Here is a 140,599-nt window from a genome sequence, read left to right as displayed (position 1 = left end):
TGTTGAACTGCCTGAAGCTTTCGGACAGTCAGCGGTTCCCCTGAAACAATTTCAGAGGCTCCTGGATACATGGCATCCTCGGCGGGGGTGGTCCCCCTCGGGTCGATGCACATACGACCGCTCCAACACTGGCTACAGAGTCAAGTTCCTTGGAGAGCGTGGCACACCGGCAACAGGCGTATGGTCACACGCTTTCGGCCGACACACCCTAACCCCCTGGTCTCCATGACCTTCTTGGGGTTGGGGTGCCGTGTGCAACGGGCAAGCAGTGTCGGGGCGGTGGACGGGCCCCCGCCTGCGTTGGCATTTCAACTGCCTAGAGTTGTTGGTTGTGCTACTTGCATTTAGGAGGCTACTACCTCTCTTGCAGGGAAGCACGTGCTGGTCCGGTCGGACAGCACAGCTGCTGTGGCGTATTCTTCACTCACAGCAGCTAACATGACTCGCCCGACGCCTCCTCCTCTGGAGTCAGCAGGTGATCAGCTCCCTGCGAGCCACACACATCCCGGGCGTCCTGAACCAGACAGTCGATGCGCTCTCTCTCGTCAGTCGACGCCTCGCGGAGAGTGGCGACTCACTCCCCGCGCAGCCGGCTCATTTGGGGCAGTTCGGCCAGGCACAGGTGGTCCTGTTGCCTCCCCGGACTCCTCCCATTGTCCGCTTTGGTACTCCCTGTCCGAGGTACCCTCGGCACGGATGCCCTTGTGCACAGCTGGCCGCGGGACAAGCGGAAGTACGCTTCCCTCCAGTGAGCCTCATTGCACAGGTCCTGTGCAAGGCCAGGGAAAAGGAGCATCAAGTGGTACTAGTTACACCCCTTTGGCCTAACCAGGACTTGGTTCTCGGAGCTGAGGCTCTGACAACAACTCCCCCCTGGCCGCTCCCCCTGGCGAACAGCTTCACCAGGGGAAGGGGCACGTTACGGCATCCCAGGCAAAACCTGGTCTCCATGTCTGGACGGGACGAGGAGATCCTGAGTGACCCACCCCCAGTCCGGTTGGGACGTCACTCAGGCTAAGGGCTTCGGCCACTGGGCAGCTATACGCCCATAGGTGGCGCCTCTTCTCGTCCTGGTGCTCTTCTCGCCGAGAAGACCCGCGGAGTCGCTCGGTCGGGTACGAGCTGTCCCATCCTCAAGAGAGCGGGGGAGTAACCTCTCCCCCTCTACACTGGGAATGTATGTAGCTACGGCCGCTCATCATGACCCAAGTGCTGGGTAGCCTCTGGGACAGCACGGCCTGGTCATTAGGTTCCTATGGGGCGCGAGAGGGTGACCACCTTCCGCGCTCCATACCCTCTTGCGACCTAGGTGGCGGGCCTTAAGAGGCCCCGCCCCCTTCGAGCCTCTCGGGGTTGCCGCTCTTTCTCAGTCCTGATAAAGACGGCTTTCCGCATGGCGCTCACCTCCAAGAGGGTAGGGGATCGGCAAGCACCCTCCGTGTCCACAGATTGCCTAGAACTTGGGGCCGGGATTCTCACGTGATCTTGAGACCCCGCCCCGGCTACCTATCCGTGTTGTGTCCAGTATGCACACGGCGCCTCTACTTGGACCGCACGCAGAGCCCAGAAGCTCTGAGCAGCTCTTTGTCTGTTTCGGAGGTCAGCAGAAGGGAGGGCTGTCTCCGAACAGAGGCTGGCGCACTGGATCGTGGATGCCCTCATTAGGGCATACCGATCTCTATTCGCCCCTGCCCGTTGGGAGTGAGACACACCCCTCATGGGCACTGGCTCAGGGCGCCTCTCTGGCAGACATCTGCAGAGCTGCGGGTTGGGCTATGCCCAACAACTCCGTGAGGTTCTAATACCTACGTGCGGAACCGGTGTCAGCCCGCATCCTGGAAAGGTGTGGGACCGGCAGCCGGTAGGGCGTACGCCTGCGGAAGCCCTTCCCCCTCCGGGGGGAGCAGTGGCGATCCCGCCTCACTTCTTTCCCCTCGGGTAAAGCACAGGCATTCCATCCATTACTAATCACCCTTCCAGGGGACAGGCTGGGCAGAGCAGCCCTGCCCCCTTAGGCCGGGGAACAGTTGAGTTATCTCCCACATAGCTCTAACCGGACCTAGTGCTCCAGACATGGTAACCCCCCCTCCGTGGGCTGTTCCGTCTGATGTATCCTCATGAATGGTTCCCACCTTGGCAACCCATGACCTCCCCAGGTGGACTCCCACCTTGCGGTTAACTCCTGCAGTCCGCACATTCCTCCCATGAGTTCTCCCCTGATGGTGAGACCATGTGGTGTCTCCACTATTCCTCTCTACGGTAGGTAGTGGCCTCTGCAGCGTTTTTCCCCCAGGGGGGAATAATGCTTACCCAGTGGCCCGTACGGTGCCGGGCGGCTTCTCGCCATTTAGAGAACTAGGCCTCCGCCCGTGACGGCCGGTGACAGGGGCTTCCCAACTTTGTGTAAAGCTCTGGGTCCCCCTTCCTCTCCACTGGAGGGTCATAATTTCGCGTTAGCGTGTTCGTCTGACTCGCCCAGGCCAGTCAACGTCGCTCCGCAGAGATTGTGACGCGGCTCAGTGCTGTGGCGTTTTCCATAGGAACCCCATTCTGTCGGTTCGACACAACGTCGAGAGACCGACAGAAAGGGAACGTCTTGGTTACGGATGTAACCTCGGTTCCCTGATGGAGGGAACGAGACGTTGTGTCCATCATGCCACAACACTGGCCGCCCACCCCAGCGGTCGGGGGAGGATGCTTTAGGCTCCTCAGACCAAAGGTGAATGAATGAGCACGCCGGCTTCCCTCTTATACCCGGACATCCGGGGAGGAGCCCGGCATGCAAATTTCATTCGCCAATTTTCATTGGCCTTTTCTAAATACTCAGAAGATGATAGGTTCTCAAGACAAACCCCATTCTGTCGGTTCGACACAACGTCTCGTTCCCTCCATCAGGGAACCGAAGTTACATCCGTAACCAAGACGTTCTCTCTCCATGCTGAGTTTGTTTTCGCTGGTAGTACCAAAGATTGTCTTGTGATAGGGAGATGTATGGGTCTGTAATACTTACAATTGGAGCATAAAGGCTAACATCGATCACGAGAGGCACCTCACACAATCATATCCGGTGTCTAGTCTCCTTGCCTACGTTCCGCGCGGCGATAGCATTGGCCATTACGAGATTTTAGCTTAAGGTGGCAGGCTTTCCATGGAGTGGCTTTGGTAGTATTTTCCGCTCAGGCGCGTTTCAGTTTGATGACATCGCAGGTGTGACAGGCAGGCATCCAGACTTTGAAAAAGCTATTTTGCTTTTTACAATTTAAATTATGAAACAATACAACGGCAACGATGTTACGCAGCTGTAACGTATAGTTACATGGGCTTGAAACTATAATCTAATTACTATTTTTGGAATTATAACGCCTTAAATTACTCTGTTACCAAAAAAGTAGTCAAACTACAGTAACGCGTTACTGCCCAACAATGTTGACGACATACAGTACAACCTCTTTCTCACAAAGGGTCGTGCCGACAATTTTTTTCTGTGGTTTGCTTCAAAGTTTGTGAAATTACTGACTAAACGCAACATTGCAATATCAAAATAAGTGAGGTGGCCAATCAAATGTAAGGAGTCGGGAATTATTGGTTACAGAGCTGAGCAGTGACCAATCAAATCAAAGAAGACGGAGCTACTGTCACGTCTTCAACTGTTCAGAAAAACGCTTCAGTTTTAAAATTGAAAGAATGCTGTGCAACACATGACATAATGTAAGTGACTAAAATCATTCAATAATTGACAACTGTTTAGTGTTTAATGATAGAAATGTTGTACATCCGACTGTATTCACTGATGCAAACGACAAAACGACAAAACTGTCAATTCAGCGTTTTATTTGGGATAGGGTTAAGAATAATTGTGTGCATATTGTAAATTAATTTAATGGTTATCAAGTAAATACACTAAATAAAAAAAGATTAAATCATCCTCAAGGGCTGTGTGGCTTTAAAATAGTGTCTATAGGTTGTGGTTAAAATAAAATAAAAATGATTTTTAAAATAAATCTTTGCAAATAGTTATATGCATTGAGCATTAAATCCCACAACCTTTCTATGGGGTGTGCTGATAATGTAAACGGACAATTCAACTAAAAAGGGAAGCAATGAAACGATCAAATGTTTTGACAATCACAATAAACTTGTAATGTAAGGTTTTTTATTTTTATGACATTCCTACAACCCAAACACAGTAACAACTAATAGAATTGGGCGTGTTAGGTTTAAAGTGTGCGTGCAAATAATCAAACATTGACAATAGTCGATTGTATTGGGAGCACAGGGGGACCCGCAAATAAAATACTGCTTAGGGCCCTGTAAAGGCTTGGGTCGGCCCTGAGTGTATTGCAGTGTTGAATAACGAATTCTGATGACAGAAAATGAGACTGTGATTCATATTTTGAATTGTAATACTGTTGGTTTCATGTGGGAATCCATTAAAAAATAATTTCAAAACTGATGAGCAACACCTGCTGTTCGCAGCTGCACTAACAACCGAAAAAGAGCGCTTTACACACAGATCTAAAGTTAAGACGGACTGCTCCTGTGAGGTACAGTTTTTAAAAGCTGTGCACCGCTTATCTCAAGCAAATAGATAACAAACATTAAACATCACTTAGAATGAATGTGCTCATAGTCAGTGTTGGGGAAAGTTACTTTTAAAAGTAAGTAGTTACAATATTGAGTTACTCTATAAAAAAGTAACTAAATACGGTACTTGGTTACTTTTTGTGGAAAGTAACTGAAAGTACTTTTTGTGTTACTTTTGCATTACTTTTCCTCACCTAACTGATGCTCATGCTTTTCCAGACTTTGCTGTTCTTTAGTGTTTAACACTGTAATGCATTTAACAACCCTATATAGTCTATAACACACCATTATTTTCTTTAAAAAACACATTTCAAATATTTTCTGACCAGTAGTCCTCCATCTCATCAGAGCTCTGCCCACTGTTGACACTGCTAACTTCGGTGTCACTCTCCATATTTATTGTGTTTTGACAGCGCAGCTAGTTGCACAAGATGTCGCCGGTGAGCTTTTGGGACGGCAGAGTCATTTCCAGTCGTATAACACTGTGTGGGGCTGGCAAATATGGGTGGTTTTTTTTTTAAGATTTAAAAAAGTAATATATAAGCGATATGACAGATCCTCTTTGCATTGCTGAGCACTTTGGTGAGCCAAAACAACTCGATAGTGTTATACGAAATTATGATTAATCTAATATATAATATATTACTAATATTATATAATATGTTAAATGTCATTTTCCCCCCCAAAATAATATTATGTTGTATATATGCTGGAATATATGAGGAGACTAACAAATGACAGTTGTTTCCTCTCTTTCTCCCGTGCTCCGCCCACTCCCCAATCCTTCTTCTGACTGTGACAATACCCATTTAAATCTGCAGATCTGTCTGTGCGTGCAGCGCCACAAACAGTCGAACACAGCTTACTGTATGATTACATTCATGAGGCATGAGACCATTGATTGCTGTTGCGTGTCATGACTTGCGCTAATTTCGCGATCTGAAAGTTATCTTCCAAACATGATCAGCATTTGCAGCACAATTGATTGCTGTTGTGACTCGTGACTCGCGCTAATTTCACTATCTGAAAGTTGTCTATTGAGCATGACCGGCATTTGCAGGCATTTTGTCCATGGTGGTGAGTGCGGCCACACTGTAGCTCCGCATCTGAGCTCTGGCCTCCCATCGCTGTGTCAAGGGTTGCCAGATTTGCGTAACAAAAACGAAGCCGGAACACTGCAGCACTGCAGACATGGAAACACTGCCTATGTCTGACTAGCTACTGTTTCTGCGCAAGCATGAGCGATCATGTCTACACTACTTTTAATTCAGAATTTCACTTCTGCAGTTTAAAAAATGTTCATATAAATCAATGATTAGACTGAAAAGTAACTCAAGTTACTTGAAAAACAAAGTAACTCGAGTATTGATATGTACATTTATAAAGTAACAGCATTACATTACTTAAAAAAGTACTCTGATTATGTAACGCATGTAACCCCAACACTGCTCATAGTTTAAAAAGAGTTCCCTGTTTTAAAAGGGAGTTCAAATAGATTCATGTAATCATCAACACACTGTGTGGTCTTCAATAATTTAATAAAAACGCGAGACAGAAAACTGGATTTACAAGAATTCTTTACTGTATTTTATTGATGTGTTGTCAAAATCTGTTGGAATATATCACACCATGTGTATTACATTTCTCATATGCTTGATGTAAAGTAGGTATTTCTCCCACTTAACGTCTTATAAACAAAACGTAGAGAGAATGTTAAAAAATGTAAAAAAGGCAGCTTTTGCACGTGATCTTTAGGATAATGTTTATCAGATTAATGGTCAGCTTTATGATATGTGCACGGATGTTTATCAGGTTAATGGCCAGCTTTATGAAATGTGCACACAATCGACATCATGTAAAAACCCTCCATAATTTTCAAATTGCTTATTGGTTTACTGTCACAACAAATGAATCAATAAAGTTGCTAAATAAGTATTAAAATCACCCCATTCTAGAGGTATGCAACCCGACCCGAACCCGAGGCTATTCATTAAACATTAAAGGTGTGATGAACTGGGCTTGTTTATTTTTTTATACTGTTGTATGAGGTCTACTTATGACGTTCGCGTGGCTTTTACATTTAAAAACATGAAAATCAATAAGTAATAGGCTATTTTCTACCCGGGTTTTGAGGCCGAGAACGATCGGTTTGAATGGGCGTTCCGCCATTAGGACTTGGAAGTAATGACTGCTAAGATTGGATAGCAGTTTGCGTAGTAAACTTAGTTGGAGCCCTCTGTGAATTTGGTTAGACGTAATGTTAGGTTACACATTCTCCCTATTTGCACTACACGCATTATTATCTGGGGACCTGTGTGATTTATAAATTACCGCCCCAAATCTGTATTTCATGTGGTGCATTCGCACTGGATAAATGAAGCCTGTGATTTTACACAAATTTACTGACTTATTTCCCGGATATGATGGCAAGGCTTTGCGTATAGTTTGTATAGCCTATTATGGAGTTATACTGCGGACTATATTAAAAAGGAATTGCAAACTGCATTTGCAAATGCGTTTTCTATTTGTCGTGTCAAAATTGTGACATAATTCAAAAGCAATTGCAAACCGTTTGCATTTGCATTTACACGAACGTACAATGTCTGCCAAATTTCAAAAGGAAAAGCAAAGTGTTGGACTTTAAAGGCAGTCCTGCATGTTCAAAAATTTGCAAGAGACGTTTCTCCAAAATTAAGCAGAAGTTTTATTATCAGATGTAAAAAGGTAACAAAGCTTTGGGTTGCCAGTAAATCACCACCCTCTCCACCACAAGCCAACAACCCAAATATTCAAATACACCCATATTTATAAAGTATGTGACGTCGCTCTATCTTCTGACTCCTCCTCTGCTTTTTGCTCCCTTTCCACCAATCACCATACGCCACGTTTATCTGCGTAGTTCCTGAAAAATAAAACCTTCTCAAAACATACATCCTGTGGTCGGTCTCTAGTATTGAGGAATGTTCTCCAGGGGCACCCTCCCCCAAGGAGTGGTCTCCTAAAAACAGTTTATTGTGGCCGGACAACACACCAACATTCTTAACATTCTTTTAGTAAAAAGAAAACACTTAATCATATAATGTTTTCAATTATATATCGTTGTTTCTTAATCCTATGATTCATTAAAACACATCACAACTCATGATTATACTTAGAACATATACAGTGGATTGATTCATAACATTTATTTTTCTTTGTGACTCTTTATATGTGTGTGTGTTTATCTAGATCATTTACGACTCCAACCCCCAACTTTCTCTGTTTTCTTTGTTTGCCCAGGAACTTTCCACTGAGTGAAATAGAAAGCACATGACAAAAACACACAGCTTAATGAAACAAATGAAAGAAAACACTTATTGATTATATTGATATTTAAATCATACTTTTATCTAAAAAATATTCCCACACTGGAATGACCCAAATATTGATTGAATTGGACACACCATTCAACAATTCGTACCAACTGCAATGGGTAACCTAGTTTTATGTGTATTAATTAAGCATTTGTTGGTTGTTTTTTCATGCCTTAGACGTGCACCATCAAAAACATTAACTGATATACTATAGTGATTTTTAAAGCCAAGACCAAACTACTCGATGCAGCAACGTTCAGAAACACTGCGTAGTTCAACCCCATTGTTCTTCAGTCCCAGATGAAGCTCTACTCCATGTCCCTTGGTGCTGCCCCCTGACAGTTTCTTCTGTTTCACTCTTCTTCCCTGTTTTCATCTGACCTTCTCATTTCTTTCTCTTTTTCTCGAATATCTCTCCCCGCTAGTCTTTCTTTTTCTCCCTTTTATATTCATCCTTCTCTACTATGTTCTGTTTTTCCCATCTCTCCTCCTTCACTCAAGGTTTATGTGCTTTTTTATCCTTCTTTGTGCTGCAGCCTTCATCTCTGCTGCTAGATCTCCGCTGGCATGCTGCCAAACCATTTTAGTACAGAAACCTGCCCATTGCTCAAACGGCATTCTACTGTACTTGCATCAGGACTCATCCAGGCTACCAAACTTAATTAGTGCAAGGACATAGGAGAAGTCTTTATGCAATTAATTTTGTGTGTGTGCGTGTGTGCATGTGTTCGTTTGGCTCAGTGGTTAAAGCACTATGTTCAAGCTCAAAATGGTTCGATTCCCAAGGAACACACATGAATGCACTGTAGGTCGCTTTGGATGAAAGCGTTTGATAAATGCATAAATATATGGCATAAATGTATGTGTGTGTGTGTGCCTTGTTCACCTATGCCTTTGAACATTACTTACAGATTTTCTATGCAAAATTAAGCAGAATTGGGGGATATTATTATTATTATACATTTTAATTCACTTTAATTAAATCATGTTTAGTACATGCACTGTGAACTCAATAAAGTACTTTGAAGTGATAAAACACTTCAAGTATAGCAAGAGCAAAGTGTGTGAATCAGACCAGACAACTCCACCGCTTTAAAGGCTAATTCACACTGATCCAACGAACTTCAACAAAGCCTTAAGGAGCCACTAAATAAATCATAACAGCTTGGGCTAAAATGAAAGTTAACACAGTGTCATTTTTACGTCTTAACCCAGAATTCCACAGCTTAGCAGGTGCTATTTCTTTCCCACTGAGCTGAACAGGAGATAAGCTGATAAAGTAATGATATTCTCTCCGTACGGCTTCAGTCAGGAAATAAATCACACATTGTCTATGCTCAGAGCTGTGGAACAGATGAACTGTTTATTTTAACTGCTGTTTATTGAGACCTTTCAGAGGGGAACCATTTTGCATCATGTCTGACTGATATAAAGTGTTTGACCATGTCATCATAATTTGAAATGCTGGATCTCCACTTGCTGAAGGCCATCAGAGACTTCACATAAAGACTTCACTGTAGTTTATTATGTCATGATTCACCACAACAATGAATGGTTGTACCAATCTTTCACAAAATATCAATACAATAAAAAACATGATTTAGGAATAGTTTAAGAGAGACAGTGCAAGGTTCTTTAAAAAACACCACAACAACAAAAGGTGACAGTTGTTTGTTTATATGCTGCGTATATACGCAAGTATAGAATAAAGGTTTATGAAAAGCAGATAGCCCAATCTATCATCTTGTATTTCTGTCATAATTCATTACTCAGAATGTTGCTATGTTAACCCAATGTACCAAAACATCATCAACAGTTTCTCTAGTGCTTTATGAAAAATAATCAGGAGTAATATTAGAAGAATAGAAGAATAGTACGAACTTGTCCACATCAATTTTAACTGCATCTGATTGTAAACAGCAAATCCAATTACGTTTGTAATAGTGCACCAGCAGTAGTCCTTCTGCTGCACAGGCAAATCATTTAAAAATAATGAAAAATATTATGAATGAAAAATATTTTTAGATTTATTTGTAAGTAGGGTTTTTTACTGTTCTTTTACTACATACAGTTGAAATGGAGAGTTGTAACTAAACGCCACCTTAACATTCACGAGTTCACCTGCGCAGATAACAGCGGTGTTGCAGGGATAATAATGATAGAGCGTGGGTAAGAAGGTTATGCGTATTTGGCGTGCTGTCCAGAGAGTGGGCTCCGAGCTCGCCGGATCGATACGAACTCGGATCACTTTACCCTGGCCAGGGCAAGTGCGCCGAGCTCGGAACTGGCTCGAGCCCAGAGCACACTCCCCAGGGTCCTGCGGGAGAATGGTCTTTGTGAGAGGAGCCAGGGTGGAGGAGGGATGCTGATCTGAAGAGATGAAGCAGGTAAGATGGTTTTTCCTATTTATACGAGAGCTCGCTTGAGCTGATAGGGTAGATGCGGTGATTGCTGATGGTAGACCAGCCGGGCTGATTATATGCTGGGTAGATGCAGTGATTGCTGATGATAGACCAGCAGGGCTGATTATATGCTCCGGCTCCTCCCGAACTTTGTTAATTAAACATCATGAAGAGAGGTTATTTTAGCTGTCCTAAAATAAAATATTGTCGCTGTCCTTCCGAAACCTGTGATGTCCAAATTCCCTGTTTGGAAATGAAAATGGACAAGCAATACTTGTTGGTTACATATTTGCAAAATCCAGTGAAAAACATAAAGGTTGACTAATAATATTGATTTATGGCAAAACATTATTAATTAATTAAAAATCATGAAATATGGAAATGTGAGGTTTCAGAAGGACAGCAGCATTATCTTTCTTTTTATCCATTTTAGGTTCCATTGGCTCCACAATCATCAACACGCTTCACACATAATCTTAACTCATCTGACAGATGCTCAATATCTGCAGAGACACTAAACTTAGATACAGTATTATATCAGTATAACTAGATATTAATAATATATACACCAAAATAGTATGAATAAAATGCCAAAATAGTTAGATAAGATACAACTAAAAAAGATTCAATATCATTAGCATTTTTAACCCAAATTCCTTAATGTTTGTCCCTGCATGTTTATGCTAAATAAATGAGTGAGGTGAAAATATGGTTTAAAGGGGTCAAATGACAGGGCTAAAACGAATATTATCGTTTGTTTTAGATGTAATGCAATGTGTATACACGATTTAAGGTTAAAAAACGCTGTATTTTCCACATACCGTGCATATTTGTATCTCCTCTTTGCCCCACCTCTCTGAAACGCGCAGATTTTTTACAAAGCTCATCGCTCTGAAAAGCGAGGTGTGCTATGATCTTATTAGATCTCTCGGCCGCATTTGATACTGTAGACCATAAGATTTTGATTACACGCTTAGAACAATACGTTGGTATTAAGGGTACTGTGTTGGGATGGTTTAAATCCTATTTATCTGATAGATCTTTCTCAGTTCGGGTCAGAGAGTTTGTCTCCTCAACTGCCTCTCTCACGTGTGGAGTCCCCCAGGGCTCTGTTCTGGGGCCTATTTTGTTCTCCCTCTATATGCTTCCCTTAGGACAAATTTTTAGGAAATTTGGTATTTCGTTTCACTGTTATGCTGATGACACGCAAATTTATCTGCCTCTGAAACGGAAAGATACTGGCCCTTTAGTGGCACTACTGCATTGCCTTGAGGAAATCAAGGCCTGGATGGCACTAAATTTCCTTAATTTCAATGAAAACAAAACAGAAGTTATGCTGTTTACGTCGGGTGGTAATTGGAAGTCTTTAGTCTTGGACGTTGGAGAATTTAAACCACTTGTGAAACCCTATGTTAAAAATTTAGGTGTTATCATGGATTGTGACTTTAAACTGGATAAACAGATTAACTCAGTACTTAAATCTAGTTTTTTCCAATTGCGACAACTCACTAAGGTGAAATCTTTCCAGTCTCCTAAAGACTTTGAAAGAATTTGACATATTTTCATTTCGACTCGCCTATTTTCATTTCGACTACTGTAATAGCCTTAGGTAATAGGCGTTAGTCAGACTTCCATTTCCAGATTGCAGATGGTCCAGAATGCGGCTGCACGCCTGCTGACTGGCACACGTAAGTGGGAACATATTACCCCGGTTATCGCCTCTCTTCACTGGCTACCGGTCCAGTTTAGGATACAATTTAAGATGTTAGTTTTTGCTTTTAAATCTCTCAATAGTTTAGCCCCTAAATATTTGTCCGACTTGATTAAGCCGTATGCTCCATTGAGAGCTCTTAGGTCTGCTGACCATTTACTTTTGACTGCCCCTCAGGCTAAACTAAAGATTAGGGGGGACCGGGCATTTGCAGTGGCGGCCCCGAAGCTCTGGAATAGCTTGCCCCTCTACATTAGACAGGCGCAGACACTTGTTGCTTTTAAATCTAGTCTTAAAACTTATTTGTATAGTTTGGCTTTTGACACTATATGAGAGCTGCTTCCATGTATTGATTTATTGTTTTATATTTGACTGGTTTTATCATTGATATTTATATTCCCATATGCGTATGTACAGCACTTTGTTAAACACGTGGTGTTTTTTAAAAAGTTCTTTATAAATAAACTTTGACTTTGACTATGATTGGCCAGTTAACCAGTGCATAGTGATTGGTCAAATACTGCAAGCGTGTGACGGAAATGTAACGCCTCTTACCATATTCGGAACATCATGTTCCCAAGGAATTGTACTGACAGGTTGATAAAATGTCATCGGTACTTTCCTTATCAATTCGAGCCCGAATCTGATCCGGAAAATGAAGACGATCAAGCCGATACATCAACTTTGCCAGCATGACTTGAGCAGGATGTAAAGGATTGGTAAGGTTTTTAAAAATATATTATGTTAAATAGTTAAAAACTATAGCTAACTGTTTTACCTTTTATATACAACGTTATAAAGATTTGTCGTTAGTGATCAACCAGTGTTACGCCATGTCTCGTCGCGTAAGACGAGACAATAAACCCCATTATAAACACGACATTTGTTGCCTCTAGTTGGAACATAATTACTGATTATTAGGACTTATGTTGTCTTTTTTCACGTAGCACTTTTTTTTTTTTCACGTTGCTCTGCATTTGCAGATCACACAAAGAAACAAAATGCGCTACAAACACGACAAACTCGTGTCCGTAACAGTCTTTTACAATAAAAATATACTTACAGGCTGCGAATCTGAAGCGCCAGACTGTCCTTGCGAAGTGGTAATGGTTGGAATTGCCCACTTTTTAACAAAAGCTTTCATGCACAGCCGGCCTTGATCTCTCCCAGGTGCATGAAGCAATCATCTGTGAAATGCGCTGCACACACTTGAATATTCGGATTGTACTGTTCTGGAACAGTATTGTTAATAAAATGTAACCATTCGTTTTTAGTTGTCTAATCTTTTGGAAGCTTTCTTTTCGCAATGAAACACACAGCGTCTCCACGACGGTACAATGAGATTTAAAAGTATGCCCACCTTACTTGAGTATACATTTGGGCGGTCTTAGTCAAGTCATACCACGAAATGACGTAGATTCGTGGGGGTGTGGTTACACGAGGCGTTTCAGGCAGGTCTGGGTGAGCATTACGTGTCTAATACATGCATGGGCAACTTATAACACACCAAAGACACAGAACAACTCCTATTCACGCCATATGACCCCTTTAATGAAGTACAAACAATCAATGTACACAGTAATAGATCTCGTTCAAAATGGTAATATTCCGGAAGGTGGGGTGCCAGAAAAAATTACAGTTTTTGTAAAATTACACGTTTTTCATGTTATTATACTCCCATCTTGTATGTTGGCAGTCTATTTCTGTAATGTAACTGTGACGAGGGAGGCGGGACGAGAGCTGTGAGAGAACGAAGCGAGGGCGGTGGCGCACAGCTGACACTCATTATCACTCGCTTCGTTATCTCACGGCTCTCGTCCCGCCTCCCTCGTCACATTAACATTTTTATTTTTTTATTATCTTTGGCATTTTTCTGTATTTACCGTATTTTAAAAAAATCTTTAAAATAAATCAGTAAAATTTACAGGAATTGTACAGTACATGGATTATGCATTTTCTGATTTCTTGACTTACCAATCAAGCCGCAGCTCTTGACTCTTGACTTTTCATTATTCTCAGTTCGCCTGAGCTCCATTTCTTGTACTCTAACATACGAAAATACAACGGAACTGTTCTGTCCTTTTTATTGCACATCTCCACCTAACCTCCATCTCGAACCCTGACTCCCAGTGTTCTGATCGCTGCTGTTCTTCCACACAGTTAATTCCCATCCCACTGTTTCAGTGCAGCACCAGACCAGGTGTCCACTCAGCAGGGGTAACTGCTGCCCACTGGAAAGGCCGTTTCACCTTCCCTCTGCTCTCTCCCTGGATGCACTGCTACCGATTTAACGCTTACCATTACATTCCTTCATGTCGGGGAGCTTTTCATCTATCTCATTATCTTGCGGCATTATGGCAAACAGGAAAAGGAGCAAGAGAGCACCAGCCACAGCCAATCAGTGTTTGGCATGAGTCTAACTAGAACCGCAGATGTTGTTAAGGGGCAGATAAAGGGTTAGAAGCTAGTTAAAGGGGAGTGTGCCACACTTGGAAGATTTCTAAAATCCTTTGGTATCGGTTCTGAAAGAAGCATGGCGATAAATGTGGGTTGGGGGAAACTGAAAGCTTAAGAATCATGTATGCACGCCTGAACCAGCATACAGACATACGCAGACCCACACACACCCTGAATACATACTCCACCTCCATACCCCCGCACTGTGGAAATGGCCCTATGTGCTCTGAACACTAAATCAGGTTAAACCTCCACTGTCTCCCGGCTAGCAGAGCACTTCATCACTCACACAACAGACAATGGCACAGCAAAGGACAATCCCTCCTCTCCCTGTCTGCTTCTGCATGTGCATACTAATAGATATGAGTTTCAACATTCCTCTTACATTTTCTTTTCTGTTTTGATCTTCATAGGCTGGTGTCATTATTTTTCTTTTATGTATGGTTTTGGAAGATGTTAATGGATGTTTCATGTGCCCAGATTTCAAGCCTCCAGTGGAATTTTTTTTAGTGATCAAATTTCATTAATTATCATGTTCTTTTGGGATTTACTGTACTGATGTATACATTTAAAAATAATAATTTAAAAATAAACTATTGTTTTTCCTTTTCTTTTAATATGCTCCTATGATCCTATTAAAGGGGAACTCATAGACAGCAGACAGCAATGTAACTGACATTCTGCACTTTCAAAGTCAGTTGTGTTGCTGTCTGTGGCGATAGTCAGAAAGCTCCCGAACCTCATCAAAACTATCTTAATGCATTGCGAAGATGAACGGATTTCCTATGGCTTGTCGAATGGCTTTAAGACCCAGTAGGAAGATTTTATTGAAGCATTTCATTTCATGTATTCATGTTTTGTATTTGAGGATTTTATTTATTTTCATTCAATTTTACGACCAGTTCTCGTTTAATTATGAAAAGTATTTTTGAGACATTGAAATGGCATTGGGACGTTTCAAACCACAGAACAAGGTCTGACAAAAACAAGTGAATTTAACATTTGAAATTATTAAGTGAAAGTGACCTATTAGTCAAATATGGTGACCCATATCCAAAATGTGACCTCTGCATTTAACCCATCCAGAGAGTGGTGAACACACGTACAACCCAGAGCAGTGGGCAGCTATCACTGAAGCGCCCGGGGAGCAGGTAGGGGTAAGGTGCCTTGCTCAAGGGCACCTCAGTCGTTACCCGCCGGCCCTGGGAATTGAACCGGCAACCTTCTGGTCACGAGTCTGACTCTCTAACCATTAGGCCACAACTGCCCCAAATTAGTTAGCACTGAGCATTTGGTTAGAGAGCAGGAGTTCATTGACTCTGATAGCAGAGTTTTGTTTACCTGACCTTGAGTCTCTCAGTGTCTGTGTATCTCCCACTGTGTGGATTAGCTACTCTTCCATGAGGTAATCCTCTCTCTCTTGCTTTACCACACGCATTCTGACAAGCGTATACACACACTCCCTGACAATCTCATATATACGCACACACACAACCGATTTAATTGGCCCTCGCTGATCTAAAGTCTCACACCTTAGACTGTCTGTCAATCCAGGGTCGCTGCACCATCTCTGAAGAATCTTAACCTTTTCCAGATTCGGTTTGTCCTGCATCACAAAGTGCCACCTGATCATTTAGCTGTTTTTGTCTTCAGAATGGTTCTGTGAATACAAATGGAACAAATAACTTGAGTTCTTCAAATAAAGAAGGAGCCAAGATGCCCCTGTCATTACTGGCCCACTGCAGGTGCAAAGTCTAATTGTAGCAAATTACAGTAAACTTTATGTGAGACGAGTGATCACCAAACCCCACGCCCCTGAGTTTATTTGAGCGGAAGGATAGAGAATTCAGTTCCTACTGAGGAACAACTACAATCATTTAAGTGTTTTTACATGCTCCTCAGCAATTGAAAGGTTAAATGAGTATATGGTCATCGAACATTGATATCATGTTCTGAATTAGACAGTTTCACTTAGAAGTGGTAGCTTTGAGTTGAAATGTTTTAAAGCTCAGTCTGTTGAAAGCTACTTGCTATTTATCACACAGCCTTTCATTCAGCCTTTTTTCAAAACAGCGCTACTACACAGCACAATCGCCAGTGTTAAAAAGGGTCAAATGAACCCTTAATTTGACATTTTTAACACTGGCGATTTTGCTGTGTACTCTCCTGGACAAACTGACCTTTTATATATTTAACACCTTCAATTTAGTTTGTTACAATTTTGTATTTATCACTTATGATCCAGGTTTCCCCTCACAGCGATCATCCTATGGATATATAACAGATATGTGGGCTTATTGTGACTTTCTTTCTAGCTATCCTTATATTATGTTTGCATCATTTTAAAGCACTTCAGTTTGCAACAGAGCAAATACAATATCTTTGTGATGATCACTAAACACTGTATTTACACCTTTGTATTTACATGTTTTTGCAAAAAACACACTGCTGCTTTTTACCCAACATACATCATTACCAATTATAGTTTGTTGTTCCGTTGGGTTGGATTGCTTTTTAACTAAAATGTATCCGCTCCAGAGTCCGTTTTCAAGCAGTTTGAGACCACCTAAAGTAGTTTAAGGACCAATTGTTTGGTGTGGATCTGAGAGTGATCGTATTGTTTACCTATGCCTAAAATAACCAAACTTACATAAAAACAACACGGCACGTTCCACGACTAACACTCCAAATGACTCAGGTGTGAAAACACACAATGACTTCTTTGTTATCCCTTAATAACAAAACATTTAATGCTGAAACACATAAAAACTTAAGGTATAGTTTACCAAAACATGAACATTGTCTCATTCACTCTCTTGTCATCTACACTCTTAAAAACAAAGGTGCTTGAAAGGTTCTTCTTTGTAAGAGTGTAAACCTGTATGACTTTCTTTCTTCTGCACAACCCAAATGAAGATATGTTGAAGAATGTCGGTAACAAAACAACGGCCGTACCCATTCACTTCTATTGTATGGACACAACCAATGCAATTGAATGGGTACACTCCTCGATTCCATAGAAGAACCTTTTGGTTCCATAAAGAACCTTTAACATCTGAAGAGCCTTTCTGTTTCAGAAAAGGTCTTTGTGGCAAAAAAAGGTTAATCAGATTATAAAAAAGTAAGAAAGAGATGGTTCTTTGTGGAACCCAAAATGGTTCTTCTATGGCATCGCTGTGAAGAACCTCTTAAGCACCTTTATTTTTAAGAGTGTACCGCCATTGCAGTTGCTGCAGAAGAAAGTAAGTCACTCAGGTGTGAAATGTCAAAAAGGTAAGTAAATGATGGTTTCTTCTCAAGTATGGATTTCTTCGCCAGGTGCCACACACAACCAGGTACTGCACAAGGCTCCTTGCTTCACTCTTATCATTCTGATGTTAAGAGTTACAGTTTATTTTCACATTATATTGAACTTCAGCAAAGAATCAAAGGAAATTTGATTTCTCGTTATTCTTAATTCTTAGCTAATTTGCTAACTACAAAAGCAAACATTAGCACCCATTTTTGATTTTCAAGTAGCTATTAACTTAATGATAATTTACCCTTGTTAATGTCAGCTGCGTGCTCTCGGGTCTTTGTTTGTCAAGTTAATGATGGTTAATGATAAGTCTCTCTCACTTGAATTAATTAAAACATAATCCTTGTGATTGTGACAATCTCCCGCTATGACTATGGCATTATGTCTGACAGTGGCCCGTTGTGCAACCATGCTAAAACAGCTCTTGTCATTTGGAGAACAGAGTTTAGAACATGCTTTCCTAATTTGAAGTTGCATGGCCATTAAGAAATAATGAAGTAATTGTGCATTTGGTCATGCTTCATCACACACTGTACAATCCTCATGGACTGTAGACAAACTGTTAAAATATTAATATCACGTCAGTCTTACTAAAAAGATTCAGGGTTTTTTTTGGTAAAAGCAAATGAACCGTACGCTATTTCTTTTCTTGTCCAAACAGTGGGTGGTGTGAGCCAGGATATTTTCTGGATGGGTAAGGCAGGGAATATTGTCGTGGGTTTTGGGGCTCACCTAAAATATTTTTGTTGTATGTCCTGTGAGATTTAGCGATGAATCTGGTTAGTGTGGGGTTTTTTTAGACTCTGACTAGTACCCAGAATGTTCTTGGTTCCATTTCCACAAGTAATCACCATTTTGCTCTATGGTGACATCACATGAAAGTCATGAAAACAAATGTTTGTGTAAAAATAAAGTGAAAGTGAAGTGAAAGTGACGTATTTGTCAGGTATGGTGACCCATACCCGAAATGTGACCTCTAAGTGTGACCTCTAAATGTGACCTCTAAATAAGCAGAGATTCTACAGCTAAGCATGTTTGTGTTCACTGCACATGCTGTGTTGATTTTCTCACATGCCAATTTTCAGAAACAACTGTTTCACCTCGCAGATATCTGTGTCAGAAAAATGCTTGTTTCATGAGCTACGTTTATAACATTTGTGTTTTGAAGAAACGCTTCTAAGACTGAACCCAATTGCTGGCACCGCATGTTTTTTATAAAGTATTGTATTACTTTACTATTGACCCTATATACAGTAGAATTTAATTATTATTATTTATTTTGCATGCACATTTAATGGCTAAAAAATCCATAAGGATTTTAAGAATTTAGTTCATCAAGACCGGATAAGTTAAGCAAATCAAGGCTTCTGGTGTTTGGAAGCTTATCCTCAAAACATCAAAGCGATGTCCTTCAGTGCTGTATTTATGACATTTTCTGCCTTTGTGAAATGTTTCAGGATGTTTCACCATTAGGACTTCTCATGTATGAGATCTTCAGACAAAATTCTAAAATATATCAAAGCATATTTACTTGCTAAAAGTTTCGCCACTTACAGAACTAATTATGTTGCTTGTGTAGGTGCAGTTTAGTTCAAAAGAAGCCTTGGCATGATTTTGACCTTGATCTTAACACTTTCAAACAGGCACAACACGTATTTAAGATTTTTATTGATGTTGACAACATTCAGTTGGGTTTCCTTGCCAATATTTTTAGCTTTGGTCATTTTGAGATTCCTAGTGACCACTATGCATTAAGGGAGTCCGGCTAAATGTAGTCAGTAACTTTTCAATTTAAGTTTTGCAAAAACATGTTTTGGTTGGACGTAATTTCTGTAAAGTATTTATGCCATGTGCTCAAATAACAACATGGAGTTCCCCCATTCTTACCATTTGATTTAATGCTACACGGTGTGATTAGTGTCACGGACATCGCAAAACATAACAAAACAAATAACTTCAAACAAAGACTTCCCACGAGGGGGCAAAAAACAAGAGAGACAGGATAACTAAATTAAACACTTTACAGGAACAAGACTTGACTGGGGATTCAAAAACTAGGACACGATGTAAGTGTGGTCAACTAGGCTAGGCAAAGCAAAACGAAACAGCACAGGGCAGCAAACACAAGCGCATTAAATAGGGGAACTAACAAGTGATAATTACACTAGGCAGGTGTGGGGAATGAAACACTGGCGGGAAGCTAAATGAGGGGGCGGGGTCAAGAGACCAGACAGGAGAGTACATGGTCATCATGAACAAACAATGACCATGCGCTTCCACACAAAACACATGGGACTGTCATGATCCTGCCACAAGACCAGAAAACCATGACAAAGTGAGACAGGCTCATGACAGATAAGGCTACTATACAGTTTGTATATCCATTGTACCTCAGAAAGTTAATGCACTGTATAAATCAATTCACAATTTTACAAAATGATAATTCTGCAACATGTATCCTATATTAAAACAGCTTCCTTTGTCTTTTCTCCTATCCTGAACAACTTCAGTAATATTTATAAAATGGTAAGAAAAATCAAATTTAAAAGGATAGTTCACCGAGTTAAATTTCTGTCATGAATCACTTAACCTCAAGTTGTTCAGAACCTGTACAAAATATTTTTTTCTTTTGAACACAAAGATATTTAGAAGAATATTAGCAACTGAGATTTCTGTTCAACTGTTTGTTTTCATAAATTCCTCAAAATATATTATTTTGTGTTCAACAGAACAAAAAAAATATATATATATATATATATATTTCTACTATCGTAGTCAATGGTGCCCCAGAAATCTCAGTTGCTAACATTTTTCAACCAAACAGATACATTTATACAGGTTTGGAACAACTTGAGGGTGAGTAATTCATAACAGAATTTTCATTTTTGAGTGAACTATCCCTTTAACATTAGATTTGGAAAGAATAGTTGGTTTTCCCTTGTAAGAACTGTGCCTGAAACACTGTGGGATTGTTCAGTAGGATCTTCGGACAGACTCTAACCTCATTTATCTCTTGGCATTTGGTCTTACAGAGAGCTGAGGGCCTCCCTAGACCACACGGCTAGATTAATGTGACTGCTCTTTCACAAAATCACCTGTCTATATCCTGTTAGCCTAACCACAGAGGAATAAAGACAGAGATGTGCTTTTCATCTGGCTAATTTGTGGTGAAGCCTCAGAATGTGGCTGAATATCAATGTCCCATTTCTGTGTGTGTGCTGTCTTAGATTGTACAGTGAGGACCCCCATCTCTGTGTCTGATCTTTCCTTCATAGGCTCACCTGTGAGCTCATTATGGTTTCCTGTCTATCTTCCCATATATGGATCTCAGTACATTTTTATGAGCAGGTTGCAGATTGTCATCAAACACACCCTTTGTGGGGTTGAACAGTGGGTGGTGGGACAGCGATGCTGATCAGGGATGTCCTTAAAATCAAACTTTTCAATGTACAGATTATTGATCTTTGGTACAGTACATGTTGTATACTTGTTAAAGTTCTCGCCTCTACATGTCTTTTGATTTTGTATTTAATCATGTATTTTTTATTATATTATATTATAAAAAAAATTGGTATATTTATTATTATTATTGTTGTTAATGTTATTATTATTATTTTCTTTATTATTATTATTATTATTAAGATGAAATTAATATCCACAAAATTAAATGTTACATACTGCTTAAAACATGAAGGAAAATAAGAGTTTGATGAGTCGTAACATAAGAGATAATAAAATGTGATTTAATGAGCAAAGGTGAAAGAGTGGGGCATGAAATGATGAACAAAGGCGCCGGAGAGTAACACAAAACAGCATGCATGTATATTCTAAATAGATTTTGTATCATGTGTATGACTGTATGCGACAAATAAATAAATTAAATTGAAAAAATGCACCTACACAATATCCAACAAGCAAAAATAATATTAACACAAAACACAGACCACAATCTTCCAAAAAAAGGCATCTCTTGTTTTGTTTCAAACTGATAAAATAGATCAATTTGATTTCATCGCTGGAATGTTTATCTAAACTCTATCAATGCATTTGAATGTGATTCGTTTTAGTTATTTCCTTCAAATCTAATTTAAACCAATTACTTTTCCTTTTTTTTGCAGATGTTAATGAATGCGAAAGACACCCATGTAAAAATGGGGGGATCTGCACAGATCTGGTAGCAAACTATTCCTGTGAATGCCCTGGAGAATATATGGGAAGAAACTGTCAGTACAGTAAGTAAATGTTCTTGTTTTTATGGATGCTTTATTCCCTGCCCCATTTCTTCTCAGCTCATCTTACAGGTTTTGTATTAAGTACATTTGATGACAGGTCATAAAAGAACATCTTTTTTAGTGGGTCCAGAGAGAAGCATGCAAGGGCATGTATCTGACACATTCAACTCTCAAATGGAGTGTTTTTTTTTCTGAACAGGAAAGAAAGAGATTTTCAAAGGCATACAGTTTGACAGTAAAAGAATTACAAAAACAGCTGGACATCGCGTAGTGTGTAAACTAGTATCTTTTCGAATGTCCAAACACCAGAGGATAAGGTTTCTGAGGAGACTTTTTTTTTTGCCTCCCTTAACCCTCCTATTAGCCTAGGGGTCAATTTTACCCCATTCAATGTTTAACGTCTGTAAATACATGATTGACATCAGTTTTTTCGCTTCAGACTTTTACTTATTTAATGGGAACAACTAAGTAAACACAAAATTAACATGATGTGATTTTTTCAATGTCTTCTACACATTTTGTAGCATCAGTGTTCCTTGGGGTCAATTTGACCCCAGGCTCTTTAAGCTGTATAAAACATAATAAATTTCAAAATTTCACACAAATTTGATTTGGGTGATTTTGATGTCACTATAACATGATATAATTGTATAATATTCCTCATAATTTTATATTTTCAGTATAATATTCAAAAATCTAGCATGCCCACACCTGTAGTATTGCGAGAACCACTGATAGTTGACCTGACAAGGGGGTAGGGGGAATCCTAATTCTCATGTGAACTTTGATATTTCCCGTGCCATGGGTGAGGGAAAAACTAAATTCTTGTGAGAATTTTCATATTTCCTGTGCCATATGGGAGAGGAAACGTCTTGGTTACGGATGTAACCTCGGTTCCCTGACGGAGGAAACGAGACGTTGTGTCGAACCGACAGAATGGGGTTTGTCTTGAGAACCTATCATCTTCTGAGTATTTAGAAAAGGCCAATGAAAATTGGCGAATGAAATTTGCATGCCGGGCTCCTCCCCGGATGTCCAGGTATAAGAGGGAAGCCGGCGTGCTCATTCATTCACCTTTGGTCTGAGGAGCCTAAAGCATCCTCCCCCGACCACTGGGGTGGGCGGCCAGAGTTGTGGCATGAGGGTTACATCCGTAACCAAGACGTTCCCTTTCTGTCGGTCTCTCGACGTTGTGTCGAACCGACAGAATGGGGTTCCTATGGAAAACGCCACAGCACTGAGCCGCGTCACAATCTCTGCGGAGCGACGTTGACTGGCCTGGGCGAGTCAGACGAACACGCTAACGCGAAATTATGACCTTCCAGTGGAGAGGAAGGGGGACCCAGAGCTTTCCACAAAAAGTTGGGAAGCCCCCTAACGCTGGCCGTCACGGGCGGAGGCTTAATTCTCTAAATGGCGAGAAGCCGTCCGGCACTGTTCGGGCCACTGGGTAAGCATTATTCCCCCTGGGGTAAAAACGCTGCAGAGGCCACTACCTACTGTAGGGAGGAATTAGTGGAGACACCACATGGTCTCATCATCAGGGGAGAACTCATGGGAAGAAAGTGCGGACAGGAGTTAACCGCAAGGTGGGAGTCCACCTGGGGAGGTCATGGGTTGCCAAGGTGGAAACCATTCATGAGGATACATCAGACGGAACAGCCCACGGTGGGGGTGTTACCACGTCTGGAGCACTAGGTCCGGTTAGAGCTATGTGGGAGATAACTCAACTGTTCCCCGGCCTAAGGGGGCAGGGCTGCTCTGCCCAGCCTGTCCCCTGGAAGGGTGCTTAGTGATGGATGGAATGCCTGTTCTTTACCCGAGGGGAAAGAAGTGAGGCGGGATCGCCACTGCTCCCCCCGGAGGGAGAAGGGCTTCCGCAGGCATACGCCCTACCGGCTGCCGGTCCCACACCTTGGATGCGGGCTGACACCGGTTCCGCGTGTAGGAATTAGAACCTCACGGAGTTGTTAGGCATAGCCCAACCCGCAGCTCCGCAGATGTCTGCCAGAGAGGCGCCCTGAGCCAGTGCCCACGAGGGGTGCCTCCTGCTGACCTCCGAAACAGACAAAGAGCTGCTCAGAGCTTCTGGGCTCTGTGTGCGGTCCAAGTAGAGGCGCCGTGCGCGTACGACACAGCACGGATAGGTTGGGTCTTCTTCCCCGGTGGGGAGCGCCTGCAGGTTCACCACCTGGTCTCTCGGGAGAGTGGTGGGAACCTTGGGCACATAGCCGGGGCGGGGTCTCAAGATAACGTGAGAATCCCGGCCCCGAGTTCTAGGCAATCTGTGGACACGGAGGGTGCTTGTAGATCCCCTACCCTCTTGGAGGTGAGCGCCCTGCGGAAAGCCGTCTTTATCAAGCCTGAGAAAGAGCGGCAACCCGAGAGGCTCGAAGGGGGCGGGGCCTCTTGAGGCCCGCCACCTAGGTCGCAAGAGGGTATGGAGCGCGGGTAAGGTGGTCACCCTCTCGCGCCCCTTAGGAACCTAATGACCAGGTCGTGCTGTCCCAGAGGCAACCCAGCACTTGGGTCATGAGGAGCGGCCGTAGCAGCTACATACATTCCCAGTGTGGAGGGGGAGAGGTTACTCCCCCGTCTCTCTTGAGGATGGGACAGCTCGTACCCGACCGAGCAACGCGGGTCTTCTAGCCGAGAAGAGCACCAGGACGAGAAGAGGCGCCACCTATGGGCGTATAGCCGCCCAGTGACCAAAGCCCTAGCCTGAGTGACGTCCCAACCGGACCGGGGGTGGGTCACTCAGGAACTCCTCGTCCCGTCCAGACATGGAGACCAGGTTTTGCCTGGGATGCCATAACGTGCCCCTTCCCCTGGGGAAGCTGTCCGCCAGGGGGAGCGGCCAGGGGGGAGTTGTTGTCAGAGCCTCAGCTCCGAGAACCAAGTCCTGGTTAGGCCGAAGGGGCGTAACTAGTACCACTTGATGCTCCTCTTCCCTGGCCTTGCACAGGACCTGTGCAATGAGGCTCACTGGGGGGAAGCGTACTTCCGCTTGTCCCGCGGCCAGCTGTGCGCAAGGGCATCCGTGCCGAGGGTACCTCGGACAGGGAGTACCAAAGCGGACAATGGGTGGAGTCCGGGGAGGCAACAGGACCACCTGTGCCTGGCCGAACTGCCCCCAAATGAGCCGGCTGAACGGGGAGGGAGTCGCCACTCTCCGCGAGGCGTCGACTGACAAGAGAGCGCATCGGCTGTCTGGTTCAGGGCGCCTGGGATGTGTGTGGCTCACAGGGAGCTGATCACCTGATGACTCCAGAGGAGGAGGCGTCGGGCGAGTCATGTTAGCTGCTGTGAGTGAAAGAATACGCCACCGCAGCTGTGCTGTCCGACCGGAACAGCACGTGCTTCCCTGCACGAGAGGTAGTAGCCTCCTCAATGCAAGTAGCACAACCAACAACTCTAGGCAGTTGAATGCCAACGCAGGCGGGGGCCCGTCCACCACCCCGACACTGCTTGCCCGTTGCACACGGCACCCCAACCTTGCAGGGAGGCATCCCAAAGGGACCCCTGTCGGCAAGAAGGTCATGGAGACCAGGGGTTAGGGTGTGTCGGCAGAAAAGCGTGTGACCATACGCCTGCTGCCGGTGTGCCACGCTCTCCAAGGAACTTGACTCTGCAGCCAGTGTTGGAGCGGTCGTATGTGCATCGACCCGAGGGGGACCACCCCCGCCGAGGATGCCATGTATCCCAGGAGCCTCTTGTTACAGGGGGACCGCTGACTGTCTGATCCTCAGGCAGTTCAACACTGACCGGGCACGCTAGTCAATCGCGCTGCCTCTGGGAGGCCGCGAGGGTGCGGGCTTCCTCGTCGCGGGTCTCGTGTCCCCCCGGGGGGAGAGCGGGGCCGCTCGTGAGGACAGAGTCGAGTTCCATACCGAGAAAGAGGATGCTCTGCACCGGGGAGAGCTTGCTCTTTTCTTAGTTGACCTGTAGCCCCACCGATCTAGGTGCCGGAGCACCAGGTCCCTGTGTGTACACAACAGATCTCGAGAGTGTGCCAAAACTTGAGCCAGTCGTCGAGATAGTTAGTACCCGCACACCTCCTTCCCTACGGGGAAGGAGGGCGGCTTCCACGACCTTCGTAAAGACTCGTGGAGACAGGGACAGACCGAAGGGGAGGACCCTGTACTGATATGCCCGTCCCTCGAACGCGAACCGTCGGAACGGCCGATGTCGAGGGAGGATCGAGACATGAAAGTACGCGTCCTTCAGGTCGATTGCCATGAACCAGTCCTGACGCCTGACGGACGCCAGGATGCGCTTCTGCGTGACCATCCTGAAAGGCAGCTTGTGTAGGTGCCTGTTCAGAACACGCAGATCCAAGATAGGGCGCAACCCTCCGCCTTTCTTGGGGACAATGAAGTACGGGCTGTAGAACCCGCTGAACATCTCGGCCGGTGGGACGGGCTCGATCGCTCCCTTCACCAGAAGGGAGGCGACCTCCGCCCGAAGTACGGGGGCATCCCTGCCTCTGACTGAGGTAAAAAGGACGCCCCGGAACTTGGGCGGACGTGTAGCGAACTGAATCGCGTAGCCGAGACGGTTCGTCTTCCTCAGCCAGCCTGACAGTCTGGGAAGCTGAGACCAGGCTCCCAGAACTGACACAGGGGGACTAGAGGTTTGATCTGCTTCATCGCCCCCGCGGAGGGTGGTTCGATGGCTAGCAGTACGGATTCCTTGCCGGGGGAGGCCCCCCGGGGAGGAGATCGGCTCTGCCATATTTCCTGCCTGGCGACTGCGCAGCTCAACGCACTGTCTGACTGAGAGTGCTGAGGGCTGGTGTTTATACTCGACATTGCGCTTTGCCATGACGCAACGTCGAGTTTGCCGTTCACCGTCGTGCAGAGGGTGAGAGCGGCTGAGGTAACCCAGAGAGAGAGGAAACTCTCCTTTTTGAGAGTAAGTGGGCGCCAGCCCCCCGGAGGGGGCCAGCAGATGGAGGGACGGGGCAGGATCCGTCCCTATCCGACTTCCCAGCGATGTGGCTGGGGTCGGGCCCAATGGTAGCCTCGATCCCCCTGAGGTGTTCCCATGACGGCCGCTGCGCCGCGGCTGCTGATGGGGGGATGGTCTCCTCTTCGCTGTCTCCTCCAGGGGGGGCCGCCTGAGTGGGGGGCGCCAGAGCTGGAGGGCGTTGAAGAGGACCAGGGCTGCTGGGAAGCAGACAGTGCACGGGACTCGACGGCCGAGGCGGCCGAGTTGCGGCACGGAGGACTGCTTTTTACTGTCGAGAACCCTCCACAGTAACACCAACCAGCCCCCCCTTGCGAGACGGGTACGTCGAGAAAGCGGACCTTCTCAGCGTTACTCATCTGCGCAAGTATCGGCCAGAGGAGTTCCTCATGGACCACAAGTGTGGACATCGTCCGACCCAGGGCCCCCGTGGTCACCTTGGTCGCCCGTAGAGCGAGGTCGGTGATGGCGCGGAGTTCCTGCATAAGCGCTGGGTCGGTCTTACCCTCGTGGAGCTCTCTCAACGCCCTGGCCTGGCAGGAGCCATAGCGTGGAGAGAGGAGGCAGCCTGGTCCGCCGCAATGTAAGCTCTCGACACCAGAGATGCCGAGACACCACATGCTTTGGACGGGAGTCTAGGTCGAGCCCCCCCAGGTGGCCGCCACCTACGGGCACGAGTGCACCGCGGCGGCAAACTCCACCTGGGGGACACCGACGCATCCTCCAGCTGTCTCAACCTCGAGGGAAGAGAGGGTGACAGAACTTTGTTTGACGTGAAACGTGCCGGAAGGGGCGTTCCAGGTCTTGCAAAGTTCCTCATGCACTTCCGGTAAACACGGCACTGGGGGCGGGCGCGGCTTGGAGCCGCGCTCAAACCCGAGGCGCCATGTAGCCAGCCGCGAACGCCGGGAGAGGCAGTGCGGGCACTGCAACCCAACACTCACGGCGGCCCGGGAAAGCATGGCCGACATCTCGACATCCGCTTTTTCCTGGGCTCGACCCCCCGAGGGAGGGAGCCCGAGGAATCGTCGGAGTCGGATGGCAGTACGTCACCCCCCGATGCTGCAAGAGAAATCTCATCATCACGCATCGTGTCCGAATACGTGATTGAGGAATAAGACGGCGGACCATCTTTTTGGGGAATGGTCAGACGAGCGAGACGAGGTGTGAACGGTCCGTGAGCCGTGGCTGGCGGATTATCGCTCACAGTAATCCTCATATCACCCTCGCTGCTTGCCATAGCGGACGGCAGGGCCGTAGTCCTGCCGCCACGGAACGGGGAGCAAACGAGGTGGTGGCTGAGTCCCGTGGGAACACAGCCACCTGTGACGCAACGTCTGAATCGTCACCGCCCGCAGTGCGGGCAGGACGTATCCACAACGTCTGCCCCAGCGTACTGGAAGCAGGCATTGTGTTCATCCCCCTCCTCGATGAGTGTGTTGCACCCATGAGAACAGCGGGACAAGCCACGCTGGAGAAATTTGCTCTTTTAGAAAAGGAAATTTGCTCGAACACCTCCGGAACTGCCGAGACGCCCAGGGGAGAGTCACTGCAGGAAGGGACCGTCCGCTGTCCACGTCGTAGATTCCAGCAGAAAGAATGATCACCCAGATCGTAGAGAAGCTCACCAGATGCGTAGGCTCTGAAGAACAAAAGGTGAATGAATGACCAAGGCTTCCCTCTTATACCCGGACATCCGGGGTGGAGCCCGGCATGCAAATTTCATTCGCCAATTTTCATTGGCCTTTTCTAAATACTCAGAAGATGATAGGTTCTCAAGACAAACCCCATTCTGTCGGTTTGACACAACGTCGAGAGACCGACAGAAAGGGAAACATAATTCTTGTGGTTTACAGGGGAGGAGCAAACACATAAAAGCGTGCACAGAAGCCTTCTAAACCATTTCTCCTTGTGCTCTGTGGGTTCTCTCTTTATGCTCTCTCAATTGAAATGGCCTCTAAGCAAAGGTTTTCTGTCAATGAGTTTTTATCACAATGAAAGTGACATAGAGGAGAATGTGTCTGAGACAGACGATAATGTTGAGGAGGACGCTGATTATGAGGCATCCTCCTCAGATGAGAATGAGTCTCCTAGTGTTGACCCTCCTGTTGTCACTCAACCACCTGTAGACACATTACCTTCCAAAAATGGAAAGTAATTTTGGTCCCGCTCCCCACTTGAACGACAGGGTAGACTAAGTGCTGCTAATGTCCTCAAAATGGTTCTAGGGCCCACCAGATATGCTGTCAGCCATGTCCAAGATATAAAATCGGCATTTGAGCTTTTCATTACACCATCATTTGAAAAGGATATACTTGAAATGCCAATCTTAGATGGAAGGAGGGTGTTTGTGATGAACTCGCAGCAATACGGGATGTATGGGACAAGTGGGTTCAGCGATTACCCTTTCTTTATAATCCAGGCCCGCACATCACTGTGGATGAAATTACCTGACACAAACCATTTAGTAAAAAAAATCACATTCTGTAGGTTTAAATTGCTCGGGTCAAATTGACCCAGTGGGAAAAATATGTTATCAGATTTAAGGGTAACAGGAGGGTTAAGCTCATTGTTCTCTGAGATCCTATGGTGTGGCTTTATTGTTAATGTAAAAATACTTTCCTTTTATTCACATTCCATCCTTTATTTTTTTCAGTAGTATTTTACATACCAATACTTTAACACTATGCAAACTTTAATTATCTGTCATTTTACATTCTAGTCAAAGCTGATGTACAAGGCTGGTGATATTTTAACATAAGCTATATGAAAGGAGTGAAACACTTTGATTTAGGAATGATCAAACACTTTGATGAAATAGTGTTTTATCACCTTTCATCTGAATGTTATCTGTGTTATGCAAATCATTTATATTGCTCACATACTTTTTTAAATAAATGGAGGGCAGACAGTGAGACAGAGAAGAAGATATAGACCGGATCAAATGTGACTGAAATAAAAAGAGAGAAAGAGAGAGAGAGTGACAGAAAGTGTCATTTGTTCACAGTAGATGTGTCTTATCGTTATGAATCAAAAGGGATATTAGACTTTCTGGGTTATTTGATTTATCTTCATTCTTTTATCACACAGTAGTGACAAACCCTTCATCACACTTTGTTTTCACATTTTTTTATTTTATTATAAGCATTAGCAATTAAATATCAGATTTCAAAATAATGTGCCGTTTCAAGATTGGTGGGATGATTTTTATATGTAAGTATATTTTGGGAAGATTTTTACCAAGTCCCTGTCAAAAGCCTCTATTCATGTCTTACCACACTAAAATCAAATTCTCACTCCATTCATTTCACTTTTTGTCAGGTTCAATCATTGCCACCTCTTTAGTTTTATTCTTTGTGGCAAGCTGCAAAGTAAGATCTGTCTCACTTATTTCTGGATTAGGGAGACTTTAACAACCACTTGACAGTAGAGCCACGAAAAACCTCTCAAAGAAGGCAGTTTGTCTGTGTTGTGGGCAAAATAAATATTAAAATAAAGCAAACACCTTCTGTTCAAGCTATTACTGTAAGTAGAGAAAACCTGTGCAAAAAGTGTGTGACCAGACTTAGACTTAGTTATGTGATATGTATTTAACTTCTTTTTTATTTTGCTCATGCTGCAGTTACTGTGGCATTTGAATTCTAGATTCTACAGAATCTTTGCTCATCTAATTAGACTGCAAACACTTTTTTCATAAAGCTGTTAATGGCTAGAATCTAATGCACAGTTATCATTAATGGCAAGATTTCATATTTTAAATGATAAACCATGCAGTCAACATGCACATCAGCATCATATTCCTACAACAATGTCAGAATGTTTGGCAAGTAATCTTGGGCTGTCACAATAAAAGTGAAAAGGTCAGTCCTTAAGCAAAACTCTATTTACATTCTTCTGTGTAACTACAGACAGAAGTTATTGGCTGTGTTGGAGACAGTAACTGGACTCTGCACATGGTTGATAGCAGCATTTTTCACTTTGAGAGAAATTACATTTACTGGCATGTATGTGTTGTCGGAATGTTTGCATTTGACCTCAAGTGGAAAATTAAACAGTCTGTGTTCTGGAAAAATGTTAACTTGCAGTAACCTTTGGTGTTGCACCCAGTGGCCTCTTTTGAATGGTTAGATTGTTAAAAGCCAAAACAGTCATCGGTTGTTTCCTTTCTATAAAGAAATCAATTTTCTAATATAATTCTTGATTAATTTTCTATACTTAAACCTGTCAAAAGTATGCCAATTTTTTTTTAACACATATCAGTGATTGAAATATGATATTTGAATCCAATAATACATTATTTTTCGTGTCATAGAAAACGTCTTGGTTACGGATGTAACCTCAGTTCCCTGATGGAGGGAACGAGACATTGTGTCGAGCCGACAGATTGGGTTCGTCCCTGAGAACCAATCGCTTCCGACTTCTTAGAAAAGGCCAATGAAATTGGTGAATGAAATTTGCATGCCGGACTCCGCCCCCGGATATCCGGGTATAAAAGGGAGACGGCGTGCCTCATTCATTCACCTTTGTTCTGAGGAGCCTGAGACCTCTCACGACTGCTGCAGTGGGCAGCACGTGTTGTGACAAGAAGGACACAACGTCTCTTTCCCTCCATCAGGGAACTGAGGTTACATCCGTAACCAAGACGTTCCCTTCCTGTTGGTCTCTCGACGTTGTGTTGAGCTGACAGATGGGGTTCCTATGGAAAACACCACAACACTGTGCCCTGTCACAATCTCTAGCGAAGCGACAGTGACTGGCCTGGGCGTGGTTGGGTCTTCCTCCTCAGTGGGAAGCGGCTGTAAGTTCACCACCTGGTGTCTAGGGGGAGTGGTGGGATTTTTGGGCACGTAGCCGGGCCGGGGTCTCAGGATAGCGTGAGAATCACCGGGCCCGAGTTCTAGGCAATCTGTGGACACGGAGAATGCTTGTAGGTCCGCTACCCTCTTGAGTGCCATCCGGAGAGCCGTCTTCATTGTGAGGTGAGAAAGAGCGGCATCTCCGAGGGGCTCCAGGACCGCATCAAGGTCGCAAGAGGGTACGGAGCGCGGGTGAGGCGGTAGCCTTAGCGCCCCTTAGGAACCAAATGATCAGGTCATGCTGTCCTAGAGACTTAACAGCAACTGGGTCGTGATGAGCGGCAATAGCAGCTACATACACGTTTAGTGTGGAAGGGGAGAGATTACTCTCGAGTCTCTAGAAGGACAGCACGTTCCCAATCGAGCAACTCCGTGGGTCTTCTCTTCGAGAAGAGCACCAGGATGAGAAGAGGCACCACTTACAGGCGTATAGCCGCCTAGTGGCCAGGGCCCTAGCCTGAGTGATGGTCTTAACCGCCGCTCGGGGTAGGCCACTCAGGATCTCCTCGTCCCGTCCAGGATGCCATAACGTGCCCTTCCCCTGGGAAAGCAGGTCCTTCGTCAGGGGAATCAGCCAGGGGGGAGCTGTCGTCAAGACATTAGCTCCGAGAACCAAGTCTGGTTGGGCCAGTATGGCGCAACTAGTACACTTGATGCTCCTCTTCCCTGACCTTGCACAGGGTCTGTGCAATGAGGCTCACTGGGGGGAATGCGTACTTCCACTTGTCCCACGGCCAGCTGTGCGCTAGAGCATCCGTGCCGAGGGGGGCCTCGGACGGGAAGTACCCTAGCGGGCAATGGGTGGTGTCCAGGGAGGCGAACAGGTCTACCTGAGCCAGCCCGAACTGTACCCAATGAGCTGGACTGCGTGGGGGTGGAGTCGCCACTCTCCGCGAGGCGTCAACTGACGAGAAAGCACATCGGCTGTCTGGTTCAGGTCGCCTGGGATATGTGTGGCTCGCAGGGATCTGCTCACCTGCGGACTCCACAGGAGGAGGCGTCGGGCGAGTCGTGTTAGCTGCCGTGAGCGAACGCCACCCTGGCGGTTTATATACGCTACGGCAGTTGTGCTGTCTGACCAGACCAGCATGTGCTTGTCCTGCACGAGAGGTTGTAGCCCCTTCAGTGCGGGTAGCACATCCAACAACTCTAGGCAGTTGATATGCCTGCGCAGGCAGGGGCCCGTCCATCGCCCCGACACTGCGTGCCCGTTGCACACAGCACCCCAACCCTGCAGGGAGGCGTCTGTCGTCAACACGACGCGCCTCGTGACCTGCTCGAGAGGGACCCCCTGTCCGTAGAAAGGTCAATGAAGACCAAGGGGTTAGGGTGCGTCGGCAGAGAGGCGTAATCACCATCCGCCTGCTGCCGGTGTGCCACACTCTCCAGGTAACTCGACTCTGTAGCCAGTGTTGCAGCGGTCTCATGTGCATCAACCGGAGGGGTATCACCCCCGCCGAGGATGCCATGTGCCCAGGAGCCTCTGAATTTGTTTCAGGGGGACTGCTGACTGCTTGAAATATTCCAGGCAGTTCAACACTGACTGAGCGCGCTCTGTAGTCAGTCGTGCTGTAATGGAGACAGAGTTGAGTTCCATACCAAGAAAGAGGATGCTCTGCACAGGGGAGAGCTTGCTCTTTTCTCGGTTGACCTGTGGTCCCAATTGATCTAGGTGCCGATGCACTAGGTCCCTGTGTGTACATAACAGATCTCGCGAGTGTGTCAAATGAGCCAGTCGTCGAGATAGTTTAGTACCCGCACACCTCTCTCCCTGAGGGGAGTGAGGGCGGCTTCCACGATCTTCGTGAAGACTCATGTGGACAGGGACAGACCGAAAGGGAGGACTCTGTACTAATATGCCCGACCCTCGAAAGCGAACCGTAGGAACGGGCGATAACGAGGGAGAATCGAGACATGAAAGTAAGCGTCCTTCAGTTCGATTGCCATGAACCAATCTTGACATCTGATAGATGCCAGGATGCGCTTCTGCGTGAGCATCCTGAACGGCAACTTGAGTAGGTGCCTGTTCAGGGTATGCAGATCTAGCAACCCCCCTTTTTGGGGACGATGAAGTACGGGTTGTAAAGCCCGTTGAACATCTCGGCTAGAGGGACAAGCATGATCGCTTCCTCTCCAGAGGGGTAGCGACCTTGGCCCGAAGCACGGGAGCATCCTTGCCTCTGACTGAGGTTTGAGAGGATGCCCCGAAACTTGGGCGGGCGTCTGGGGAGTTGGACCACGTAGCCGTGACGGATCGTATCCCGTAGTCACCGTGACGGTTTGGGAAGCCTTGTCAGGCTCCCAGGGACCGATCCAGGGAGGCTAGGGGTACGTTCTGCTTCATCGACCGCCCAGGGGGTGGTTCGATGGCCGGCAGTGTGGATCCCTCTCCGGGGGCCCCCCCCCTCCGGGGGCCCCCCCCCAGATCAACTCTGCTGTTTTACCTGCCTGGCGATGATGTATCACAACGCACCATCGATTGAGAGTGTTTAGGCTGATGATTATCCTCGACATTGGGTCTCGCCTCAACGTTGAGTTGCCGAACACCATCGTGTAGAGGGTGAGAGCGGCTATGATAATACCCAGATGATGATGTAGCACAACGCACCGTCGATTGAGAGTGCTTAGGCTGCTGTTTATCCTCGACATTGGGTCTCGCCATGACGCAACGTCGAGTTGTCGAACATCATCGTGTAGAGGGTGAGAGCGGCTGTGATAAACACCCAGAGAGAGAGAAAAACTCTTAGAAGTGGGCTGTTGGGACGGGGCAAGAACCGTCCCGGATCGACCAACCAGCGATGGAATGGCTGGGGTCGGGCCCGAAGGTATTCTCGATCTCCCTGGGGTCTTCCCATGAGGGCCGCTTCGGCTTCCGCCGCGGCTGCTGACGGGGTGGTGGTCTCCTCTTCAATGTCTTCTTCCGGGTGGCCGCCTGCATGGGGGGCGCCGAAACCGGAAGGCGTCGAAGAGGACCAGGGCTGCTGGGAGGCAGACTGTGCACGGGATCTCGACGGCCAGAGGGCGGCCGAATCGCGGTGGGGGAGGATATGCTTGATATCCTCTGTCTGCTTCTTTACTGTCGAGAACTGCGGCTCGACAGTATCACCAAACAGCCCCCCCTTGCGAGATGGGTGCGTCGAGAAAGCGGACTTTCTCAACATTACTCATCTGTGCAAGGTTCAGCCAGCGGTGTCTCTCCTGGACCACAAGTGTGGACATCGCCTGACCCAGGGCCCGCGCAGTCACCTTGGTCTCCCGTAGAGCGAGGTCGGTGACGGTGCGGAATTCCTGCTTAAGCGCAGGGTCGGTCTTACCCTGGTGGAGCTCTCTCAACGCCTTGGCCTGATGGACCTGCAGGATGGCCATAGCGTGGAGAGAGGGGACAGCTTGGCCTGCAGCAGAGTAAGCTCTCGACACCTAAGATGCCGAAAAACCTACATGCTACAACCTACGGCTCGACACAACGTCGAGAGACCAACAGAAAGGGAACTGTCAGTTTTATCACCAACCAGTTTTTAGCAGAATGGAGAAAAGTTTATTTTGGAAAACAACAGATTATCCAACTCGTGAGACAGCATCCATCGATTCTGGACTTATTTTCCCATCAATTCATGCTCTTGCAGCCAATATATTTACAAGTCTGCAAGAGTCCTTGGATCGATACTTGGTATATTATTTATTCCAGTGTGAGCCCATACACTTTTTTTATTTGTCCATCAATTACTTAATATTGTAATGAATAACAATGAAGGCATGGGGACACATATGGAAGTTTAATTTGAAAAATCTTACCAATATTTCTGTTATCAACTACTTATGCACAAAAATATACAATTTTTATAACTATAAGATTGTTTTCCAGATTCAAATTCTTCTAAGTTCGGTGATTCTGGAGTTCACATACACTTTGAGAACAACTGATATATAATTGTGCAGATGCTGAAGATTTTTTTTAGGTTTGATTTCTGTTTTAGTTTGGTACATTTCTATATTCAGTCGGAATGAGAAAATTCGATTAGAGGTGGAAATCTGGAAAATTGGATGGACACTTTTTTCTGGGTTGGAGGTACTTTGCAGTCAGAGGGCTTTCGTGTGCTTAGGGGACATGTGTGTGTGTGTGTGTGTGTGTGTGTGTGTGTGTGTGTGTGTGTGTGCGTGCGTGTGTGTGTGTGTGTGTGTGTGTGTGTGTGTGTATTAAAAGAGAGTGAGAGAGAAAAGAACATTCAAACATTCAGCAAGGACCAAATCCTGATTAGAATAAAAATGTTATAAAAATGGATTCTTGTAAAGACGCACAACATATGCTCTTGTCCAACCTCATGCAGCAAATATAATGATTCTAAATCTAACTTTGCAAAAATACAGTTTAAGGATTTTGTGTTTTTAATGATTTGGTATAACAAAAGTAATGGATGGAAATCTAAATGGTCAGTCTGGTTGCAGTACAAGAACTAGAGAGTCTTTCATTTTGAAATAGCAAAATTGGAATAAATTGAACTTTTATTCATTAGATAGAAATCACAGACGAACATTGCAATACAAAAAAATAATCTCTGACTGCTACAAAAGATGATCAAATAATTCTGTAATACTACATTTCCATTTTTCAAACCTGTGTTATGTTGTAATTATTGTTGTTTACAATTTTTAGAGAGCTAAAATAATATTAAATGCAAATTACTAAATAAAATGTATAAATTACTTTTTATAATATGTTCTTCGGACGTCATTAGAACATCATTATTTTAGAACATCATTAGAATTAGTCAGATATTATTGAGGTGTTTTTCCTCTGTTTTACCAGATAGCAGGCATGAACCTTTCAGAAACATTAATGGGATGCATTTTAGTAATGCTATTTTTGTTTGGAGTCAATTTAACCCCTGCGCAAATTGTAATAAATAGCTTATTCCTGAGAATCTTAAATATTATATACCTGGTTACATAATAAACGTGACCCTGTACAACAAAACCAGTCAAAGAGCGGGCAAAAGTGAGAGAAGTTTGTAGGGGTGTTTCCGGGCATTTTTGTTAGCGATTTTGCTGCATCCACTCACAAAAATAAAGTTTTTTTAAATATTTACAGTAGGACATTTACAAAATATCTTCATGGAACATGATCTTTCCTTAATATCCTAATGATTTTTGGCATAAAAGAAAAAAACGATAATTTTGACGCATACAATGTATTTTTGGCCATTAATACAAATGTCCCAGTGCTCTTTAAGACTGGTTTAAAGACACTAGTTAAAGGTACAGTGCGGGATGTTTTTTATGATCTATTAACAGAAATGCAATATAACATACAAAACTGTGTCTTTAGATGTGTGTAAAAACCTTACGTAATGAAAAGTTATGTTTTTATTACCTTAGAATAAACCAGTTGTATCTACATAGGGAGCGGGCCTATCTACATGAAATTTGTTATGTTGCGCAGCCATGTTTTGTACAGTAAGCTCTAACGGACAAACAGCTCTACAGAGCGCGTTTCGTATATGTTGGTTTTCGTGTGTGTTTTTAGACGCAGCTTGCGTCATCACTGAGTTGAAGACGCACAAAGTAGTAAGTCGTAGTACGAGAGAAGGAGGAGTATTCGTCGTCGTCTAGCTGAAGCAGTTGATTGTTCTGTCTTAGAAGTTGTGATAAAATGGAAGACCATGCGTATTGTGCACAAGAGCCGACAGAGCGTGAATCTCCTTCGTCAAAGAAGCGCAAATGTGATGCTGCCAGACGAATTAGAGACAAACGGCGGCAGAAATCCAGGATAAACATCGGTGTATCTATTACCAGATGGAAGGCACTGTTGAAAGACAAATGTTTTCAAGGTGACGCCGAAGTTGCCTGTTTTCTGCTAGACTGGTAAGATAATTCAACATTTTCAATGTTTCCACTTTTTCAATGTTTACCAAACACCTGTTTTGTTGAAACGGTAACGTTAGCATTTTATACAAATGGCCATATAACCTCCGAATAATAATGTTTTTCCGTCCCTGCGGTACGTCCTCCGGTTGTTCCTGACTTTACAAAGGGGGAGACAAACGTCTACTAACTTACACCTAACTGCCTATGTCGCTGTCAGATCAAATGCTTTGAACAGCATTGCTATTTACGATTAGCTAACTTTAATTACTTCACTACTCTCAGCGTGTACTAGATAGCACGCAAGAAATATATCTAATTATAGAATTGTAACAGTAGCTTTCGCAATAGAATACATGTTAAATGATTAATTACGTTAATATATTGTCTTACCTGCTTGTATCACTGCTATCCGCTGTCTCAGTAGACGACATCTTTTTTTACTGTTGCGGCCACCGTAGTAATTCGAAAGGGAGGGGTGGGCAAATGACTCCGAGATTCTTTGCAAAACTATAATACAACGCTAGTGGCCGCTGATTTTCAAGAACTGCGCCTTTAAAGACACTTATTTTTTGCGAGCAACCTCATGTACCAAGGTAGGTGGGTACAACAAAGCATGTGAACAACACAGGGCCTGTGAAATTGAAAGTAGTGTTATAGATGTAGTGGTCTCCATCCGCAATACTTGTGTTTGAGTGCGATCTTACCATGAATGTCATGATAAGTTACCAAGGAGATCTTTTGAAAATGGTTGTATATCTAGCATTACGTTGTTTTGAAACTTTGTTAAGTATGTTTTGCAATGCATGCGTAAGCAGCACATTTCTTTGACACCTAAACAGGTTAAAGCATTCACATTGCATGAGGCGGTGAGCTTGCACAGCAAAAGAGCTAAAGCAGTCTGTTTTTGCTGCATAGGGGGTGACATGACAAAATAACAATTTTACCATAAAAGCCTACAAGTAATATTTGCTGTGTGTTATACAGTCACCATGACTTTGTAACATTTTAAATAAAACAAAAACCCAAATCACAAAAATATATTAAAATGATTGAGTTTTAAGTGTGAAGTAAAGATAAATTGTGTTGTAAAATCATATTTTTATCATTAAATATATACAGCATGTTATATTTTTATATTGTGTACTGTATGTTGGAGGGGGACACTATTGCATTATGCTGTCAATCACTTTTCCTGAACTCTCATCTTCATAACTTTTTGTCTGTCTGTCTACAATATATCACACAACATGGACCAAAAGAGCACAAAAACAATGTAGGAAATGTTATATAAGCTACATCAAGTAAGTACAATGAGCTTGTTGAAGACGTTTTGCATCAAAATATATATACTGTAGCCTACATTAAAGTAATGCAAACTTGTGATTGTTGTATTGGCAGAACACAAAGAGAAACAGTTAAGCTAATGTTCTGCATGTGTATCCAGTGAAAAACAGGTCTGGCTTGTCTGGTTATCTGCTTACCTGTGCAGTTGCACAAACTGTGCATTAGGAAGCACTGCATTCAAAGACTGTATTCAAAAAGTGTATCAATATGTGATGCGATCTGGGAAAACCCAACACATGGTGAAAATTTACATTTGAAAGTTGGGTTCAAGTCCTTTCCAAATCAATTTGTTTGTTACCTTGTATGTAACAAAAGTTATGGCTATCTGAAGTCGGATGAGCGCTATTTTCAGGAACGGAATTTGGAGGAAAACGGGTTTAAAGTTAGGTGATGAAAATAAAAGCACAACAGTCAAGTATCACAAGTAAAAGTCACTTTACAGTGGTAAAACACTTACTCCTAATAACAATTTAATAAAAAAAACATTTCCTAGTGTTGAAGTCTATAAAAACACTGTATTAAACCATTTGAATAAAACGAAAGAAAGGAAAATGGTGCTGGGCACACTTAAAGAACGAGAGATCTGTCAGGAGTGCTATCACTACACAAGGACACTAGCAAACATTACGGACAACAACTAGTAAGTAGTGAAGCGAGTTTTACATTGTTTATTATGGGAATAGTGTCTGAACTTTTGATCATCCCCTGTATGTTTTGCGATTGCGGTCCGGAGGCGGCTCGCATGAGCAGCAGACTGGAGATAACTGTGCCCCAGACGGTAAGCTCCGCCATCTCATGAAAACAAAAAAACTTGGCATGCATAGTTTACACATGACTGGCGGGAAAACCCCTCACGCCCCTCACGCTTGACCGAGAGTAGAATAACAAAGTTGTCACCTCGTGACTTATGACGTGTCTTGAGCTATAATAACCACGAAACACATCATATCTTTATCTTATGTTTATTGTATTGTATTTCTTAATTTTTTATACCCATAGGCCCTTATTTAAATCATTGTGTACTGTATTCTATTGTGTTATGGTCTCTGTGTACTGTTGTTGCTGTTTCTGTGTTCTGGATGCTCCTGTCACCAAAACAAATTCCTTGTATGTGCAAACATACTTGGCAATAAAGCTCTTTCTGATTCTGATTTCTGATTCTGATCTATCTCTAGATCATTCTCACCATCCCGAGTGACCAGAGACTCTGGTGGTCTTCCACTTAGTCATAGAACCACAGTTACGCCAGTAACTAATGTTCGATTTCCTTACGTTCTGACCACCAGAGGCAGAACAGTAAGCACTAGTGGAAGACAAATACCTATACCGTCACGAGGGATCCCATTGCGAAGCATCCAAACAGGCAGCACACACTGCCAGCTAGGGAGTCACATTCAATCTGTAGAAACGAGAAAACCTGCAATTCGAACTCCAAGTCGCTGGAGCTCATATCTCAGAGAGTGAAACTCCTTTAAACGCTGCCCAAGATGTTGCCAAAGCACGCGTAGAATGGCAATGAACAGAGGAGGGCACGGACTGCCCGACTGACTCGTACGCATACGAAATCACTTGTGTCACCCAATGCAGAGGCGTCATGCCCATTCAAACAGAGGGGGCACGTGCCCCCTCAGATTTTTTAACACAGACACTATATCAGGGAGCTGTCCTCTTTTGGAGATTTTCGCCGTTTTGATCACGTACAGGAGCTTAACATTTACCAATCCGGCGCTGGCTAAAATGTAAGCTAATCAGCGTCTGCACGCAAAACTGCATCCCCGAAACAAGACTTTCAGACTCGTTCTATGCCAGTATGCGCCGTCGTTGAGGCAAAGCATTTCATTTAGACCCCGCGACAAAACGCGGGTGCGAGTACTGGACCCATGAATTGGCTTTTTGACCTAAAAGCAGTGCTGCCCAGACCGATCTGCGTATGTCACAAACTACTGTGAGAACAGACTGCTCCATATGCTTTCGAATGGCTCTTGCAATACGTTGTTGTAGTCTGCACAGTCGAACACACCTCTTGCCAGTTGACATACAGGTAGCATCGTTTAAAGTGAATAACTTTTATGTTACAGTTCAATTTCAGGGTGCAAAGACTGACAATAGTCTTAAAGAAAATATATTTTCCTCTAAATTAACTATCAATAATATATTAAATCATTTAATATAGATTTGGTAATACATAGAGTGGTTCACTAGTTAAAATAATATATACAATATATTAAATAATACATAATTGAAACTTTTCATATTAAGAAATAGATGCACGTAAATTATTATATTATGTATCATATTGCATTATACATTTTTGTTTCATAATGGAAGGAATTTTGTAATGGATAACAAATCTATATTGCTTCATTTGTATTTGCTTTTACTTTTGTGCTCTGTTCATTTGTATGCAAACAATGACTCTTTTACTACTATAGCACAAAATTGTAGATATTTGTTCTCAAAATACACCAGACTGATGCATTTACCATATATCAATCAGATAGTGTTGTAATTTAATTCTGCGATGTTTGAATACGCTTAATAGATATTCTCTATAATATTGCTTTAAATGTATGTTTATGCGTACAGGACATATTTTTGTGTGTTGTGCACACTGTGCATCATTAAAAAAATGGGTGCATGACGCCCTTGACCCAATGCACCAGCCTCTGCCTAGAAAGTGCAGACCCCAAGCATGCAGTACTAAAACAAACAAACAGCTGATCTGTTTTGCGCCAGGCAAACAGACCTTGATAAGGTCTACTTTGCGAGCGCCCGTACACAACAATGTGTGACCCGGAGCTTTGTGTATTTGTGCTTTATTGGACACAGATGTTTTTGAATGAGCCGTCGCTGGAACGGCCTGAGCCACAACAGTCCTAGTGGAATTACTGCTGACGCTGCCGTGAGCTTCCCCAAAAGTCTCATGAGGGAAATGTAGCGCTGAATGTGACCAACACAAAGATGCCCAATACCCCTCACATTTGACCTGATCCTCTCCGGGGTTGGAACAGCTAGCATGGTGAGTTGAGAGTGAGACCTATGAAGTCGATCGACTGCCTTGGAACAAGCTTGCATTTGTCCCAGTTGACAGCGATTCCCAAGGCCACTACATGGTCCAAAAGCTGATGCGCATGATCCATTGCTTGCTGCGGTGATGCTGAACAGACAAGCCAATTGTCCAGGTATGGCAACACTCTCATGCCAGCCCTTTGAAGTGGTTCCAATGCTGCCTGGGCGAACTTCGAAAAAACTCTGGGAGCCGACCGGAGGACCCTGAACTGAATTGTGTGACCCATGAATGCAAACCGAAGGAACTGCATGTGTTCCGGAGCAATCGGAATGTGGAAATAGGCATCCTTTAAATCGATCGTCAGGAACCAATCTTGTGGCATAACAGCCTGTAACCCATCTGCCGTTTTCAACATTCGGAATGGTAAGAACTTCAGAAAACTATTCAAGTTCCACAGGTCTTAAATCGGTCGAAACCCGTGGTCGTTTTTGTGACCAGAAAATAAATGGAAAAAAATCCCCCGGGATCGACTAACTCTATGGCACCTTTGCGCAGCAACACTTGAACTTCGTGTGCAAGTGCCTCTGTCTGACGAGAGTCGTGAACTACTGTATGACGAACAGGGGGCCGACAGCGGAACTGTATACGCTACCCTCTCGAAAGGGTAGTCAACAGCCACTGATTTGCTGTTATCGCTCTCCAGCGATTCAGATGACTTTCCATAAAACAACCCACAATCGTCATGACCATGTCAATGGTCCCGTGAACCTTTTTCTGTAGAGACGGTGATGTCCACGCAATTGAGCCCCACCACGCCGAGGAGGAGGTGGTTGTGATCTCACGCCCATGTTATGATAACGAGCACCAGAGGTTGCTGGGGTGGTCTGGGTCCTGAGGCCGTCCCCACATGACATGACCGCGTTTCAGAAACTGACACATGTCGGTCCAAAGATTCCTGAGCAGCCAGCCCTAAAATTCGACCAGCAACCAGTGGAAGTCATCGCAAATTGCTGCGACATATTTCTGGCAAAGAGGACTGAGCCAACGAAACCTGCCGATGATCCTGCACTAGAGTACCTAGAGCAGTGCCACAATGATTTGCAATAACACCCATGGCTTGTAACGCAAGCTCAGTTAATTCACTAACCAGTTTGTCAGATGAAATCTCACTCAGAGAGGAGTGTAAAGCCACAAGCATGTGTGCTACGCTGTTAGACACACGGCCGAGGCTCGCCGTGGAGTTGTATGCACGTGACAGCAACTCGTCAGTCTGTCTGAACTCGACATTGGGGCAGCGCACATTTTCTCAGGGCTTCATCAGGCGACACAATAAGAGCTGCCATGCATGGTTCTATAGATGGCATGCCACCAAGTCCTACCATGTCTGGGTCATGCATCACAGCCAGTGCACGAGAAACTGCTCCGGGCACAACGACTTGGCTGAACCTTGCAGCGCTGACACCAATACAGATGTAAAGTCTTTGCATTGAGGCATAGCAAAATACGTTTTTTGCGCACGGCGTAGAAAGACATTCTCAGAACTCATTCTCAACTGTCGACTTAGGAGGATCCAGATTAATGCGGGCGTGCATCGCTTTCAATGTTCCTTCCAGTGAAGTAGCCACTGACTGACCCGATTTCACAGATGCAGTTTCACTGCCAGAGTGACGTGACTGATCTACAGGCACATTTTCCTCAGCTATAGACATTGCTGGAGTAGTTTCAAAAAATGAGTCACAGGCAGTCACTGACATCACATCAAACTCATGTCCTGTAACAGCCGGTGGCGACGCCATTAACGCATGAATCCGGTTGAGCCGGTTCTAGCGCTTCCACATTAGGCTGAGCTTTAGCAAGAAGAGGCAGTAACAACCCCACGTGCGCGCGCTCATACGCCAAGGCAACCATGGCAAATGAGTGCGTATGAACACTAAGGCATTCAAACTTACAGGCAGCCAGAAGATTGAAGCCTTCCCAGAAAGAGATATAGAAATAATTTCCGATCACCATGCACCGAAGACGCGTCCGGTGTATACACAATCCGTAGTCAGTGACGAAACAGCTTGAGTAAATAACCTGAAGAACTCTTCAGCAGCTAGCTGCACAAAATATCGTCACACTCGAAAAATAAACAGCAGTCAAGCGAGAATGAGAACGAGATAGATATGACATGTTTCGGGGTTATTATAGCTCAAGACACGTCATAAGTCACGATGTGACAACTTTGTTATTCTACTCTCGGTCAAGCGTGAGCGGTTTTCCACTAGTGCTTACAACACTGCCTCTGGCGGTCAGAACGTAAGGAAATACAACTTCCCAGCGCGACATCCGACGGGTTTTCCCAGATTGCATCACATATTTTTGGAGCAAAGTTAAGCCCCCTTAACAAATTTCACCCCCTCAGTCATCTTGTCCCAAGGCCAGGGGCCTCATATATAAAACTGTGAGTAAGATCCTTACTAAAAGTGAACTTACGCCAGAATGCTGAAAAGGGCGTACGCAAACAAAAATTGAGATTTATAAAACCTTGCGCACGCACACCTGCACGCAATTTTCCCTTTATAAATCACAGATCACCTGCAAGTGTGCGTACGTGAATCAGCCTCATCAGAGGTGGGTAGAGTAGCCAAAATCTTTACTCAAGTAAAAGTACAAGTAACTAGAGAAATTGTTACTCAAGTAAAAGTAAAAGTCACTATTTTAAAAATTACTTGAGTAAAAGTAAAAAAGTATGCAATGAAAAAACTACTCAAGTAGCTAGTTACTTAGTTACTTTGTATCTGATTATATAGGCCTACTACATAAAATTAATATTAACGCCAATATTTTAATATTACATTTTAATCAATATTTTTTAATTATCATAAGCAGATATCTTTGCAATATACTAGAGAGACTAAAGAATAGACAAACATAGAAGAGACAAGCATTTCTGTAAATTTCATCCTGATGTCAATGTAGTTTACACAACTTATATAGAATACTAGACCATGTCAAACTAAAGCATTAACTAAACTCAGAGCATTTCCTAAGATGATCTAGAACATCTGCAGTGCTCTCTTAAATGAAATACACATTTTTGAACAAAGCTCATGTTTTCTCGTGTTGTGTCACGTGTGTGTTGTGAAACGCTATTACTTGTAAACAAACAGTAAACAGTGAACCACACGCCCATCAACAAGTTTTCTTCATTCTGTTCTTAAAATGTATATTTCTGCAAGCCCACGTCTCTGTGTCTGACAGGTAACGCACATGTTGCTGTGTCTGACGAACAGGTCGCGGGTGCGCACATATGGCGGGCATTTATCATTGCTGGCAAACAATATGACACATTTGCAGTTTTGATTGTATAGATATAGATTAATATCCACTTCATCCAACACTCTTTGTGTTCTGCGTGTTCTTAAAATTCGCGCTACGAGGAGTGAGTAATCCTGCTTCAGATGATTCAGATCGTGCTGCGAACTGAACAAATCATTTGAACTGATTCATTAGCCTATTCAAATGGTTTTGCCCATTGTTCAATTAATGCTTTCAAAAGAATCGACTCAAAAGAATCGATCACTCAGGAATGCCCGTAAAAAGAGACGACAACCTTGAAATAAACAACGCGTTTTAAAAAGCATATTTTAAAATGAAGGAACGTCACGCAATGTAAGTTATGTAACGAAGTAAAAGTACAGATTTTCTATTAGAAATTTACTCAAGTAAGAGTAAAAGTACACACTTTTAATTTTACCTAAAAAATACATATTTTCCAAAATGTTACTCAAGTAAATGTAACGAAGTAAATGTAGCGCGTTACTACCCACCTCTGAGCCTCATATCCCGCCATGTATACGCCCATTTTTACCCATAAATAGTCAATGCAAAGCACCTCATGAATGCTTATTCATATATTAATAAGCCTGACATCCAATCCGCTTGTTAAGCCTGACGTCACGCACCATAATGGATGTATACCGTTTCGTTCAACCGCTATCAGATGCCATAGAAAAAAAATTATGTAAAACCCCCGATCCTTTATCTCCGTAACGAAATCACAAATGGCCACACATGAGATTCACTGAGATTTCCACATTAATAATTGTTATAATTATTATTATAATTATATTAAAGCCAAAGAAGGTCTCTGCAGCATTTATATGCATTTAGACTGATCATTAACACCTGATTAAAATCACATCATTAATTACTGGTGTCCTTCACCTGAGATAAAATTTGAAGACAAAATTGTTAAAGACGAATGCTTCTTCATTCCGGTTTTGTTATGAACTTAGTTAGAACCGATAACGAGGACATTTAGAGAAACGATTGTGAGAGAGTTTAATGGCTGTATTTCCAGACTTTGACATTCGATGATTATGCACAGTAAGGAAAATATATGTAGCTATTTATTTACACTGAGTTATTTGATGCTGTCCTATATTCTATGCAGTCGGATCATCTCCTCCTCATGTGATCATAGTGTGATGGTGAGACAGCGGTGATTAAATGTTTAGATTTAATTTTTATTTAAGATTTGAGTTTGATTTTACAAGAGCTGCATGAAACAAGTATCACTCAATACAAGCGCAAATAACTCTGCAGATTTAATCTTTGTGATAATGAGGATATTTAAGGTCACATTAAATGTGTGTGAGGGATTAATGCTTATAAGCGTTTTTATCACACTTACCTTTTGCAATCCAACTTGAGTTCACTAACTCACCATTGGTGTCGCCAAACTGCTCCATCTCCAAAATGTCCGTACGCATGGGTCAGAGTTTGCGTGGGAAGTGGCGTACGCCTCTTTCAGGGCATGTTTTGTGCGTACGCAACGGTTATAAATGAGGCCCCTGGTCTGAGTATCAAGTTAAAGTTTTTAATTAGTTTTCTTAAGACTAAAAAAATAATTTTGGGTTGCATTTGGGTTGACCTTTAAGATTTATACCTTGAAATCTCAAAAGCCTTGAAAGTTTTACACACACCTGCAAGCATGAATATTCTGTAGAGACATAACAGACAAATCAATAAATTAATCAAACTAAGATTGCAGGTGTCAGTTTCCTCAAATTTCTAGTCCATCCTCATTAGAACAAGGACTAAAAACTGAGATGAAGTTAAACTGATGTCATGGATTATGTTGGCCTAGTATAAAATGGATTTAGCTGTCATGCCCTCTAGCATTATTGACGCCCACTGTCTGCTGGGTTGCTGATGTATGCTGGGAGGTCAGTATGGAAGAACTGCACTGAAGGGCTGGCAGGCAGTTCATTCAGGAAGATAAGTCACACGCTGAGCCAGGTGTCATCTTAAGTCACAACTCCCCCAAAAATAAAACAAATCAGAACAAGAAGGATCCACTGATGCCTATACAGTATAGCGATAAATAGACTAAATTATGTTTGTTAGAAACAGACTAATTTTGTTTAGTATATGCAAAACAATAATTTGACTCCTTTAACTAAAAATTATATGTTCAAATTATTTTATTATCTTTGCAGGGAGATTTTTTTACAGTGTATTGTATCTATTTAGTTTCAACGGATGATTTCTATTTCAAAGCAACATGTGGTTCTTTTTATAAAGATGCAGTAATTTTAACCATATTGGTTCATTTTAATCAAACAATCCCTATGTTATGAAGTTTTGAATTAGGTGTTTGCAATGATGCACATCACATGCACATGCACATACAGTACAGTTATGTTGGGAGACTGCAGTCATTCTTAAATCTTCCCTTACAGAAAAGACACATGAATTTCACACGTTTTTACATGTTTTTCGCATGTGATCACATGTATACAACATGTGTTTAACATGTGCAAAAAAACATGTGAAATGTGTGTTTTTGGAACATTTTGGTCTGAATTCCATGTGAATTCCCATGTGAAACACATAGGATAACATGTAAAAACCCATGGGATGACATGTGCAACATGTGGTGACATGTGAAGAACATGTGATCACATGTGGAGACATGTCACACATGTTATCCCATGGGTTTTTACATGTTATCCCATGGGTTTCACATGGAATTCAGACCAAAATGTTCCAAAAACACACATTTCACATGTGATCACATGTTTTTTGCACATGTGAATTTCGTGTGTCTTTTCTTTCAAGCAACAATCCTCATATCATGAAGTTTTGAACTGAATCAATGATGTTTTTGCAGTAATGACTCAAAACCTTGTACATTCAAAAAATGCTGGTTTGTTTAAATCTGTGGCTGGACAAAAAAGGAACAAACCCAACCGATGAGTTTACATCAAACTTTGTTTCAACCCATCTTTGGGTCCAATAAGGACTAATTTTGGTTAATTTAAACTAACGGTTGGCTCTGTTGGTATTTCACTCAACCATGTGTTGAATCAACCCATCATTTTTTAAGAGTGTAGATATTAAGATATAGCTAGTATGCGAACTTCCTCATGACAACTAGCCCAGTATCCCCAGCGCAATTAAAGTATGTATATTACTCTTCTAGCTTTTTATGTTTTTGTTTGGATTTAGAATAAGCAAAAAGCCAGTATAAGAAAAGAGTTTTGTTGCATCTGTGAAACATATCTGTTTGATGTTAAAATTACAAAAGAAAAGATTGGTATGCTATAAAAGGGAGAGAGAGAGAGAGAGAGCGAGAGCGAGCAAGTTTTTTGTTTTTGTTTTGACATAAAAAACTCTGAAGTCAGATATTTTTAGGGAACCGAAATCTATTGTGAATGTAGGTGTCATAAGTTTACCCTTGTGATGTACCTGTTCTTTGATTCCTCACAAAACTGTCTTTATGATTGAGGGATAAAAAGGATGAAGCAAAACAGGAACTTCTTGCTTCTTCAAACAGCATCAGGCAATTGAGATGAATCAGTCGGGAGCTATTGCGTGCCAAGCCTGGGTAAATATTAGTATTGAGCACCTGGGGTAAAGAAAAGGCTGAGGAAATATCAAAGCGCAAATTGAATTGAAGATGTATATCAACACAGTGTCCTGTGTGCATTTCCGAACAATCAGACCTCGGCTAAGAAGGTATTTGCTATGTTGGAGAAGAGAGATTTTGAAAATATTAATAGATGTGTTTGTGGGGTTAAAACTCCAACAACATTGTTCAGTTACAAAGAAATTGAGTGGAAAACGAAAACGGGTTGGCAGGGCTTGTATGGTGACTCTGTGCATTCATAACAAGCACATTTAGAACATTTAGCGTCCTATATATATACAGCTGACAAGCATGTATATATAAATATATAAAATACGTCATCACCCTCATCATCAGCTCATTTCTCCATTCTGTAACAGTTTTGACCCAATTCTTGAGACAGGGGAAAAGTCAAGACCTGGCCCCAATATGTTTTAGCTAGGGGTAGATTATAGGGTTCTTACCAGTACTCAATTTAAAATGCTTTTTTGCAAACTGTACCTTTAACTTGAGTAAAACAGCATTTTTATAGTCTGAATGAATTTTCCTACATGAATTAAAATTTTAAATTTTGTTTAAGTTTTAAATATGTGAACTGATGGCCACAAGTTCAACCTGAATATTCTTTTCATGATTTGCACCTTTCAACCTTTTGTTCTCCTTGATGACCTCGATCATGCATTTCAGATTAATTTAGTTCGATTTATGCAGTTTTACAACAAGACAATGTTTATTCAAAGGTCTTTCAGCCATATGTTAAAAGTGGTGAACTTGCCAGCTGAAGAGTAGGTGGCTACATATTGTACATCTGTATTTTTTTCTTTTCAAAAGACAGTCGTTTGGACAGCAGGCATGTTATGTTGTCTACAACACTCATTTTTTTCTTTTTTTATCTGTGGGAGCACGTGTAAATTGTCTCCTCTCAAATGTATTTTTGCCAACTTTCTGATCTTATGCATTTGTACTATTTAAAATGTAGCTTGTTTTCCTCTAAATGTCCACTCATTATTTATGAGAATACATCACCTGATCTCTACCGTGGTCTATATTTGTAATAAGTGACTTTGAACAAAGCCATTTTATCACAAGAACAAGTCAGGGACCTAGTTTTTTTAGCTAACGGCCTAAATTTGCAATGAAACATGATGGACTTGTGAGCAATGTTTCAACATATTGTGCTTTCACTACTTTCGATTCAACAATGAAGAAAAACATAATTAAAAATGCATAACTGCATCCATATATTTTTAATGCAGACCTCTATTCAGTTCATTTGTGCAATATATCAAATATATAAATTCCCATGTGCCACACTTCGATCTCACAATACATTGCATTTTGTTGCATCTACTGTATACCTGAGATGCACCATGAATTTAGAACTTCTGATGTTTTTAACTGAAAACTTTTACTGACTCAACCACATGCAGTTTTGCATTCGCGCCTCCATGTTTCTCACCGTTTTTCTCACCTACTTCTTTTTGCACATTTCGAAACTGCAGAGAGCTGTCTAGTGATGAAATGGGGTGTTTAATGGCACTTTAACAGCACTGCCGTGCAACAATCCTTCACCATGTTTAACACAGCCTTAAGATCTACAGCACAGATGCATCACACAATGACTGCTTCAGTGAGCTAAACACTTTGAGTCAGTTTTAGTGGAGCTGGGGAGCACAGACCAGTGCAGAAGAAACAGAAGCAAACTAAGAGCCTGTACAATTTAATCAGCTGCATGGCTCTTAGGAGCAAATGTTAAGTAAACACACTCTCTTCCCAGAAGGCTCAGATGAAGTTAATGTTAGAGATGTTGATTTAACATTCCGGTATCGATTTGTTAGTTGAGAGCGGCTAATAACTGGAACCTCTGAAATGTTAATGGACAAGGTTCAGGAAACTGCATAAAGAGAGATATTTGATGTAAGGATGCAAGTGTTTTTAAAACACTATACAGTAAGTATGCAAATACTGTATATCTGCTGGCATGAAAGAGAGAGATGGAAACAGGGAAGTTGTGCAAACATATTCTTATCATCAAGTCACATCCTAAAAACAATATGAACTAATGTGTTATTTACTGTAGGTTTAGATTTATTCTGGTTACACAGGATGTAGCCTTTAACTTACTTGTTGATACATCCAATGACCATGCCAGCTTGGTCTTTGGTTCGGATTCTACTGAGAGCAGGTCAAGCTGAACCCATTACACATGTAATAGATGAACAATTTTCAGAAATGTATGTTGATGCTTTTAATACTTTATTGTATTTAATGGTATTTAGAAGCTGGAGCCCACCTGTAAGACAAGACCTAATTAAATTGTACATTTGAACATGTGTACGTTTTATATTTGTCAATTAAATACACAAGCTATATCTGTAGTTAAAGGAATTTTGTTGTTGAAAGCAGGTGTAAGTGTTTGAGGAGAGGGCAAAGAATCAACATAAAAGTGATGTTTGAAACCAAAATAACATAAACTTAACACTTGTAGAATGTGTAATTGCATTTCCATGGAAATCCTGCATGTCCAATTATCTGTTCACACAGCAAAGCTGTTGCAAACCCCCCCCCCCAAAAAAAACATGCTGAAAATAGGGATACTTTTGAAAGCAGGCCTAAGAACACTCTTTTAGCTTTGAGTAGTTCTTAAAAAAAAACAGACATGTATTTCATAATTTACTCACCCTTGTGCCATCCCAGATGAATATGATTCCTTAATTCCATCCTTTAAAAAAAAGGTCACTTTATGTACGTGTACACCTTATTTTGTACAAGATTTAATGTATCTGGCTCCTGGTGTCATTCGCTTTAAGCTATTGTTAGCTGTACAAAATTTCAAAGGAAGGTGTAGATAGGTCCCAAATGTTGACACTCCAAAAAGCACATACGTACATCCATCATAAAGTATTCCAGTTGACTCCAGTGGATTAATACATGTCTGGCCAGGATCTGGGATGGATTGAGGGTAAGTAAATCATGAGAGTATTTTCATTTCTGAGTGTACCATTCCTTTAAACCTTATAGAAATCAGTGACCTGTTTACAAGTTTAAAGTTTCCAAGAGCATGGATACATGTTTAGCTGTCACGATCTCGAGTGAGACAGAACCCAGGTGCAGACAGAAGGAGGGGGTAAACAAACAGACTTTAATAACAAAATAAAAACCCACGATGGGGGACGAACACAATAACAAAACGGCTTTTCAAAAAAGACAAAGAAAAACTTCCCGCAATGGGACAAAACAAAAACTAAGGAACACTTAAACTACTCACATAAAGAAACAGGTTCACGGACAAGGCAAGACTGAGACGCGGGAACACGGGGTCATACAAAACAAACCAAACACAATGAAGTGCACAGGACAATGAAACATGAGGCATTTTAAACGGAACACAAACGAGGGATAATGACACAGGGCAGGTGAGAAACATTAGACACGGCCGGGAAGCAATACTGGAAACGAGAGAGCGGGGCCACTGAAGAGACACGAGAAAACACATGAGAAGTAAAGAACATACACAACTCATGGCTTTCTCACATAAAACCTAAGGGCTCTGTCCCGATCCTGCCACACGGCTAGGAATTCATAAACAAGAAGGTAGGACCATGACATAGCCCCCCCCCTTAATGAACACCCCCAGGTGTTCACCAAGGGGTGACTAACAAGACATGACTGACTGGGACAAAGACAAGAACCAGACAAACATGGTGAACATGACAAGGGGAAACAGGCAATGACAACGAACGGGTTGGGGTGGGACAATAAAAACAACAAACAAGGGAGGGGAGGGGGGGAACAACAAAGTTCATGGGGGGAACAGTTTTAATCCCCGGCTGCGCTCGAGGGCGCGGAGTCCTGGGGAACTTTGTGGGGGAAGTCCTGGGGTGAACCGCCGACTGGAATGTCGGCGGGACAAGGCTGGGTGCCGGCTGGAAGGCCGGCCGCACAGGGCTGGAGACCGGCTGGAAGACCGGCTGGGCCGGAAGCACCGGACTGGACACCGGCAGCACTGGACTGGAAACCGGACTGGACGCCGGACTGGACCCCAGCTGCACCGGACTGGACGCCGGCTGGGACACCGACTGCACCGGACTGGATGCCGGCTGGGACGCCAGCTGCTGCACTGGGCTGGGTGCTGGACTGGACACAGGCTGTACTGGAGTCCACGCCCCTCTCCTCTGCCTCTTCTTCTTCAACCGAACCGCAGGGCCTGTGGTCGGTTGCAAGATGGCGGTGGAGGGCGTGGCTAGCTCCGCACCGGAGGAGTCCGCAGACATTTCCCCGGACGCCCTCCTTCCCCGTTTGCCGCGGAGGGTCGCCAGAGGACCAAGGGCCGCGGCACTAGCGGAGGGAGGTGCAGAGTCCCCCAGGGTGACAGTGGCCAGGACGTGATCCTCCGGGACGGTAGCCAGTGAGGAGGACACCCAGTCAGGGACGGATGGCCAGGGGTCGTCCGGTTGATCACGTACCTGGCCATGTCGCAGAACCCCAGGGGGCCCAGCATCCGGGTCTCCGAAGGCTTGAGAGGCTCGGTGAGGCAGCCATTAAAAATTACCTTAAGTTCCGCTTCACTGAACTCTGTCTCTCCTGCTGCCGCCGCGAAGACCCGGACAAAATCTCGTATTCCGCGGTCTCCCTGACGGACCCCAAAAAGGAGATGGGCTTGGCGGGTCCGCAGGGAAGACCGTGAATATTCCTCCTCGCTGTCTGCTGGGTTCATCTTTGGTGCTTCGTTCTCGAGTGAGACAGAACCCAGGCGCAGACAGAAGGAGGGGGTAAACAAAACAGACTTTAATAACAAAATAAAAACCCACGATGGGGGACGAATACAATAACAAAACGGCTTTTCAAAAAAGACAAAGAAAAACTTCCAGCAATGGGGCAAAACATAAACTAAGGAACACTTAAACTACTCACATAAAGAAACAGGTTCACGGACAAGGCCAGACTGAGACGCAGGAACACGGGGTCATACAAAACAAACCAAACACAACGAAGTGCACAGGACAGTGAAACATGAGGCATTTTAAAGGGAACACAAACGAGGGATAATGACACAGGGCAGGTGAGAAACATTAGACACGGCCAGGAAGCAATACTGGAAACGAGAGGGGCGGGGCCACTGACGAGACACGAAAAAACACATACACAACTCATGGCTTTCTCGCATAAAACCTAAGGGCTCTGTCCCGATCCTGCCACATGACTAGGAATTCATAAACAAGAAGGTAGGACCGTGACATTTAGCAACTCATCAACATTTGTAAACACCAGCAGTGCTTTAAAAATAAGATTCCACCATTTCTCTGAATGTGATTCTTGTGGATGTTCTCCCCCTACAGAATAGTGTTGAATACTGAAGCTGACAGAAAATATGATTTTTATAGACGGTTTCATCTTAACAACATAAACAAACGTTACTGGGCATGTGCACTTTTGTGACCCCCAATATAACATCCGGTACACATTCACAAACAATAGAGTGCCTGTAGATTATTTTTGATAACATAATTTTTAAGAACCGTTACTTGGCTAAACTAGTCTCTCCAATAGTTTGAATTTAGACACCAATACCAAGCTCAACCGCTAGATGTCAGTGTACCATACGGTTTGTTTAAATGCGTCAAAACTACAGCACCCATTCAACAAATTGTTTGTTTAATAAAATGAACATACAACAAAATTCAACAAATCCTTTATTTAATAAAATTATTATACAGTAAAATAACAATACAAATTAATATTAACATAAATTAAATTAAATATAAATAGTTATATTATTAGACACTAGCCAAACACAAACCAGAAGTTAACTGGGGGTTAGGCGCGCATGTCTGATGAAACAGTCCATATGGAGAAATCTCTGAGAAAGTAGACGTGTCACACATTCAGAAAGCAGTAAAATACTTTTGCTTGTCCATTGTATACTTTCTATTCATGATTTCATAAACATATGTGCATGTACATATGTTTATTGTTCCAGAGTGTTAATGTATAAACAAACTTAACATATACACTATCAAATCTTCAATAAATGTATTTATTAGATGGTTTGGGGAACCAACATCTCATTTTATTAGCCAGAATTAAATGTGCAAACAATTCACCCTTGAGGTTTATACTGAGATCTGTTTTTAAACCTATAATAAGATGTAAAGCAGATGATTAAAAATTGATTTAACCTCTGCATATTTATGCTATTTTTGTGCTTTACTCAGAATGTTCCGGTCCACTGGGCATGGAAGGTGGAATCATCTCCAACCAGCAGATTACAGCCTCCTCCACTCACCGAGCTCTCTTCGGGCTCCAGAAATGGTATCCTTATTTTGCTCGGCTGAATAAGAAGGGTCTAGTAAACGCCTGGACAGGAGCCGAGAATGACAGATGGCCCTGGATTCAGGTAACAGATTGACATGGGCAGAGCAAGTTTGGATGGAAATCCATCAACAGTGAATGAACCTGTAGCTGGCAGAAATAGTCTCTTCCCGTTGACCTCTTCATCTGAAAAATAGATGATTATTGGTACATTTACGAAGTCGTGTAAATATTTAAGCTTACAAGGTACTTGTTAAGTTTAGGTATTGGATAGAATTAAAGGGATAGTTTACCCAAAAATCAAAATGTTGTCATCATTTACTCACCATCTTTTCATTCCAAACTTGTATAACTTTTTTTCTGCAAAACACAAAAGAATGTTGGTAACTGAACAATGGTTGTACCCATTCACTTCTAATGTATGGACTCAAAACCAGTGTAAGTCAATGGGTACCACAGTGGTTAGGTAACCAACGTTCTTCAAATTATATTCTCTTGTGTTCTGCCAAAAAAGGAATGTCACATAGGGTTGAAATGACAAGAAGGTTAGTAAATCACAGAATGGTGAACTATCACTTTAAGGGACGTACAATACGGTCCTCCAGAATAAGACATTAATATACGCTTTATAAGTATTAATAAGAGGCTAATATTCTCGTAATATATATTTAAATAAGCAGGTTAATAGTGAGAATCAGGGGTCTCATTTATAAAACTGTGAGTAGGATCCTTACTAAAAGTGTACGTGCGCCCGAAAGCCAAAAATAGCATACGCCAAAAAATATTCTGATTTATAAAACTGTGCGTACGCACACCTGTAAGCAATATTCGCTTTATAAATCATAGATCACCTGCAAGTGTGCGTACATAAATCAGCCTGATATCCCGCCCTGTACACGCCCATTTTTACCCATAAATAGTCAATGCAAAGCACCTCGTGAATACTGATTTGTATATTAATCAGACTGACATCCAATCCGCTTGTTAAACCCGACGTCACGCACCATAATGGACGTATAACATTTCCGGGTCCCACCGCTATCAGATGCCATAGAAAAATAACAAAATACCAGTTATATTATGTAAAACTGCCGAAAACCCCCTATCCCATCCTTTATCTCCGCAACGAAATCACAAATGGCCACACATGAGATTCACTACGATTTACAAATTAATAATTGTTATAATTATTAATAATAATTATTATTTCAAATAGCCAAAGAAGGTCTCTGCAGCATTTAAATGTTTACAGCATTTAGACTGATCACCTGATTAAAATCACATCATTAATTAGCGGTGTCCTACACCTGAGATAAAGTTTGAAGACATAATTGTAAAAGACGAATGTTTCTTCATTCCGGTTTTGTTATGAACTTAGTTAGGACTGATAACGAGGACATAAAGAGAAATGATTGTGAAAAAAGTCAATAATGCTTATAATTGATTTTATCACACTTACTTTCTGCGATCTAAGTTCACTAACTCACCATTTGTGTCGCCCGTTGTCTCCAGAATGTGCGTATGCATGGGTGGGAGTTTGCTTACAGGTACGCACATTCTCCCATGAAGTTTGTTTTTAATAGATCACAACCTTTGAGTGGAAAGTGGCGTACGCACAAAATTGGTCTGGAAACGTGCGTACTCCACTTTCCACTCAAAGGTTGTGATCTATTAAAAACAAACTTCATGGGAGAATGTGCGTACCTGGAAGCAAACTCTGACTCTGACGTTTATAAATGAGACCCCAGATCCTAAACTAAATCATGCTTTATGTTAATTTGTTTTATTATTATTATTATCACCACCATATTGATGAACATTTTTTCGTACAGTGATGTTAAACATAAAAGCCTTCATTTTAGGCTTAAGGTTCGCCCGTGTGGTTATCAGAAATGTGCGTTTCTCAAAGGACATGATCTCTGTGCTGTTTATTTTCTACAGGGAATTTGTCGATTCAGTGGGATTTCTCATTTATCTGCTCTACAAGTTCTTCTAACAAATCCCTTCTTTGCCTGCAACTTTCCTCTCAGTATACAGAAATGCTTCAAAAAAGTTGTTTGTTCATATTTTTACTTTACTGTCTTACTGTTGATTGATTGTGACGTCTTTGTATATCAATACAATTCTTTGGAGCTTCTCTGGTAGATGGTTTAGTATTCATAGGCTGTTTCTTCAGCAGAGTACATTTGATTGATAATACAGACAATCACAGTGGATGGAAGTCTTGGTCCATTTGCCTCGAGTTTTACGATGAGTAGCCTCATGTCAACCTCACATTTATTCTTTAAATGTCTGCTTGTAAAAGACAGAGAGACTGAATTGGGTTCGTCATTGAATTGATATTCCGCAGGTAGTCTGAGCAGCAGCATAGTATTAAACTCTTTGACCTCTGCAAAGATGCAAGATGAAACTCCGCTGAACAAAGGAACGATAGAGAGAGTTTGACTGCGGAGACCTGCGAGTTAACCAAAGTTAACCACTCTTTGTGCACTAGTAGGTAAAGAGCGAGGATCAGAGGCAAAAAGAGAGACTGAGGAAAGTATAAAAAATAAAGTATTTAGGGATTTTGTCTGGCTTTAATGATGTCACTTGGGATAGAGCTTTTGGTGCTTTGGAGCTGCAGGGTTAGATCACAGACGGCTACATCAGACTGGCTTAGGGCCATATGTTGTGGTAATTGCCACATGACCTCTCTTGGGCTATAAAGGTGGAGAAAAAATCTGGAGATGACACTATGAGTTAAATCAGAGGCAATGTGCTCTTGTTAATTCTCATTGTTATTCTGTTTTTACTCCTATATACCACAGTTGTCTTAATGCCTAGGGTTGTCTTTCGATGTACAAAAATAGACTTTTCAAAATCCACTAGCGAGTTTCCTGAATGACTAGTATGTGTTATAAGAAGGTTAATAACACTAGTCAACCTCAGTATTTATCTTATCATGTGTTAGTCAAGCAAACAAAAACAGTCAATGAAAATTGTTAACTGTAAATGACCTATTAAACAGTTTTTTTTACACATATGTGTTTGCTTGTATTTATATGTTAAGTGAGAGAGGTTAGATATAACTCAGAGAGAGAGGTAAATATGGAGCTGTGTTGGGAGATGTCCGAGTAGCACTTGCAATTTTCTCATTTCTGTGAAATTGCTTGACACACACAAGGGAAATTCCTTTTAGTCATGCTGGACATAAAGCATGAGACTCCATAAGTTAGGAAGTGGCACTTCTACGGTGGCCTACTAGTGCACATGACGACGAAATTTAAAAAGCAAATATAAGTTCACAACACAACGCAATCAAGCTACAACACAACGGAATAAAGCCACAACACAACGGAATCGAGTCACAACACAACGGAATAAAGCAACAACACAACGGAATAAAGCCACAACACAACGGAAATGCTCCAGACCACTAGGGGGCACCAAAGTTCTTATTATTGTTCTATATTTTTATGGCCACATTCGGCACTTGGTTCAGTGCAGACAGCAGCGGGAGAGAGATCCGGGAGAGCATTAAGGATTTTCACGCTGAATATTAAAGCCGAGGACAAACATTCTAAGACTTTTTCTTTCAACTGGAGTGGATTCTAGTCAGAAAACAGCACACGACTGCTTCAGACCACTATACACATTAACACATTAAATTACTGATGACGACTGGACTTCTGCTAAACCAACAAATCTATTGATCTATTTACTGATATAGATGAGCAAGCTTGCATTATATTCCCGTTTCGTTAGTCATAAAACCGCAATGCTCACGTTTATTTACACTTGGGTATGCGTTAATTGTTTTAGAGGTTATGCATGCATAATAAAGGTTAAATAAATTGGTAATGAAAACAATATTTAATAGAGTAATCAATTATTCGTAACAGTAAAAAAACAAATGCAGACTTAAGTCCAGAGCTTTCTCACTGAAACTGAGATAGGAGACTGTGGCATTGTCTGGATATAAATGCAGACTTAAGCCCATTGCACATTGAGTCTGAAATTTGCGTCCGAAATTTCTGCGCGTTAAAAAATAAATACGACCTCACGTTGTGTCAATCACATTTACACACTGCCTCCGATATTTTCGTCCGTCATAAAACAATTCTGACCAGGTTCGATTTTCTGCGTTTTTCGCATCCGTCAAGCATTTTGAGTGGCCTTTTTTAACCATTCAGAGACACAGTACAAACGAGAGCCAAATACGAAAAAAACGCATACGACAATTTTGGACTGTATGTGCAAAGACCTTTAAAGTTGAAAAGTACTTTAATCAAAATAATAATAAAAAATACAACGTGTTTTGATCGCTGGATCGAAATTTGATTGCTTAGCCATGTTTAAAACAAGACTGTATGTTCTTCTGTACCCTTACACACACGCACACACACACACAGCGTAAACTATAGCTTTTATTTTCGATTGACAATATTTAGCTTAAGATGGCTATCCTTTTTCTTGAAGGAAAACGTTTCATTGTAATTGCACCTGCTGCTGTGTGTTTTTTGTAAATAGTCTTGTTCCTCATCGTTTCAAGTGCATTCATAATGTCAGTGGCAGGTGGCCATGGTAAATATAAATTAAGGCAAATATAAATGGCATGGTAAATATAAATTATTTAACCAAAGGTTAAATAATGCATACAATCATAAATAAATGTGGACACAGCCATTTATTTCAGTATTACGTTTGACAATATTTAGCTAAAGATGGTCTAATCAAGGAATTTGTTTTTAATGCACATCATTGCTGTTTGTTGTTCTGCATTTACCAAAGAAAATAAGTAATACAATAAAATAAAAAAACTAAATATTTTCCTTTCAATGCTCATTGTTTAATTTTTGATTAAATCGTTTTTGGCCGTAGTCATTTAAAGTCTTGATTATTTCAATTCATATACACACAATAGAAGCAAAGCATGAAAAACATATTTTCATTTAATTTTAAAGAAATCATTTCATTTAAACGCTTAGCCTATTGTAAATACGACGTATAGCTCAGAATACAGTTTCTAGCATTTAAAATCATTTAAACACATATGCACAGTTAAAAAAAACTCTACGAGTCTACGATACCGGGGCATGTCAGTGGAGGTTTTGGAATTCATTCTTTCAATCCAAATTATGTAGGCTAGCTATATTGAAGCAGCGGAGGTTAACTCATATGCTTGTTGTTAAGGCAGAATGTCAATGCAAATAGGCGACAACGCAATGCAAATATAATCTTATGGTGTATTTACAGTATATATGATGTTTGTGTAAAGGTTAGCACCGGGATTATCCTCTGTTATTAGTTTTGAGTGGCAGTCGTGAATGTCTAGCTCATTTCCAGTAGGAGACATGCGGTAAACTGCAAAACGCGAGGGTTTCGTTGGCGGCACGGAGGTGGTGCGCAAGCGGTGCCCAAAATCCTTCCACTGGCACGACTCTTCGCAAGCACTCTTTTTGTGAACGGCATCCACGCGGGGTTTAACCTATCAACATTTTAGTGAGCTCAAAACACGGAGAACATAGTTTTAATAATGGAATTCCCAAAGTTATATGACCTAACAAAAAGAAGACAAATACAGAGATTTAAATAAAGAATACAGAGTGGGTTGATTTGCAAGTTAAAATACACTATACGCGCAAAATGTCATAGTAAACTGTGCCTAAAATGAGCGTCATTAGTATTAGTCATTACCGCAAAAATTAATATACATCAACTTCAGGCTGGTTAGTGACCTTGAACGTCCGCCCAGAGACATTTTCACTATGAGAGACAGCAGCAACGCAGCAACTCTGTCCAACTGCCAAGTCTGGTGAAAGGGCCATAACATACATTAGAATGTCATGACTAGCCAAAATCAAGCATTCAAAAGCGCTGTGCAAATTTGTTCATATGAGATTGTTTGCCATTGACATTCAGTTTTTCCACAGTAGAGCACACTTTCCTTTTAAATGCTTTACACAAGCAAAACAGGCTACCAAAACCACTAAAACAACCCCCAGCAAAACGCGCACCTCCTACCCGGCATGACCTAATTTATCATGCCGAAAGTGCCCCCTAGTGGTCGGGAGCATTTCCGTTGTGTTGTGACTCGGTTCCGTTGTGTTGTGGCTCTATTCCGTTGTGTTGTGGCTCTATTCCGTTGTGTTGTGGCTCTATTCCGTTGTGTTGAGACTCGATTCCGTTGTGTTGCGACTCGATTCCGTTGTGTTGCGACTCGATTCCGTTGTGTTGTGGCTTGATTGCGTTGTGTTGTGAACTTATATTTGCTTTTTAAATTTCGTTGTCATGTGCACTAGTGGTCCACCGTACACTTCTGCACGTGAAAGAAGTGGAATACTCAGCATGCTTTATTCATATATTTATTTAATTTCTTCATTTTGAGTTCTCTACTGTATCGTCCCGGGGTTTGCATTTCATTAGAAGATACCAGCACTTATCCTTGCCAGTCATGTTTTAGTGTAACCTGTCAGAGTCGATTTATAATGTATCCCCAGTTTATCTTTTCAAATCTTGCAGCTACATAAACGAGTCAAGTATTTTAGGGTAGAAATTTTGGCTGTAACTTCTAGCAATTCAGAGCATTTCAGCCAATTAACCAAGGTTATAATTCTCAGACTTTGTCCTCTTGAAGGACATTGGATCATCACAAATAGATAGCACTAATTGGGGGTGGATGATATGACCAAACCAATCTGTTTCACAGTATGAACCATGAGTACTGCTTTTAGTAATATGCACATGCTTCTGCTTTGGTTTGGTTTGTTGTTCCTGTTGATCTGTGTGCTGTGTCCGTGGTTCTTTAGAGTGCTTCACATCAGTTAGTCATGCCCACTTATTTGCATAGTGGTATGCATGGAACAGAATAGAAAAATCAGTTGTTGGCGTTTTATTCCATCTCAGCGGTATGTATTTTACATATCTTAGCCCCGGAGTAAATTCGTTTTTTTTGTGATCTAATCACTAAGCACACTAAGTTTTGTGTACATACAAGGGAAGACAATGAGGGCCAGAATTGCTTACAATATCTTCTTTTGAGTTCTGTACAAGAAAGAAACTCATGACATGAGGGAGAGTAAATGATGAGAGAAATTTTCATTTGCAGATGAACCATCCATTTAAAGGCAACATATACTGTAACTAGTAAATCTGCTTTTAAAGCTAATTTTAAGCCATTTATGGAACAGATTTACAAACACTGCAGTAAATGTAGCAGATGCTTTGCATATGACACATACATTGTTGTACTATATTGTCATATAATCAAAGACAGAAAAAATTTTGAATAGATTATTTTATTCATTAATGTGTGCATTTAATTGAGGTTATCCCTACAGACATCAGTGACTAAACATTTATACAGACTCCCGAAGGAAGATATTATTCATAAAAAGATGATCACTACGTGCCCTCTCCACAGCAGAAAGCATGCGTGTCTGAGGTGGGATAATTATGACTGTGTGACTCAGCAGATGGCATCATATTATGGGTTTACAGTAGCAGGGTGGTTAACCACTTCAGATTTTAAGTGGTGAAGTTAACTGCAAGTATGTTATAGCGTGAGATGAGTCATTGTTTTTTAGCCAATACAATTAGTAAGACAGCTTAGTAAAACTGTTTGGATGTACTGGAGTCCATAATATTTCCAAAGTCCCTTTTGCAGATCGGTGCACTCAGCAGCAATGTTTCTATTTCAGTCACACTAGACTAAGGTCCTGTCTACTTGGGGGAGAAAGACAGGTATCTCTTATCACTGGCTAATATCACAAGTAAATAACATATTCTCGAAAATTACACCCAATATCAACTGTAGAATAACATTTGTTTTGTAAGATCAAGCTGCTCTTAATGGTCTCCCAGTATGTAAGCTTGTGTTCAGTCAGTTTCGCACGTTGGTCCCAAAACCAGTGAACCACCACCTGGGAAGCCAGCATAAGTTTGTTTTAACATACAGAAATATTTATCTTTGCAGTGGTGTTTGTATGTATGTGTGCTTGGTTTTGTTTTTCTGTGCTTCTCGTTCTCTTACTGGGCACACAACAATTTAAACTCCTGTCAGTGGCTGGAGAATTGAGATCATGATTGTTAAATGACTCTTGTGTGATTGGGTGTCAGGCTGATATACGGCCTTTGGGGATTACAGCCGTTTATGCATGGAGTCCGCAACTGAATCAATTTCCGCAAAACTGACAAATATTGCAGGGCCAGATGTTTCCGTTGCCCCCTCCACACATGGCATCTGTGTGTCAGGATGCATCAGCATTAGATGAAGTGACTCCAGCATCTGTGGTCATTATGTGCATGAAGTATCACCCAGTCATGGCCTTTTAGTCACACGGCTTTAATTGGTCACCCTGTTTTGGTCTTTTGTGAGTCTGTGAAAGAAGAGATTGAAATAAATTGGTGCATAATTGACACTTAGGAAAAATTATTTCACGCTACTTGTGAACAAGATACTTTGTAGATTCAAAATGGGGATGTGCAAAACTACAAATGTACAAAAGTGATTTGATGGGGCTGAATGACTGGATTTAAAATGACTCTAATTAGATTGGTTTCAGGGTCATGTGACTCAGATATGATGCATTTTTAGTGGCCGTTTACAGGTTCTGGCATTGGGCTACAATAGATGACATGCAAGGTCATGGAAGAGAATCCAGATAAACTAAACACTAAAGTTGACATGTGGACCATTTTGTACCTTCCTGTCCCTAATTCAAAGATAAAGATGTGATTGATAATGTAAGTCAACATGAGTAACTTTCTAATTATTGTTACACTTATTACTATTTGAAGTACAAGGCAACAACATGAATCTAAAGTTTCATGGTTTCCTAACAGCGTTTTGGAAATATCCTTTGAAAAATATTGACATGTTCTTTACTTCGATATGCAGCCGCCTTTGTCAATGGTTTAGTGAGTTTTTGATGCATCTTCAGAGAGACTTAAAGGGTGGGAGAACAAATTCTGCCAGAGATTTGTGAGGCCTCTCAAAATCCCAGCCCATTGCTCACACACTGTGAATTAACTGTCATGTGTAGCTGACTGTGAAGCATACACACCATTCAGAGATAACAAATCATTTTAAACCCAGTATTATGACTATTACTTTTCCTCATTTCATGGTTGTCTGTCTAAAAGCTTGAGCTGTTCTTGTCCCCTTCCCTCACTGAGCACTCAGCTTTACTCCACACCCCATTCCTCAGGGGCCTCATCAGACAGCGTTATACCTCCGTGGAACAAAAAAGCCTTGAATGACTGCTCTCACTCTCTGTTTGAAAACAGACTAAATGCCATAACTTCTAGGGTCTCTGAGCATTTCTTAATTAATAAGACAGAGAAGTTATGCTGAGTAATAGTGAGGGAGTTGTTATGGAAGGCTCATTACTTACAGATCACCATTTTCCCATGGGTGATAGTGTATATGTGCATATATGCAGTGAGATGGATGGGGAGGTATGCATTAATACATATGTATACATTCAGACAGGAGCGATGCAGTCAGTGGGATGAGCATCAATGTGGATACATGAACAGATACGCCTTGGTAAACATGAACAAGGACGAAAATGGACAGACAGAAATTACAACTTTGTAATTTACTTTTCCTCATGTTGCTTCAAACATGTATGTCTTTCTTCTTTTAAAATAATTACAGTATTTTTTAAGAGAATATGCTGCCCGCTACTTTCCATTCAATGAAGTTGAATAAGGCTGAAGAAACACAATTACAAAAAATACAATTAAAGTGGTGCATACATCATATTACAAGTCATCTGAAGCCATACAATGCAAAAAAAAAAATATATATATATATATATGTATATATACTGTATATAACAATGACAAAGTAACACACGTATATGCTGCATGTTCATTTTGTAGCTTGACATCCCTGGTCCTCTTTGACATTTTGTGCTCTTTGGAAGAGCAAACTGACATGAGAGTACATGATGTATATAGCAGTATTTTAATCTTTGGGTTAACTAATCCTTCTGATCTCAGTGTTTTTCTTTCACTGTAGTGTATGGTGGGAGTGAGTTTATAGGTGGGTGGTTATTTGACATTTCTTTATTTGATATGTAATCTTTTTTTATTTAGCTGCATTTATGTTTTTTTTCATAACATCCTAGAATTACATTTACATTTCAGTAATAATGTCTGGGAAAGTATCAAGCTTTGAATCTCTGACCTACACAGCACTTAGGCCTGCAGGCAGCAGTCTCTCTATCTCTACAGCAGGTCCTGTTGTGTGCTTGAGATTAAGATTAACACTAAAGATTTGCACGCGCTGTGGAAGAGAAAATTGGTAATGGTTGCAACACAGTCTCATGGGAATTTGTGACATTGTCACGAACTGTAATCTATTAATTCTTGTTTACTGACACCCAGCACGACTTTCAATCGAATGTATAAATATTTTTTTGACTTTTTGAAAATTTGACTTTCCCCTGTGACGTTAGGTTAGAGTAGCCATTTATCACTTCATTGAATGAGGTTGAATAGCGAAATTAGCCTTTGAGGCTGTGGTTTTAGGGTTTGGGGTGAAGTAAGGTGCTGGTTAGCCACATCCTAAAATATTTACAACTTCTTTTGATATCAGGTTATAATGTAAATACACACGCAGTCTGTGTATTGAAAGTCATGCTGAGTGACACGAAAAGAAAGTCATGCTGAGTGACATTAAATAAGGTCGTGCTCACTGACAGGAAAAAATGGGGATATTCGTGTCCATGAACACGAATTAATAGATTCCAAATTTTGTATCTATGCCACAAACTGACCTGAGACTGGGTTGAATGGCAGTATTTCTTTAGGTAGGCCTACATTTCTGAAGGTAAATTTATAATATACATATGAATCCTTTCTGAGGGCAGAAAAAACACCTCACACACAAACCTAATAAATGGATTATTTACGTGGTTAAAGCTGAATGTGCACAATAACATTATTATAATCATTTTTTTCAGATTTGTAGTATGCCAGTAGAATAGGATTGTCATTGTTCCCTGTTATGTTCCTCAATCTGTTCATCTTTTTTACCAAAGGACTTAATTTCCAAGAATCCTCCACTGCCCATCACCTGCACCCGTCAACCATCCTACACAACTGTCCCCAGTTTCCCCAATTTCCATATTACCAGCCACAGAATAAAGCGCTCTACTTATACTCACTCTGTGGTCTCTTCTTATACCAGGTTGGAATTTGTTACAAATGAGCTGAAAGAAAATAAATCAATGTTTTGTGTCTAATTATTTACTTGTGGAAAGTAGTGTAATGAGCGGGATAATGTACATCCAGCTGGTTGTTACTGCAAAATAAACCCCTTCAGGATGATACTAGACCCTGATCACCCTGCCAGGGTTTATTTTGTATTATACCACGGGGCTGTTGAAGGCTTCAGTCTGATTGGTTGACAAACGTTCTTTGGGTATGAATTAACTTTTGTTAAATGCACACCTATGAAGGTGTTCCAGGTCTGCCGACCGCATTACAGTTCCATATCACTTCGCCAAATTTAAATAACAGAAAGGTTATAGTGTAGCCTAAAGGCCAAACCCTGCACACAGCACCCTGCTCTTGATCTGACGTTTATAATGTCAAACATTACTGTTAATGGAAACACGTGCACAGTTTTGTTTAAACAATAAACAAAGCATTTCAAAAACAATATACAAATACATACTGTATACTGAAATTGAATAAATACAATAACTAAATAGGAAAAACAAAATTAATTAATAAACACTGATTGCCTACTGGTTCGTTTTCCTCTTCATGCTGCTTATAACTGATAACAAATATATTTTGATAGACCTACTCTTTCAAAAGTTTGCGTGATTTTTTTACTGCTGTGACAAAAACAATACGAGGAATAAATAATATTATCATCACTGGCTTTTCTGTCACATTGATGCAAACACGCAGGTGTGGGTGCGGTCTCTCACTCACTCACTCACTCACTCACTCACTCACTCACTCACTCACTCACTCACTCACTCACTCACTCACTCACTCACTCACTCACTCACCACGTATAGTCGCAGTGGCTCAAGCTCCGAGTCCGTTCGCTTTAACGAACGCTTGAAATGAGATGCGCAAGAAAGTAGTCCTACCATCAACAGCATTTTATAGACGATAACAAGACAAACGTTGAAATTAAACATTTGAACAATGTCCTGTGGTGTGGTATAAGCGGAATAATTGACTCTGGTCCTTTCAATTATTCGAAAGTTAATGCACACCCAAGCATCCGCTTCGCGTCGTGGCCGCATTACCACCTTGGGGTGCGCATTAACTTTCGCATAATTGAACGGCCCGTCGTCAATTATTCCTTACTTTTTTTTAATTATTTTGTCAACCAGCTGGATGTACATTATTCCTTACTTAATATTTGGATTAAATGTGCAGCCCGACTAGTGGCAGAACAAATTGACTTTTTGGTGAATCTCCATTCTAGCTGGAAATTCCTAATTCTTAACGATTTGATTCACTCCACTTTTATGCAAGTTCACAACAAATTCTTGTACATTTATTTAAGCGGAATAACATGGTTCACAGCAACTGTTTTCTACCTTCTTAAACAGGTCTATGGACATTTATACGTTTACACCAGTGGCACCATCTGTGCACAGATGAGGTCTTTTTTCATGAGACTGGTCATATCGACCTAGGCAGACATTTGTTTCGAATGTCACTACACTGCGTTCCAAATTATTATGCAAATTGGATTTAAGTGTCGTAAACATTTAATTTTATATTGTTCAATTAAACTTATGGATGGTATTGTGTCTCAGTGCTCTTTGGATCACTGAAATCAATCTCAGACACCTGTGATAAGTAGTTTGCCAGGTGAGCCCAATTAAAGGAAAACTACTTAAGAAGGACGTTCCACATTATTAAGCAGGCCACAGGTTTCAAGCAATATGGGAAAGAAAAAGGATCTGTCTGCTGCCGAAAAGCGTCAAATAGTGCAATGTCTTGGACAAGGTATGAAAACATTAGATATTTCACGAAAACTTAAGCGAGATCATCGTACTGTGAAGAGATTTGTGGCTGATTCAGAGCACAGAAGGGTTCGTGCAGATAAAGGCAGAATGAGGAAGGTTTCTTCCAGACAAATTCATCGGATTAAGAGAGCAGCTGCAAAAATGCCATTGCAAAGCAGCAAACAGGTATTTGAAGCTGCTGGTGCCTCGGGAGTCCCGAAAACCTCAAGGTGTAGGATCCTCCAGATGCTTGCAGTTGTGCATAAACCTACTATTCGGCCACCCCTAACCAATGCTCACAAGCAGAAACGGTTGCAGTGGGCCCACACATACATGAAGACTAATTTTCAAACAGTCTTGTTTACTGATGAGTGCCGTGCAACCCTGGATGGTCCAGATGGATGGAGTAGTGGATGGTTGGTGGATGGCCACCATGTCCCAACAAGGCTGCGACGTCAGCAAGGAGGTGGCGGAGTCATGTTTTGGGCTGGAATCATGGGGAGACAGCTGGTGGGCCCCTTTAGGGTCCCTGAAGGTGTGAAAATGAACTCTGCAAGGTATGTAGAGTTTCTGACTGAGCACTTTCTTCCATGGTACAAAAAGAAGAACCATGCCTTCCGTAGCAAAATCATCTTCATGCATGACAATGCACCATCTCATGCTGCAAAGAATACCTCTGTGTCATTGGCTGCTATGGGCATAAAAGGAGAGAAACTCATGGTGTGGCCACCATCGTCCCCTGACCTCAACCCTATTGAGAACCTTTGGAGCATCCTCAAGCGAAAGATCTATGATGGTGGGAGGCAGTTAGCATCAAAACAGCAGCTCTGGGAGGCTATTCTGACATCCTGCAAAGAAATTCAATCAGAAACTATCCAAAAACTCACAAGTTCAGTGGATGCAAGAATTGTGAAGGTGATATCAAAGAAGGGGTCCTATGTTAACATGTAACTTGCCCTGTTAGGATGTTTTTGATTGAAATAGCTTTTGATTTCAGTAAATATGACCTCCTAATGCTGCAAATTCAACAAATGACCATTTTCAGTTTTTTACAACCTATGAAATGTTTTCAAACTCTGTTGTGCATAATAATTTGGAACAGTGCATTTTGAGTTTTTCATTTTTTAAATAAATACTGTTGTCAGTGGGAGGTTTGTTCAATAAAATTCCAAATGTACCCTAACTGTTGATTACTTGAAAATTATACTGACTGTCATTTGCATCGACAAATTAGGAAAACCAGAGAAAGATATCATTTGCATAATAATTTGGAACGCAGTGTAAAAGGAAAAGCATTGGACAGGCTAGCATTGTATTATTTAACTGCTCTGGACATAAGGCAGACTCTTCTTTACTAGTGAAAGAAAAGTAAAACCTGGTGAGGGGCTATTTGAAAAGCCTTTAATGGTTAACGCCTCCTTTCTTTTGTTATATACTTTTAATGTACCGTCATATCCTTTCACCTGGCTTGATAGTTGTGGGATTGTCAAAGATATATTTTGACTATAAGAAAAAGGTTCTTTAATGGTTCTTTGGAAAATAACCCTTTTAATTCGTACTGTAAATGTACTTAAACATGGGGTAACACACACAGTTTCTGCCAATCTCATATTAATCTTGAGTACCTATACAGTAGTATAGCATACGTTGTATCCTCAAAGAGTATTTAGTTTGATCAAATTTATAAAAGAGAGATACAGCTGTACAATTATTTCCGGAAAAAGACGAGCTGCTGGAGGCAGGCAGGGGGGAGGGAACTACAGCAAGAGCACACAATACATCATCGCATTATCCCTTCGTGTTGTTTACATAATGCACGTACTGATTGCCAACAAAACACAGACAAATGACTTATGGTGCATTTCCACTGCGGGAACGTTCCCCCAGAACTCGGGACTTTGGGGCTAGACTCGGTGTGTTTCCACCGCAGGAACCGGGATCAAAACAAAATTCCGTCGCTTTATGTGACGTCATCGTTGTTTGACATTACCGCTCCCTCCTGGACTGGGAGGAGTTGTCACATGCAGTCCTGTCATGTTTCTCGCGGTCTAGTGGCAGGATCATGACAGAACCCCATGTTTCATGTGGTGAGGGGTAATTTTGGCCCTTATGGTCTTCCATACACCCTCTGTTTCATGCACTTCACCTGTTACCCCTCTTGATTTTATCCCTTACTTAATGCCCCTGTATCTTCTGTCTTGTGCCGGATCATTTTGCATTGGTTGTCCCTTGTCACCCTCCCGGTTTGTATTGCTGTGTTATCTAGTTTAGTTAGTTGTAGTTTATGTCTAGTGTTGTATTTAGTCTAGTTTAGTGTAGTTAGTCTGTGTTCCCTTCCGGTTCCTACCCTTGCTGTTTTGTTGTTTTACCCCCTTGTGGGTTTTTGTTTCATGTTTTGTATTTTTATTAAAGCCTTTTGTTAACCCCTTATCCGCTGTCTGCACTTGGGTCCTCTGTCCTTGCACTCAACGTCCCTGACAAGTCCTACATCACGGGACTGATTTGCCTAATCTTCACGGTACTTTAGACCGCTATGGAAATGCAGACAGCAACAGGTCTGGGGAGAAAAAAGTTCCTGGGACAAATTGTACCAGGTAATTTCGGTCAAATGCGCCATTAGTTTGACTTACCGTGTGCAGTTCATCGCCGGTGTGTTTTGCACTGGGACCGCGCCATCAATCAGTTTCAAACGATCTCTAAATCCAGCGCTAAATCCAGCGTTTATATAACATCCATCACTGAAATGCCGTGAACAAACAAACAAACCTCAACTTCTCTCACTATTGCAAGAGTAACGAGCTGCAGCTGCAGGCCCACAGCCAATCTTGACGCAGCGCAGCCAATCTTGATAAGCGGGTATACCTATCGCTCGTCGGTTGGCATGTGGGCGGGCTATTTCTTTCACTTGCCGTGGATGTGCTTTTCTGGGAGAATTGCCCAATAAAAGAAATAGACTTATAAAAAACGTTCCAAAACAAGTTTGAGTGCTGGGGGAGTGTATCAAGCACAGAAATACGACGTCATATGTCTAACTCGTTTTATAACAAGTTGACCATGTTAAGCCAGCACGTTTAACAGTGTAAAGAAATCAGAATGCATGAAATAGCATGTTACCCCATCTTTAAGTAATGATATAAGTTAAAGTATGAGACTCTTAAAGGATGTCGACTTGATGAGTATAGAGTCTGAGGATGATAACTACAAATGTACAAAATGTGGTCTCATTGGCTTTTTTGTCCTTCGTTCTATCTTTCACTTTCAGTCTGCACATGTTCATCTATCTCTTGTCTTTTCCATGTTTCCCCTCTCAGATTAACCTCCAGAGAAGGATGCGGGTCACAGGAGTGATAACCCAGGGAGCCAAGCGCATCGGGAGCCCTGAATATGTTAAGTCATACAAAGTGGCCTACAGCAATGACGGAAAGGCGTGGAGGACGTATAAAGTCAAGGGCACGGACGAAGATATAGTGAGATTCTTTTTTTATTAGCGTAAAAGAGCCAAATCACTCACACAGCATGTGCTGGCACTTCCCTTTCCACCGTATGCCTCTTCAAACTGGATTTTTAGATAAATGAGAGCTGTCTGAGCCTCAGAGGACACATTGTGTCCATCATCTCTGATGCCATCTTTTTATTAGAACAGAGTGTCCGGTTATCCTTTGTAATGACTTTGGGTAGGAGTTTCATTTTTTACTAATTCCAGACCCTGTTCTTTTAAAAGTGGTTTTAATCATTTAATTGCAGTGCTATTTAAAGTCAGCTTTATGTTGCTATTTTCTCCTAAATGACAGTGATGGTGTCATAATTGAGATATGTCTTCTGTGCGGATAGGTGAACATGATTATATAAAGTAGGACATGTTTCTGGATTATCATCATTGTTGAACCTGATACAACATGTTTACCAACCAATCAGGTTGTAGAATAAGGTGTCAATGGTAGGATAGTCTTTGGAGGGTTTTGGGGGGGCTTGTATGCTATTTTTATCAACTTATTTCTCTCTGATTTTAGAGGTTTAGGATTCAGGTTAAGATTAGGACTATATTTTACTTTGTTGACAGGAATGTTGTTCTAGGTCCAGGAACAATCATTTCACTGCAAGTACATGTCACGGTGTGTTGACTCTCTTAAACAAAAGATCCAGAGTGTCATGACAACAGCTTTCATGAAGCTCAACTGCAGCCAAGGTCATAGGTTCAGTTACCAGGGAATGCACATAATCATAAAATGTATAGCTTCAATGTGCATTAAAATGCTTTGGATACAGTTGTCTGTTAAATGCATGCATACCAAAATACATGTCAACAAAAATGAACTGTGATGTAGTATGCAATTTATGCACAACCAAAGCCTACAACCTAAACATACAAACCTTTTTTTTTTTTTTTAGAAATTACATTAAATTCATGATTTCAGATCGGATTTGATCTTATACACCCATTTGATAAAAGACTTAAAGCTGGTTCTCTTCCATTTCTCCATCCAGATCTTCCGTGGGAATATTGATAACAACACTCCATTTGCCAACTCCTTTACCCCTCCAATCGAAGCTCAGTATGTGAGGATCTACCCACAGGTGTGCAGGAGACACTGCACTCTTCGAATGGAGCTCCTGGGTTGTGAGCTGACAGGTGAGACAGCTGAACACATAATATACATCATTTTAAAACATGAGACATCTTCCAAACAAGACATATATTACTGTGATTGTCAATATAACACACATACCAAATCATTTCTGTATCATCTCTGTCAGTTCAGAGGATTTGCTGTAATTTGCCTCTAGGTTGTTCTGAATACAAAAGCAGTCAAGTTTATAATACCTTGAAGCAAAGGTTATTAGCATAAATTCTTATGATTTATGTTGTGGTTGTTATACATATTTGTAATTTGGAACTATGAATATAAAGAAATTCACAATAAAATGTATATGAGTGCAATAACTCGCCACCAGTATACTGTATTTGTTTTAATCCTGGTGTGCTGGTTTAAATGTCAAGGCTGACCACTTTAAAAATCTGAACAGATTTTAAAATAACTACGTTTGTAAATGAAAACTGGCCCCAAACACTACAGTAATACAGTCATAGTCACACTGACAGTGTCATTCTGAATACGCCCTTTTCACATGACGTCACCCATCTTCCGTTCTGCCGCGAAGCAGTGTATCGTTACTTCCGCTAGCACTCCAGTTCATAAGGTGGCGGTAATGCACCTATAAGCTGGTTTGCCAACCGCCAGTAAAACTCAAGAAGAAGTTACTTCCGCTAGCGCCTCAGAATGGAGTTTCAGAATGGAGTTTACCAAGTCCCTTGCATGCCACAAATACGGCTAGATGATGTACAACGTTGTGACAAGCAGAGTGGGACGAGAGAGATGCTCGTCATCACTCGCATCACCGGCCTCGCGCAGTTCCGTCACGGCCCTCGTCCCGCTCTGCTTGTCACAAACGTCTTGCAGACAAATTTTAGCTAACGACAAGATCAAAGCTAGAGAAAGGATACAAATTCTTCGTTGAACAGTACCTGTTTGATTATGAAGGTAAGTGTTTTCTTTTTGTGTTAGCGAAGGTGCTAGGATAAGTAGGAATACGTGTTCTGTCAGTTTTTTTCTCACTATTGTTAAATTCCAGCGCGACGGCAAAATAGAAGTTCTTCTTCTTGTTGTTTGTTGCAAGACGGATCCCAGATAGCACAATCCATCTGGTTTACGTCTATTTGACGTCTGCATTTACATCTGTAAGACATCTGCAATACATAGTTTGCTCATCTGCAATACGTCTCGGAGACGTCTGAACGTCTGTAATACGTCTGCTAAAGATCTGGAGATCTGCTGCTTAAAAACATCTGCTAAACATCTTAGAAAGAGCTGTTGTACATCCATTCTAAATCATAAACATCTTACAGACATCTTCTAGATGTCTATATGACGTCTGACAGCAGACATCTCCGAGACGTATTGCAGATGAGCAAACTATGTATTGTAGATGTCTTGCAGATGTAAATGCAGACGTCAAATAGACGTAAACCAGATGTATGTGTGCTATCAGGGATGTTATTGTACACTGCTTTGCGAAAAGGCGGAAGTTAAGTGACGTCATTGTGAAAAGGGCTTATTACAACAAACAAACACAAAAACAAGCATTAACTTACAGTATATGACTCCACACACTCAGTTTTTTGGGGGACATGAAGCATCATAAATTGTGGGCATTTCCTGAAAAGTCCAGTATGTATGATATTGGATTAATATCAAAGTCAAATCAACATGATTTGCTCAAAATCATGCAGAATGGTTGGCAGTAGAAAGCTCAGACTTGGCATGACAAAATTTGGACCTAAAATCTTGTAGTGTACTCCACCCTTAAGAATGTGTTCAGTTAGCTTGGCCTGCAACATTGTCTTGCTTAAAAAGCTTAACCGGAAGGACTGTGCATGTTGACCAGCGTTATCAATAGAGGATAGAGCTCTATTTTGGTATTTGTTAGCTGGACTATTGAGGGGTTTGTGAAATGGTAGGTCCACTAAATACCACTGCATTCTTCAGGGTGTTCTGAGCCAATGGGGATGAAGTCTGGCCACATTCAGGACTACCAAATTACAGCTTCCAGCATCTTCAGAACTCTTAACATGGATATGTTCACCTGGGAGCCTGGCAAAGCAAGACTGGATAAGCAAGGGAAGGTCAATGCATGGACATCTGGACACAGCGATCAGTCTCAGTGGCTGCAGGTGGGTTTCATCATGTTCGTGAATTATTAGGAACAATCTACGATTGAGCATCAACTCAAGATATAGCCAAAGCTCATGTTGAACTTCGCATTACTCTCTCTCTCTCTCTCTCTGATTGTTAGTGTTCGACTCTACAGAACCCCAATAAAAAAACTGTTAGAAATATAATTAGTGCCACAGTGTGAATAGACAAAAGCGATGATTAATTCTTAACAAAACAGTTGAAAAAAAATCCTCGAAACAGAACCTCAGCTACGATCAAAGCTTTGTGCAGAGGTCAGGATTTCTAATACTAGCTCCCTGAATCAAAGTTTCAACAAAATCCCACTTATCCTCCTCTCTAGACAATTTCTTTGCTGCTTGTTCGCTCACTGTTCATTAAGGTAACTAATTGCTTTACCTCAAGCCTCAGGCGAGAGCTGTTTGTTCTAGAGAATGTAGGGGGAGGGGTTTAGAATGTGGGGAGGTAGTGAGGTGACATCACTGCATATACAGCAATTACTGATCTCGCGAATATTAATTGACTCATGTTGCTAGGTGTTTTTCCTAGAATGTTATGTTGATGTTTATGAGTCAAATCTTGCCCCGGTGTAATATTAATAAATGAATGTCCTGTATATGTGCCTTATGATTGAGCTGATTAGCCTTACTTTTTAATATTAGTTAATGAATCAGAGATCAAGTCTGTATTGAGAGCTATTCCCTATAAATGTCAATGACAAAATGTCAATTATTTTATATTTTCTAAATATTTTAAAGTACTCTGTATATTTTAGTATTAGCCGATGTGAGACAGGCTCTATATGTACACAGTATGTATATTTAATTTGTTGTGTGTAATAGGTTGTGCCATTTCTTTTCAACTGACCTAAACTGAATCATTTTGTAAGTCATAAAACGGTAAAAATGATTTGTATGCTCGAATTACAACATAAATGCTCCACTGCAGTCACAGAAATTGAGTGAGTGTGAGATACAGTCTGCCAAGTTTCAAACATCAGTTACCATGGTGCATTGTTAAGTTGCTTCGGTGTTTGCCCTAGCCTAGCAGAATAATCAATACCAGTGACATCACAGAATGACATTAGGCTGGATAGATTAATGGAATTAATCAAGGTTAATGACAAATTAAGTATTCTAATTCATCAAGACAATTGCAGTTCTGCAAAGGCAAGAATTAACTCACAAACCGCAGTCACATCACAGACTGTTTGACCAAACAGGGCACGCATCAGGGATTTGGAAGAGCGTTGTGCTAAATCTCTCGACATCAAAATCACGAGGAATGTCAGGATGTCTTAGATTGAGGTATTTTGTGCAGTTTTTCTTTTTTGAACCATTTTAAGGACCAGAATCCTTATATCTTATCTTGCTTATTGATTCTCATGAAAACAAAGCAGCAACTGTTACTTTGCAACTTTTATTGGATTTTTGGTAATGATCTTCTCAGTCAGTTAAACTGTTTGGCCTCCCTGACATGTTCAGTCATGCAGACAGCAAACGCAAACCCGTCAGTATCGAGTGAGACTTTAAAAGTTCATTTTAAATTGAAGTAAACAAATTTACCTAAATTCATTAGGCTGGCTTAGGAACTGCATCAAATTGATGCAAATAAAGCATTGGATTGCTGGGCAGGTTGTTTTAGTGAATTAAAACACAGGGAGTCTAACCGAGTCACAAACAACATTATCTTTTATGTGTTTTTCAAAGTTCCTCTCCATTAACTTGCCATCAATCAAAAAAGAAATAAATCGGTTTGCCAGGGTTTTCTAAGGTCAGTCAAACCACTTACATTTTAATGTATATAAATCCCATTGACGGGCTGTGGAGCCATTTGAATAAACCAATTACTCACCAGCCTTTCAAATACACTGCATGTCAGCTCCCCATTTCGCCCCCCGCCCCCCCCCCCCTCCCCCCCCCATTTTAAAATACTGTTGCATGAAGGCCTTTTGATGTTTCTGTTGTTTGTTTCCAAACATGCTGCAAGCAACAGACAATGAGGAACCACCGCAAAGAGACTGCCATCCTCTTCTTCCGATGTCGGTCTAGCCTGTCTGGGTCCATATCTGCCGGTTGTCTTCTCAGAACTAAAAAAAAATCCTATGTCTCTCCCTCCTTTTCTCGTCTAATGAATCCATTTGGTGCTCTCATTTGTGGTTTCCTGTGTATTCACCACTACTCTAAAATAGATATGACCTCAATCCCATACAGAGATCTTTTAGCCTTCATCAGCCAGGCATGGGAAAGAGCTCTCAGTGGGTGCTTAGATTAATTATGGATCTTAAGGCTTTCTTCACTTTCTCCAAAACTAGAATATCCTGTACAAAATATTTTATACAACTCAGGGGTTGTTAAAGGCAATCCTTGAGAAGCCCGAACAGATTAAGGCTGTTTTAAGCCTGAATTTACACAACTCTAATATGACTACTTGCATTAACCTATTTTTGAGATTACCCAACTCCAAACTATGAAAATTAGATTTAGAGATCTCTTCTTTGTAGTATTTCTGTATTAATGCCTTTGAAATACTGCAGAGGCCCTCTTATCTCTGACTTAAGCTTTTCACATTGTTAACACCACATTTGTCATTACTCTCTGGAGGTCTTTCTTTTTTAAGTAGAGAGACTACTTAAAAAGACACCAACACACTGTGAAAAAAAAACATGACTTTGTTACTTATATCAAATCCTTGAATATGTCCTATGAACTGCCACTCACAGTCAACAGGATTTAGTTTTTAATTGTAAGTGACATCAGTTTTGTTAGAGATCTGCGAGTACAGTACATTGTCTTTTGAAACGTTCCCTTTGGGCTGCAGCCTTAAAATATTTTGACTTTGTTTTACTGTATTCGAATGGGGGGTAATTTTGGATGAGACATTTTACTGGCTAATTTCACCAGATGATGTCGGAGATAGCAGACATTAGCCGGGTTTCCATCCAAAGTTGCGAATTTAGCTTATGCGCAAAATTGGAATATCGCATAAAACATTTTCGAATAAGCACCGTTTCCATCCAAATAGTCAACCATCACTTCCTAATAAACTGCCACTAAATATCAGTAAGAAAAGTAAGAGAAGCCACTGAATATAATGATTTTCATATAGAATAATACTTGTGCAAGCAGACAATTACGAAACACAATAAATGCGCTGCTTTTGTGGATGCCTGCTGTTCGGGAAACACAGTTGTGACAGTTCTAAGAGAAAATTACAGAAATACTTGACGACTTTGCTCAAGCATTTAAGAATGACCATAACAACATTTCTGATGCTGTGTAACAAGATCAGTACTCTGGTTAGTCAGGTTACGCAGTCTCATAGTGCAATTGCGTGACTTTTTGGAGGAATTTATTCGGCAAATGCGTTTCCAACTCCCATTATTCGCATTAACCCTTTTTCGCAAATGAAAAACCACCTCAAGCGAGCGTAAAAACCTTTTGCGAATTAAGGGTTTTTAATTCGAAATTTGGCTTTTCCATCACTCGTTTCTGATGCAAAACTTCAAAATGCGAATAAAACCAGAGTGATGGAAACTAGACAATTGTTCAATAAATATTGTTTAGTGAAAAGAAGCATAAAGTAAACCCTGCATGGCATGCTCATTTAACTTGTGGTTTAATAATTATTCTGTGCTTCTGTCTTTTGTGCTGGTGCACCAATATTTTGTATGCCAGTTAAACTCCTCCTACATAACTTTATTTCCTTTCCCAGGCATCTGAGTATAGTCAAAATAACGAATCCTCAATGCTTCTAATGGTAACCGTTAATGTATCTACATCTTGGCTGAGAATTGCCTAGAATTTTCCAAACTGTTGGAGTTGTTCTGTGCTGTGGCTAGGCTTCCTTGATTCTACAACAGGCAATGTTTGGTACAAGGTCACTGTACACTGATGAGCATGTCTTGATGTTTGATAAAGTTGTCAGAGGCAGGATGACAAAAAGTGCCCTCTTTATAATAGTTTATTAAGAGCAGTAATTTAAAAAATCCTGTATTCATTTATTTACAAATTTATTTTTATTAAACTATTATACTATATTATATTATACTATACTATAATATACTATACTATATATTATATTATACTATATTATAATAATTATATAATAATAAAATATAATAAAGTTTATTTATGCCATTTACCGATGTCATTTTTGTCATTTTCATATTTCCCCCATCATGATAAAAGCATTCCTTTCATCTTAAAACTCCTCTGCAATTAGGAATTTGTTCAGAGTTTCATTTACATGAATATAAGCTTTTTAGACCATTCAGATAGATCTTCAAGCTTCACAGTGGCAGAGATGGGAATTAGATTAGAAACTTGCTCATTTTTGAAAGATGCTTGAAGATGAGATGTTCAGATGCTAACGGCGAATGTGCTTCAGTTCCAGCTGGCAAAGGGATATTAGTTAGTTATGCGCATTAACCACATAAAACAGGCAGTCTGCCAGCGTGCACTTGGCTCTTTTTAGAACTTCCTTATTACAGAATTATTGTAGCAATGCAAGCATATGTTAAACGCTACGCTGACCTCTGTGAATATAGCAACAGTTGCTGCAAAGAAAGCAAAGGTGAAGGCTGGAAGTTTTATCTTGAAAGTATTTAATGTTTGCTTCTTTTAATTAAAATGACCCCAAAACCCAACCTTTTACTTTTTTAACTTCTTTACCTGCATAACAGAATTTAAGATGCAGAAAGGCAAATAATGAGTGCTGCTGTCAAAGTTCACTTTTACAATTAATTAGGCCTACATACGTTTGTCCACATTATTTGATTTTTAATATCTAAGCATCTGATTATGACCTTCATCATTTAGACAATTCTTTTTTTTTAAATCAAGAACAAGGACATTTAACAAAAGTAAACACATTTACAGTCTTTGTACTGTATATTGTAATGTAATAATTTTAGCAGATCAGGCAATATGTAACAATTCCTATTAGCAAAACACCATCATGATTGGCGGTCAGCAGCAGTTTCTTTGTTGCACATTAAAATAGAAAGTTTTTTTTTATTATTGTGGATTTGCTTTGAACACAGTGTTTCTATAACCTGCAGATTAACACACAGTTGAAAAAATGCAGAATGTGTGTTTTCTAGGCTAGTGAGGTGAGTAAACAACACTGTGGCCATTGAATGTCCTCTACAGTATTGCTAAACCCAACTACATGGGTAGTTGACAAAAATTTGGCAAATGTGTCCTATGGTGTGACAGCAAAAATGTAGTAAAAAACTAACAATGAAGATAACACTTTTTTCATACTATTTTATTTCTCATTTTTTGCTATGTCACACCTTAGGACACGTGTACGGTATATTTGTCAACTACCCACATATTGTTTTTCAAATTACGTGAAGAAGGTCTTTATGTAAATATGAGTTTAGTAACAATAATTGTCACATTCATTTTCCAAATTACTTGAACTAACAGCACTACAAACCTCTTTTCAGATGAGATAAATGCTGAAACATATAACATGCAAATGGCTTGGATTCTTCTCACTGATAGAGGAAATCACTATAAATTGTGCATGCTGATTGTTTGCATACAGTATAATGTCTACAATACTGTGCAAAAATGTTGCAAGCTCTTGGTGAATTTATTTGCATTCATTTCCCAAGATGAAGAATGGTTCAGCCCTGAGGAAATGTTGTACAAGATTTGGATGATTACAAAGAACAGTTAGCTTCAGTTAAGCATGATATTAGACGTTTTCATGTGCTGGAAATATTAACGATATGTGACCCTGGATCACAAAACCAGTCTTAAGTAGCACGGGAACATTTTTAGTAAAAGCCAAAAAAACATTGTATGGGTCAAAATTATCAATTTTTCTTTTATGCCAAAAATCATTAGGATATTAAGTATCCTAATGTTGCATGAGGATATTTTGTAAATTTCAAACCGTAAATATATAAAAACTTTATTTTTGGGAATGGATGGCCTGCTACAGTGCCTCTGATTAACAACTTCAAAGGCAATTTTCTCAATTATTTTATTTTTTGCACCCTCAGATTCCAGAGATTTAAACGGTTGTATCTCCGCCAGATATTGTCCTATCCTAACAACCCATACACCAATAGAAAGCTTAATTATTCAGATTTCAGATGATGTAAAAATCTCAATTTCGAAAAATTGACCCATAAGACTGGTTTTGTTGTCCAGGGTCACATATGAGGGAAGGTGGGTCACAGTATTCAGCCATGAGTTTTTATGACAGCTTGAGGGTGCATATCTTTAAAACATAACTACAGGTCGTAACAATCTGCTTGCATAAATGAATTATGGGGTTGTTAATTGGAGAATGGCTTCCATGCACTATTTTGGACAAGTTGTGTTCTTTTGCTAACTTTAACCGGAGCTAACACTCTCCACCTGCACGTTCCCAACCGGACTCCAATTCCCACAATTCCCTGCACGCACACCTGACATCGTTGATTTCACCCGCACCTGTTTCCCATTTCACTCATTATCTGGACACTATTTAGTTCCCCTTCTGCCTCTGTTTATGGACGGTTGTTAATGTTGTTTGTTTAGTTCTTGATGTATTCTGCTCTAGTTGTGTTTAAGTAAGATTAAAACCTTTGTTTTCACCCATTTGTGTGTACATCGTCGTCTGCAAACCTCGATCTGAAGGATTGGTGACAGAATAACCGATCTTTAAAAGAACCCAGCTTCTGCAGCTAGGTCAGGACGGCAGATCTCTGGAGAGGTACTCGGAAGAATTCTGAGGCGTGCCAGCTGGTGAGTTGGAGCGACCCCGAGCTTAACCATTTTTAAAGTCCGGAGGACTTTATTAACAGAGTCCTCCAGGGAGCTAGGTGTGAATTCTGCATCGGGGAAGGTGATGAGAGCGAGTACAGTAATCATCCGGTCCCAGCTTTAAATGGGGGGCTCGTTCCGGCTCGCCTGGTTGGCGCACCTCAGACCTCCACTACCGTAGGCTCTTCTAGAAGGTCCTCCCGCTGCAGTAGGAAGCGGTGTGCTTATCATGGACCTCCTAAACCAGCGTCTCCTCACTTCCCGGAGTCTGCCGTTAGTCGCGGTCGAGGTATGGAAGGCCAAATGGGCCAAAACCTCCCGCCACCACACCAGCCGGAGCCTACTGGAGTTGTTCTTCCCGAGCTTCCCTTGGCACAGCAGCTACTCTGGGAATTCGACCCCCTGTTCCGGACCCTCACAGAGCTCGTTCCAGAGCTGCTTTCCTTGGATCCCGTTCCAGAATGTGTGCCCCTGGATCCCGTTCCAGAGTGGGTGCCTCTGGATATCACTGCAGTGGCAGTGATGGCATTGGCGGCGGCCTGTGTCTGGGCGGCCATCATCCCCAACAACCCCGAGGAATCCGGTTCAGAATTCCCACCTACCCTCCCTCTTCCTCCTCCGTCTGGTCTGTCTCCGCTGCCACTGCTTCCTGTCAGCCCCATTGCTCACTCTCCATGCACCATCGGTGCTGTTGAGCTACCACGGGCTGCCTGTCATCAGCGCCATCACGACTGGAGGGACCCTCGTCGTCGTCCCCTCTTGCCTCTGAGCCCCAGAATCCACCTCCGCCCATCGACACCTTGGCGTCCCCTCAGCCGCATACTCCCTCGTCTCCATCGTCGTCCGGTCGTCCACTGGCTCGGCCGGGCTCCTTCCTCCCTCCGGATCTGCCTGGGTCAGTCGGCGTGCCGTCTTCGCCTCAGGACTCTGCTTCTCCTGCTGCACCCTGTCGCTCTGTCCCGTCGGCTTTGTTGGCCTTCTCCCTCCTGTCGGCTACTCCTTGGTCGTCAGTCGCTCCGGTCTCGCCGCAGACTCCTAGGTCTCCGTCTCCGCCTCAGTCAAGTGCGACTTCAGTTCCGCTTGTGCCTGCTGGATCCTCGGCGTCACCCTGTTCCATTGGCTCTCGGCCTCCTCCTCAGCCTCCTCCACTTCAGCCACATGGACTACCTTGCCCTAGTGACTGCCCCTTGTCCACCACTCACCCACCTCCTGAGCCCCCTCCTTTTGTTACGGCTCGAGGACACACCTGGAGAGAAGGGGAGTACTGTAACACTCTCCGCCTGCACGTTCCCAACCGGACTCCAATTCCCACAATTCCCTGCACACACACCTGACATCGTTGATTTTACCCGCAGCTGTTTCCCATTTCACTCATTATCTGGACACTATTTAGTTCCCCTTCTGCCTCTTGTTTATGGTCGGTTGTTAATGTCGTTTGTTTAGTTCTTGATGTATCCTGATCTAGTTGTTTAAGTTGTGTTCAAGGAAAATTAAAACCTTTGTTTTCACCCATTTGTGTGTACATCGTTGTCTGCAAACCTCGATCTAAAGGATTGGTGACAGGTTGATGCTTGCAACATTCTTAAAGTTGGAATATTTTTATTGTGATGCGACGCAGATGCGTCTGTGTTGCAACGCCTGCAAGTTCGTATTCTGTATTTCTGCTCCATTTCAAATAACAAACTTGAGGGCACTAAAGATAGGGTCTGTGACTCAAGCTTAAAGCAGGGCTCTAGATTCATTTTCTACCACTGGTCGCACCAACTTACAATTTGGTCACACCTTTTTTTATAGTAATCATAAAGACCTTGCATAATGACCTTAGTTGATGAATCGTTCTGTTAATTTGTCATTCTGTCTCTTAAAATTGTCATATTTGCGCTTTAACACTTGCAAACCCAATAAATGCAAAGAAACTTTGTATTTGTTATTTTATACAGTTGTTATTATTTATTTTTATACTCAAGTTATATATTGGATATGAAATTATCTGAATATAACCTGTCACTCTTCACAATCCTCCTTTATTGCCCTCTTTGGAAAAAGCTGTAATTTTGCCATTTGCCTTGATTTTTACCACATAAAATTTAAGTTAATTAGCTAGCTCAGAACTCCAAAGTAACTCGGAACTAAATTATTATATAACACATTGTCATAAATAAACTTTAAATACTATATCTAACTAACCACTCTTGTTAAATGGTCTAAGCTAGCTTGTGTTTTGAGTGACTGATTTAATGGGTTCAGACGTTTGACATATGAGTCGTTTCAACCAAATGAATCGTTCAAATGAGTCATTACGTCGCGAATCGGACATTAGCGGACACGCTATTTGTTTTTCACACCTGTTAGGACATCGCTAAAGATTGAAGTTAACAAGGAAAACACTTCACTGGATAAGATTTTTCTTTATGTCAGCTGCATGTGCGGAACACTTGTCAGGGAAGAAAAGGCAACATGTTTTTGAGCACATTCACACCCAGCTGTAATTCAGGTAAAATATTCTCTGAATGCGCTATGTGAAACATGGATTCTGTCTTCCAACCTTGCTTTTGATTAACATGTGAGGAAGAGAGACAGTTCAGAAACCGACGTGTTCGGCTTCATTAAGCGCTGCGCAGAACGATCGGAATATGACATCAATGACCACGTATACATGGACAAAAATAATCAGATATTAACACGATTAAAACAATACTCTGATTAAGAATGGACCATGTAAACAGAGCTTTTTGATTAGCTTAATCCGTATAAACTCATAATCGTAGTAAACACAAATAGAAGTAAGAAGGGTGGAGTACTCCTATTTTAGTCGCATTATCGACGTGCGGTACAGACATGTACACACCTTAATCGCAGTATTACAGGTGCGTAGGAACTTTCGCAGCACTTTGTGACAGGTTACACACACGCACGGCAGTGGACAGCCGTTTCATTGTTTCGTTTTACGGCAAACAACATGGCTTCAAGCAAGAAAGCACATTTTTGGTCCAAACAGGAAACAAGAAAGATGCCAACAATTCTAGAAAATAAATGAAACACCAAAAACTGTATGTGGTACCATGGCGAAGACGAACTGTTTGTTGATACATGAAATTATGGAGGGAACGTCGAACGGCACCGCTTAGGGACGTAATGACGTATGCCATTAATTGAACTATGTAGTGTAACATGTAAAATGGGAACATTTAAGGTATATGGAGAATTATATTATTTATATAATTATTAGAATTATTAGGTATATTAGAATTTTAAAGTTTTACTTAATTAATATTGCATATAGGAATTTATAGTCTGTTATATTTGACCTGTGCTTCTCTCTCCTTTATCTTAAATGTGTGCTCTCACTGAGCGTGCTTGTCTGTGTGTGTGTGTGCGTGCACGTCCGTGTGTGTGTGTCTATGTGTGTTAGTACGTGTGCATATTGTGTGTGTGGAGTGTTTTGTATGTGGGGATGTCTGTCTTCTGTGTTTTCAACTTTTTCTTGTTTTTGCAGGTACAACTTTAATTGTTTTGCTTATAGTCAATATGTCTTATGTACAGCTGCTTTGTAACAATGAAAATTGTAAAAAGCGCTATATAAATATATACATATAATATAATATATAAATTCAATATAATTCAATTATTTGTCAAGTATGGTGACCCATACCCGAAATGTGACTCTGCATTTAACCCATCCAGAGAGTAGTGAACACACGCACAGCAAGTGGTGAACACACGCACAGCAAGTGGTGAACACACGTACACCCTACAGGGTTACAGCTATATTACGCACTCAAACCAATGTGACCCAGTGGAATTTTACCTCCCACGTTATAAGAAAAAGATCGCATTTGCAAGCATTCGCAGTCTAGAGCCCTGTTAAAGACTGTTTGCATCTTCATCAGAGGGTACATCACATATGTGCTTTACTAAAGTTAAGTTTATAGTATAATAATATTTAAATTATAATAAAGATAGACCGTATGTGTTAAAGAATTAGCATGAATATACATGAACCTGCAAGAGAGAATATTAGATGTTTCACACTTGATGCATAAGCACATTTTTCAACACCCATGTTAACAGGTAAGAGCATTCACAATCCTTAAATAGTGGTTCACGAGAAATGGCTTGATTAGGAGTTTGTGCCAAACGCCTTTACTATTTTAGCTGCACTGCTTATCCAAATTATACATTGTTCATGGTCATTGATTGTCAAAATCAGTCAATTTATTTTTATTAAAATCCCACTGGCATGACTGAACTTTATCTGCCAACTGTAACAACAACTGAAGTCATCTGGAACAGAACGGGTCTGTCTGGGCATGATTAGCTGCCCCTCGTTAAGTGTATCCCCAGCATACAGTATAGGTATATGATGGGTATATGATGGATTTCTTTTTTAAATTAAAATAGCAGTAAACTTTTAAATGCATGCATTTTTAAACTCTTAGGAATTTCCAACAATGTTAGCTTTATGACTGGCTTTTGGTAATTAAATTTGCATTGTGTAATCATTTACTTAGCTGGCTGTTTCAAATCTTAAAATCCAATTCAAATCAAAGTCTTTGCATTTTTCCATTTTGAAGAGAATCCTCCACTGTTTTCCATATAGTAAAAGTAAAATTGGACTAGGGCTGCCAAGCTTTAAAGTGCCAAAAAATCACAACAAAGAATCTTTTAAAACTGTAAAAAGATACATTTTCTTATATGCCAAGTCTTCTATGATTGTTCTGAATGCTTATAAGCTTTACAAAACTTTAATTAGGCTATGTATTTATTTGACAGGGGAAATTTAACCTTAGACCTGAACAGGTGCTATTGCAATAAATAAAGTATATCACATTAAACACCCCTGAAGACTTTTCTCACTCCATGTAAATTGATACAGCCCAGAGATTTCACAGATTAAGCTATTTACAGGTTCTAACACTTTTTTTTATCTGATATTCATGTGTTTTCTCTGTTAATTATCTACTGTACCATGGTAAATAAGACAGTTTGTCTGTTGCTTTACATTTAATTATGTCCTTATGATGTTGCCAGCTAATATAAAATATGCTGTGTTCTCTGATTAATCTTTCTTACCTAGACTCTAATTACAAAGCAGCAGCAAAAACTGCACGTATCTGCATGGAATTGCTTCTTAATATTCCCTTCATTGGTTTAAATAAAATAGGTGTCATCTTTTTTGGTCAGATTAAGAGTGATTATCTTTGTAGGCTGGATGTAAAATGTATTGAGGATATTATTATTTTTTTAGTTCTCATTAACTTGAAGTATTTTATCATAAAAGGCATGTACTGTAGACAAGATTTAGAAAGATATAGGCCTTGCTGATTTACAGATTACCTTTACCTAGAATTCAAGTACACAAATTGGTTAGTCTAGGGGCCTCGTGTATACAGTAAAACGTGCGTACACACAGATTTGATCATAAAGCGCAAAAATCCACAGCAACATTCATATTTATTAAAGCAGTCTCTGACGTGGAAAAGTGCTTAGCTCCATGTCGGGGTCTGAGGCAGACGTACGCACTTTTGCTTGTCCGAGTGCTGCAGGTTTTTGGAAATATAAGTCATTCTTGCTGCTTGTAACGGATTTGGACATTGAGAGGTGCTCGTTTATTTATCAATGACATTAATGAGACATCATTTAAAGGGGGAGATCTGAAACTGTTCAGCTACGTGCAATTTCAAGATCATTTGCAATTCATAGATTTCACATCTGATAGAGAGACTTACACACGTTTTCTGTGCTTTCGTTTGTTCTATGAATCACACATACGCACTTTGAGAAATGATCGTAAAATCAAATTTAGGACGGTTTCTACCTTATTATACATTTTATAAATGAGTCCCGAGGTCTTTAATATAAAGTTCCAAAAATGACACAAAAGTACTTTAAACGTCCAGTGTGTGAAATGTAGCACCATCTAGTGGTAATAGAGTTGAATAGATAGAGTTAATAGATCTGTTTGAGAATAAAACTAAAATTAGATTTGATGCTGTTTATAGAAAATGTCCCTTTCTAAATTCAAATCAACTCAACTTTATTTATATAGCACTTTTTACAATTTTCATTGTTACAAAGCAGCTGTACATGAGACATATTGACTTTCAGCAGCCAGAATCCCATCACCAGTTTCCAGAAAGTCCCTTCCCCCGCTGGTCCCGCCCAGCTCCTCCTCGTCTCCGCTGGTCCCGCCCAGCACTCTTTCAGCAGCTAGAATCCCATCGCCAGTTTCCAGAAAGTCCCCGCCCAACCTCCCACTCCCGCCTCCTCTGTCATCACCAGCCAGTTCATCAGCCCTGGATCTGCTGGCACCTGGAGATGCCTCAGCTCAACTTCTGCAAGTCAGCGCCATTGGGTCGGATGTGCTTCTGGATCTCCAGCCACCAGCTACCTCGGGGGTAGAGTTTCCCATGTCTTCGCCACCAGCCCCCGAGACCCGGACTCCACCTCGGCCCTCCGACCCAGCGGCTCCACCTAGGCTCCTCACTCCCTTGACTTCACCATGTGCCGTCAGCCCACCAGCTTCACCAGGCTCCCTCGTCCCTCCAGCTCCACCTTGGTCAGTCGTCGACCATCCGTCGCCTTGGTGTTCCGATCCTCTGGCTACACCTTGTCACTCTGCCCCTTCTGATCAGTCAGGCTCCTCCTGCCCCCGGCTTAACCTCCATCCTCGGTCACTCTGGCTCCACAGTGGTCTTCCGGATCCCCGCCTCTTCCTCGGTCGCCAGAGCCGTCTGCTTCGCCTTGGCCCTCTGGACCCTCGGTGTCACCCGGGCTCTCCGTCTGCTCATCTCCACCATGGGTTCCTCCTCCATCAGCTCCATCAGTCGGCCCCCTGGTGTCATCAGCCCTTCCTCCACCAGGGCTCCGTCCTCCAGAGACTCCACTGTGGGCCACCGCCCTGGCTGGTCTCTGGACCATGGCCTACCTCCTCCTGCTTCAGGCTCCTCCCTGGCTCCTCCCCCCTTCCTCACCACCCTGGCCCCACGGACTGCTACCTCTCCCCATTGCCTGCCCCTTGCCAGGCCCTCGTCCACCTCCTGAACCCCCACACTCCTCAGTTGGACCTTGTCGGCGCGAGGACGCGCCGTTCCGGAGGGGGTCGTTACGTAACGGTTGTCTTCAGTTTGGTTTTGTCTCTGTGTTCATTATTAGTTAATTAGTCCCTCACCTGATTCTGTTCTCCTTGATTATGTTCCCTTGTTATTTAAGCCCTGTGTTTTGCCCCTTTCCTTTGTCTGGTATTGATTGTGTTCCGTGTGCTTGTGAAGATTCTCTTTGTTTTATTAAAAGTTACCCTTTTTGGATTACCTCTCTCGTCGTGCGTATTTAGTCACACAACGTACCGTAACAAGGATCTATAATTTCTGGGAGCATCTCTTTTAGTAGATTTGTAGGTATAGGGTCTAGCATGCATGTTGTTGATTTAGATGATCTAATGATTTTAGACAGTTCATCGTGATCTATGGTAGAAAATAATTGCAATTTCTCCTTAGGGGCGCTGTAGTTAGTTTGTTCAGCAGATTTCACTTCTGGTTGCATTGTTATAATTTTTTCTGTAATATCTTGGATTTTATTTGTGAAGTAGTTCATAAATTCATCACTGTTATGCTGATATCCAGAATCTGAAGTCGCTGACGATTTATTTTTTGTTAATTTAGCCACTGTGTTAAATAAAAACCTAGGGTTCTGCTGGTTTTCTTCTATTAGTGATGAAAAGTAGGCGGATCTAGACGTTTTTAGGGCTTTCCTGTATTTTCTAATACTATCCTTCCATGCTGTACGAAATACCTCTAATTTAGTTTTCTTAAAGTTGCGCTCCATTTTTCGGCCCGCTTTCTTTAGAGCCTGAGTGTGTTCATTATACCACGGTGTTGGGCTGCCATTTTTAATCTTCTTTAAACGTAGAGGAGCAACTGTGTCTAGTGTTTCCGAGAAGGTGGAGTTAAAATTTTCAATGGTAATGTCAAGATCTTCAACGTTATTTCTCATGATTTGAGACAATTCGGGCAGATTATCGAGAAACGCATCTTTGGTAGTTGAAGTTATTGTTCTACCATATTTGTAACAATGAGTTTTATTTGCAGCCGTAGGCCAGTGAAGCAAACATAATACCAGATAATGATCCGAAATGTCTTCACTATGCTGAAGGATTTTAACGTCGTCCACATTTATACCGTAGGACAGTATTAAATCTAAAGTATGATTACGCAGGTGAGTGGGTCCTGACACATGTTGACTAACGCCCATGGAGTTAAGAGTGTCTTTGAAAGCCATTCCTAAGGCATCTTTATCGTTATCTACATGGATGTTAAAGTCACCAACGACAAGGACTCTATCTGCGGCCAGTACTAGTTCTGATAAGAACCCACCAAATTCTTTAATAAAATCTGTGTGGTGCCCTGGTGGCCTACAGTGGCTTGCAAAAGTATTCATCCCCCTTCATTTTATTCACATTTTGTTATGCTGCTGCCTTATCTTAAACTACTTAAAAAATTTTTTTTTTACATTAATCTACACTCCATGCACAATAATGACAAAACAAAAAACTGATTTTTGACAGCTTTGCAAATTTATTAAAAATAAAAAACAAAAATAAGTACATTGCATAAGTATTCATACCCTTTTCTGGGACACTTGAAATTTAGCTCAGAAGCATTAGTTTTGCTTGTTGATGTTTATACACTTCGAGTGGAGTTAACCTGTGCCAAATTCAATTGAATAAGTATGATTTGGAGCGGCACATACCTCTCTATAAAGGGTGCAACAGCTGAAAATGCATATCAAAGTAAAAACCAAGACATGAGGTCAAAAGAACTGCCAGTAGAGCTTTGAGACAGGATTGTATCAAGGCACAGATCTGGGGAAGACTTCTGAAAAAAATCTGCTGTATTGAAGGTTCACAGAAGCATGTAGCCTCCATTTATCCTCAATGAAAGAGGTTTGGAACCACCAGATCTCTTACTTGAGCTGACCTCCTGTCCAAACTGAGCCATCGATGGAGAAGGGTCTTGGTTAGAGCGGTGACCAAGAAGCTGATGATTACTCTGGTTGAGCTCCATGATCATATATGGAGATGGGAGAAACTTACAGAAGGACAAACATCACTGCAACACTCCACCAATCTGGGCTTTATGGCTTAGTGGCCAGACTCAAGCCTTTGCTCAGTGAAGACACATGGAAACTTGAAATATGCAAAAACGTACTTCAACGAATCTTTCAAACTGTCAGAAACAAGATATTCTGGTCTGATGAATCTCAGATTCATGCATCATGTCTGGAGAAAAACAAGCACTGCTCAACACCTGTACAATACCGTCTTAACAGTAAAGTGTAGTGGAAACAGCATCATGATGTGGGGGTGTTTTTCAGTTTCAGGGACTGTACACAAAATACGGAGATAATGATCATGAAAACCTAGCCCAGAACATTCAGAACCTCCGACAGGGCAGAAGTTTCATTCTCCAACATGACAATGATTCTAAGCACACAACTAAAACAATGCAAGAGTGGCTTATGGACAACTCTGTCTATGTCCTTGAGTGGCCCAGCTAGTGCTTGAACCCAACTGAACATCTCTGTAGAAACCTGAAAATGTCTGTCTACTGATGATCTTCATCCAACCTGACAGAGTTTGAAAGGATCTGAGGAGAAGAATGACAGAAAATTGCCAAATGCAGATGTGTAAAACTATTCACATCATACCCAAAAAGATTTGAGTCTGTAAAGGCGCTATAACCATTTTCTGAGTTGAGGGTATGAATACTTATGCAATGTACTTATTTTTGTTTTTTACTTTGAATAAATTTGCAAAGCTGTCAAAAGTCAGTTTTTTGTTTTGTCATTATTGTGCATGGAGTGTAGATTAATGTAAAAAAACATTTTTTTAAGTAGTTTAAGATAAGGCAGCAGCATAACAAATGTGAGTAAATGAAGGGGGATGAATACTTTTGCAAGCCACTGTATATACAATAGCTAGAATTCAATTTAAAAATGTTTTATCCTTAGTATTAGGTGTTGAAACATGAAGTACCATGACTTCAAAAGAATTGTATTTACAGTTAGACTTCTGGGAAATGCTAATAGAGTTATTGTAAAGTGCAGCGACACCTCCCCCTCTGCCTTTTAGACGAGGCTCATGTTTATAATAATAATATTGGGGGACAGATTCATTTAAAAGTAATATAATCATCTGGTTTTAGCCATGTTTCTGTCAAACAGAGCATGTCTATTTTATGATCTGTTATCATATCATTAACAAAAAGTGCTTTATTAGAGAGAGATTTAATATTTAGCAATCCGAGTCGTAACAGTTGATTATCTGTATTTTGTTCATGTTTAATTTGTTTAACGTTTATTAAATTACTTTCAAGAGGTTTACGCATTATTTTATGTTTGCTAATCCGGGGGTCAGACACAGTCTCTATTTTATGATGTTTGGGAGAAGGGATTATTACATGTTCTACATTTTGTGTATTCTGCGACGTGACACGGCAAGCAGACAGTTGGTTAAGCCATTCTGTCTGCTCCCTGACCTGGGCCCCAGTGAGTCAAGTTTTAGCATTATTAAGACTTTTTGCCATATTTCTAGACAGGAGGGAAGCCCCAGCCCAGGAGGGATGGAAACCATTTCGTTTCAACAGGTCAGGTCTGCACTCAAAACTCTTCCAGTTATTTATAAAAACTATATCATTCTGCAGGCACCACTCAAGACAACCAGCCATTTAGTGATGATAATCTGCTATAAATCTCATCACCACGATAAGCAGTGAGGGGGCCAGAGAATATTACAGTGTCTGACATCGTGCTTGCGAGCTCACACACCTCTTTAATATTATCTTTTGTGATCTCCGATTGACGGAGTCGAACATCATTTGTGCCGACGTGAATAACAATCTTACTGAATTTACGATTAGCCTTAGCCAGCACATTTAAGTTTGACTTGATGTCAGGCGCTCTGGCTCCCGGTAAACATTTGACAAATTAACACTCATAGTGTATATATAATCCACACTATCTAAGTGTGGATTATATATACACTGTGAGAGTTAATTTGACATTTTTTAACACTGGCAATTTTGCTGTGTAGGAATAGAAGCCATAACTCACCTGGTTTGAAGTGCAATTCCGACTTACCGAGGTTGCTCGATGAATTGTAGTATATACGCTTAAAAAAATAAACAGTTAGCACACAAGACAAACTAGAGGCAAGATGATATTCCACAGTGTAAACAGAAAGCAAGCTAACACGCTAATGCTATGCTAACGTCGTTAAGTTAACTTTCAATTTTGGTTTAGAATCTTCAAGTAAATAACAAGAACAGGGTTATTGAGATATCAGGATAAGTTAGCAATGACAGTTATAAGTAACGATAATAAAATACACTAATATTAAAACGAAGTGCAAGTGAAGGGATACAAACAAACTTCCGGAAGTGATGCAGACAGAAACCGGAAGGCCAAAGCCCCCCCAAGAAAAAAAATTGTCAAGCTCTTGCCAATTTCCAAGTAATGTCTCTTCTAACATTATTTTTTATCATTCATTCATTAATTTTTATTTTAGTGCTACACAGTGATGTTTAGAACAGCACCTCAAATAATTTGTTTATTTATATGTATCCAAATGTAGCATTTTATTATTTATTTATTTATGGGGGGCATAACATTACGATAAAAAGTACTGCTTGCTCCTTTTCATGCAATTTTGTGTTTATTTTGAAGTTTGATAACCAAGGCCCCATTCCTTGAAAGTGCTTATAATAGAATATGTGAATATTTTTTCCCTACAGTATGCAAGAAAGACAAATTGATCCAACAACAAGAAAATATGGCACACAGTGGGAACAAACCACATTATATCTGCTTGCATACACCAAACACATCGTACTGTAAAACCAAATATTCTTTCCTTAATCCAGCCTCAATTTCAGTCATTATAGTCTTCACACATGGCAACCTGCTTTACTGACACCACATGGAATTTAGGCTAATCTAAAGATACTGCTGATTTGTCTACACTTGAACAAATTGCTCAAGTCTAGGAGCTTGGACGTGGGACAGTAATTAGGAGTAATGCAAGATTGATTCCCACTCAGCAGCAATGCTTTGATTAATGTCAGGCTCTCTGCGAACAGAAACATGTGTTTGTTTTAATCAGAATGTCTTGTATAATTGCTCTGTGTTTGGAGTGCTGTTTTGGTATATAACCTGGGTGCTTCTGGCAATAAAAGCGATTTTCCATAGTTGACAGCACGGGCTGCTCTTTGTCATGTTCACAGCTTAAAGCTGTTACTTGCACGTTGATTAAATTTCTGCTCTGTCTCAGTCGCTTATTATGTACACACTTCAAAAATGGAATGTGTCGCCACCCAAGACAACAGATCTTGAGAAAACTGCTGCCTTGGAAAAATAAGGAATTCGACATGACAGAAGTTGAGCAAAATTGTAATTGTCTCCTCGAGCTGTAATGATGACTAGCTAAATAAAAGCTGGGGCTACTGCTGTTTTGATTAAATGTCACCCATGAAAAATGAAGCTCAACAAGCGATCGGCGGCTCTCGTGGAAAGAATTAATTCAGGTTTTTCCATTCATGGGATAAAAACAGTCCTCGGATTTATTTTGGCACACCAAAATATCTAAAATATGCAAAGTAGTGCCATTCAAATGATCTAGTACAGCATTTTTAATCAGTTGTCCTTCAAGCAAATTGTTGGTTGTTGGATGCATCGCTTGATACTGAATGAAATAGCTTGACTGTTATTTGTCTTATTACCCAGCCATGTAAAGGAATCAATAGAAACACTACCTGAAGCCAAGTTGTCTCACTGAACTAATTGCGAGTTGGATGCAAAGCCTTCAGAATATCAGAAATTAGCGCTTTCACTTTCACAGTTTTGTGAAATTGAGCAGTTGACAATACATTTCATGATAAAGGTGAGGAGTTTAATTGTTGTGCCACTAGCATCACCAAAGAGAATCACAAAAATTATTGTTTTCAAAACAAACTTAAAGAGGGTGACCTAAAGCAGAGTTCCACCTAAGCTCATATGACAAACTACAGCAAACAAAAATAAGATTGTTAACGGTCAGCTCACATTGTCTGCGTCTAGGTCTAAAGTTGACCTGACACAATCCGACAGTCTTTCTGCTTTCTGTACCAGCAGGTGGCACTAGTTGATATTCCTTACCCAAACCGCAAAAAGTGTCACTGCTGATTTGTTTGTTATGAGGATATGACCGATGTTCATATATTTGTGTGCCAGAAGTGTATATTTAATACCATATGTGTACCATAAGGTAAGGGGCAGGATTGCTAAATCAAATGCAAACAGGTATTTGTGTGAGCGGGAGGTGCTGATGTGGTCACCAAAGAAGCAGCTAGTGTGAGGGACCATTGATGGGCATTCAAAGATAACATATACTGTAGTAGTCAATACAAATGGGCTGATCGATGTATAAAAGTGTGACTTATACATTTGTCTTTGTTCTTGGTCTTTGTGTTTTCAGTGGGGGTGGTTGGTTACATACTTTGGAGAGTTTCTCCTCTCTCCTTCAGAACTGAAAGTTGTGTAAATGTTAACGTTTAATGGCATTTGTGGATGATCTTTAAAGTAACTAATCTAATAGGCTAGACAGTGCTTCTAATACAAATCACAGATGAGAATTAATTCAGGACCCTCGGTTTGATGAAGGCCAATGAAAATTTCACTTTACTCAATTTGAGTTTATTTCCCTGAGTGTCAGCATAAATTAAATTGGTCTATAAATGGTGGCATTCTTTCACTGTTATGTGCCTGTTACAAAAGAATAATCACTGCATTCCTGTGCACTTCACTTAATGGGTTCTACTTCTGCACTTTTACATATTTTCCACCTGAATGTGTATTGTGTCTCCCAAAATATTACACATAAATATTCAACATGTAATGGAATACATTTGCATTTTTTATTGATATTATTCACTAATTCTGTTTCTTACATTTGTCAATTTAAAGATAATTAGAATGACCGGGCCGCGTTTCCCGAAACCTTAACGCTACGTTGTTCTTAAATTATACCTTGATCTGTACCTTATCGTTAATATGTGTTTCCGGAAACTTTCTTAGGTGAGTATACCTTCTGTAAGTCATACGTTCGGAAGGTTGGTCTGGAGCGCTCTTAGCTACACCTTATAACTGTTAAGAGTTCAGTCCGCTAGTGGCCACTGTGGAAAAAAGATTGTGATATAAAGTTTAGTCAAACTGCAGCGATACAGCAAATGTCAAAAAGCATTTTAGTGCATTTAATCCTTGAAAACCTGGCTACAATTTATGCTGCAATTATAAATATAGAAAAGTTAACCTGCCACGGCAGCAAATTCAGCAGCTTTTGGATCTTGTTGGTCTAACTTTGTCAAGACAAACTGAACGGAGCATCCCCTAAATTCAGCTCTAGGGGTTTTTCCTGATATACACATTTTTCTTGCCATTACTGCGAGTGACTTCCTGTTTGATGCTCCACACTTCTGTTTTGTATTTGTTACTATGTTAGACATTTCTGTTAATTGTTAAAAATAAAGTTTCTCGAATAAATTTTGGGGTAAAAGGCTGTCACAACAGCCACAGAAAGCTCAGAAAACCTTACGAACGAGTGTTACCACCTGAGACAACAAGAGCGTAAAGTAAATAACATTTAAAGACAGCTCGGTCTTATTTTTGAGAGGTGCAGAATGCGGTAGCCAGAGCTAACATAACATATTGTTTACTTTGTTGTTATTGCATAGTACATCACTATTAACACATGAAGCATACATCCAGGGCTAAGTGACATTATAATCATTTATTATAACATCAAACAAGGCTGGGCGCCGGCTGGAAGACCGGCCGCACAAGGCTGGGGACCGGCTGGAAGGCCGGCTGGACAGGGCTTGACACAGGCTGGAAGGCCGGCTGGACAGGGCTTGACGCCGGCTGGAAGGCCGGCTGAACAGGGCTTGATGCCGGCTGCTGCACCGGCTGGAAGGCCGGCTGCTGCACCGGCTGGATCACTGGACTAGACTCTGGACTGGACACTGGACTGGACGCCGGACGGGAAGGAGCCAGCGCTGCCCGCCGCTGCCTCTTCTTCTTCAGCCGAGCCACCCACCTGGAGGTCGGCTGAAGGAAGGATGTAGAAGACACGGCTGGTTCCGGCTGGGACTCCAAGGAGGTGGACCCCCAAGATGCTCGCCTGCCCCGCTTGCCCACGAGGCTGGTGGACGGTGGAGGAGCTGCCGGACTCGGGACGGGAGGTGCTGGGCCTCCAATAGTGAGGGTGCCTATCACGCGGTCCTTCGGGACGGACACCAGAGCGGGACGAGAGGAGACCTGATGGCAGCTGGGAGAGGAGCCTTTGACTAGCTCCTCTCGGAGCTGCAGCCGTTCCACAAACTGTGGGAACGGCTGGTATACCATCTCCTCCCACTCCGGAAAGGGTGGAGGATCGTCCATCCCGGCCACCAGATAGGCACGGACCAGCACCTCGGGAACGGACGCCTTCCTGGCCTCGACGTCCCGGGCGTAGTGATGTGGTAGAAGTCGATCTTGTAGTTCAAAAAATCTCTCAGACAAAGAAGGTTCAGGTGTCAAGGAGTTAACTTTATTTGATCAGGCCAAACAAAGTGAGATGTCCCAAGTCATCTGAAAACTTAGTGTTTTCCAGCCTGTAGTTATAGTGAAACTTAGGAAAGGAGGTGCTTTCCTAAACCAATCAGGAAATTCCCTTTACCTTTTATTTTTTATTATCCAATCATTCTCGTCTGCCACTATTATTTTCTAGGCAACAAGGTTTGTATCTAATAGTGGAATGTTGACCTTTACTTAGTTTTTAAAAATAAGTTTTCCTGTTGGTACCAGTTTTCAGGCCACAAAGTGAACTACATGTTCAACCTTTTGAACTTTATCTAGGTCAGGCCTCAAACAGATCTCAAAGACATCACTGAATTTTGTATTGCTGAAATGTGTTCTATACTTGGTTAAAACGATTAAAAATATACTTATAGTTCAAACAACACTCAATCAATGCTTAAGTATACTGATTATGTCATTAAATCATTATTATCTATTCACTTGTATAATAGTTATTGGTCTGATTATTAACACATCTATGGTAATATCATTCCTATGAATACTTCTTATAAGTGGGATGTACAACAGAGCCCAAAAGTGCACATATGCACAAAATGACACAAAATGATCAGAATTATGCACAATAGTAGTCCAGCAAGGGGCGCTGGGCAGGGAATGGTCCTCCTCCAGCATGGGACTGGGAGGCGATCGCCTTCCTCCACTCCGGATTGGAGGTGCAAGGCCACCGGGAAATGGTTGCACCGTCCATGGCTGCCTGCTGGGTTCAGTAGTGGCTCATGTATTCTGTCATGAAATGCGTGGCGGAAGAACCCAAATGCAGGCAGGCGTGAAGGGGTTAAGAAAAACAAGACTTTAATAATGAAAACAAAAACCCACGATGAGGGACAAACACAATAACCAAGGCTTTTCAAAAGGACAAAGAAACACTTCCCACAATAAGGCAAAACAGAAACTAAGGCAAACTAAGAAACTCACAATCGGGTACAGATGAAGGAACAGGGCAGACGAAGACGCGAACACGAGGCTACACAAACACTGGAACATAGCACGAACAGCACGCAAACCAAACGTAATACACGAGCAACAAGACAATGAACTAAGAGGGAGAGACAAATGAGGGATAATTACACAGGGCAGGTGGGAAACATTAGACACTGCAGGGAAGCAATACATGAAACGAGAGGGGCGGGGCCAATGACAAGACACGAGAAAACACATGAGATGTCAAAAACATAAACATCTCATGGCTTTCTCACATATAACCTAAGGGCTCTGTCCCGATCCTGCCACACGACTAGAAATTCATAAGCAAGAAGGTAGGACCGTGACACTAGGCAAGAGACAAGGCGACATGGCAAACATAGCAAAACGAACGAGCACAGGACAGCAAACACAAGAACATTAAATAGGGAGACTAACAAAGGATAATTAACGAGGGACAGGTGTCGGGAATGAAACAGTGAAGGAAAGCTAAACGAGGAAACGAGAGGGGCGTTGCCATAGACGAGACCGAAGAGAGAGAAGAGAGCGCATGCTATGTTGGAACCAAGACTAACATGCCTATCTCCACACAAAACATGAGGCTCTGCCATGATTCTGCCACAAGACCATCTTGGTTACGGATGTAACCTCAGTTCCCTGATGGAGGGAACGAGACGTTGTGTCGAACCGACAGATTGGGTTTGTCTTGAGAACCTATCATCTTCTGAGTATTTAGAAAAGTATTTAGAATGACATTTGCATGCCGGACTCCTCGCCGGATGTCCGGGTATAAGAGGGAAGCCGGCGTACTCATTCATTCACCGTTTGGTCTGAGGAGCCTGAGAGCAACCCCCCGACCGCTGCGGCGGGCGGCCAGTGTTGTGGCATAAAGGACACAACGTCTCGTTCCCTCCATCAGGGAACTGAGGTTACATCCGTAACCAAGACGTTCCCTTTCTGTCGGTCTCTCGACGTTGTGTCGAACCGACAGATTGGGGTTCCTATGGAAGACGCCACAGCGCTGAGCCGCGTCACAATCTCTAGCGGAGCAACGCTGACTGGCCTGGGCGAGTCACGCGAAATTGTGACCGTCCAGTAAAGAGGTAGGGGGTCCCAGAGCTTTTGTGAAAAGATGGGAAGCCCCTGCCACCGGCCATCACGGGCGGAGGCCTTAGTTCTCTAACCAGCGAGAAGCCGCCCGGCACCGTAAGGGCCACTGGGTAAGCATTATTCCCCCCTGGGGGAAAAACGCTGCAGAGACCACTACCTACCGTAGGGAGGAATTAGTGGAGACACCACATGGTCTCGCCATCAGGGGAGAACTCATGGGAAAAACGTGCGGACTGCAGGAGTTAACCGCAAGGTGGGAGTCCACCTAGGGAGGTCATGGGTTGCCGAGGTGGGAACCATTCATGAGGATACATCAGACAGAACAGCCCACGGAGGGGGGGTTACCACGTCTGGAGCACTAGGTCCGGTTAGAGCTATGTGGGAGATAACTAAACTGTTCCCCGGCCTAAGGGGGCAGGGCTGCTCTGCCCAGCCTGCCCCGAGGAAGGTGCTAGTGATGGATAAAATGCCTGTTCTTTACCCAGTGGGGGAAAGAGGCGAGGTGTAATAGCCGCTGATCCCCCTAGAGGAAGGGGGAAGGGCTTTTGCAGGCGTACGCCCTACGTGCTGCCGGTCCTACACATTGCCCTGCAGGACGCGGGCTGACACCGGTTCCGCGCATAGGTATTAGAACCTCACGGAGTTGTTGGGCATAGCCCAACCCGCAGCTCTGCAAATGTCTGTTAGAGAGGTGCCCTGAGCCAGTGCCCATGAGAAGTGTGCCTCACTCCCAACGGGCAGGGGCGAATTGAGATCGGTATGCCATAACGACAGCATCCACGATCCAGTGCACCAGCCTCTGTTTAGAGACAGCCCTCCCTTCTGCTGACCTCCGAAACAGACAAAGAGCTGCTCAGAGCTCCTGGGCTCTGCGTGCGGTCCAAGTAGAGGCGCAGTGCGCGTACTGGACACAACACGGATGGAGTTGGGTCTTCCTCCCCGGTGGGGAGTGCCTGCAGGTTCACCACCTGGTCTCTCGGAAGAGTGGTGGGAACTTTGGCACGCAGCCGGGCGGGGTCTCAAGATAACGTGAGAATCCCCGGGCCCGGGTTCTAGGCAATCTGTGGACACGGAGTGTGCTTGCAGGTCCCCTACCCTCTTGGAGGTGAGCGCCATCAGGAGAGCCGTCTTTATCGAGAGTGAGAAAGGGCGGCAGCTCCGAGAGGTTCAAAGGGGGTGGGGCCTCTTGAGGCCCGCCACCTAGGTCGCAAGAGGGTACGGAGCGCGGATAAGGTGGTCGCCTTCTCGGGCCCCTTAGGAACCTAATGACCAGGTCATGCCATCCCAGAGGCTACCCAGCAACTGGGTCATGAGCGGCCGTAGTGGCTACATACACTCCCAGTGTGGAGGGGGAGAGGTTACTCCCCTGTCTCTCTTGAGGAAGGGAAAGCCCATTCCCGATCGAGCAACTCCGCGGGTCTTCTCGCCGAGAAGAGCACCAGGACGAGAAGAGGCGCCACTTATGGGCGTATAGCCGCCCAGTGGCCGAGGCCCTAGCCTGAGTGACGTCCCAACCAGACCGGGAATGGGTCACTCAGGATCTCCTCGTCCCATCCAGACATGGAGTCCAGGTTCTGCCTGGGATGCCGTAACATGCCCCTTCCCCTGGGGAAGCAGGATCTTCGCCAGAGGGAGCGGCCAGGGGGGAGTTGTTGTCAGAGCCTTAGCTCCGAGAACCAAGTCCTGGTTAGGCCAATGGGGCGTAACTAGTACCACTTGATGCTCCTCTTCCCTGGCCTTGCACAGGACCTGTGCAATGAGGCTCACTGGGGGGAAGGCGTACTTCCGCTTGTCCCGCGGCCAGCTGTGCGCAAGGGCATCCCTGCCGAGGGGCGCCATGTAGCCAGCCGCGAGCTCAGGGAGAGGCAGTGCGGGCACTGCAACCCAACACTCACAGCGGCCCGGGAAAGCATGGCTGACATGTTGACGCCCGCTTCTTCCTGGGCTCGACCCCCCGAGGGAGGGAGCCCAAGGAATCGTCGAAGTCTCCTGGGGGATGATCAGACGAGCGAGACGAGGTGCGAACGGTCCGTGAGCCAGCGGCTGGCGGATTATCGCTCACAGTAATCCTCATATCACCCTCGCTGCTAGCCGTAGTCCTGCCGCCACGGAACGGGGAGCAAACGAGGTGGTGGCTGAGTCCCGTGGGAACACAGCCACCCATGACGCAACGTCTGAATCATCACCGCCTGCAGTGCGGGCAGGACGCATCCACAACTTCTGCCCCAGCGTACTGCAAGCAGGCATCGTGTCCGTCCCCCTCCTCGATGAGTGTGTTGCACCCATGAGAACAGCGGGACAAGCCACGCTGGAGAAATTTGCTCTTTTAGAAAAGGAAATTTGCTCGAAAACCTCCGGAACTGCCGAGACGCCCAGGGGAGAGTCACTGCAGGAAGGGACCGTCCGCTGCACCACGTCGTAGATTCCAGCAGAATATTGATCACTGAAGATGTGTCGCACATCAGATGCACAGGCTCTGAAGAACAAAAGGTGAATGAATGAACGCACCGGCTTCCCTCTTATGCCGGAGTCCGGCATGCACATTTCATTTGCCAATTTTCATTGGCCTTTTCTAAATACTCTGGGACTAAGAGATGATAGGTTCTCAAGACAAACCCAATCTGTCGGTTCGACACAACGTCGAGAGACCGACAGAAAGGGAACAAGAAAGACATGACATGATGAGGCAGAATCATGACATGTATTTAAGTGTCTGTTTGGCTAAGTCAGCATTGTAGCTCTATAAATAAAGGCATGTTTAACAACACAGCAGCTGTATCGCTACATGACATATGACATACCAGAACCAGTCACACTGAAGCATCCATATATCTCCAATACTGCGTTATTTTATAAAAGATCCAACACGATGTGATCAGGTTTATTTATATCTGGTGTGGGTATCAAAATCTTCCCCGTAGATTATGACTCCCCTGTTAAGAACATTGGACTCAGCAACTCCGCTTTAGAAATGTGGTTATGGAAATGAATTCGTCCAATGTTAACGCTGCGTAAAGTGTTTTTTTAAGCTCTTGGCCGTCTACATACATAAGACGATATATCAAATGTGCCTGCTGGCTGGAGTTTAATGTCATCATCCCAGTAGATGTCGCTGTCCAACTTCTTGTGTTGAGAAAAAAAGTTGTATTTTACGGTCTAGGTTAAAAACTCATGCCCATGCGGCCCCTGTGAAATCTTTAGACACTGCTCTTTGACATTATGCTGTTTTAAATGACATAAAAGTATTATAAGCTTTAAAGCTAACTTGGTAATGCCTAACTAATGGGATCAAGCGGCGAACCGGAAGTCTTAAGCATCAGCCCTACGCGCATATGCAAGGCATAATGGGTAATTTTGCGCATTGCGAAAAAGGTGGATAACTGTTGATTAGGTTCCGTGCTCTGTGCTTTTAATGAGTAAATAATGACACTGTAGCGAGGAAGGCGGGATGAGAGCCGTGGGGCAGGAAGGCGGGGCCGGTGGCGTGAGTGATAATGAGTATCAGCTGTACGCGCACCGGTCCCGCATGCCTCACGGGGAGCTAGGGAGCATAAGAGGACGAGAGACGGGACTGCCGACGAGAGAGGACCGGGCCAGGAAATGTTAAGTTTTATTTATGTTTGTGTGGCCGGCAGTCGACCGTGAGGAGGCTGCCGGCCTTTTACTTCCGTGTTATTGTTTGTTTATTTTTGATTAAAGTTTATTGTTTAAATGTTCGCCGGTTCCCGCCTCCTTCCTTCCCTACATTGAACTTTGTTACATTGGTGCCGAAACCTGGGAGGAAGGAGGGACATGCTGTCGAAGAGCCCTCGCCGCCGAGCGGCCTCGCGGTGCTGAGGAGTTCGGGCAGCGCGGACGAGGGCGTCCTCCAGCGGCTGCCCGAGATCGTGGTGCTAGAACGATGGGATTCGGTGGGGACGGAGAGCCCGCGGCCGTGCTCCTGGGACGAGGTGGGATGGCGGCCATGGAGGGAGCTCGGGAGTGCCGGCTGCCCTCAGCCAGAAGCCATCGCCGGCCGCCAGGAGGCGGAGGAGGATCGGGCCATCCACCGAACGTCCAGCACCACAGCATAGCACCGCGAGGAAGAGCCTCTCGGCTGGCTGAGGACCGAGCGACGGCGTGTCAGGGAACCGGACTATTTTTTTTTTCCTTTCTCCCCTCTCTCGTCCCTGTCGCTCGGGGTGCTCCTGGCTCCGTTCTCTCGTCTCGTCGGTGCGTACCCCCAGGCGCTGGGGCTCTCAAGGGGGGCCCCCCCGGGGGGGAGTAAGCACAGGCGCGGTGGTACCCCCTGGCCTTTGAGGGGCGATGTGGGTATGTGGCGAGGAAGGCGGGACGAGAGCCGTGGGGCAGGAAGGCGGGGCCGGTGGCGTGAGTGATAATGAGTATCAGCTGTACGTGCACCGGTCCTGCATGCCTCACGGGGAGCTAGGGAGCATAAGAGGACGAGCGACGGGATTGCCGACGAGAGAGGACCGGGCCCGGAAATGTTACGTTTTATTTATGTTTGTGTGGCCGGCAGTCGACCGTGAGGTGGCTGCCGGCCTTTTACTTCCGTGTTATTGTTTGTTTATTTTTGATTAAAGTTTATTGTTTAAATGTTCGCCGGTTCCCGCCTCCTTCCTTCCCTACATTGAACTTTGTTACAGACACATATGAAAAATATATTAAGATAATTAGTGCTTCAACGACGTGCGTGAAATGCGTTGACGCTTCGTATTATTTACGTTTATCTGCTGTAATAGCAGTTTCTGTTCCCGGGCGTGTGTAAGTTAATCAGCAGAACAATGGAAAGTATAATACACCTGACAAAAAGCGATCGAGAGCCTTGGACGCAGTAAGTTAGTGAATGGACGGAGGAATTCCCCCTAACGTTAAGTTACCCCCGAAATGCGATCATCACAGCATGGACACGCAATCACAAACGGACGGAGAGGGGCACGTAGATGTAGACTTTCATAATAAATTACTTTTTTGTAATTTACTTTTTTATAATGTAAAACTACGCTTTACATTAATGATTTACATTAACGCTATTGTAGTAGTGTAAGTTAGTGTATGTGAACCTTTGCAGATTGTGACCCTGCTTAAATGACTCTTAAGCTTCAAAAAGGACTGACTATCATGAAACCACCAATGCACTTTTTATGTCATTCGATAGCTTTATTCGAGGAATAAACCAATATAGCATAATTAAGAAACTCTGACCTCCGCTGGTGCTGTCTGTCAATCTCCAGTCAGCATGCGTGTGTACGGTGTTCAGGACGCTACTCTTTCCAACATGTTCCAATGTTTTCATTATTCTTCATGATGACAAGATGATAGTCTATGGTTTTGTTTCAAATGTATTTTGCTAGAGACTATGAGTTAACGTTACTCGTTGAGTGTAGCTTAGTTTATTAGAAGCACTGGAAGCGGTCTGAATATGTTGCGTCTTCATACGAAATAACTCTTTTTAAACCTCTGATTTAACTGTATACTGTCGGATTGATGCAACGCACTATGTGTTAAACATGTAACATATCATCTCTTCTCGTTGTGTTCTAACTATTATTTACTTTGGGGAGCAAAATGATCCCCGGGACTTCAGAAGGAGTAGGTGCTTTAAGCGCATCATTGTGCGTACGGGATGCGCATAACTGTAAATAACGAAGCGAATGCATTAAGCGCATCATTCTGAGTTCCGGGTGCGAGGGCTCGCTTTAACGCCACTCTGCATTAGAGTCTTTTATACGGTGATAGTTTTGTACAATAAACAGAGACAGATAGTAGTATTTTACTTTTACTCAATTACATTATGAGACTGAAAATAGAGTCGGATATTACTTGGAGGAAAAAAATACAGAGCATATATCATGCTCTAGTATTTCATATACACATTTTTTAATGTTTTTACATTTAGTCATTTAGCAGATGCTTTTATCCAAAGCGACCTACAGATGAGGGAAACAATGGAAGCAATTGGAACAACATAAGGACAACAAAAAGCATAAGTGCAATAAAACATTTTTTTTAATACAGTACTTAAGTACATAAAAAAATCTGTATTTTTTACTTTTAAAATTAAAACTACTTAATTAAAAGAAGATGGTGATTTTAATGTAAACACGGATTAAAATGTTAAAATAACAATATGTATTTATAAAATGTAGTGAAGTAAATACTATGATTTGCTTTATAATGTAAGAAAATACTAGAACTTATTGTTTATTTGCAAAGTTTGCCAAATGATTAATAAAGTAATCCAAAAAATCTTTATTAGATTAATAAAAAATAATAATCGTTAGATTAGTCGACCAATCAAAAAAATAATCGTTAGATTAGTCGACAATTAAAATAATCGTTAGTTGCAGCCCTAAAGATAATATAAATTAGGGGTTCCCAAACACAGGTATAATCAAAGGTAGGCTATCTCGTGGCATACCTTTTAAATAGAAAATAGGGAAAAACACATACTCCCTTTACTTGTTATTTTTCGTAAGTTTAATTGCAATATCAAAATACCTTATTGTAGGGCTGCACAATTATGGCATATTGGTTTATATTATTCCCCTTGATATTGTAAGTGTGATTAATAATGTTGATTATATTGTAATGTTTTAATAAACGCGGCCATAAGCTACATGCTTTGCGCTGTAAATGCGGCACTTGCACATCCAGTGTCCAAGAACAATAAACGTTTGAACTATACAAGTAATTGTTAGTTGCTGGAATAAACCTTTTTAATGCACCGCAACAGCAAGTGGCTTTGATTTATATGACCATACTGCCAGTTAGCACACTCATTTCACAATTAAATAATATCCATGGTTGGATTTAGTTTGCAATTTGGTTTATTTTTATCCTATGAGTCCTAATAAATGCTACTTCAACTATGTCTAAAGTGCTTATTTTATAAAGAGCCCCGCTACCTCACATAACGCAGTGAAGCAGTCCCTGTATAGAATGAATGATTGATTGTCCAACGATCGATATCCATTCATTCAGCACCACCGCTATGGACAGCACCTGGTAACGCGGGACATAAGAAAGTAACCTCCTAAGGTATAGTTCGGGAAACACGCATAGAAAAGGTGTAACGAGTTAAGGTGTACCTTTAGAGTCTTTGTTTGTCTCTAAGAGACAACGTTATCAGGAAACACAGCCCAGACCATCAATATAATGACAAGACATTTTTGATTTCGTTGTTCTGTACAACAAAGATCATTTGGAAACATCTGTGTTTGGAACAACATGAGGGTCAATATATAATGACATATTATTTTTATTTATTTTGAGTGAATTATCCTTGCAAGTATTTGCCTGAACATTAAGACGAATCAAGATGAAGTAAAACCAAGGAAATAAAAATGTTGTCCTGGTTCTGTTACATTAGTTTAATGCTAAAATATTTTGACACTTGTATGACCAGTTTGTCAATTTGCAAGCTCTGCTATGACAGTTTTATCTTTGGAGCATTTTAAGTAAATGAAAGAAAATCCATGGCAGCATAACTTTTAAGCCAGCGCTCAAGTTTTGTGACAAGCAACGAAACAACAAAAATGATCGCCTGGTGCCTGACCTGATAAATATCTAAGCTCCTATTTTGTCCTTTCACAGATGAGCAAGAGTGATTCCCAACACATCTACTGACTAGCAGGAACTGCATTTGTCACCTTAAGAATGTCCTTAGCTTACAACCGGATTTAAAGCATGAATGGCTAAAGAAATTGATTTCCTCCAGGGAGTAATTCTTTAAATGATCTAAAGCTGTGCTAGAATGGATGAATGTGAATTTTGCAGTGGGGATTTTTTTTCTTTTCAAAAATCTTTGTAACAGCCATAAGCCACTACAACAGCAGTCACATTCAACTCATTGGAAAATTGCGAGTAAAGAATGAGCACGTGCTATGTTTTTAAACAGGTTCTTAATTGGAAGAATGCGCTTTTTCTTTGTTATTCTCACAAATATGCATTTTTCAGCTGAAGCCGTTTTTTGTGTAGAACTCTTAGACGAGGTTTGGTTGTGTAAATTATGCATGCAGAGCAAGCCTGCTCTGAATTGTGAAGCTGTCAAGTCTTTTCGAATTTGGATGCTTGCTATGAATTGGAGATGCTTTTACTCATGACAATGTTGTGTCTGTCTGTCTCTCCCTCCCTCATTCTCCCCATATCTCGCTCGCTCTCCTTTCAGCGCAAGGTCTTCCATTTTCCAGGTCTGATTTGTATGTGGTTTGTTAAGCAGTGTAACTAATTAATGAAATAAGATGAAAAGAAGTGATTTAAGTATGAACCTGTGCAAATGAATAACGATCCATGCTGAAGCAACAGAGTGGCGCACTGAAATATTCACCACAAGGGACTAATTTGCTCGTAGTCTTGTCTGTTTTGAAGGTCTCAAACTTGCCTCATTTTCTTAGCAGATTTTAGGTGTTTGTGTATGCTTCTTAACAAAATAGATGACACAGACACAGTGATGAAATCTGTATGTTTCTAGATGAAATTATACTTAAAACAGTTCCAGAGTATTCTTAGTAGAGAATATTTTGCATTGTATGACCAGTATAGACCTTGAATAGACAAGCGACATTCCAAGAATGCTGATATTTGGTACGTTTCATTGCTTGCTTGTTTATGGCATCACAGCTGCCTGTATATTCGGCAACATGTAACTGCTTTGTATTTTCATTATCAATAAATTTCAGATTCGCTTAATAGGACTAGGTGTTATAATCCCACTATTTCAGCACAGTTGAATTGCCCAATGGGATATTTCCCACACCTTATGCATGACAGTGGGAAGAAGTCAAGAATATGAATATAGAGGAAAGAAGGTCTGAGGTTTCACTGGGTTCAATCGGGTAGGCATCCTCTGTGTTTAGGGGATAAATAATTATAGAAATACATAGCATACTTACCTTTCCTTGCAATTATCAGATAGACATCTTATGAGTTGTTTGTCCCTGTGACGAGGGAGGCGGGACGAGAGCCGTGAGAGAACGAAGCAGGGCCGGTGGCGCGAGTGATAATGAGTGTCAGCTGTGCGTTACACCGGTCTCGCATCTCTCAGGGAGGAGCTCCGGAAGCATAAGAGAAGGAGCGACAGGAAGGCACGTGGAGAGAGGACCAGGAGAGAAAAGGAGACGGAAGCACACGGAGCGACAGCGATGAGAGGGGGGACAGAGGAAAACAGAAAAAAAATCTGGTCCGGTTCCCCGACACGCTCGGTCCTCAGCCAGCCGAGAGGCTCTTCCTCGTGGTGCCATGCGGTGGTACTGGATGCTCTGTGGACGGCCCGATCCTCCTCTGCCCCCTGGCGGACGGCAATGGCTCCTCCGGCTGAGGGCTGCCGGCAGCGAGTCTCCCGTCTCCTGCTCCTCCCCTTCATGGCGGATGGCAGCAGGCTCAGGCCCACGGCCAACGGCAAGAACTCCTCCGCTCCCTCCCGGATGGCCGCCACCCCACATCCCTCGTCCGCGCTGCCCAAACTCCTCAGCACCGCGATCCGCCTCAGCGGCGAGGGCTCTCCGACAGCTTGTCTCTCCTTCCTCCTGGGTTTTGGCACCAGTGTAGCAATGTTCGTATAAAAGGAAGAAGGAGGGGGGAACCGGCGAACATTAAATAAACTTTTTAATACAATAAACAAACAACACCAAAGTAAAATGGCCGGCAGCCACCTCACGGACGACTGCTAGCTACACAAACATAACTCAAACTTAACACAACAATGTCCAGGCCTGGTCCTCTCTCCTCCTCTCGGCTGGCTGAGGACCGAGTGACAGTGTGTCGGGGAACCGGACCAGATTTTTTTTCTGTTTTCCTCTCTCCCCTCTCTCATCGCTGTCGCTCCGTGTGCTTCCGTCTCCTTTTCTCTCCTGGTCCTCTCTCCACGTGCCTTCCTGTCGCTCCTCCTCTTATGCTTCCGGAGCTCCTCCGTGAGAGATGTGAGACCAGTGTAATGCACAGCTGACACTCATTATCACTCGCGCCACCGGCCCCGCTTCGTTCTCTCACGGCTCTTGTCCCGCCTCCCTCGTCACAGTCCCACTTTCATCACATCCATTATCCTGGGTGAAAGATGCCTTTTTGTGAGGTGCTGTTGATAATGCCCTTTGTATGGTTCCCATCAATGCAACACATCGTCAGTTGTGCACCTCAGCCTCATTGGGTGTTTCAGCCCTTTATCACAAGACACCCTCAGCCAAGGGAGGCCCACCGCAGGTTGATCAGACCTGGGTGTGTGTCGCATTGTTATTGTCTGCACCACTGGCCAGTTCTTGATTATCCTCCAGTACCTGTCCTCTGAGAGTTACTTATTTGTCAGCTATGGTGACCTCTGCATTTAACCCGTCCAGTGAGTAGTGAACTCATGCACTGCAAGTCGTGAACACATATACACCAGAAGCAGTGGGCAGCTATCACTGAAGCTCAAAGGCACATCAGTCGTTACCCGTCGGCCCTGAGAATCGAACCAGCAACCTTAAGGTGCGCTCAGTGCCCCAGTCCCGTATGGCATAACATTACAACACATTACCATAATGAGTAAACCATACCCTCGTCGCAACCATACACGCCATCCCATTGGCTAAGGCTGTTCTAGCCCCACTGGCTCCGTTAATGCAAGCTCAGTGCCCCCGGTCCCGTATGGCATAACAATACAACACACAACACCATTTTATTACGTGGTCACTTGGCAGCCCATATTGCGTCCTTTCGTTTCAACCACAGCCAGTGGCTGCTTCTCTCAGCAACAGTGGCGAGTTCTTTGACTACCGTCCGTTGGGCCTGTCCTCTGATCCCCACTTTCTTAAGCAGCCTTGTAGTGGAATTGGAAACAAAGTCCCTGCTGCCCACTTCCACCGTGAACACTTTCGCTGTCCATCCCAAATCTTCAGCCTCCGCTGCCAAGTTGGCATACCGGAGATTTTTTCTTTCAAATGCTTTGTTAATGGCCTCTTCCCAAGGTACAGTCAACTCAACTATGAGGACTGTCCTACTGGAGATGCATAACAGAACCATGTCCGGCCGCAGGTTGGTAGCTGCGATTTCCAAGGGGAAAGTAAGTCTGTGGTTTAAATCAACTCGCATTTCCCAATCTCTGGCTAAACTCAGCAAACCTGAATCTGGAGCGCGGTTTCTGCCCTCCCGAATAAAGGGTTGCCTTTTTAGCAAGTTAGCCTTGCCATTTTGGGGGATGGAATTTGCTGCCACTCTCTTGGTCTCTACGGCTGCAGCGAAGCACTTTAGTACTTGATTGTGGCGCCATGTGTATCTTCCCTGTGTCAAGCTCTTCTTACAACCCGCAAGAATATGTTTAAGGTTTGCTGGAGCTGCACATAGGTGGTAGGCTGGATCCTGTCCACACCAAACATGCAGATTTGTTGGTGAGGGCAGCACATCATATGTAGCTCTTATGATAAACACTTAGCCTGTTTATTTCCATACTCCACAGCTCACTTCAAGTGATTTTGCGCCATTCAATGCCTTCCCACCTCATCCAACGGCCTTGCTGGGCTTGAGAGACCGCTCTGGCACATCTACTTGCTTCTTCTTGATGCCGAAACTCCTCCACTACCAGGTGACGCTGTTCCTTTGGTGTCGCTTTTCGCCACGTTGATGTGGTTGATGCCAAACCAAGTCCCCCTCTGCCATGGTGAACTTGTCCCACGATGTCCTTATGTCTGAGGGCTGCCTTTGCATCTCCAACCGCTGTTGTTGGGTTCCATTTCCTTCCTGTCACTACTGTTGGAGCAGCATGTCTTACACAGGGATCATGGGATTCTTCGAGCATCATCTCTAACCTTGTTTTGGTGCATTTATATTCCTCCACAAGGCTTGAAATGGGAAGAGATAGAGCTCCATTCCCGTACAGCCCTATGTTGTTAAGGCATCTTGGTAGCCCAAGCCATTTCCTCACTTGTGTACTCACCAATCTCTTCAGGTTATTGACGTGAGACACCGTGAGCTCATACATTGAATCTGGCCACATCAGGCATGGCAACAAGCCAAAATAGAAAGAATAAATGTCCATAACTTAGTCAACATGTTGTTTTTAGAACTGTGTATAGAACAGACTTGCATTAATACTGATAACTGGAATATCTGCACTATATAACTATATCCCTGTCGTGCTGATACTCGGTACAACAGATCTTTTGCTTATGTCATATTGCCTAATTATGTTCACAGAAACAGCTGTTTGGTTTGTTAACTAACAGTCTGTAAAATCATTGGATTTTATAGCTACTGTGCTCAAAGCAAAGCCATACTGTAAGAACCTCATGGGCACGAGTTCTCCAAAACCCTTCTGATGTATTGTCACTTTGTTCAGAGGCTTCCGTTAAAAGCCACTGGAGCCCCATTTGATTCCAATGAATTGAACCACAAGGAGAGGTGCTGAAATTGTCTGTACTTTGTGTTCAGTTATATCTCAAATCTACTTTGTTCATGTTCATTCCAAAGGAAATGGGAACATTATGTGGCTGAGACAACAGTACACAAAAACATCTAATATTTGACTTCTGCTGGATTGAGCACAAATTTGCTTTCGTGTGCACAGGGACTGCTGGCCACTTTAGTGGATGTTATATGTTCTTGCACACGTGCCACATGTTTTTAGCTCCACACGCACATTTACATCTAGCTCACCAGGATGCTAAAAGTGGGTCAGAGAATGTAACGGTTTGTAAATTAAATGAGCCTTCAACACACAGAATTACATTAGTCCAGCAACAGGGACCATACAATCTCAATAGTATGGCTATATGGAGCCTGTTTAATTAGATTTTCTTAAAGCTATGTGCTGTGCAAGCATTCTGGTTTAGCAGTGAATAGAGGAGCTCAGTCATTCACATCTGATCAGCTACCTTGTTGAATCTTGTTAACTAATAGTTAATTCTAAAGGAAAAATTGGGCAGAATACAATAATATCCATCCAAGAGAGTTTGGGCTAAACAAAGTAAATAATTATATCAGATAATTGTATGGAGACTATAGGGGTTATTGTGTTCTTGCAGGCATTGTATTACAACAGTTAAATTGTAATGAAGAGACAAAGAAATGTATTTGTATGAGGAGTCTGGATCCTGATATGTCAAGGAAAATAACAAAATTAACATAATTTGCATATATTATATCATGTTTTACACATCATATTTTTATAATCCACAGAATAATTCAGAGTTACACTTGCCTAAAAGACCTCAAACACACAATGTTGATGTTAAACACTTTTTTTATTTAGAATGGAATAACACACCTGTATTTATTCAGTGGCATTGAATTTTCTTTGAGAAAATGCTGATGGCATGTGACTTAACATCACATGGTTCTGCTTCACAGTCTACTTTTAGATAGGCTGACTTGACTTGTTGTTAGAGTTCATGCTATTATTTGTAATCATGAATTAACAGGTGTCTCAAGTGTCTTTCATTCCATGCAGATTACTCTTTCTGTCATCTTTCATTAAATTTACTGGAAATATATGTTCCCTTTCTGTCGGTCTCTCGACGTTGTGTCGAACCGACAGATGGGGTTCGTCCCTGAGAACCAATTGCTTCCGACTTCTTAGAAAAGGCCAATGAAAATTGGCGAATGAAATTTGCATGCCGGACTCCGCCCCCGGATATCCGGGTATAAAAGGGAGACGGCATGCCTCATTCATTCACCTTTTGTTCTTCGGAGCCTTCGCTCATGATCAACAGACTTCGTTACAAGACTGCCGGCTCTACGACGTGGTGCAGCAGACTGTCCCTTCCTGCAGCGACTTCCCCTGGGCGTCTCGGCGGTTCCAGAAGTGTTCGAGTTTTTTCTCTAAAAGAGCAAATTTGTCCAGCGTGGCATGTCCCACTGTTCTCGTGGGTGCAACACACTCATCGAGGAGGGGGACGGACACGATGTCTGCTTCCAGTACGCTGGGGCAGATGTTGTGGATACGTCCTGCCCGCACTGCGGGCGGTTGACGATTCAGACGTTGCGTCACGGGTGGCTGTGTTCCCACGGGACTCAGCCACCACCTCGTCTGCTTCCCGTTCCGTGACGGCAGGACTACGGCCCTGCCGCCCGCTACGGCGAGCAGCGAGGGTGATATGAGGATTACTGTGAGCGCTAATCCGTCAGCCACTGGCTCGCGGACCGTTCGCACCTCGCCTTGCTCGTCTGACCGTTCCCCATAAGACGGTCCGCCGTCTTATTCCTCAATCACGTATCGGACACGGTACGTGATGATGAGATGTCTGTTGCAGCATCGGAGGGTGACTTACTGGCATCAGACTCCGACGATTCCTTGAAGCTCCCTCCCTCGGGGGGTCGAGATCAGGAAGAAGCGGACGTCGAAATGTCAGCCATGCTTTCCCGGGCCGCCGGCATTGGGTTGCGGTGCACCGCACTGCCTCTCCCAACGCTCGCGGCTGGATACACGGTACATCGGGCTTGAGAGCGGCTCCAAGCCGCACTCGCCCCCAGTGCCGTGTTCCCCCGGAAGTGCATGAGGAACCTAGTACGACCTGGAACGCCCCCTTCGGCGCGTACACGTCAACTAGTTCCATCACCCTTTCTTCCCTCGATGGTGGGGCAGCTAGAGGATACGTCGATGTCCCCCAGGGGCTCGACCTAGACTCCCGTCCAAAGCACGTAGGCTTTTCGGCATCTGAGGTGTCGAGAGCTTACTCTGCTGCGGGCCAAGCTGTACCCTCTCTCCACGCTATGGCCTTCCTGCAGGCCAATGCGCGGAGAGAGCTCCACGAGGGTAAGACCGACCCAGCGCTTATGCAGGAACTCCGCGGCTTCACCGACCTCGCTCTCGGGCGACCAAGGTGATCGCGCGGGCCCTGGGTCGGGCGATGTCCACACTTGTGGTCCAGGAGAGACACCTCTGGCTGAACCTTGCACAGGTGAGTAACTCTGAGAAAGTCCGCTTTCTCGATGCACCCATCTCGCAAGGGGGGGCTGTTTGGTGATACTGTTGAGTTCGACAGTTAGGGAGCAGACAGAGGATATCAAGTATGTCCTCTCCAGCCGCGACTCGACCGCCCTCTGGCCGCCGAGATCTTATGCACCATCTGCTTCCCAGCAGCCCTGGTCCTCTTCGAGACATCGAAGAGAAGACCACCACCCCGTCAGCAGCCGCGGCGAAAGCCTAAGCGGCCCTCATGGGAAGACCCCAGGGAGATCGAGATTACCTTCCGGCCCGACCCTAGCCATTCCATTGCTGGTGGTCGATCCGGGACGGTTCCTGCCCCGTCCCAATAGCCCATTCTAAAAAGTTTTCTCCATCTCTGGGCGTTTATCACAGCCGCTCTCACCCTCTACACGACGGTGTTCGGCAACTCGACGTTGCGTCATGGCGAGACCCAATGTCGAGGATAATCAGCAGCCTCAGCGCTCTCAATCGACGGTGCGTTGTGCCACATCATCGTCTGGGTATTATCACAGCCGCTCTCACCCTCTACACGACGGTGTTCGGCAACTCAACGTTGCGGCAAGACCCAATGTCGAGGATAATCACCAGACATCATCGCCAGGGAGGTAAAACTGCAGAGCCGATCTCCTCTCCGGGGGTCTCCCCCCCACGGCGAGGGATCCGCACTGCCAGCCATCGAACCACCCCTGGGAGGTCGATGAAGCAGTGTCGGTCCCTGGGAGCCTGACAAGAGCTTCCCAAACTGTCATGGTGACTACGGGATACGGTCCGTCTCGGCTACGCGATCCAACTCCCCGGACGCCCGCCCAAGTTTCGGGGCATCTTCTTAACCTCAGCAGAGGCAGGGAGCCCCGTGCTTCAGGCCGAGGTCGCCACCCCTCTGGTGAGGAATCGATCGTGCTCGTCCCTCTAGCCGAGATGTTCAACGGGTTTTACAGCCCGTACTTCATCGTCCCCAGAAGAGCGGGGGTCGCTAGATCTGCGTACCCTGGACAGGCACCTACTCAAGCTGCCGCTCAGGATGCTCACGCGGAAGCGCATCCTGGCATCTATCAGATGTCAAGATGGATTAACGCCAATCAACCTGAAGGACGCTTACTCTCATGTCTTGATTCTCCCTCGTCATCGCCCGTTCCTACGGTTCACTTTCGAGGGTCAGGCATATTAGTACAGAGTCCTCCCCTTCGGTCTGTCCCTGTCCCCACGAGTCTTCACGAAAATCAGGGACAGAGGTGTGCGGGTACTAAACTATCTCGACGACTGGCTCATTTGACACACTCGTGAGATCTGTTATGTACACACAGGGACCTAGTGCTTCGGCACCTAGATCGATTGGGCCACAGGTCAACCGAAAAAGAGCAAGCTCTCCTCTGTGCGGGGCATCCTCTTTTTTGGTATGGAACTGAACTCTGTCTCCATTACAGCGCGACTGCGCTCAGTCAGTGTTGAACTGCTTGGGTTCAAGCAGTCAGCGGGAAAGGCTCCTGGGCACATGGCATCCTTGACGAAGGTGATACCCCTCGGGTTGATGCACATGAGATCGCTCCAACACTGGCTACAGAGTCGAGTTCCCTGGAGAGCGTGGCACACCGGCAGCAGGCGGATGGTGATTACACTTTTCTGCCGACGCACCCTAACCCCTTGGTCTTCAATGACCTTTCTACGGACGGGGGTCCCTCTCGGGCAGGTCAAGATGCTTCAGTGTCGCAGACGCCTCCCTGCAGGGTTGGGATGCCGTGTGCAACGGGCACGCAGTGTCGGGGCGATGGACGGGCCCCTGCCTGCGCAGGCATATCAAATTGCCTAGAGTTGTTGGATGTGCTACCCGCACTGAAGGGGTTACAACCTCTCGTGCAGAACAAGCACGTGCTGGTCCGGTCGGACAGCACAACTGCCGTAGCGTTTTAACCGCCAGGGTGGCGTTTGCTTAAGCAGCTAACACGACTCGCCTGACGCCTCCTCCTGTGGAGTCCGCAGGTGAGCAGATCCCTGCGAGCCACACATATCCCAGGCGACCTGAACCAGACAGCCGATGTGCTCTTTCGTCAGTTGACGCCTCGCGGAGAGTGGCGACTCCACCACCGCGCAGCCAGCTCATTGGGTACAGTCCGGGCGGGCTCAGGTAGACCCCTTCGCCTCCCTGGACACCACCCATTTCCCGCTAAGATACTCCCTGCCTCGGCACGGATGCTCTAGCGTACAGCTGGCCGTGGGACAAGCGGAAGTACGTCTTTCCCCCAGTGAGCCTCGTTGCACAGACCCTGTGCAAGGTCAGGGAGAGGAGCATCAAGTGTACTAGTTGCGCCATACTGGCCCAACCGGACTTGGTTCTCGGAGCTAATAACGAAGGACCTGCTTTCCCAGGGGAAGGGCACGTTATGGCATCACTGGCTAGACCTCTGGAACCTCCATGTCTGGCCCCAGGATGGAACGAGGCGATCCTGAGTGGCCTAACCCCTGCGGCGGTTAAGACCACTACTCAGGCTAGGGCCCTGGCCACTAGGCGACTATACGCCTATAGTGGTGCCTCTTCTCATCCTGGTGCTCTTCTCGAAGAGAAGACCTGCGGAGTTGCTTGATCAAGTGGGTGCGGTCCTCCCAGAGACTCGAGAGTAATCTCTCCCCCTTCCACACTGAACGTGTATGTAGCCGCTGTTGCCGCTCATCACGACCCAGTTGCTGGTAGTCTCTAGGACAGCACAACCTGATCATTTGGTTCCGAAGACTACCACCTCACCCACGCTCCGTACCCTCTTATGACCTTGATGCGGTGCTGGAGCCCCCTCGGAGATGCCGCTCTTTCTCACTTTCGATGAAGACGGCTCTCGGGAGGACGCTCAAGAGGGTAGCGGACCTACAAGCATTCTCCGTGTCCACAGATTGCCTAGTACTCGGGCCCGGTCATTCTCACACTATCTTGAAACCCCGGCCCGGCTACGTGCCCAAAGTTCCCACCACTCCCCCGAGACACCAGGTGGTGAACTTACAGGCGCTCCCCACCGGGGAGGAAGACCCAACCCCATCCGTGTTGTGTCCAGTACGCGCATGGCGCCTCTGCTTGGACCGCACGCAGAGCCGCAGAAGCTCTGAGCAGCTCTTTGTCTGTTTTGGAGATCAGCAGGGAGGGCTGTCTCAAACAGAGGTTGGTGCACTGGATCATGGAAGCCGTCACTAGGCGTACCTGTCCTAAGATCGCCTACGCCCACTGGGTGAGAGCTCTCTCCACACGGAGTACAGCCTCCTCGTGGGCACCGGCTCGAGGCACCTCTCTGGCAGACATCTGCAGAGCTGCGGGTTGGGCTACACCCTTCACCTTCGCGAGGTCCTACAGCCTCCGCGTAAAACCGGTATCGGGTCTTGCAGGCATCAGGCAAGACCGGCGGCCGGTTGGGTGTACGCCTATGACAGTACCCCCCCTTTCTCCTAAGGGGGTCAGAGTACTACTAGCCTCCCTTCTTCCCCCACTGGGTGAAGAACAGGCACTCCATCCATCACTAGCAAGCACCTCCTGCGGGCGCGCTGTGCAGAGCAGCCCTGCCCCTTAGGTCGGTTATTCGCAACATAGCTCTAACCGGACCTAGTTCTACCAGACGTTGCAACCCCCCAGCAGGGCGGTTCCGTCTGATGTATCCTCATGCTGGTTCCCACCTTGGTAACCCATGACCTCCCCAGGTGGACCTCCACCTCGCGGTTAACTCCTTCAGTCCGCACTTTCTTCCCATGAGTTCTCCCCCATCGGTGAGACCATGTTGGTATCTCCACTAGACTCCCCCCTGTGGTAGGAAGTGGTCTCTGTAGCGCATCCCCCGCTTGAGGAAGTAGCGCTTACCCAGTGGTCTTACGGTTCCGGGCGGCTTCTCGCTGTTAGAGAAACAAGGCCGCCGCCTGTGAGGCCAAAGGTAGGGGCCTTCCCACCTTTCAAGAAAGCTCTGGGTAGGTTACAATTTCGACTGGTAGGTTACAATTTCGCGGTAGCGCTCACGGCTGACACGCCCAGGCCAGTCACCGTCGCTTCGTTGAGATTGTGACAGGGCACAGTGTTATGGCATTTTCCATTGGAACCCCATCTGTCGGTTCGACACAACGTCGAGAGACCGACAGAAAGGGAACGTCTCGGTTACGTTTGTAACCTCGGTTCCCTGATGGAGGGAACGAGACGTTGTGTCCTCTTGCCACAACACGTGCTGTCCACTGCAGCAGTCGTGAGAGGTCTCAGGCTCCTCAGAACTAAGGTGAATGAATGAGGCACGCCATCTCCCTTTTATACCCGGATATCCGGGGGCGGAGTCCGGCATGCAAATTTCATTCGCCAATTTTCATTGGCCTTTTCTAAGAAGTCGGAAGCGATTGGTTCTCAGGGACGAACCCCATCTGTCGGTTCGACACAACGTCTCGTTCCCTCCATCAGGGAACCGAGGTTACAAACGTAACCGAGACGTTTTGTGTTGATTGACAATGTAAAAAGCTTTGTTTTCTTACCAAAGTAAAAAAAAAGCAGAAAATAAAAATGAGCCCCTTATATAAGCGCCCCTATTTTTGAGCATTTTATTGATTCCAAAAACAAGTTCAGAACAAAAATGACTCGTGTTTTATTTTTCGAATGATGCATAGTTTGTGATATCTGATTGAATAATAATGTAAAATAAAGGTTATAAAAATGCAGATACAATAAAAAAAATGCTTTTACCATGGGCCCAAGGGGCCTGTGCATGTTAAGGGGTTTAAAACGCAACTTTCTAGGATTTTATTTTTGTCAATCAATAAAATTAACACATCAAAATCACACTTTAATAAGCAATAGGATCAAAAGGGTATAAATCAGTAAAGCCTAGTTACTTTAAGATCATACAGTTTATTGATAAAAATAAACCAATATCTTTAAGATGTAATCATAGATGTCAGAATAAAAATAATAGTAAATAAAAACGATGTAGTTCTGGACCAGTGATATATTTACCAGTGTATATGTAACAAAGTTCAAAGTAGGGAAGGAAGGAGGCGGGAACCGGCGAACATTTAAACAATAAACTTTAATCAAAAATAAACAAACAAAAACACGGAAGTAAAAGGCCGGCAGCCACCTCACGGTCAACTGCCGGCCACACAAACATAAATAAAACTTAACATTTCCGGGCCCGGTCCTCTCTCCTCGGCAGTCCCGTCGCTCGTCCTCTTATGCTCCCTAGCTCCCCGTGAGGCATGCGGGACTGGTGCGCGTACAGCTGATACTCATTATCACTCACGCCACCGGCCCCGCCTTCCTGCCCCACGGCTCTCATCCCGCCTTCCTCGCTACATACCCCCATCGCCCCTCACAGGCCGGGGGGTACCACCGCGCCTGTGCCTACTCCCCCCCGGGGGGCCCCCCCTTGAGAGCTCCAGCGCCTGGGGGTACGCACCGACGAGACGAGAGAACGGAGCCGGGAGCACCCCGAGCGACAGGGATGAGAGAGGGGAGAGAGGAAACAAAAAAAAATAGTCCGGTTCCCCGACACGCCGTCGCTCGGTCCTCAGCCAGCCGAGAGGCTCTTCCTCACGGTGCTATGCTGTGGTGCTGGACGTTCGGTGGACGGCCCGATCCTCCTCCGCCTCCTGGCGGCCGGCGATGGCTTCTGGCTGAGGGCAGCCGGCACTCCCGAGCTCCCTCCATGGCTGCCATCCCACCTCGTCCCAGGAGCACGGCCGCGACTGCCGGCGATGGCTCCTGGCTGAGGGCAGCCGGCATTCCCGAGCTCCCTCCATGGCCGCCATCCCACCTCGTCCCAGGAGCACGGCCGCGGGCTCTCCGTCCCCACCGAATCCCATCGTTCCAGCACCACGATCTCGGGCAGCCGCTGGCGGACGCCCTCGTCCGCGCTGCCCGAACTCCTCAGCACCGCGAGGCCGCTCGGCGGCGAGGGCTCTTCGACAGCATGTCCCTCCTTCCTCCCGGGTTTCGGCACCAATGTAACAAAGTTCAATGTAGGGAAGGAAGGAGGCGCGAACCGGCGAACATTAACAAACTTTAATTAAAAAATAAACAAACAAAATCACGGAAGTAAAAGGCCGGCAGCCACCTCACGGTCGACTGCCGGCCACACAAACATAAATAAAACTTAACATTTCCGGGCCCGGTCCTCTCTCCTCGGCAGTCCCGTCGCTTGTCCTCTTATGCTCCCTAGCTCCCCGTGAGGCATGCGGGACCGGTGCGCGTACAGCTGATACTCATTATCACTCACGCCACCGGCCCCGCCTTCCTGCCCCACGGCTCTCGTCCCGCCTTCCTCGCTACAGTATATATTTGCAAAGTGGTCTATATGTGACTAGTTGGGAGTGAGAATAGGTTGCCAATGACCTCAACATAATAGAATTTTTTTGTTGTTGTTTTTTTATACCATTTAAAATGAATTTATGAATCTGTATTTATAAGACAATGTCTGCAGTCTTACACTATTCTTTTAAAAATTGACACACTGTAATTTAAAATAATTTTAAGTCAAGTTTTCAATCCCTCTTAAAGAAAAAGCAAAACATGTCTCCAGTGACCTTGATGCATGAAACAGTAAACACAACAGTAAGGCAAAGAATAATAAAACAGTTTATATACAGAGAATGCAATTTAGACAGACAATATAAGTTGTATATACATTCAATAGGCATGAAAAAACGCTTTGTAATGCATTATTGCACTGTTGATAGAAACATTAAATCTATTGAGATCAAAACTCACAGTTTATTCACAGTATTTGCAGCTCAAACAGACTTCCCAAGGTTTCTTCCATCTTCATCACACCATTGTACTGTTGGTTGTGCCATTGTCATGTTTGGCTTTCTTGCTGGGAGGTGTAAGGCAGCATTTGCGTTTTGCAAATTGAATTGAAAATCAAAATAAATTTGTCACTGCGGTTGAGTGGCCTAATGTTTTCTGAGCTCGTGCCAGCTTGTTCAAGAATTTAGACTAAGTTTGTCACCGTAACTTAATTATATTGACTAAGTAAACATCTCAAAGTCATATTCCCAGGGCTGTAATTTGGAGATGTACTGTTGTAACAGTTTTTTTTATTCAATTCTGCAGCATCTTAAATCTGAGGAAATGAAAGTGTATAAAATATTAACAAAAATCTAATTTATATCACATACTGCTGTGGCATGCCTACTTTGCTGTGAATAATTGATGATACCCACCAATTAAATTTACATTTTCTCTAAATATTATTGTTGAAGTTAAGGGTGAGAGATTTGGCCTGTATGGGGGAGTATTCATCAACAATCACCTTGATTTTTCTGTGTTCTTTTCAGGTTGACATGCTTCGGCCAACTAAAATCACAGGTGTCATTACCCAGGGGGCTAAAGACTTTGGACATGTTCAGTTTGTTGGATCCTATAAGGTGGCTTACAGCAATGACGGCGAGAGATGGTTAATATATCAGGATGAGAAACAGAAGAAGGACAAGGTACTGTAGTATTCTAAATCTACTACTGTCAAATGTCAAAAACTCATTTTGTTGAAAGACTAAAAGAACTTTTAAAAGCTTTTTTAACTCAAGGTTGATTTGAATCACATCCTGTTTTTGCCACATTGTGTTTTACTTGGCCTTCCATGGGCATGTTTACACCCCAAAGTGAATTAAAACAATGCCACCTTTTCTGGTAAAGGGTTATATATTCCCTGTCAGGACTGTCCCAGGATACCCAAATGACTTTCACTCTCTCTGTCTTTGTCTCTGTCCCTCTCTTGCTCTTTCTTTCTCACCTCTCTCTCTCTCTCTGGCCTGCCTGTACCCAGATAACAGTCCAATCTAACAGGCCTACAGTAAGCGAAGGGTGTGCCAAAAATGTTTGTTTACAACCCTGCATTGGCTTACAATCTTCCAATACATTGGCCTGCTTGTCTTTTGAGACCCTGTTAAATCCCCTACTATTCTTAACTCAGCAGTGAAGCTGTCAGTATTAATGTTATGAGCATACAGAGTTCATCTTTATATTCTGAATACACTGAACATTCTTGTTTTAGAAAAGTGACAGGAGATTTTAAACATCTATTCCAGTTTCTGATATCAATATTTCAGATGTTTGTATATAGTCTTGTTACCAACTCAAGTATTGGCTAATTTTCAGGTTTGAGATAATCTTTGGGTTGAGTGCTGCCAAAAGAGGGGTACATGTGCCATGGTAAGGGCAAAGAGCTGGTGAGTATTGGCTGGCACAGAATCAGCTCCTTGGCAAGCCAAGCACAGCATGGATTTTCAGATAAAATTGTGAAATGTCAGAGATGACCCCCCAGATAGTGGTAAGATTATCATAACCTGATCCTGCATCCTAGTGTGCCTGAAAATATCTCACTTGGCAATGAGTATTTTGATGAATGGAATGAGCTAAGAGACTGTCTCGCCCCCAAAAAAAGGGAAAACGGAAAAGAAAAATATCTGGAGCTGACTTGAATATCGCATTAATTTTGTGATTGGCAGTAATGTGGTGTGGGGGCAGGGTGGACGCTGAGAGAGTCGCGCCATCTCCGTTTACTGCAATGGAACAGTTTTTTCACAGCAACAGCGGTTCACGGATCCTCTCTGAGCCGTAGAAAAACAGAGTTACGACACACTTATGATCTCGCCGCCGTGTGGTCACGCGGTTCATGGAGCTCTCATTAGTTCCAAACTGTCAGTCTGTTTGAATGGGTTTAAGCGGGTGAGACAGTGGGAGCAGCTTTATTTGCAACAAATTTCACTAAATACCAACACAATATATGCACTGATTACTATGATGATTAAATTTATAAACACTTTTTTTCTGATGAGTGTTAGAGAGACAATATTAATAAGTTTTGTGTGTTTAATTTGACTAGGAAGACTGCATAATGTGCAATACATCAGTCAGCAAGAGATTTTATTATATAATTTCTACAGGGAGATGGTAGATAACATTTTATTTAATGAGCAGTCTTTATAGAAAATCATTCAACCACACATACAGACACACAGAAAAGCCATTTTTATTTAGGAAAACAATATTTTGTTTCAAAAACATCCTTATAATAAAACACCAGTTTTACAGAGATGTATTTTATCAACTTACCTGCGAATGTGTTTGGGAAACAGAGAAATGAATGGGCTTCAATGCAATGTTAGGAACAATAGAGCCCTTCAATAGAGTTACTTCAGCATTCCATTCTTCCAACGGCCGTCTATGCGGGTGTCGCAACTCTGTTTTTCAATGGCTCAGCTGCTCTCTCGACGGCACTGGATGGAGGCAGGGTGGGCAAAGCTTTTGATAGGATGGGCAAAGCCCCCCCGTGGAGCCTCCATAGGGATCTATTGTTTAGATTCATAAGAATTGTTACCTCACACATTTGTGTTCCTTAACTGTGTTTGCTGTAAAAAGACCTTAATATCAAAAGCAACAGTGCTGACTTTTATGTTGTTTAAACTGTTGGTTTTAAACAATTTGTTATCTCTTGACCACAGTATATAGACTGTTTCAGCAGCAACAACACAAACAAATGCTATGTGGCCCAAAGTTAACTGCAAAGAATCAATAACTGTTGAGTAGTTTTAATTTAATTTAATTTAATTTAATAGAATTAACACACAATAAAATATTTATATACATTTTTATTATATAAATTAAATATAAAATCAATTGTTATACTACTAGCCACTAGCCAGAACGATAAGCAAACACACTTTGGGCCAGGCACGCACATTCGATGAAACTGTTTATAGGATACATCTAAACTGCAGGGCAGGAGGGGACAACTACTAGCTGTCAAAAATTGTGAAAGTCGAGATACACATTACCATCTTTGTAATTTCTACCTCACCTGGAAAAGAGAAACACACTTGACATACTGTCAGTATCCAAACTTGAAAGTGCATAGCTGCATTAACTACTGTTATTTGGTTATTTCTGTACAAACTTGATACATCCAGCTGTTCCAGAATTATTGCATATTTTTTTGCCAATTAATGTAATTTCCCATTTTTTCCAAAAGCCTACTTTTTATTGATTTGCATGCATGCAAAGACATGCCGGTACTATGTTGTTCGTTGTCAAACCATTGGTAGCACCCATATGGGCTACCTTGTGAACACACAAAATTATTGTCAGGAATACTTTACCACATGACTTCTGACTGTCTTAAAAAAGAATGTGTGCATTATGTATTGTTTGCTGTTCACAGTCTAGTCCCATCATAGAGACAAGTACCTATTACATGACACTCATTTCAGTGATAGCAGTCTGGTTATAGGGACATTTTCTGTACCCCATTCCATAACAACAACATGTTTACAGCACCTTTAATATAAATACATTTGTCAGTAGATTTTTTTCTAGTTGCAGAAAGCGGTTGTCACTCCCACCAATAGCCAAACTGTGAGTTTATAAGTGTTCAGAATACACAAAACCAAGTTTAGCTTTATGTTGTTGATTGTTACATGCAGTGTGTTTCTCAGGCACCTTGTTAAAATAGAAATTCTTACTCTGGCTTTGACCAAAGTCCAGATTCTCCACACTTCAGCTGAAACAGTTTTAGCCCCAAGAGACTTCTCTCAATTTAAAAACCAAGTCAAGTTAACAGAACACATTACGCTTACTTATCCCATAATTTCTGCACAAACAACTCTAAAAACAAAACATACACTGTTATCTGCTTTCTGCCAGAAATCATCAGCTCTACTGTAGCTGTTGTCAATGAAGACACTGGCATGAGAGCAGCCATGCACATCTATTATTGATTAGCCTCAGGTCAGTGTCAAAGGGTTAATTAGCCTGTGAATAGAACTAGTCCCTTCATGGGCGAGGGGTCAATAGCACATTAGATGGCAGTAAATAAGACCATGTCCCAAGATGAACTACCGGTGGATCTCCTACCCTGTGTCAAGCATGATTTTACAATCCTTTAGGTGACCATGCAAGAGGTAGCTATATGATGCTTTGTGGTCCATGCTAGTTTTCATTCACATTCCCTTAGGTGACCACTCGCTCAAGGGTCCTTGCTACAGTAGTTTCCATTGTGTTGTATTATACTCCTGTTTATGGCAATATACTCCTGTCTGTGGTAACTGATACTTGATGAGCTGAAATTGATACAGTAGAAGAGAAGATTGATGTTAGATTTTGAATGAAGGTTACAAAGACATGTGATTGACATCCTATCATAGGATAGCCAGTCAAGCCAGAACAACACAACACGTGACCAAGACTGTAAATCAGGTATCTGCCGTGTCCTGCCCTTTGCATCAGTTTCAAATGATGATTTACCAGCAGGAAAGGCATAAACTCCCTTGCTTTTTTGGTAGTAGGTGCCCTTTATGTTCTCATTGCAGAAATCAATACTGTGGAAACATTGCCCAATGGGTCAGATAGGAGGCACAGACCAGAACAGATTGGAGGGGAAAAGTGTAACTCTATTTCCATCAACTGAGCAGGAGGTTTAAGTGAGGTTTAGTCACCCAGAAAGGGCACCCACTTTATCGGTGGAAATGTATTTTTTGTATAAATGTATTTATTTAGAGGTGCTCCTCTAAATGTCTGTATTAATACATGTGACGACTCAATACAGATATCATTGGACCATGTACTAAGTTTTTTCAATTTATTTTGTTTCAACATGATTGCTAATATCTAGTAGGCTGTGCTTTTGCGAACCACTTCTACTTTCAAATTGACCTCATAATCATAGAATGGACTCCAACAAATTGTTCTACTTTCGTACATGTTATTTTTAAGATGAAGTAAATTAAATTCAGAGTATTTTAAGAAGGCCATTTGAGCTACCACCAGCACTATTCATCTGAGCAAAGCATTAGTTACACAAAGACTTATATCATGTTTCGGACCCTGTTTTAGCCTTTTAACTTGGTCTTGATTTTATGGCTCTATGGGGACAATACATGTTTAGATCCTGTCGTTTCAAGCACTGAAACCTTATTCTGCTCCTCATACCCACAGCTGCTTTTAACTCAAAAATCCAGTATCCAGAGTCTTTGAATTTGGACCTGGTCTAATGGCAGCCTCAGAGGCCTATTTTTCTGGTTGTTCTGAAGATGGTGGGACTTGAAAATGAAATTGAATACATTGCAAACCACCATTTACTGTCTTTAGGTGAAATGAGCTCTGAAACCACAGCTGCATTAGCTTGGATTGCCCTCTACGCCCTGGATATTGACTTGCAGTCAAAGGGATTACATTTTCAACAGGTTATTTTATTCCATGACTGAAAATCCTGTTGGTGGTTCTGAGAAAACGTGCCCCTCTTTAGCAATATGTTAGATCAGGGCTCGGCACCCTTGAGCACGTAAAGGGTAACAAGTGCAGTGGTACTCATGCACACACTGGTGATATCTCTTGGTCAGCTTTTTTGTTGTGTTAAATGTTTTAAAACAAAGATTTCTGTAAAATGACATGTCTATCTTATGCACAAGCATAAAATAATGAGTCATGTACAGTCCTCGACATTAAGTCAAAACAAATGACACAGTAAAGACGCTGTCTGAATTAGGATCACATTATAACACACTGTAAAAAAATTACAATGTTTGTGTCACAACTCTGTCCTTCCTATCATGAGGTTTCTGGTCTGTGGACAGAGCTGTGACGGTGCCATGTCTTTTGTGCTTGTTTTGTTATGTGTGGAAGACACGTGGCCATTGTTGTCACTTTCACCGCGTGTCATCCTGTCTTGTCTCTCAGCCCCGCCTCCTGTCTCCCGTAATTTTACCTTGAGTGTTAATCCCTGTCACCTGCCTGTCACCTCCCATATGTAATTATCCTTCGTTACTTGTACAGCTATACTGTTAATTACTACTGATCACTGTAACAAAATATTGTAAAATGTAAAACAATTATTTCCACAATTCATAGCAAAATACAATAATAAAACTACACTTTAATGTAAATATTTATTGCAAATAAAACCATTAAAGTAAACACTTTGTTTTTAAAACCTGTCCTGATATTTACTGTATTAAAGGGCTCATCGTATGAGCACTTTCAATAAGTTGGTATGATTTATTAGGGTCTTCATGAAATCTCTGTAACATATTTTGCTTAAAAACACTCAATGGCTGTGTAAACAAAACTCTTTTTGCCTTGTGAAAAACAGCTATGCTCACAGCAACCCGTTTTGGTGTATGTCCCTTTACATTTACATTTACATTTAGTCATTTAGCAGATGCTTTTATCCAAAGCGACTTACAGAGAGTTCAGGGAGCAATACGCGATATGTCATACAGGAGCAATAATACAATAGGTGCTTATACAAAGTTACTGGTTTCAACAAAAGCTAGACCAATACCTGTTGAGAGAAAGAGAGTGGGTTAGTGTTTTTTCTATTTTATTTGTCTGTCAAGTATTCACAGAAGAGATGGGTTTTAAGTAGTTTTTTGTTGTGAGAGAGATGTGGTTGACCGGACTGAGTTAGGAAGAATGTTCCACCAGGAAGAAGTTGTGAAGAAGAATGAGCGGGAAAGCGATTTACTGCCCTTATGAGAAGGCAGTACAAGCAACGCTAGTTTGCTGAACGCAGGGTTCTTGATGGGGTGTAGGAGTGTAGGAGGGTGTGAAAGTATGCCAGTGCAGATCCAGTGATAGTCCTGTAGGCAAGCATTAGTAACTTGAATCCGATACGGGCTTCAACCGGTAGCCAGTGGAGAGAGATGAAAAGGGGTGTCACATGAGCCCTTTTGGGCTGTTGGAAGACGAGGCGTGCTGCTGCGTTCTGAACCAGCTGGAGTGGTTTGATAGCCTTTGCAGGAAGACCAGCAAGGAGAGCATTGCAGTAGTCCAACCTTGAGATTACCAGGGCCTGGACAAGGAGTTGTGCCGCATGCTCAGTGAGATAGGGTCTAACCTTTCTAATGTTGAATAAGGCATATCAGCATGACCGTTGTAGAGAATTTAGCATAAGCCAAATGGTCGGAGTCTTTGAAAGAAGAGCCATAAACCCCCTCCAACCCCCTTTCTCCTGGTTTCTTGATATCAACCTCAAAAGACCGGAGTCAAAACCTAGCTCAAGGGGTCTGGACTTGAGTTGGTGCTCTCACCGAAAGCGCCATCAACCCCCTTTTTGTTTCTCTGTGGGATATTTTATGACCCCTAAACTTCAAAGCAGAGGGGAGAAGTCTCTCTGTCTCATGTGAAACTTAACATATGAGGCTAACCAGAGAAACTTCTCTGACAAATAGGAACTTGTGTGATTCAACTGTCCTTTTCTATGAATATATCTAAATGTCTAGGTTATATGTTGTCGCTCTTGCCATTTTTAAATAATCTGTAATTGTTAAATAGGCAAGTTTAATTCAGGCTTGTTTGTATTCGTACCGCCGAATGAATCATGACTTGATGCACTTCAAACCTTAGCATATTTGATATATAAATGTTTGTCTTTACAATTCCTCTTTGTTTATATACATTGTGTGACCATAGAACATTCTCTTTTCATTATGTAATAATTTGGAATGGTATTTTGTAAAGTTGCCAGGAGGTCATAAAGATGCAAATAAGCTGTTGAGTGGACAAAGAACCTCTTCCCTGCTCAACTCTGATTAGTCGATTCAAACTCAGGTGGGCATGCCCTCTCATGAAGTTAAATATCGAGCATGCTCTGAAAAGACTCTCTTCCTCTCTTCTCTTCTGCTATACCTGCCTCCAAAACGTGTTTTGTGGCGTCTCTTCGGAGACTGCCCTTTTCCCCCCACTGGGGGAAAAGATGGAACAATAAACTTCTGCCACGTGGTTAAGACATGCGGCCAACCACGAGGCCCACAACTTTCGGCAGGACTGCCTTCTGAAACCTTTTGAACAATTCCATCTCTACAGATCTACCTCTCTCTCCCTCTCTCTCCCTCTCTCTCTCTCTCTCTCTCTCTCTCTCTCTCTCTCAGCGCTTCCTAGCGCATTTGTGTTCATGTATTTGTTTGTTTTATGCGATCGTCATTGTTTTTTTATCATGTAGAGTAGAGTTTAATAAACAACCATATATATTCATTTGTGATGGGTTTTCTGTATTCACGCTCACAAACTTGGTCCCTTTTACTGTGTTTCGATTTACGCTACCTTTGCTCTAAATCCTGTTTGGTAAAGTCACGTTACTTATGGCCATGAGATAATGTAAAGTATATAATATCATTGAGGCATTTGCTGGACGAATGCATACAAGTATTGTTATGCTTTATATTACTAATCAGAGACCGTAAAATATGTGTATTCGATCACGATTATTATACGTATTTTCCTTTGAGCTAAACTAATTCCTTGACTGAAATTGATGTTTTAAATAACTAATTTCACGGATATGATCTTGAAAGATCTGGTGGAGTACCATATTTGGTGAGCTTTACTCATCAATATAATAACGTTAGCTAAAACCGCTACACCGTGTTGCCTTTGCAATGTGATCATTGAAGGACAGCTGGTCATCAAATATGACTCCGAGGTTCCTGGCTGTTTTGGAAGGAGTGATTGTGGTTTTGCCAAGTTGGATGGTGAGATCGTGTTGCACCATGGGGTAGAGCTGTAATCGGGCCTTAAAAGTTAGGCCCGACAGTGCCCGAGCCCGACAGAATTCGGCCCGAGCCCGACAAGTACATTTCGATTGACAGCTTTTTAAAAGCCCGAACCCGTTTACAGCCCGACATTAGGCTATTCAAATGTGCGCACGCGCACAGCTTTTTGTCAAGAATGAATCATTTATACATGTTTTAACATAATTTATTAATGACTAACGTAGGCTATAGGCCACTTGGATGTTGGAACAAAGAAATAATTAAGTCCTCTGTAACATCGTAACATCTCACATATCCCACTGGCTCATTATTCTCATTATGCACATGGTCAAAACTTTTCCACACCTCAGACTTTGCTTTAGTTGCTGGTGCAACCAAAACGTAATCGCCAGAGGCAAGCCTCCGTTTCACCTCCTCAGCCAACCCGTTCTCACTCCCGACTCGTCACATATTTACGCTCAGTCAGCGCCCCACGGCGTCACATTTGAACGCGCAGAGTACCCCTTTGGCGTTGTTTTTCGACGAACAGGGAACTGCGTTGCTGTTTTCTAAATGCTCCAGACCGAGATGCGTGCAATTCTTAGCATTTCATAATTATTTATGGTTTTAATATTTTGTAGCACCTAACCCCAACCTCACCCTAAACCTAACCCTAACCACTTCTCAGCCATATAAAACACAACACGCGAATAAAAGTACAGTCACAGGTATTTATTACACAAACTGACCAAAAGCATTACAAAATAAAACAAACAACTTGTTTCGCATACCTTTTTGCACCAAAGCCTCACGATAACATTGCAATGGAGATGCCGTGCGTGTCCGTGAATACATGAACTCGGCTGAGGCTCCCATTCAAAAGATAAACCGGAACAGCTAGATGCAGTCGGTTGCGGGAGCCAATACCGTTTCACGTTCAAAGCCAACGAAATGACGCGATCGGACACGAGACACGGGAAAGCCAATGGCATCGAAGCTGACGTAACTTCCTCTGGCGGCAAATTTTGAACGTCGTTCTTCACTGGATTTGAGATTTACGGCGGACGGTGATCGCTTTCGCATCTGTTCCTCATACAAATCGATCGTTTCGCGTTGATACCCTTGAAATATCTGTATTTTTGAACGACATTGTGACTGCTTGTATTATGTGTTTTATATTACGATAAATAAACTGTTTTAAACATTCAATAAACATTACTTGCTCAAACTGTCTGAATAGTGTCATGTAAATGCAATTATCCTGGCCATTAAACTTAAATTAAACCCCGAAACATCATCATTGCAAATTATATCTAATATACATTTTCATAATGACGGTGAAATTCGCGTGCCCTTCACGTCGAAAAACGACGCCAAAGGGGTACCCTGCGCGTTCAAAAGTGATGCCGAAGGGCGCTGACCGAGTCGGGAGTGAGAATGTGTTGCAACCCTCAGCATCCATTTTTGCATCTTTGTCGCGCTAATCGGAACGCATCACATGACCGCTCATTTACCGCGCAAGCCCGAGCCCGTGTAAAATGATAGAAATTAAGCCCGAACCCGTCGGGTCACGTCGGGTCCGTCGGGTTCTGGCAAAGATCTTCAGCTCTACCATGGGGTGTGCCGGAAACACGAGTAGTTCTGTCTTGGCAGGGTTCAGCTGGAGGTGATGCTCTTTCATCCAAGCTGAGATGTCTTCTATTACAGTGGTAGCAGCTCGCATTTAAAGACTGTGCAGTCTTTAAATGATAATGAGTTACTGCGTTAACACACGCGTAATACTGCCATGGCAATCGTTTAGCTAAATAATATTTCTTGAACTCCTCCGCGGTTAGTTTCGTTTTAAACGTCTCAAATAATTCGTCCTGAGACTAAAAAATCCATCACAGCAAACAGCGCATCCTAGTAATGCGTTCACGTTATGCAGGTATACTTGTCTAAAATTGGATTTTAGCACTTGTCATTGGCAAGTTATACACACACAACATGAGAGCATAACTAGTATGGTCTGTTTGCTGTGACAGATTTCTTTTAGCCTAACGACAAATGATTTGAGACGTTTATAATAACATATAAATAGAAAGTAAGTTTAACACTGGCTTTGGATGTTCTATTTAGCCCGTGACTGACTTAGCTCCCTTTGCTATCATATGCTAATGTTATCCTCCTATATGTATGGTACATTTATGTCAATTCAGACTGTTGATGAATATTACTTACATCGGCAGCTTTGTCTCATTCAGTTGATCTCGATTCCTCTTGAGGAACAACTTTGAAGCAAATCCTGCTCATACTGTCCCAGGTTGATAAAGCACCCCAGCTTGAAGTGATTTGTGGAAACAAGCAGGTTTTACTTACGGTTTCTGAGGGATTTCCACTAAAAATAAAATAAATCCACTCCTGTCTCGTCTCTTCCGAGGTTGGGACTCTAAACAAAGACTTGTGTTCGTCTGTGCAGCCAACTACATTATATTTTGCATGTTGTCCACAAACTTTAGCCATGGTGTCACGTACACTGCTGTCGCTTGTGAAAACAACAATGGCGGCAGCGCCGTGGGTAGAATTGTGTAGATTAAGGGGCGGTAACATTATAATAAGAGCCTCCCTCTACGTCACGACAGGAGCGAAATCTGAACGGCTCGATTTCTCACATGCTTGCAGGGAAAGGCACACCAAAACAAAGAACTGGGTTCTTGTCTTTCATGTTTTTTGAGTTGGTAGATGCACTGGGGACCTGATTATAGAACTTAATCGCAGAAAAAGTCAGATTTTCATCCGATGAGCCTTTTAATGATATAGTTTACACTACACTAAAATAGCACAAATGTGAATATGGGAATTATGTGAAACAATTTACACTCAAAAAAGTGTAGTAAATTTTAAAGCTGTGAAATCAATGAAATATACTGTTTTAATTGTGTAAATGTAAGTAAAAAAATAAGTAAATCTGAGTAACTCAAATATTTCAAAGAATTCAGTGTATATTAAAACATCATTTGTTGATTTTTTTTTTTTCATTAAATAAACTTAAATGTATATATGAATAATAAATGTAAATTTTAGATAAATTAATTGTTGGATTTTTATCATTTTTTGAACATGTTCCACTAAAAAAAACAGTTAAATGATTATAAAAGATTTTATTAGGTTAACTAACAAGAAGTTAACACGTCTCTGAGTGACAGAAATTGCTTTCCTGCTGAGTCATACCATATTTCTAAAGAGCTCAGGGGAATTAGGACAACTGTTCCCATGGTTCTCTCACATCCGATCTATTGATAAACATTTGTTTGCTGTACAGCACAGCCTGTTCACTTCCTCTTATAGATAAGTTACTGAATGACAGAACAGTAAATAATAGGGAAGAAAATGAAAATAAATGTGTATTAAAAGAGATTGTGTCCTGTGATCCTTATTTTGACAAAGCAATGGTGTGAGATCACCCCAATGGGTAAATCATTTTGCCTGCAGATCTATACAGTACAGCCGTTATTTTTATGGACACCATCTGAAAAGGTAGAGAGAATGGGTACTAACTCCATCATTAGATAATAATGTAAAGATTGAGTGAGGTAGTGCAGTGCAGATCAGTGTTAGTTTTGACAGCAAATTTTGATTTAGTTTTAGTCATAGTCTTTTGACGAAAATGCAATTTAGTTTTAGTCACATTTTAGTCAACCCCATCATTTTAGTTTTAGTCTAGTTTTAGTCGACGAAATATGAAAAACATTTTAGTCGAATAAATATACATTATATTTAGTCTACTAAAATCTAAATGGTTTAAATCATTTACTTGGTGTAATTAAATGTTCCATACAAAGATTCAACTGTTTTGACATAATTTACTTCACCTTAGAATGAAATTAAACCAGGTCATTACCTTTATTTTTCAGAAAATTCCAGTAACTAGATATGCATTGTTGGAACGCAGAGTATTAGACCATGAACGACATGTTCCAGTTCGTTCAATTCCATTTGACTCAATTGACTCGTTAAGTAGGGCGTATTCATTCAGTTCATTCAACCAATGAAACGCTCTGACAGGGCTCACACTCAAAAGCTATTGGCTCATGGCATGCCTATTTGAAGAAAGAGCGCACTGTCTTTGCTTGAGACAGCAATGAATGAGAATAGCTTTCAAAAAGACATATTATATAAATTGTATTACATTTCTTTAGTCATGCAAACATGTTACATATTTGGTTGGAATGTACAGTTTGACTCACTTCATCACTTCTATAATCAGTAGAGGACAGCGCTGGTTTCTTTTGGCTGACTCTATGTTGCATTTCACGTTATGCAGCAGCTCGTGTTAAGTTAACATTGGCATATAAAACCTTTGAGCTTGCCTTCGTAATGTGTTTCGGGGTGACTCGCCTGCAGTCGCGCTTCAAGTTTGCGGCGTTTTACCGGCGATCGTGAAGAAAATAAGACGCTTTGTAACCCGCGTGGAGACACAGAATACATGTGTGTGCTTCCCCTTCTCCCAGAGACTTCTCTCTGCCGTTTATATGAGATAAGCAGCACATGCGCGCAAACTGATGTCCGCCAGGTGGGACAAGAATATTTTCGTCTCGTTTTTATTAGTTGACGAAAATGTCAGTATATTTTTATTACAGTTTTCGTTATAATGCATTCATTTTTATTTAGTTATCGTCTCGTTTTCGTCAGTGAAAACATGTCGTTAACGATTACTTTTCGTCATAGTTTTCGTTAACGAAATTAACACTGGTGCAGATGAGAAAACCGTGTATAAGACTACAGCATATAAGGAGTCTAATGCCAGTTGAAGGATAAATAAATATTACACCTTCAGACATTCATAGAGTGTACTTGGTCATGATATTATGGGCAGTCGTGGCCTAATGGTTAGAGACTCGGACTTGTAACCCAAACATTGCCGGTTTGAGCCTCAGTACCAGCAGGGATTATAGGTGGGGGGAGTGAATGATCAGCGCTCTCCTCCACCTTCAATACCACGGCTGAGGTGAGACCCTTGAGCAAGGCACCGATCCTCCCCAACTGCTCCCCGGGCGCCGCAGCAATGACTGCTCTGGGTGTGTGTTCACGGTGTGTGTGTTACTCGCTGCTTTGTGTGTGCACTTGGATGGGTTAAATGCAGAGCACAAATTCCGAGTATAGAACACCATACTTGGCCTCACATCACTTTCACTTTTCACTTTCATATTAATACTCTTGTGTATTATTAAATCCCTAGACAAGATAATATCTTAATGTTTCTTTTCAAATGTTTCTTTTAAAGTAAATATTTATTTAGTAAATAACATTTCAAAGAGTAAAACCTGTTACATATTGTATTACAGTTGTAAGTTAGGGTTATGATTGTCTATACTGTACATTATATACCACTATTTCCCTATCGCTAGACAAAATATACTGTATTTATTGTCTTAAAGTCTTACATATTGAAGTCTTATTTACAGTCTCGGGGGGTTCCTTTTTATAATTGATTTGGTGCTTTTTCTTATCTAAGTTCTTATATGATGAATTTACTTTGTTTTTTAAAATAAAGTAATAAAGCCTTAGGATATATCACCCACTATGATAAGCCCATTTGGTAGGGGTGTTGGAGAGCCAAGGTTCAAGAGTCACAGTTCACTACTGCACACACCACCTGCAATCACCACTGTAGACAACATAAGATGGACCATATTAATATCTTAGTTAATAATCTTGCCTCATGGTTGCCACAAGTTGTTATTGTTAACATTACTTAATGCACCACGAACTAACATGAATAGTTGTATTGACAACTAAAGTGTTAGCCAAATGTTTTGGGGGGAAATTTCCTTGTGAATTTTATTGGATTTTACATGTGATCTCATGTGGGTTACGCATGGGAATTTACATGGGATTTGTCACATAGGATCACATTTGTACATGTGAAATTCATGTGGCTTTCCTGTAAGGGTTGTGAAAAAAATATTCTAAAAAAATATTCTAAAAATGTTTGATTTCTGTAAGGCTTCTTTGCTAGAGTGCATATACAAATATATTATAATAATTAATAATAATAATTTGTTACATTTATATAGCGCTTTTCTAGACACTCAAAGGGCTTTACATGGAAGGGGGATCTCCTCAACCACCACCAATGTGCAGCATCCACCTGGATGATGCGACGGCAGCCATATTGCGCCAGAACGCCCACCACACACCATCTTATTGGTGGAGAGGAGACAGAGTTACGAAGCCAATTAGTTCATATGGGGATGATTAGGAGGCCATGATGTATACAGGCGAATTTGGCCAGGATGCCGGGATTACACCCCTACTCTTTTTTCGAAGGACATCCTGGGATTTTTAATGACCATAGAGAGTCAGGACCTCGGTTTAACATCTCATCCGAAGGATATTATGAGGTAAACATGCTAGGGTTCATTAATAAAAGAAAAATAATCTATATTTAAACTCTTTCACTTGGTCCTGGTCAAGTTGGTCGGCATTACATTTTACTTTGTCAGATTTTGTTCTGATATTTCAAATGGACCTGCAGCCTGATATAGCAAGTGAATCAAAAATGGAAAGCGCGCTCTTTTTCTTTTTTTCTTACTGTAGTTCTATAGTATATAAAACTGGTTGAAACAGTTAATTAACTTTTAAACTACCAATGAGCAGCATAAGAAAATAGTTTTATACACAAGAATTTGACAGAGGAAAAACATTTTGCGGTGTGGTGTGGCTTTTATTATAAGTGTGTGGGTTAAATTTTAATCATCAATTTTTTATCTGTGTCTAATTATCAGTCGGTCTCTGTCTGCCTGTCCATCTTTCTATCTATCGTATCTTGGATTTAGTTGCAACAGGCATGCTCAGATGTAATTCCCAGATCTCCCCACAGACAGCCTTGTTTTGTCATGCTCCAAAAGGACTTGAGAATGCCCTCCCACTTTGAGCATCACTCCGGGGATTTTCACACTGATTCATCTTCATATGAAGGGCCCACTTCAAAGGACATGTTTATGAATTGAGCAGTCTTGCAGATTGAAGAGCCTATGATGTGGTAAAGCATCCCTCCCTTGTGAACTCCAAAAGGCCCTTACCACCAAATAGAATATCTAAGATACCTGATGTGTCTACTTAGAAAATCTCCCATTTGTTTCTGCATGTCGTTCACTGCTCTCAAGATAACTTTATGTTCCAGAGTTTTGCAGTCATGAGCGGAGCAGCTCAGGGATTAGATTAAGCAGTAAACACCAGACAGAGATTTATGGGACGACTTAGAGACGGATTTGTTTTCCTTGCAGCTTTTATGCATAATCGTTCCAAATGTTTTTGGGTGCGCTGGGAGAGGAGGTAATTGAGAGTGATGTGTTTCTGTCATACCATCAGAGGGTACATGATAAGAGTGAGATGTCTTATTTGGTTACGGTCACAGGATATGTCACCGTTGACTGGAGTTTTAGCGATGCTTGGTGTTGCATGGAAAATTGAAATGGATAAGTACAATACTAGAGACATATGCTACGCTACACCTCTGTGTTACGCACTACTTCAGGGAAAATGGGGAAGCCAGTGGGGAATGGAACAGCATTAACATCTACTGTTGGTAATGTAATTAACCCTTGATGCCTTAACAGGTCAGTTATCCGAGTCTTAAATATTGAGAACTTAAGAGAATACTTTACTAAAATGGTTGCAGATATGCTCAAATGTTACGTTTATTTAGTTACAATATTGAGCCTCTGTCAGGTTTCTAAAACAGTTTTAAACACAAACATAAAAATGATAGTCAAAATTGAATAACTCTACTTAATGCCTATGTATTTATATGGCTACAGTATATAAATACATAAGTAAATGTATAAAAATACCTTTACAAGTATACAAACCATATTATAAGACCCCAGGGGAAAAACTTGGCATTGAAAGTTTTCTGTGCATGTATACTGTAGATTTATTGCAAACTTAGTTACAGAACGTATGTTGAGAAATTCAGTGAAGGAGTTCATGTTTTTGCTGCCCTTTTGCCTGATCAATATTTTATTACATTTTCCCCTTGCTTTGCCTAAGAGTACATCAACGATACAGTACTGTGCAAAAATCTTCAGCACATCAAATGCTTGGAATGTATACATATTAAAGCAAAGGGTATGAATAAATATCTTAAAATATGATTGCATCTAATGTACCTAAGATTTTTCTACAGTACAGACTCCACTGGCCTGAAAGTAGTTGAGTTGCAAAAAAACCCAAGATTAATTCCATGGAGAAGGGAACGCTGATTCAGAATGTAAAAGAAATAGTATGTGCCCAATCGTAATGTAATGTTTGTTACACTTTTCTTGAGAAATTCAGTCAGACATCTGGGAACTCAATGCTCTTATTGTTTGCTCTCTAATGATGAACTCTGTGCTGTCAGTTCTCTGAAACCTCAGTCACATAAAACTTGCCTTTGACACCCACGAAAAAACTCAGTTCACAACCTTTCTCTTTATTTTTCCTATTTGAGCTTTATTGGTTTCTAGTGTCTATTCAGCAACACAGTTATTTATAAATCATAAACTGTATTTGCCTATTCAGACTCTGTATTTTAAATTAGGTTTACAGTATAATACAAAGTCAAGTATTTGTCAAGTACACTTTTTTTCATTGGGAGGAAATGAAATGGAATTTACTGCAAATGTAGCATTTATTTGATTGGAAAGTAAAATAATTACAGGTTTAATTCTGATTTTTTTTTCTCCTTTCCAACAGGTCTTTCAGGGAAATTTTGATAACGACACCCACAGAAAGAATGTAATAGATCCACCCATCTATGCCAGATTCATCCGAATCCTTCCGTGGTCATGGTACGGAAGAATCACTTTGCGTGCAGAGTTACTGGGATGCACAGAGGAAGAATGAAGACCCTTTACATTTTTCCCTTCGGTACACTTTGGTCCATATTCAATATAAACTTTTCTTAAACATTAAATTTGAAATGGGTTTGATTATAATTGTTTTAATTTTTGTAATATGTCTTTTCTTTTTGTTTTCCTAATTAAGTGGGTTTTGGATCGATTATGTTTTTCATCTTTATCCTGTCCTGCTTTTTGTCCTTTTTGTGCCAATATTTTTTAAGGTGGGGTTTATTTCACTGTGGTTTAAGCAGTGGAACAATAGACAGTGGCTATTGGCAATAGCCACTGTACAGTGTCACTTTATACAAGAACAAAATATGAATGCAATGCTTCTTGGGCCATCAAACAATCAAAACACATGGGGAAAAACGAACATTAATATGTAAAATATGTTTCTACTTTCATTTTAACAGCAGGTCTGAATGAAGTTTAATCAAAGCCAACACTGGCATTCTTATGTAGACAAAAATATGATGGTATTATTGTAATATATGTAAAACGCAAAATAACTGCATGACGCATACATAACACTAGAAGTATAAGAAAGCAAGATGTATAAGTTCAGTTTTTCCAAATGAAGCATTTTTTCAATCATTTTAATTTTTATTTATCTTTTTCATCCGTGTCCCTGTTCTTTTCTAAAGAATGCATGTCCCATAATGTAATGACGTCCGATGAGCAAGAAATAGGAAAAAAAACATGACACTACAATACTGGAACCACCAATAAAATATAAACCTTAAAGCAACAATTAACACAAAAATGAAAATTCTGTCAGCATTTACTCGTCCTCCATGTTATTCGAAAAACATAAAAGGATAAATTCTTTGTTTATTTTGTCAATTCTCCTGCCTAACAACAGCTTTTGTGTTGTATGAATGAAAACAGTCTGTATGGTAAAAAAAGATCAGGATGAGTAAATTTGGGAAGGGGTTAACTGTCCATTTAGTAACTAGAAGTAAAGACAGTAAATAGGCAGATGTCTAAGGTGTTTTTATCAACACATTGTTTGTGTGAAATGTTCAGATATCCTTTTTTTCGGACGTTTATCTATTACTTACATATACTACTGTATTTAATTTTCTTGATTGTAAAAACCTCAGGTTAGATGTCATGCTTTTAAGTAGCCTACTTATACATACCAATAAATCTAACTGTTAAATGTTCAGATGCAACGTATCTTTAAAATATCCCACATTATATATAGTTACCACGAAATATAGTTATTCATTTAGGTTGATCACCATTGGATTGTGGATTTCACTGTAATGCATCATTTTATTTGCCAATGTAAAAGTTACATACAAATGAGATGGGTAAGGGAGGGGTTGTGTCATTATCTGTACAGTCTTCGGTGTGAAAATATGAAAAAATGAAGAAAAAAGTTTATGATGTCCAAAATGTGTTGACACGAATTCAGCATATATCATACACCAGTATCAGACATCACTTAACTTACCTGTATATTTTCTAACAATTAAATGTTGGCTTCATAAATTTATGTTCATAAGATTATATGGAGGTCAAATCAGTCATTACATTTCCCTGTGTCTGTGAGAGTCTTCTCTAACATTGTTCAGATGATGTGTGTGCTCATATACAGTTTTGTACAGACCTATTGAGGGTCTGAAAAATATAAGTTCCACAGGCACATTTTTAAAAACGAGTAATATATATATATATATATATATATATTCTCAATATATATAAGTATATAATGTATATAATATATTAATACAGTAAATATAATTATATATATATATATATATATATATATATATATATATATATTGGTGGGTCTGATAATCCAGCATTTCCATTTCATGTGCTGTGAATAGTGATTGTCTAAAAACATGTAGAACTAAATATAAGAAATATGACAGTGTTTTAATGTCACGATAAAATTGATTCTACGAGTCTA

At 42.4% G+C, this 140,599-nt stretch overlaps 1 protein-coding gene across 1 annotated transcript; it reads left to right on the top strand.

Annotated features, from left to right (window-relative positions):
- The first annotated feature begins 21,923 nt into the window (after nucleotides 1-21,923).
- On the top strand, nucleotides 21,924-139,844 carry edil3a (EGF-like repeats and discoidin I-like domains 3a). The gene is made up of 7 exons (XM_057328961.1): nucleotides 21,924-22,037; nucleotides 55,191-55,372; nucleotides 71,570-71,725; nucleotides 72,744-72,888; nucleotides 74,804-74,988; nucleotides 121,628-121,783; nucleotides 138,533-139,844. Exons 1-7 carry the CDS (start codon nucleotides 22,016-22,018, stop codon nucleotides 138,680-138,682), a joined length of 996 nt encoding a protein of 331 aa, XP_057184944.1. The 5' UTR covers nucleotides 21,924-22,015; the 3' UTR covers nucleotides 138,683-139,844.
- Nucleotides 139,845-140,599: the final 755 nt, after the last annotated feature.

This window comes from Triplophysa rosa, linkage group LG2, assembly GCF_024868665.1.
Source record: "Triplophysa rosa linkage group LG2, Trosa_1v2, whole genome shotgun sequence".
NCBI classification, from domain to species: Eukaryota; Metazoa; Chordata; class Actinopteri; order Cypriniformes; family Nemacheilidae; genus Triplophysa; species Triplophysa rosa.
This window is presented reverse-complemented; position numbering and strand designations above follow the sequence as displayed.

What these genes read in the sequence shown, in the direction of transcription:
- edil3a (XM_057328961.1), top strand. Translation starts at nt 22,016, where the DNA reads ATGGGAAGAAACTGTCAGTACA. An exon ending in GGGAAGAAACTGTCAGTACA is followed by an intron (nt 22,038 to 55,190) that starts GTAAGTAAATGT and finishes TGCTTTACTCAG; the next exon opens with AATGTTCCGGTCCACTGGGC. An exon ending in ATCAGTCTCAGTGGCTGCAG is followed by an intron (nt 74,989 to 121,627) that starts GTGGGTTTCATC and finishes TGTTCTTTTCAG; the next exon opens with GTTGACATGCTTCGGCCAAC.